A 121,896-nucleotide genomic window follows, 5' to 3' on the forward strand; every position below is an offset into this window, starting at 1 on the left:
AGTGTTAATTTTCTGCCAATTTATTGCATATATTGCCAACGTTGCCTTTACCTCACTATATTTGAAATCTTAGTTTCCAAAAACAAAGAGCACAAATCCAAAGCTGCAAGAGAATGGAACTAAAGAAATTGGTCAAATCAGCAGTTGCAGCAGGTGGAGATTGTTGTCGTACTTGCATAGAGGAGGCACTGAAAACTGCACGAGGTATTTGCTCTACATTTTTAACAGTCCAGTGATGGCTGGTGTGGTCACACTGAGGTAAAGGATTTGCAATTTGTGTTCAAGAAAAAATTCCCTATAGTTGAGAGTGGCAACATCGCATAATTCAGAGGATTAACGTGTTTTAACATGCATAAAATGAATGTACTTACTTACTTTATCACCTAATGCAGTCCCACACAAGCATGCTGAGTTAAAGAAATCAATCACGCCCGCAGTTTCTCTGACCAGGCAGTCCATGCTGGGACGAGCTACCATGCTTATGCTGGATCTGCTAGTGGTATTTACTAATAAACCTGTGTCTGGAGTGAGCAGAGCATAGCCTTCATTGACATTCTCTGTTTTTGTATTTCACATGTCCAAGTACCATTCTGTCAGATTTAGCCAGAATTGGGACATAAAAAGGCATGCGTGTGTGTGTGTGTCAAATGGTGTTCAAAGATGTTTTATTCCCTGTAAGTTGTTTTTGTTTCATAGTTTATCTTTTCTGGAGAAAGGTCCATTGTGGTGGATGTAGTAATATCTGGCAACACAAATTGCACATTTCAACAAACTGAATGCCTATAACACAAAAGCACCCCTTCTAATTAATTGAATGCACAGGGTGCATAAAGCGTCGGCTACAGGAAAAAAATGCTTGCAACATTTGCAGCGTAATGGTATGTTACTGTCTCAATTTCAGCCTGAAATAGTCACATTTATATAGAACCTGACATTTATTACATTTCAATTAGAGGTTTAACAGCTCACCTATCATACATCATTATCATCAGTATGACATTTTTGTCACGCCCTAAAATAAAATAAATTAAATTTAACCCAATACATAGCAGATTAATTAATTCTGGTTGAGTCACTTTTGATTTCTGAATACATTTTTACACCAGTACATGTACTTAAGTAAAGATCTTGTGTTTTCCTGTAATGTATTTTGTAATGTGGCAAATCCAATCCATTTAATGTTGGATGAAATTGTATTTAAAAATTGTCAACAACCAGAAATGTGTGAGAACCCTGCTAAGAGTTGTTAAGATAAATCGGAAGCTCAAGAAGTCAAAATAGTACAGCACAGCAAAGTACATTTAGAATTTAATCTAAACATCCGACAAATTCTGGATATTTCATTGTCAAAGGGCACTTTGTGTCTAAATGTGAATAAATGCTATGTACTTTTGCGGCACACAACATCTTTCTTGATATCTGACGGAAATAAGAAGGCTTTCTCGAGGGGAAGGCTTGATAATGGGGTGCCAAAACAACAACGTGGTCCCAGAGATGAGACAAAATAGCTCATTGTTGACATTGAGGAGAGATGTGAAGGCACACTCCCATCACTGAGGCTGTTGCAGGTGGTGAACAGCTTAAAGATTTCCTACAGAGTGGGAGTTCACAGCAGCCTTCATTCTTGCAAGGTTTCAAAGAACAGAGTTGTCAAACTTGCTGAGGGAAGATTCAGTGGATCAAAAAGAGGGCAACAATCTTTTCCACTTTGCCAACACATGCAGGTCTAATCCATTACTGCCACTAGTGGAAATGCCAGAGTAATCTGTCATAAATTGGGCTGACTATTCGTTGAATCACTCACAACATGTTAAGTGGAGAAAATGGCATTCTGATTGCAAGCGTTTGGATGCAAACATAATCGTGCACATCCTAAAACAATCGTTGCCGATAAGACTAATGAAGTTGCAGCTTGAAAGCCAAAATAAATTACTTTTCTGCTCGTGTCCAAGGAAACAAAACCCAAACATGAGTGAAAATAACTACATTTTTATCAGCAACTTTATGCATGAGCAATTAGTTTCCAGAGGTAATGTTAGTCATGAGTCTTGTCTCATGAACTTTTAAACGGGCAAGCCCATGAGCCAGACCACAGACATGTGAGAGCTTCAGAGTTAATTAGTGGCATATATCATATGCCCTTTCCTCCACCCACTTGTGGCTAAAACGACACATTAATTGGGTCACTGAAGGACTCTGTGCTGGCAGAGTATCATTGCAATTGCTTTCATATTTATCAAAGATCAAACTCTCGGAACAGTCAGTTTTCAGCAGTGACACTGCACACGCACCACAACAGAGCCCAGACTGAGGCTGTTTAACTGCAAGCTGCACCTTCACTCCATCAACCATCACCAACATAACCTTTACGTCCACTTAACACACAAAGATCAGGGTGAGTGATGACTATTTCCCAGAAGAAGCGGTTTAATTTATTATCAGACAAGTAAACATTAAACCTGGGGGGGGGTAGTTACCCGCATAGACTCATACATACATACATGTACATGAGCTTACTCAATTAATTTCAATGTGCTCCACCCTCGTCATGATCAGTGGACAGCTGCATTAATATTCCCTCTGATTTCCATGCATATGGGCATTGAAATGCTACCATTAACATCATTACCGCCACGGAAATGTATCAACAAGTCATGTTGAATTAGTGTTAGTGCACCCGCTGTTGGGGCATGCGCTCCCCTCTGCTCAACTGAAATGCCAGCTTGGTGTTTTCTGCTCAGCCTGGCAGGAGACCTAATCTCGCTGTCCATTCATGACACTCAAACGCTTGCTGTTGTGAAGGAAATGGAGCTGCCATTCTGGTGTTCTAATTCTTTTTTAACCCCGCCCAAATTGGATTAATTGGAGTAATAGGAGGTTGTCTTACCCACCTTGTCACGCTTTTTATCTCTCCCTAATTGCTCTCTCCTTCCCTACCTCCATCTGTCTCTCTACCTTCAAACAATATTTGCTCCTGCTGTCACTTGCTTCTGCACGGTCAAACTTTTGCATTCACAAAAGTCAAACTTTTTCCAGTTTATCCTTGTTTGCTTCTTATTCTCTCATTTCACTCATTCAGCTCTATGCACAATGAGGTTTGCTGAGGTTTGTTTACATAGTTCACAATAAATCAAGACACAATATTCATTAAACACAAACATGACCAAATTGTACACAACACAAAGATATACACACACATACTGTATGTTTGGCTACAGCATGAGAGAATTGTTGCCATAGTGAATGCATGGATGAGTGAATCAGTGTTTGAAATGCAATGAGATCCAGCTGTTGATCTTATAAGTGTAACATACTATATCATATTCCGTTATATTATATTAGTACATATTATAGTGAATATTTCTGAATTTTGAATTTGAAATATTGCAATTATCATGTGATATAGAAATTACAAATAAAGTATATGTTGGACTCAATGATCTTCTAATGAATTTCAGTTTAATATTTAAACGGGTAACATCTACACACATCTATTTTCTTCAGTGATCAAACAGCCCAACTTAACCAGTGAATGAAGGTTTCATTTCAGTAATGGTAAAGACAATAGAACTGACTGATAGTATCAGAAATGCCATTACAAAAAGAATATGTATAATGATAATATAAGACCATAAGCCATTCACAAAAGACAACAAAAACTCTGAACTTGCACATCTGGAAAGGCACCATCAATGCTGACAGGTATATGCAGGTTTCGGAGCTACACCTGCTCCCATCTAGATATCTTTTTCATGGAAGGCATTGCATATTTCAGCAAGACAATGCCAGTTGTGTCCAGTATACATTGTGTTTGGATCCTTTTTTTGTTGTTGTTGTCCAGATATGAAAGTATTGGTGACCTGTTCAGGGTGTACCCCGCCACATGCCCATTGGCCGCTGGGATAGACTCCAGCCTATCGGTTAACCTGAATAGGATAAATAGAAAAAGGATGGATGGATGCAAATGAAAGGTTATTTTTGTTGCTGTTTAATAACTTTTTGTCCCTCTATTTAAGAACAGTTTGTTCAACTACTCATTTTCTGTTGAAATCTCAAAAGCAACTATTAGTTAAATTTGTAACAAAAGCGATGGCACAAGAATTCTGGATGTTCCTGTGCCTGAGCAGTAAATATTTCAGCATAATGCACAACTGAAGAAAAAAGGTTTGTTTTGGTACTTTGGTGCATATGTTTAATCTTAAAAGCTAGAGTTAAAAGCTGAGCTGTAGAGCCACATCACAGAACCAAGGAAGCTGTTTGCTCATTATTCTATCCTTATGCAAAACTAAATAAATGGCTGCTTGCTGAAGCTTTATATTAAACATATTGTTCCTTTTAAATGTGAAGATTTTCACTTTTTCTTCCCATCATAATAAATTGATTAGTGTTGTGTTGGTGGTCTTCAGTTCAAAGGCTCTTGCACAAGATATTTGTCAAGCTTTTAAACATTTTAAAGATAAAATAATCATTTAAGTATTGATATAGTAGTGGTACCAGTAAACCGTATTGGTATCAAAATTGTAATGACACCCTCCCCTAGAATGGCTTCTACCTTTATCCTTGTATTTCAATTTGTAAAAAAACAAGGAGGGTGATAGTAATAATTTAGATGAACAGAGCAGCCTTTTGATCTCACAGGCTTTGTATTTAAGATAAATGGAACTTTTATGAGCGCCGAGATCTAATAATTATTATAATTAACCAGATCACTCTGCAAGTTGCGGTAAAGAGGAACTTTGTTTTAAATGTAGTCACTGGCAATAGAGGGACAAGTCTACACACAGGCAGTAAATGTTTGCATGTGCTGGAGCAGGACCCACATTAAAATAAGAGAATCGTAAAACTCCAAATTGGAGGTCACCACCTCTCCTCCCTTACGACTTGTCCCTCTGTGTACCGTATCTCTGGTATTATCTGATAGATGTGAGAGGGGAAAAGTTTATGACTTGAAAGTCTAAATGGGGCTTTCTTTACCTCTCCACACACCAATGGTCTCATGCCAAAGAGTGCAGAACAAATTTATGTCCTGAGTCTCTGACAAATTCTGATTGTTAAAAATGAGTAATACTTAATGACCTATAAGATTCTTGCAGGACAGAGGCTCTATAAATTCTGCACCAGGCCAAGTCACACTGTCCAGCCAAGCCTACTTTTGATTATTAAAAACAATTTGCCCACCTTGTGTTTGATGCAGTGCGGCTCTGGCTGGCCAGTCCACTGCAGGCCGCTCCCCTCTGAACGCCACTCAAGGTTCAATCTCCCCTTCAGGCAACTGCAGTCTGGTTTGAGGACTACACTGACACCTGCTGGTCACTGATGGAACCTCCAAGCAAGGAAGCCTTGCCTCCCCATTAACCCGTGCAATGATCCTCACACTGGAGTGATTATAAAAATGTAACACAGCTAAAGCTGTACACCACAGTGGCTGCATTCATATGGTGATTTGACCATTAGCCTATGACTTTGGACAAATGGCAGCCCATTATTAAGGTATGATGGGAGGGAGGCTAATCCTTTAAGAGTGGCTTAAAATTTCCCCTAAGACATTAAATCATGTCCTACTTTCTCTAATTTTTTGAAAAACCATCATTGCCTTTAATGAATTACAACACTCAGACAGTCTGCTGAGTGATGTCCTACTCTGGTTATTATATGTCTTGCTCACTGCTTTTTCTTTCTTTCTTCTTTCTTTTAAAGAAAAAAGAAAGAATGTTATTCTCACCCCGAATAGAGAAAATACTCTCATGATTGAGGCGTTCTCTGTTCAGATGAGTGAAAGAACTTTCAATACTCTCCCTTTCTAAGAGCCCCTTTCTACTCAACCCTAGTACCAGTAGGTAGATTAATAGTGATAGGTTGGAAGCTGCAGTGTTATTTTATATCTCAAGCGTATGTGTGTGTGAATTCTTGTGATATTTGTTTGATTCCCTAACTGATAATATAGGTAACCAGGTAGTCCAGAGCTGTTTACCTTCTCAGACCTCTTACTTGCTAAAAATATATTTTGCACTCCCCCATCATCTCTCCAAGCACTTTTTTTTTCTCTCACACACTCATACACACACTCCCACCAGGTGAATTAAAGTTATTGGCTCTGAGGCAGAGTGGTAATATCTACATGTCATCATGGGTGTTTTTAATAATATCAGCAGGATTATATTGACGGAGAGGATTAAATTATGTTACATGGAAGATTAGAAATCCTCCGAGGGTATCTGGCAATGTAAATTGCTATTAACACTTAATGCAAACCCATCTTCCCTTTAATGCATATCACCTCCTCAGCAAACATTAACATAATGCAATGGCTGGAGATTGCAGAAATCCACTTTCACCCCTTTCAATGGGATTCCACTTAATAAACATGGCATATTGATCCCTCAATTGGGCTTTAATGAGCAACACTTGTGGTTTTAATGATATGAGCACAGGTTCAAGGGCTAAAACCGGCTTGCTATGTATTGCATATGTTTAATTGTTCATAGATGCTCTTGAAATATTTTTTAGAACAACCAATGGGTATATTTGCGTCTGCAGCCAAGACTTCCTGTTAACTCAGCAACATAATGAGTGTAGCATATCAGTTTTAACACATCTATGTTGGTGTTTGCTCCTCTGCAACGATTTAAACCCACACCCAGATTTGTTTCCAAGATGGATGCTTTTTTTGTGTGTTTTTATTTTTTTATTATTATTTATTTTGTTTGGAGAACTCTTTTAACGGGCTGCGCTTGAGCTTTGAGGTTTAAAAAGGCATGACAAGGTTCTGACAGACAATTACTACAACAATGAGGTTGTCTTGTCAGCTGTCCTTTGCCATCTGTGCAGGCAAATATAATCAGAAAAGAAATCAAGGTTGAATAGGTTGCCATTGTGAAATATTAACACAAGGTGGTGCTCTTGTTCTCTGAAACGGTTGTCGTCAACCTGACGCTGGCACTGGATGATTGCAAAAGGAGTATTAACTCATGTCTTTTGCATGTACATGAATTTTCAACAATTTCTCGAAATGTACAACTTTGACAAAAGACAAAACAGCATTGAGAGGCTGTGTAGAAAGCAATTAATGGGGGACAAAAGGAATTCAATGGTTTAAGTTTAATCTTCATTCCTGCAACAACGGGTAAAGTTGAAGATATATATATTTAAGGCCATGAATTAATAAATCTTGACTTTGTTTTGTTAGTTTGACCCTTTCAGGTTCCCACTCTGACCTAACAATGTTTCTTAATAAAGGCATTCCAGACTTTACTCCTGTGAAGAAACTGTGTAGAAACTAAATGATTATGACATACAAACAATACATTTTCAATATCCCAAGTAGAGAATTACTGAATGCAATAATCATATTAACAAAGCAATACAGTGCCAATGTTGCACCAGGAGAAATTAAGTGTTTGCTTTCTCTTCCATTAGGCGGGCAGGGCTCAATATTAGGAAACAGTGCGTGATCTGTCTCAGTCGGCACAGCCCTCGTTAAATCGTTTAGAAAATTGAACAGGGCCGTTCTAATGTGATTAAAACACAAATTGAGCGCACTACCCACCTCCTCCTCAGAGCTTCTCAGTCTCTGGACGAAGCAAATGTCAGGCATGTGCAGCTTGGAGAACAGAGGGAGGGGAGATGTGGGTGGCATGCAGAGCTCCCCTTCATCCTTGAGGACAAAGTAAAACATCAAATCTGCAGAGAATAGTGGTGTTAGGTGTGTATGTTTCAGAGGTGTGTTGGTGTTTTTAAAGGAATGAGGTGGGGGGCATCCCATAGCTGTGAGTGAAGCAAAAAGACAACCCTGCCTCTCTACCCTGGTCTCTCTCTTCCCTTCCTCGGTACTCTGTGGTCTCCTGGCCGTTCCCAAGTCATTTCAATCTAAATGCAAATTTCATCAACCTCCCACTAAAAAGACTGATATTAGTATCAAAGCTATGCCTGTGTCGTGTGGACGTGTCACTCTCCATTGCATCTCTAGTGCAGAAACCTGACAATCTCCCATCACCGCTGAGAATGGATCTGTGCTTTCTTTCTCTTCTTTTCCTGTCTATTCCTCTTTTTTCTCCCCCTCCCTCTTTTGTCTCTCTGTCACACTTGTGCTCAACAGCACTCTCCCTGGCTAACATCTTCCTTCTCTGTCCACTTTGATCACTCCATTTTCCCTTAACCCCGCCCCCTCCCACATCCTCTCACGTTTGGCCTCGTCTAACCTTTCTTCAAGAAGCCCTCCAAATAGAACCTCATTTGTCCTCCATATGTTGTATTTTGCCTCCCCAAGCCCTCTTGCCCCTGCTCTGCACTAAGTTGTTTGCTGGGACTTTGCACATGCTTGCAGATCAGCAAGAATATGTCCTCTTCTTTCTTTTTTCTTGATCTGAAAATCCATCCATCCTCCATTTTGCTCCTCTTTAGGTTGTCTCCCTATGTTTGCAGTCAGGTGAGGCAAAGTGTGGGAGGGAGAGAAGGGATACAGAGTGAGGGTAGGTACACACAAAACTGGAAGGTGGGGAGGTTGAGAGAGGAGGCAGAGCGCCCTGGGGAAGCTGCGCTCCAGGGGTTGTTAACATGCAGGTTGCATATTTCTGAATTGCAGAGCAGCCTTATCTTTCAGTGCTTGGTCACTGAAGCACTTCCCCTCTCACTATGTGCACACTTCGTGTACACGTGTGCTCTTGCATGCACATCTGCATTTTGGAGTGTGCATGCACGTGCCTGCTTATGTGCAAATGTGTATGCAGCCATCCTGGCAACAGCAGCAAATGTGAAGCTCTGATGGTGGAGGGATTCTCTGCCTCTCCCTCTTTCTCGCACTGCAGCAAGAAACACTCATCAAACTGCAACACGCATCTCACAGAAACCCTCAGATACAGCAGCAGCAGAGCCTCTGCTTCCTGTTAACACACAGACATGACACAGCGACAGCCAACAGCTTAACACTCTGCTCCCCAGCTGGCTCTGCTCTCAGGTGGGCCACTAAGGTCTGCCAGATAAAAGCATGCACTCTAGGGTGTAGGTGTTGTCACCAGGGGGGTGCCCCCCCCCCCCCCCCCCCCCCCTTAATATCTGGCATTCATGTCTGCCAGCCTGGTGTAAGTCAAAATATCTGGCTTGTATGTCCTTGGGAGGTCAGGCTTTGCTTAAGACTGTGTTGCATGCTGGGCCCGTACACCTTCGACATGTACTGAGCTCTAAATGAGCTTTCCTCCTTAACATCCTTGTCACGATCCCCCGCATTTGTCACAGTGTAGCAGCAACTCTATTGTCATACACGTCGCTGTCGTCATTATCCAGTAATAGCGTGTTGTGCAGGGGTCAGAGTTTAGACTGTGGGTTATGCATGCAAAGAGGATCACATGATTGTTTTGGTGGAGATGATGTGATTTCTTTTTAATGTTCAGTTTGTTCTGCTTCTGTTTTACCCTTACTGAACTGACATGTATAAACATTTATTTGCAGTCTATACATGTCTTATGTTATACTCTTATACTGTTTCGGGGGGGGGGGGGATCACATCAGAATTTAACCTTAACCTGGGGGAAACCTGCTGGAGATTTCTTGGAGGACTGCCCACGAAAGTGTATCCATAGTCCTAGTGTTTGTTGATTTCCATAATCCTTTACTCTGTGTGGACGAAGAGCAACTGACAGTAAATGCAACCACAGCAGCTTATGGTTTTTATGGTTATTTTTTTGTTTTGTTTTTTGTTTTTTTAAATACTGTAACACACTTGAGAAAGATTTATTTTCCTTATTAAAGACTGCCACCAATATTGACCACAATGCTTCTGGACTTCTGATTGTCCAGTTCAGGATCCATGCATGTTGTCCTAGAGGCTGCTAACAGAGCCTGTAGCCTCAAGCAGAAATGAGGATCTAACTTAAGCCTCTGGTAAGCTCGTAGCTTTCTAACTTCACACCCACAACTTTCATCATTTTTAAGCTTAAGTCTCAACTAATAGTGACATCATTTTAAGACAGTTTATTGAACCTGAAAACTTCCTCATCAGCTGCAAAATATATATTTTTTAAGTTTACATTTTCACATTTATCAAGTAATACTCTATGTCTGCAAAGATATTAATATTTTACCCCTCAGATACATCTTGTGGCCTATCATCTTAGGGTTGAATAAAACTGTCATCATTACACAATGCTGGAATGTGCAAAGCTGCTTTGTGGCTTCAACTAAAACTGGAACAAAAACATCAAATTTGAACCTAAGGTCATTCCATTCCTTGCGCCCTGATACACATGTATCACTATGTGTTTGTTTTTAGTCTTGAACTGTGTTTGGATGATGCTGCATAGTTTGTTTTGAGTGAGTAGACCAGTTGAGGAGGAATGCTGTGACCTGTCCTTGGGTTCTGTCTTCATGACTGGGTGGACTTCCATATCATAGATTCAGGTTAAAAAATGCTGCTTATAATAGCCATACTTTAGATCTTAGCATGCAGCTTTGCTCTTGCCTTTGATGTGGTTCAAGGTTGAATAGAGCATGTGATTGTTTAGAATGTAGCATGCCTGTGCTAAACCTCAACATGTGCACCCTGGGTCCTTGAGGAGCACTCTACCAGAAGCAGAGCTCTCTGCTTCTGCCTCAGCTGGCTCCATTGTTAATCTCTGGCCCCTCGAAATATAAATGCATTACAGCAACATATTTGCCACATCCAGGCCACTGTATTTTCTGAGAGGAGTCCGTTTCAGTTGCTGATATGGCTTAGCTTAAATCCTGTGGCCCTGTGACAACACTCCAATACAAATAGACCAGACTGAGAAGGGTTCAGGGTTTAGAAACCCAAAGATGAGGAGGCTGCTGAATTTCTTGCCTTTTCCAGGTTTCCTCAAATTCTGAAAATGTATTCTATTTTATATTTTAATCAAAAGTTTGACATTATAGATGGATTTCTTATTCTGGATATTGTTTATAGATATAGATATTATTCATGGTTTCCTGTTTGTGAAAACTTACCCTATTAGGATTAAATGTCTTGAGAATACTGTATATGCCAGCTGCTCAATCAGCATCTGAGCTTTTTTCACAGATTAGAAAAAGCTGATAAAGGATCAAAAAGTGATCACACAAATACTCTTTTGATTGCTGTAAATGTTACAAGTGCATTATCCAAAAGAGCATAAAGACCCAATCTATAATTTGTTCACAAGGATGTCACCAATTGTCAGAATTTCTAATATAGTATTGTTCCCACGCTTTCACTCAAATTGATTTCCAGGCCTAATACAAGTTGCTATTTTGGTGTATTTATAGAATTTAAAAGAACCAAATGAAGCCCTTTTTTTTCCAAGTTGTCACAATTCCCTGTGGTCTAATTAAAATGTATGAGTCATGCTTTGGTCAAAATATCACTTGGCTTAAGCACAACAGTTGTCTTCTCACTGCTACTGAAACATAATTGATCAGACCATGTCTTTTTTTAGGGTTGGAGTGGGTAAGTGAGCAGCCTCTCACTCCATCTCTTACTCTGACACCCTCTTCCTAGGGTCGTGACCGAAAGTCTCTCCCTACCATGGTAACTGCTGAGCAAAGCCAGAGAGAAAGTTTACTGAACAGGACACCAGTGTCTCTGACAGAACTCTGCAACTATATCAGTTTGAACCAGAGAGAGACTCTGAACAAGAAGGAGCTCCTGAAGAAGTTCAACCATCAAGACTTCAACACATGTTCGTGAAAGTCTGGTGTTTTTATGATAGCTGTGGACACACTATTGTGCTGACTGTTGTACAACCAACTACATGTGAATCAAGTTTATATCATATGGTGTGTTTCAGAACATTACCTGTTATCAAAACTTGGCTGTGGTGTACAATTTAATGCAGTAAATTGCAATAATAATGAAGCTATTCCTTCAGTCAGACCAATAATGAACTAAGCAGGAGATGTACACAGCATAAATTGTAGTAATGCATGTGAACCATTTATTATGTTTAAACATTTTACATATATCACTGTCATTGAATAAGTGTACTTGTCTACCTACATGTTTATCAAAAACATGAAAAACACTTGCACAGTTAACACACAAAGACCAGTACATTGTGTTAAACGTAGTGGACGAGACTGACCAGAAGAGCGGACACATATAACATTGCACCGTGTTGCTGCATTGACAAGAGCCTTGTAGAAAAACTTATCCATACTGGTTGTCCGAATTACAAAATGTAGATGGCAATGTTGATGTTTCAGATAGCAACAACAATAACTCCCAGAGGTTTCTGTACATCAACTTCATTACCTCAGCTGTTAGTGTTAGCAAGTGCTAATTGGAGTAAAATTCACGATAACGATTTTAAAAATGAGAATCAAAATATAAAAGCTGATTTTGTTGTTTTTTTTGTGTTTTTTTTCTCTAATACTCACCTTGTGTGAAGTTAGACCACTGAGAGTTGGAAATGACTTCTCTTTGAGGCACAAAATTCTTCACTTATCCAGCACAGAACTGGCCTAAGTTGGTAAAACAGTTACACATACAAGGTCTTTTGCCAAGTCTTGCTGGAACATTACCCTTAAATATAAAGTTTATCCACTGGGCTCTTATATCTTCTGAGGCTCAGGCTGATGCAAGATGCATGTTGTTTATTGTAGCTTACACCAGAACATATCCATGTGAAGCTGGATGAATTGTTTTAGCAGGCTGGATGTAAGCGGCTGGAGCTCAGAAGTTTAGGCTGAGCAGAGGCGGCAGGGTGAACTTGACAAGTGACATAACTTTGAGTCTTGAATGGTCCCATAATGAGATATTTTCAAATCTTGGGGACACAAAACCGTACAAGGTTTGGGTTTTTTGTCAATTTTCTTGTTAGCAACTTCAAATACCCAAATATGTTCTTTCAAGAACACTTTTTTTCTTCTCATATGTCCTCTTTAATCAGTTGGCATGGTCAAACAGAATTATAACGTGTGACCTCAAATTGCATTGTAAAAACAGGCAGACTTTTAAACCTGAAATATAGCTTCATTAATGCCATTTTGGCTTAGCTATGTAACCTCAGTGCTTTCATTTGCACCATTCTGTTTGACACAAATTCGTCATCTGCCTTCTCTTTATCACTTACTTTATGTGTTTTTTATAGGTTGCGTGTCTTCCCTCCTTGCATCTCATCTCTTCTGCATGGTTGGTTCATTTTTCTGACCAGCCTGGATGTGAGTCAGTGCTCTTGCGGTGAAATGGGAGACCTTGCAAGGGTCACCTGGGGTGACAGCCAAAGGTTTACATGCAAGCCAGATAGGAAGGACTTTGTAAAGAAAGAGCCTTGAATCCATTTTTGTAATAGTTTCAGGAGCAAAGGAGGAAGGGAAGGGTCAGTGTCCTGAGGTCAGAGGGGGCAACTGTAAGGCTGCATTACTTACCATCACATTGGTGGCTTGGCTAATTGATTGACAAGCTGTCAGAATGAATATGTGTGGATATACAGCTCTAAGGCAGTGCCATTGGGCATGGGTGATGCTTTGAGTCCACTAAAGGCCTGGATGACTAATAAGTCATGTAGCAATTGCTGCCATGACTGTCTTTGCTTCCCAGCAGCATTTTCTTGGAAAAGAAGGAAGATGGGAAGAAGTATGGGAGAGGATAAAGGGATGTTTTTCATTATGTAAAAAGGGCTTTGTACTCACTGTTATGTTTGTGTACATGCGTGTTCACACAGGAATGCACTTGTCTGCATGTGTAATCTTTGAGCTTCAGGAAAAAGCTCTCTGTGAGAAGATGTCTGATCCAGTTGTGCTATGCAGCTGATCCCAGGCACTGCTTGTGCTCCAAGGCCCTGTCAGGTTGAGCTTCACTCTTTCACTTCCTCCTCTGAGTTTCTTACTGCCCCGATCCACCCGCCCACCTTTAATTCCACCATGGAGTTGACAGCTTGGCCCCAACAGCTCGCTAACCACATTACCTGAACTCACCACAGTCATTATCCTGCACTGGACCCACTGGAGCTTGAAAGTCATTCCAACTTCTCTGCTGGTAGAGGTTAATAGGTGTGTGGATGTGAGATTACATCCCAAAGGCTGTGTGGCGTCCAGCAAATCCCAGTATTAAATTCTTTCCAGGGAACAGCTTGGAAGGACAGATGCTAGAGGTTTTTTTTCTGATTTTCTTTTCTTTATAATTCAGTTCATCCTGCCTGACTTGCATTTCAGAGTTGATAGCCAACAAGTGTTCAGAATTTTTTTTTTTAAATACATCAACAGTGCACATTCACTCCTGGAAGATGTTAGTTTAAGGGCTTTTAATTATTAGTTTTGTAAAACTAGTCTTTTATAATTTCAACAATAAAATAAGGATCAGAACTAAAACCTGAACTTTCTAAAATGAGGATTGTTAACCTACATATATGGAGCACCTGTTTAACCAGTTCAAGTGCCCCCAGTTTCCACCTCATTAGTGAACCATCTTTGTGCCCCATAAGTGTAGATGTACAAAGTGTAAAGTCATGCACTGAATTCACCTACGTCCCATTTTGAAGTCTGGAGCTGAGCAGGTCATTGGCACTTTGATCTTTTGCATATTGGTTGACTTTAGAAAACCCATGCAAATAGAAAAAAAAACACTCCATCAACTTGACAACACAATTGCTGCAAATACCAGAAACAACAAGGAAATATTAAAATCTAGTTCACAAAAGAGTGAAATAGATAATTAAGTTTTAGGCATTGTCTGAGTTTTAAAAGACTAATTTGTCTCATTAGGTGTATCACTTTTTCTCTACTCCTGTGTAAAAACACATTGCTTTTACAGTATTTCTCCACAGGTGACAAAACAAATATACATTTTAAAGGGAGACTGGGCTCTTTTGCCTAAGATGTTTACTTTATACACATCTGTAGCTAAGAACTGTTGTATTCTATAAGTCTGTCTTGTAGAACAGAAAAATAGCAATACTTTCCTCTGGAGACGGAGCTGAAGTGAGGTCATGATGGATTCCATCCATATACTGGCAGAGGAACAACATAAGTGGCAGATATTTGTATATTGAAAGAAAAAAATCTGATAAAGTGGCAGAGCAATATTAAGACTGAACCCCATTAGCAAGCTCATAAAGATTGAACTCTGGCTTGCCGTGAATATATACATTATAAAACTTAATCCTTCAGTTCCAGAAAATGTCTTGGCACACTCCTAAATTTGGCCCAATTCCAATTAATGTATGCAAACTTAAAATAAGACTTACTTATTACTTATCTTGCTTATTTTTATAAATGTTTTGGTGCCAGTAATTGTCCTTCAACATACACCAACTGAAACCCACTGGTGTTGTGGTACTGCCTGACATAAAGTTTCAACATTTATGCTGCCAATCGCTTGAAAATGAATCAAATGTCAATCAAGATTCATTCAGGAAATAAAAAAAAGACAATGTGCAAAGCCAGCGATGTCGCCACAGAGGGTATGGACCATTACACAAACATTACATCAGTCTTGTCACGATTGAGGGAAAGAAAAACTGAAGGATGGACGTGTTACCTTCACTTCTTGGTGTAGCTCAGAGAAAGTTTAGGCCAGGTTTTCCAGAGGTTGCACAAAATTAAATTGAGTTTTTTTTTATATATATATATCCCTATTCAGAACTAGTAAGTAGTGTCAGTAAAATTTAATGATAGAAATATTTGTTATTTTCCTTTCTTTTTTTTTTTTAGTTCAACACGGAGCAGAGGTCTTTATATAGTTCTTTTTTTATTTTTAGGGCAGAAAATCTTTGTTTATCTCCCCTGCATTAGGACCCAATTACATGGCTGAAAAAGTGACCTGGGGTAGTTTGGTGTCCAAGGTTGTTTGTGCTGACATTCTGCTTTTCAAATGCCAGTCTGTTAATTATGCAAATGGACTACAGGGCCTCTGTGTAAACATACATCGACCCCTTCATGTGTGCCCAGTCCCATATATCTTGTGAGTTAATACACAGGCAGCCTTTGTTTCAATACAATAAAAATTGAAATATGAAATTATCCTTTCAGCTGCAGCAAGCCTTCCTCTCAGGCCCTCACTCTCCTCCGCTGTCCTCTTTATGCTCATGGTGCAGCTCTTTGCACAGCAATGCTATGCGACAGCTTCCAGCTTTAGAAAAGGCAAGTCCACATTGCATTAATTCTGAGCAGAGAGAAATCTAGTATCAGATGTAATGGGTTTGAATCCAAAGCCCTGGGGCAATGTTCTGCACTGCTGTAATGGTGGTGGGAGTCGGCAGAGATCCTACATTCGTCAGAATTCCTCCTAACGCACACACAATCACTCTTCTCCCTTCTTATGTGTGCTCTCTCGTTCTTTCCCTGTGTCTATTTTCCCTGTTTCTCTATGCCCCCATTTTTCTGTTTCCTTGGATGACCAGAGGTGTACTCCACCCTGCCTCAATCTCTTGCCAACTTTCCTGCCATGTTGTTGCCTAATTACTATCTCTAATCAAGGGGCTTCGTCCCCAGCAATCCTCAATTAAATGTCTGCTGCTCATTTGCAGATCGGTTGCTGTTTTTTGTTCTTCTTTTTGTCCCTTCAGCTGGGGACAGATTTAGTCAGGTATTCTATAGAAGGCATTGTGGGATAATGTTAAATAAGCCCTAAAGTAAGTTTCCCCTTTTTGTATCTGGTAAGATGTATGACCAGTTTAACATGATCCGCTACAACAGCATAAAGTGGTGTTTAACTTAGTCAAACTCTACAATTTGCCATTTTGCTTTGTCATGCATTGAACAACTTTAGGTTGATGTTTTCTTATTAATAAATGGCGGCAGACTTGGAATCATCAGTCAGATAAGTTAGGTTTTACACTTCTTAATCAACATCTGGCATGCTTTTGACTTTGGTTGGATGAGTACTTTTTCTAGGTGTTTCACAAGTCCTGAAGTTTTGCGAAAAGTCATGACACTGATATAACAAAAGAACATCCATGTTTTAGAAGATATTACCTACTGCCACATACCACAACAGCCAACAGCCAAAGCTTAAGCAGTTCTAATGTTTATAATATAAACGCTCAAGCTGTTGTCCTCTGGCTGCCCCTTTTTCCTGCATCTGGGGAAAATGAGGGACTTCCCTGGGCTCACCAAGAAGATGGGATAGTGTACATTTACAGCTCCCTCTGTCTGCTTAGGCTCCTCTTATTATTGTGATGGATTGTGAGGGGAAAAAGGGAGCGCGATGGCCCTTGCCTCCTCATCACCTATCCGTAAGCAGTGAGCAGCTCGACTGACGGTGAGGCAATTACGCTGTCATTATAGCATGCACTCGTGCACAAGCATACTTGTTCTCATACTACATAAACACAGTCCTCTACACACCAGATGGGGTCCCTGATGTCTTCAGCCTGATGGCTCCGTCTCTCCTCCATACATCTCTCCTTTACTATCTTCTCTGCTCAGCTCTCCCTCTCTACGCTGGTAAGGGAATTCCAGCTTTCCAGGAAAGCTTGCCAGCTCTGGACCATGAAGGGTGTCTGTCTGTCTGTCTGTCTGTCTGTCTGTCTGTCTGTCTGTCTGTGTTTGTGTGTGTATGTGACAGAGAAGGAGACAGTGTCTGTTTGCATTGCATGAAGGAGTGTCTGTGCATGTACAGCATATGTAGCTACAGCTCTACTGTGAATGCTAATCTTCATTATTAGCAAGGTGTGTTTAACACTGGCCTCTCACCATCATGAATAAGGTGACAGATGCTGTGATGCCATGTTACAAGGAGAAGGATCTTACTGACTTTGGATCAGAAAATGTGTTAGTTTCGTCATGTCACGGTGTCTGAAAATTTAAATGTAAAGATGGACACACATGCATAGATAATGTCTTGAATAAGGTAAATTAATGTTTTGTTTTTCAATACTTCTATTTGTCATAAGATGGAGGCACACTCCCTATTATGTCAGTCCACAGTTACATTAATGCTGGGTAAGGTTATCGGGCTGAGTTCCTGACAGCTTTCTTAAACTATCTGCACACATGTTGTTTACATTTTGGTCTATAAGTTGTCCAATGTGTAAACTCACAAAATGATTGCTTAATGGCATAAAAAAAATCACATCAGTAGGACAACCCAGTCTTTTCATACTTTGTGAAAATGTTAGCAAGAATATACACACAGTCTTACCATTTTGAACATATAGACATAAATAAGAGATCTATATCCATATGTGTCTTATTTCTGGGACTGGAATTGAACTGCATACAGTGATGGTTAACGCTTTACACACACACAAAAAAAAAACATTCAGAATTTCACACAGATCTTGGAGAACCCAATTGAACAGATGAGACAAAGATTTTGTCTATTCAGGAATTGAAAAAAATCCAATTTTATATATCTGTGAGAGGTAAAATGATGAGAATGAATACAATTAGCAGATGATTTGACAGTGACTTTAGAATAAGGTGTTGCCAAACTGGTCTTACTGGGTAACTTGTTTTCTTGGGAAAAAAAATGTCTGAGAAAGTTTATCATGAAATGTACAAAGAACATTTATGAGGATGGAATAGGTTACCAAACCTTCTCTTAAAAAAAAAAAAAAACGTTCAAGACCTTGAACCAATAGAAATACAGTGAAAAGACCTTAAGCATGCAGTTCATGTGCGAAATCCATTAAGATCCCAGAGTCCTTTACAGAGGAATGAGCTAAAATGTTTGTGCAGTACCGATAAACACTAAGACAACATTTTGATTAATTTATTGCTGCACAAGGGGGGGGGGGGTGTTCACTGACTTTTGCTTGTAATTTTAAACTTTTGTTTTAGTACTGTTGTGGAAATCTATTGTTAGTCAAATTTATGCACAAATACTGAAAATTCTAAAACATTCACCTTAAAGCAACCACTGTATACAATGGCCAACCTGATATTAAAAGAAAAACTTTTCCATTTAGATCAGATCTGAATAACATGGAGGCAAACCATTTGGTTTTTGCCACCTCAGCATATATAATTATGCAAACATAGCTTAATTCTTTTCAAATTATGTGGAAAATGCAGAATACTTCCTATAAGGTCCACTCTAATTGATTCAGCCTGCATCTAAGTCCAGTGCTGGTGTTAATACAAACCTTTGTGAAAATGGATGATTTGATAAATCTTTGTAAAATGTGATTATGAATAATGTAGCTTGAAATGTTTTCAATGTTTCATCCCAATTAAACTATGTTGTAGACAAATGCCTTTGTGTTTTTTTTTTATGCAGACAAATATTATAGGTATATAAAGTAAATTTCCCATACCCATTAAAGTGAGTGTATCGCAGGTTTAAACTATATCATTTTACACAGCAAGGGCATCAACATGTTCCTCTGGGCTAACATAAACTGTCCAGAACCCTGGTAGCAGGACAACCACTGGGCCATAACTTTCAGTAAAAACTGGCATACAGGTCCATAGGAAGCATCCAACTAAAAATGCCTGTCAAAAATAAAGGATGAAATGTATAACTGTCCAACTCTTAATGTTTACATGATGAGCAAAGAATGTGATCTGAACTTTTCTGGTAAGACATCAGATGGGCCTTAAATATCTATATAACTTACTTAGCAAGAACACCTCTTGTTGCAAACCGTAACACTAGCGAGAGTAGGCTGCTGCTTGAACTGTGAAAATTGTGTCATTTCTCGTGCTCAGTTCATTGGACACAGGTGGTAACGATGTTGAAGTGAGTCAGTCATGCTGGAAGAGTTGCCCCATTTCTTGCAACTCTTACTGCTCCTGTATGTGTGTGTTAATGAATTATGTATATTGATAGATTCCCAACAGATGCTAGAGGATGGGCCTTTTTTTCCATGAGAATAAACAAGAGAAATTGTACACCATGGAAGCGTGCAGTCAGCCTATAAATAGCAGCTTGGTGCTTGTTTTGCCTGGGGATGTATGGTTGCATTTTTACAGGTCAGACTGTGATCTTCTTTCAAGCCTCTGCAAGGAGAAGCCGACACTCTGGGGTGTTGTTCTTGCTCATAGAGGGGGCCCTTTAATCTCATAAAGCAAGGAGCATCTCATGATGGAAGAATTGGCGGTTGGGGGAGATTAGAGAATTGATTGATTAGGTTAGGGGGTCAATTTCAAAGCACCTCTGTAGTAGGGATCTAAAATTTTACTTCTAAAAATGGCAACAGATACATGACATGAATAAAGAGATGTGCACAGCTATGTAGCCTACCGAACTTTCTTGGGAAATAATGGTCTTCATAAGAATTAATAGAGGCTCCACACTACTACCGTGGCAGGCAGCCAGCTGAGTGATGTGTGCGATTTAAACGCCCCCCGTATCCTGCCAGCTCATCTGGAGGTGTCCCGATGATCACTCGGCTCTCTACTCATCTCGTCTGGCTCATTCTTGCTGTATCTCAACCCTCCTCCGTCCCTCTCTCCTCCTCCTCCTCCTCCTCTTCCTCTTCCTCATCCTCATCCTCATCCTCATCCTCCCCTCCCGCTCCTCTCGAAGTTCGATGTGATCGGCTCTGGGCCCTGCCGTGAGTTCTCGGTGCGGGCGACAGCGCTGCTGAACATGGCGTCAGACGGGATGATTTTAACGAACCACGACCACCAAATCCGGGTCGGAGTCTTGACAGGTAAATGCAGAAATGCCTATCGGATTTTCCATAGTTCACTCATCTTTCAATGGATTTATTTCCGCCGGCTGTCCGTCCGGATCTTCATAGATGTCGGCTGGTTTTTGCGTGGCGGCGACGGCTCTTGGTCTCTCGCTGGTTTTTGCAGCCCCTTATAGGCGACGCTGACTTACAGGCTGGGTTTTTGTCTCTCCTACCGGTGTGCATTCATGTTCATGCTATTTGACATCCAGTGCTTTTGTAGTTGAAATGAACGTTCTGCATCGGTTTGTGTCAGCTCCTGTAGATTTATTGTCGAGTCGTTTTCCCTGCCGAAGAAGAAGAGCTCACTTTATAGGTATTGAATAATTCATGTCCGTATCTGCTTGTCAGAGCCGAAAATTACAGCTGACCGTGTGTTGTGTCGCTACTAAAGATGCTCAGGCTATAGATTGCATTATTGACACCCAGCTGACCACAGCGATTTTTGAAGTGTTGCTCACGACAGTTGTTGAAGGAGGATGAGGTGGTGATGATGATCGCATCGATGGCCTTTTTTAAGAGCAGTGCGTGATGTGGAGAAACATGTAAAAACTGCGTTTAGACGTGGGATATTGTTTTTTGTGAATGATAGTGCCGAATGAGAAGTTTACATGACGACTCTGGCTTGGTGTGGTGGGATTGAACACACGGGTAAATCCTCCTGACATTCCTCTAAATGCAGCTCGATGACGGCGCGTCTCGCACTTGCCAATATTGGAAACATCATGCGTTTGGATGTGCGGCAGTGAGGCGATGGATGGTGTTGGAGCTGGTCGCCGCCGGCCTTCATTCCCTCCATTATCTGTGTATGTGTCTGTGCGAGTTTGTGTATTGAACCGATTGCTTTGTCATGGTTGTGATCGTCAGCTTGGCAAATCCAGCGGTTGTGGTCATGATCGCAAAGTCAATCCAGATTTGGGAGAAGAATGTAGGAAGGGTGGGTGGTGATGGTGGTGGTGCTGAGGTGAATGCGTGATAAATGCTGTCCAAAGGAATACCCCCCCCCCCCCCCCCCCCCCCCCCCCCCCCCCCAAAATCTCCTCACCCCTCCCATTTCCCTCCGTCCATTCCATCCTGTGTGAGGCTGGGTCGATCAATATTTCATGAAAGCCATGATCTCACACGCACATATGGTACTCCTCCGTATGGAAATCCGGTACGGAGGAGGTGGTAGGTGGTGTGTAACGATGGAGGAATGACTGTGTAGACCCTCTCCTGAAATCTGCTCGGGAAACCCCCACCACCAACGACACCACAACCACTCGTCTCCTTCTCCATCCCTCCTCCTCTCCTCGCGCCTGAGAAAGGGGGAGTGCTGTCCGTGGTGCTGAAACCCAGCATCACTCACAAATCAGTGCGGTACTGACCTTACCACTGCATGAGCTAGATACACCGGTAGATGTAGAGGGAAAATATGTCCACTTAAACTCACGTTTTCCATCCACTTCTTCATGTTGGACTGACAGAACTGTATGATTGCAAATTTGAAACAGTGTGGAGGAAAGTAGTCATCATTCCTTGGGATTTGGTGCTTATAGAGGAAATAAACCAGCTTCCTTATAGATTTTTATTTGTGTAGGTGATTTTTTTTTTTAGTTTTTTTACAGCTAACTGAAGGTGAGAGTGTATCAATCACTTTATTAACACAAACATTAATGCCCATGTCACATCTGAAGGGGTTACATTTCTCCATGTGTCATCAGTCACTTTAATACCCAACTGTATCCCCAGCGATGTGACAGATTACCAGTTTGATCTTGCTGTGTAGTGCTGACAATTCCTGCATACATATGCCAATGTTGAGAAGTGCAGAGACACAACCGACAGGCTTATTTGTCTTTTCGATGTATTTGTGTGTGTGTGTGTGTGTGTGTAAAGTAGGAAGGCTTGCACTGTCACAGAAAAAAAAGCTTCAAAAGGATGAAGGATAAACTGAGATTAAACTGTTCATGGTGACATTAAGTTTCCATGTTTTGATTGACCTTTGGCTTTTTAAGAGTTTAGTCATGCCACGATTACTCATGGCTTCAAAGACCGCTGTCTTTAATTTATGGGAATATTGGTGAGAGAATGTATGTTGACAGCAAAAATTCCCCTGCTGTGATGCTGTGAAGAGGCTAAGCTCCATATTCAGGTTGACCAAATCAGTCTCTCAATTAAAAGCCTTGTTGCCACACCTCAGACTTCTATTTAGCCAGTGTTCATGACTTTAGTCTGCTGTGACATGGGTCCTCTGTGAACAGAATGCTAATAGAGTCTTGAGCAGTGCTCAATCTCTCTCCTTGCCAGGGTCAAAGGTCAGCTGGCCACTCCTGCATTTATTCACCAGGGAACAGATGAGACCTTGGCTCACCCTCCTCCATTACTTAGCCCCACATCCTTCTAGACTAGTGACAAGTCCAAGGGACATCTCTGTTTAGACCCTGGACACAGTGCAGACGAGATCAGTTTGACATGTCCAAATGTGTGTGTGTGTGTGTGTGTGTGTGTGTGTGCGTGTGTCAGATAATTTGTGTGTTTTATTGGATGTTTGGAGAGGGGGTGGGCTTTTTTGCCTGGAGAGGGAGGAGGGAAATGTGAAAGATGATAATTGGGGTTGAACGTGCTGTCACTTGTCAAAGATGTCATAATAACAATATGAGCTTTGTTAGTAGTGGATGAAGCCTTCTCATGCTGTGCTCAACCTGTTGTGATGTGTTTTTTTTATGTCTACCTGCATGTAAATGCTTGTGTGTTTGTGTTTTTAGATGCATGAGTGGTCTAGCTGTCTGTGTTTCTTTCAGTTCAGTTTTAATTTTTCTGTAACACTCTCTGGGCCTGCTACGGAGTCTGAGCACTCAGCTGCACACTCACTCACTTATTCATGCTGGCTTTGCTTGATGTATGTGCATTTTTCTTCTTTAGGCAGTCCTAAATGAAAATGTGGTGAATTGCAGCCCTAGCTTATTGCACGTATCAAAAGTCACGGTTTTAAGTCATCATGTTTTATGATTTTACTATATAAATATATATCCATAGAATACAAGATTACATGAAAATCTTTGGACATGCAAGGTTCTCCCATAAAAAAATGGGCCAGACTCACCTTTACTAAATGTTGGTAGCACTGTAAACATTGTTAAAATACAAATGCGTAATCTGCATGTGTGAAACGTACTTTCTGTTTGCCCATTGCATGTTCAGTATGTACATGTATGCATGCAACTCTGCTTTACACTTTGTCTTTGTGCAGTAATACTGAGCTCTGGCTGGAAAATGCAGCCTAGCAAATCCCCACAGCCCCAAATATAGATACAGTATGCATACCTCCCATGATCACACACAGAGAGAGGGAGAGAACCCTGCAGAAGGCATTCAATGGCTTTTAATCTGTATAAAGCTGGTGTGTGTGTGTGGGACCATACAGTATTATTACACAGCAGCGCTCCATGTACAGGCCACGGATGCTCTTGGATGTGTGGCTTGATTCACAACCCATAGAAAGCCCCATTGATGCTGGCTGCTGAGAGTGTGTGGGTTAACTCTAGCCTTTCCTCAAAGAGACTTGGATACACACTCAGCATCGAGCTTCCGATGAGGGCAGGAAAGCTCCATTCTGCGACAGACAGCATGCATCCTTTCCTCTCTGCCTTCTCTTCCTGTATCCATCCTTCCTTACTCCTCATTTTTTGTCATCTATTTTCTTAATTCTTTGGTTTACAGCAACTGAGAGAAATACAGGGATCTGGTTTCCAAACATACATGTCTATCAGAAATGCATGAGTTGATGTCAGACAAGCTTCCGAAACAACCACATTTAGATCACTTACTCGATCTGTCTGTCAGCTGAATTAATTCTGTGACGCTCTCCAAAATGGGTGAAAGCTTTTATTTTGGTATTGTGGAGGTCCATTTCTTAATCAAATGTACTAGTTTACTGTACAAAGCAGACAAGAAGAGTCATGTTGATGATGGCCCATATTAAAATAACAAGTTAAATACTAACTAAAAAACGTGCAGCTCCAAATAAAATATGCATTGAAAAATAGATCTTTGAATAAATCGTGTTTGTCTACATTTACACATAGGTATGCAAGCATGTATGTATTACTATTTAATCTGTTTTTCCACAATAGTTAAACTGTAGAGTTTTTTCCAAGCTCAATTTAACAGCTCAGGTGCCACAAAGAGAAACAGGAGCAAAGTATAAGATAAGCAGCCTAACATCCTAAGAGTCTATTGACGAAAACAAAGAGATTCTGTCATGTGTAACCAACATGGTATGGTAGGCTGCTATGGTTGGTGATATCTTCCCTTTCTCCTCCTAAACAACTCAAACCACTACACTGGATAACATGGCATGTGTTTTGTGATTGTATTATACTGCCAGGCAGATTGGAGTGTGCAGTGATGTGGGCCCTGTAATGGTCCATCATGGTGAAGAGAGAGATCAGCCATAAGGTGAAGCTGTTGATTTACCAGTCTCTTTGCTCCCAACATCATCTATGGTTACAAGCTTCATTAGTGACCAAAAGAATGAATGAAATAACCCTGCAACAACTAACATCCTTAGGGATAGGGTGAGGAGCTTACTCATTTGAGAGTGATTCAGAGTAGAGTCAGAGTTGAGGGGATTCGATCCTGGATAACTGGCAGAGACTGGAAAGCTGGATTGAATAATTTACTTACAAATATTTGCAAATGATGATTTAATGATCCTTTTTGCTTAGTTTGAGCCGTTGATTAACATTTAACATCAGAGCATAAAAAAATCAAATGGATGAAACTTACTGTTACTGCACTCGCCTTTTGCATTTGGGTTAAATCAAAATGTGTTTACAGCACTGCTGTAGTGTTATGGTTTGAAACTTAATCTGTTGTGTTATTGTCAAATGTTCTGAAAATGCTTTCATTGTCATCAGCGGTTACAGGTATAGTTGCAACAAGCGAAAAAGAGCTCTTTTATTTGCTGGCGGGAAGCCATTGAGGGAAGTCCTAGTTTGGTTGAATGCCTGCAAATATAACACAAACAACGGCAAGGAGGGCTGCTTACCAGTTTTAAATAAGGCTGTGTTTTGATTTTTACTCAAACAGGATTTTGTAAAATGTTTTGTGTCAAAGCTTAGCTTTTGTCCAAACAAATACCATGAGTACATCGTAAATCACGAGGTTAATTAATAAGAGGTTCTTGTTTGAAAGGTGGAATGTTTTCTTTTCTTTTTGCAAATCAAGTTAAGTCACTTCACAACCCAGTTTCATAGTTGCAATTTCTTAATAATGACTCAAACATTTCTGTTCCCTACATCCTAAGTTTTGGTTTATCTGCACATCTATGTCCTATGATTTCATACATGTTTTTATGTGATAATGTTAACTGTGTACTTTGCCACAGACATATACAGACGTACATTACACATTTTTAGTGAGAATTAGCTACATTGTATTGCACTGACCATCAAATAGCTCATTTAATATGCCATTTTGCATGTCATATTATGAAATTCCCTACATAAAAAGGATTAGGTTTGCCATGATCTCCCAGTACCTGAGTGGGTTTCGTCTAATGCTGTGGTTTGCTACTACAGTCCAATGGCATGTTGGTTAGCTTAAATGGTGACTTTAAATTACCCATATGTGTGAAGGAAAGCAATGTCACTGGACTGACATGCCCTCCCACAACAATTTTAAAGGATAAGTGGATATGGCAAATGCATGGATGGATGGATAACATATACATGTATTAATACAGATGGCAAACTCAATCTTGCAACACTAATAAGACAAACTTCCTTGTGCTAGTGGGAAATATGTGCCCTCAAAGTTTAATCTCCTCACTGTACAGTGATAAGATATGACAACATTGCATATTCTGGAGGAAGTAAATAACTGTCTACATCCTTCTCAAGTAGTTGGTGCATTTACAGTAGCATCAAGAAGCACCTTGTTGCAGAGGGCTTTCATTACAAACATGCAAGAAAAAGGGGGAGGGGGGCAACCTTGAGAGCATTCTGCTCTCAAACTCAGTTATAACATTGGTAATGCTACATTGTTTGTGTTCTCCAGTTATCCACAGGAATTGACAAGAAAGTACACTACTGAACTACACAACAGACTCTAAAAGTCATTGCTAACTCCCTTATGGCTAGTAAGCTGTCTCAGCTCCCATTAGCAACAAAAAAATATTTTTCTTCCCTATTTTCCACTCTGCTGACGCTGAGACAGCCGAACATAACATCCTGATAAATCTGACATCATGACTGGATAACAAAAGCACAAAATAAATGTTAACTTTCGGTTCACTGGTGATATTAAGATATGGGGATATTTTGATGGGAATCAGTGAGCCCAAGGCATGTGACTACCCACTAGCATGATTTTACTCCTCTTTTTCCTGCTTTGACCCAACTGTCTGTGTCTGTGTATGGTTGAATCATCTCTGAACTGCTGCTGGGTTGATGCCTTGCAATGATATGTGGGCATCTGTTTAACAATATGCTAGTTTGAAAAGAGCATACTTAGAATAGAGGTGCTAAATGTTGAGGGCAAAACTATGTGAGCATACACTTGTTCCAGCTTGTAATTTGGCATACAGTATACATCTGAGTGATTTCACAGTGTTTTATGTAGACAGTCATGGTTGTTGCCTGTATCAGTATTGATGGGTTTGCTATTAACACGCTATAAAACTGGAAATAGTAATGATACTGTGCTCCCATGGGCAATTGTTGGAGAACAAGCAAGCACCTGGATGGTTTAAACTCTACAAATATCTGTGCTCCTTATTTGCATGTGGTCAATGACGGGTTTATTTTTTGTTTGGGTGGGGCTCACAGATGACAGTAATGAAAACACAGACTGACCCTTTTCTAGCTTGTTCTTTTCCCCTCTCTGCATCAAACACACTCACACACACATACACAGCTGTCACAGTGGACAGCAGTAAGGCAGGCGAACCACATGACCAGAATAGACAATATGGGATCAGGGACACGGACACAGAATGTGAATTAAGTCTTCACTGCACAGGAATTATTTTCTGTAGTCGGTGAGTGGGGTGTGTGTGTCTGTGTGTGTTTGGGCGGGAGGAGTGATTCACCTCTCTTTTGCACATACTTCTCACTTTGTTTCTGCCTTTCTGCCTCTGATTATCATGGAAATGATCTTCCCTTCCTCTAAATTGTCGTCAGCTGTACTTGTATGCTAACAGGCAGACAGTATTTTGCGGTCAAAGAGAAGAATCACCTTGACTTTCCACAGAAGAGCTCTATCAGGGCTACCTGGAAAGCCATTCCCACACCAGATGAATAGGTTTTGAAGTGTTGGTTGGTTCTTTCTCCACCCTGTAATAAAGCACTGTTGCAGTCTGCCATTCATTTGAGGTTATGAGGACGAGCACAGTCAAAAAAGGGGGGAAAAAGCAGTTGTTCTTGATATTTTTAGGAATAAACAAAGTGGACATGCAGAGGTTGAAGCAATTGTTTTATTTTTTTTGTTTAACAACGGTGTAAGGAGGGTTTCCTGGGGAGCCATTCTGTTGTCATCAGGACCAAGAGTCAAATTAGATGAGGCTGGAATCAGTGAGACTGCAAGAGTCTTTAGTGGAGAATATTCTTTAATACTGTGTACACAGGGTGATACAGCTCACATGCATCAGAGGTAAGACCTTGAACAAAGAAACCAAGTCCTACTTATACCCAAAGGGACGTGCAACATATCTGTCTTTAGGTGTTATCTTCCTCATGTGATTTTTTTATAAAGAAAGTCCAGACAGCTTGGTGCCATCTTGACATGTCATAAGTTTTCTCTAAATCTCCTAGTACCATATATCTCACGACTGACCCTTCCAAGGTCATGCAGCATCAATAAGGCTTGTTTTCTTCCAAAACACAGCAGCAAGTGTTGGATGGCGTTTGAGGCAATTATAGTAAATTCAGTCTCTTAAAATTGTATGTTGTGCAACTTTTTTGAAAAATTTCACAGCAAAATGTCTTTCATGAAACTTAAACATGTCCCTAAAAATTATCTAAACCCTAAAATATGCACTTATCTTGCATTTTTTCAGCTAATGATTGAAGTAAATATCTAGGTCTCCAAAAGTTTTGTTATAGCAGTGCCTGCCCTCCCTTACATAATTCTAAGAGCACCATGTTTAAAGAAAATCTGATTTTTTTTAAAAATACAATTTTGAGCTTGTTGGTTCCCCACTGGTTAACACCCTCACCTCACAGCAAGAAGGTTCTGCATGTTCTACTTGTGTATGTGTGGGTTCTCTCCGGTACTCCAGATTCCTCTCACCTTCCAAAAACATGCATGTAAGGTAAATTGGTGATTCTAAAATTGACCCTAGGAGTGTGAGGATGCATGGTTATTTGTCTGTCTGTCTCTGTGTGGCTCTGTGATGGACTACTGGCCCATCCAGACTGCATCTGCCTCGTACCCAGTGACAGCTGGGACAACCTCCATCCCCCCTCTCCTGTGATCCTGAATTGGATTAAGCAGGTATAGAAAATGGATGGATGGTCTCCCTTTAGCATTGTTGTGGTGATTTATAGTTGCAGTATGTAATATTTTTGGCACTTTGTTTGCAATAATGCAATCTGATATTTGCAATTTTTGTCTTATTACCTTTTATGAAAATAGGAATTACAGTGTTTTCACTGTCTTAGAACAAGCCATTTATCTCCAAAATTGACGCAGTCGCCCCTCTTCCCTTTCTCTGTATTGCTTTATCAGTTTTCTATAGTAGCCCAAAGGGGACAAACCATACACTGGCTCTAGAACGGGCCTTTTTTCCAGATTGTGCTGCCACCTTTATTCTTCTGTGAGGAGGTTACAGCCTGCAGTTCCTGCTGATAGACTCACTACATCCTACTCTCTGGATCTTCAAACATTAGGAAAAGATACCATATGTCACTACATCACACAGTAAATGCCAGAAAATGCAATCGGTTTTTCATCCAGAAAATGTAAAAAATAGTTAAACATCATTATTTTCACAATTTACAGTTTCCATACACGTAAACTTTTTCGGGTTGTAGATTTGTTTTGAAATGGATTGGTATCTTGTCCAACCATTTGCGTTGATTGACAAAAGTTTCATTAGTTTGAAAATCTCTTTGATCAAAGTCTTTACTTTGAACTCCCTAGATATTGGCCAGGGACATTCTTTTTGCTTCAGCTGTTCAATAGACAGCATTTTCTTTTTGGAGTTCAATAAATTAAACTAACTACAAGTAGTGGTTAGTGGTAGATAAGGACAGAAGTAAACATCCATCCATTTTCCATGCCCACTTAATCCGTCGGTCAGGTCGCGGGGGGGCTGGAGCCTATCCCAACGGTCATCGGGTGAGAGGAGGGGTACACCCTGGACAGGTCGCCAGTCCATCACAGGGCCACACAGAGACAAACAAGACAAAAAACCACACACACGCTCACACTCACTTCTAGTGACAATTTTAGAGAAACCAATTAACCTAACATGCATGTTTTTGGACGGTGGGAGGAAACCGGAGTCCACGGAGAGAACCCATGCATACACGGGGAGAACATACAAACTCCACACAGAAAGGCCCCAGCCGGGAGTTGAACCTGGAACCCTGCTGTGAGGCGATGGTGCTAACCACCACACCACCGTGCAGCCCCAGAAGTAAACAGCTTCTACAAAACATTCTTAACATTTAATTGTTCTTTTCGAACCCTTAAAACATATGAAATTTAACAAGTTTGAAACCATCAAGGCTGTTCATAGAGTTAAATTGAAAAACTGAGCAGGAAGATCCATGGTCATAGAGGTGATCAACTTCATTCTAACTAAGCTTTAGAAACTAATTTACCACGTGGCATGTGCACATGCAGGCAGATCAGGTGTACAATTATGTTCCAATAATATGCAACCTTTGGTGGTCTTTAGAGCAACTGGGAAAGACAATGATGATGTTAATGATGGTAGAATTGCATTGTAAAAAGAATGCTTTTAGCTCTAACCATGATCCAACTCTAACAAATAGTTTTAACTTCTAACCCTAACCACAGCCTTAAGCCAAACAGAATATGACAAAGTTTTGTTGTAAAATGTTGTTTACTCATGATGGTGACGTAAAATATTGTATTTCTGCTCAAACACTGATAGTTCTCTAATTGAACCATTGTCATTTTGCATCTAAACCCTGCCAGGGAGGGACAAAAGTGAAATCACAGCGCTTAGCTGCTCAGTCCAAACAATCTAAACTGCTCCTTCCTCTTTATGCAGACTTGAGGCTGTGTGAACGATACACTTGACAATGACGTCAGCTCAGATGTGGGAATATTTATGTGAGGCGTATTTCACTCAATTGTAAGAGCAGTTCTTTTCAGGACTGATATATGACTGATATTACAGTCCTCCAACTGATAAGACCATTTCAGTTGGAGGACTTGTTGAAAATGAGTCCTCTGCAGTAGAGAATGCTACAAAAAGATGAACAGTCAATCTTGTAAACCCCTTTGAAGTAAAGAGCACTTGTGGTTTGTTTAACAGAAGTTAAAGAACAAGAGAAAGTTGAAAAAGATTCTTAGACCTGATATGATGACATTTGAACTCTTTGTGCAGATCTCTAAGCACTGTGTCCTGCTAACAGAAGACACTGCTTGTTGCTTGTTCAATACAATCCTAATAGTGAAGCATGGTGGTGGTAGTGCTGCAGAGATACTTATTAGCGGGAAAGACAGTGAGACCAGCCACAGCAGCACAAAATACAGATCACAAAGCAAAACAGATTTCTATGACATCTATTTACCCTTTAAATACGATGCAGGTAAATTTCTTCACTTAAGTGAGACGTTTCAAAGAACCATTTCCTTTCAGGGCAAAATAAATTTTCAGTTTGTTCTACTTTAAAAAGACAGCAGTTGGGTCCACGCTCCTTTGCTCAGGTTGGTCACTTGTGATAACCTGTGGGAAGAAAGAAGCTGCCGAGTGATAGTAATAGAGATCAAGATAAAAGATACACTGGTGGTTTTAACTGATGAGTCACTCTAAGGGTCTGCTGCCACTGGATCCCGAATCCTGTCTTGAGATGTTAATTAGAGTAGGATGACACAGGCAGCGAAGGATGCAGGCGAACAGAGCAACAATATAAGAAAAAAAAAAGAGAGACAAAGGGTAACACGTCTCCGATTTGTCTATGTCCTGCCATGTTGCTTTGCGTCTTTATCATTCTTCATTCGATGGGTGTCTGAAACGTATACCTTTCTCATGTTTCACAGTGAGGACAAGGTCGGTTCGTTCTTATCTAGTGTCTATCACAGGCTGAATGGGTGCTGATGTTACACAGAACTTCTATTTGAGAGCAAGAGCAAAGCTAACAACCAAGCAATACCTCTTTTTTTAAACATAATTACTCCAGTAATATTTCTGTTTCATTATTTGTTACTTATGCTATAATCTCATTGTAACTCATTTTTCATGATATGTATGTTTCCCACTTTGTAATGTTTCACTTTGTCATTGTTACTGTGGCGAGCTCATCTTGTTTTTCTGATCTGATTGCACTATTCATGTGCATTGGATTTATTTCCTTCTCATTTTTCTTTTTATATGCTAATGCCTGATGATGAAATTGCTTGATAATCATTATCTTTTTTGTTTGTGAGTAACTTCAATACAAATGTCAGTCGTTTTCCTTTTCTAAACGAGCCACAGAATGCTATGATATTGTCAGACACATTCAGTGTCTTTAAAAGTTTAAAAATCCCTTGGGTAACATTGTGCGGGTCCATTTCATTCTGTCAAAACAGCTCTGACTCAACACAGATCGTCTGTTTGTGTCCTGTGGTGTGTGGCTCCAGTGTGTTGGCAGTGGATCTTTTGGGTCCAGTGGGTTGTGGTACAGAGCCTCCATAAATCGAGCTTTTTGGGCAAATTCCACAAATACTCGAATGGATTATCTGGGGAATATGGAGGCTTTTTGTCCCCATAGAATTTTTGCCCTGTGTTGTGGTGCATTGTCCTGCTGGAGGAAGCTACTACTGGGGGGTGTTCAGTGGCCAGAAGAGGGAGGGTACTTGACCCAGAACAATATTTAGATAGGCTGTGCATGTCAAAATAACTTTCACATGAATACAGAGACCTCAAGTTTCCCTGCACAACATTGCAATGTAAAGAGGCAATCATTGCTTTTAACTTCACCTCAGTGCTTTTAAATTTGGTGCGTGAGGTATGGTGAGTATACCACCCAGCCTGTGAAAGCAGTTTCTTAATATCTTTCTCTAGCTATGAATGAGCTTAGTCACTTCTGATAGATTTACTCAACATTATCATCCAGGTAGTCTTGATTTTGGCTTGGATGATGACTGATTCTATTTTTCATACTAAACCAGAACTAGAAATTGGAACCACGGGGCTTAAAAGATAACCGCTCTAAGCAGGCAGAATTAGTGGAATTAAAGCTTCAATTGAGTTGCTTTATGGGAGGGGTATTTATTTACTGATTTGTTTAAACATACTAATACACCAGTCAAGATACCCTGGCCTCTGCTGCTTTGATTTTCCCTATCTTTGTTTCAATCTGTCTCAAGTAGCCAGTGGTTGTGGCAGCTAATCACTGGAGCACTCTTTAACACAAATTTGTTTAACATCCCTTGTATCTTGCAACACAATGAGTTTGAGTGTTGTGACATTTATCAGTTACCAAATTATACTCCTGTTAATACATATGCTGTGAATGGGCGTTAGCAGCGTTGTTTTGATCCAAATACACTTCCAAACTTCTAATCATACTAATCAGCGGAATAACTTTGAGTGTCATGATAAAGCAGAGTCTCCATCCCATCCTGGACCATCATCAGTGACAGGAATCAGGGACTGTGAGGAAAACAACTCTTCAGACCTTCTATGAAGTGCAGCTATTAAATCTGCACCGCTGTAAGAAGGGATTGGAAACTTCCTTTACGTCAACATTAGGTTTACAGTGTTCTGACATTTTGTTGTTGTTTGGCAAACACAGAAAAAGACTGTGGGGAAGTTTGAAAAGTGTTGAGGTGTGACAGAAGAAAGGGAGCAAGTCAAAGTGAAGTTATGAGAAGGAAAACAGGAGATCAATAATACATTGTCTACCCAAAGGTGTGCTGGATTGAAAAAATACACTGTAGGATTTTTAATGTTCATTCATACACATTATAAAACTCACTCAGCACTATTCATAAGAGGAAAAACAAGTTAAAAGCACCACTTTAAAGCTGCGAAGCACTATGGGACTTCTGGCTGTCACCCTTGGAAACGGCCCCTCCACTTCCTCTTGACACATTGCCAGGATGTCCATTGACTTGTCACTTGTTCAGACCCCCTTCTTCCACTACTCTGTCCTTCCTGAGGCCATGTTGAGGTGCAACACGCTGATTGATGTGTGTGACACATGCTTCTGGGAACCTCTGTCATCTGATTTGTTTCTATTTTTGTAGCAGCAATTGCAAAGTTCTGAGGTGGGAGGATTTTTGGAAAAGTTGCCTCCCATTAATGGTGTATTTGGATGTTCTCAATTAAAATTAATTTTCTCCGTGCTTAGTTTCATGGGTATGAATATTGCAAGTGCATTCATAATTGTCAGTAATTCCAACAATCAATGATAACTGAAATCAACTTTTATTTTCAGGCTTATAAGCGTTATAATACTTCAGAAATAAATTAAATAAGTTAACTTACTTTCTCACTGATACATTACTTTTCTCTCTCAGATCATCACTCTTCAGCTTGTTCACTATTTTTGTCCCTGTCTCTTCACCTCTTGCTCTTGGTTCTTATTTCTTTTTACCTTCACTGTCCATCTACGTTTGGCTCACTCCATCTCACAAGCAGAAAGAAGCAGCAAGCAGTATTAGGGCAGCATGTGCATGTGAATAATGGAAAAGACCAGCTTCCCCCTAACAAGCTGTATTTGATGGCTGAACCTGTGTGTGTGGTCTAGGTGTTCTCCCATTATCCGTCTCCATTATTCAGTGTCATGCCTTTTCTGTTTCTACCACAAAACCCTTTCAGATCATGGCACCTGGGAATCAAATGTTAATAGACACCCACCCACAGTCTCACACACAGCCATAAGTGCCCAACACATGCACAGCAAAGCCAGTTTGACTGACATGGCTTGACAGATTTGTTGCCCTTTTACATCATTTATAGCATTACAACAGGCATGACAGGTGTTTTTTCAATCTCAGAAAGAATGAGTCTCTGACTCAGTTTCCTCTGTTCTGTTCTGCTTCAACACTTCTCCTGTTCTGTTTTATTTCATCCTCTCTGACTGTCGCAGAAGACATATTGAGAAAAGTAGGTCTCAGTGACCAGTGACCCAGACATTTGTCATCATCACTTGAACACAGTATCCAGATGTTGATCTCAGGAATCTCAAAACTGGACCTGAAACTAACAGCAAATCACAATGACATTCAAGTGAAACGGTTTTCATAACCCATAACGGTGTTCGTAATGGTCATATGAATTTATAGATTAATGAGCAATTGATTAATTTGAAAAGTTATATTTCAAGCACAGAAAGCCCTTCAAAAAATAAATGTAGCATGAGTGAAATCCATGTTGGAAATATGAACTTTAAGCCAAAATTGTTCAAACTCAATCCATAATTTGATTTGTAGTGAACTCTTCATCAAAACAAAATATTTCTTCTGACTAGAAATTATATAAACAAGTCATAAATGACTGATGGGATGGCAAATACACCACTGCATTCAGCAGGTTCTTATTACTGCCGGACTGCTCCTCTTTTGTGATTATCTCCAGGTCTTTGAAGCCGGAAATTACACATGACACATCTGCCTGAAAATTAAATAAAGAAATTACACATTTAGATTTTCATGGTTGTCATGTTTTTTTTTTTAAAAATACTTTCAAGCTGAAATGTATTCATAGCCTATCTTTTCTACATAATCAGTAGCTCAGCCTTTATTTGCTATCAGAGCAGTTTGACTATATTTATATTTGCTTACAAGCTTTCTGCGTGCCTTCACTGGCATTCTGGACTGCTCCTTTTTCCATGTTTTTCAGGCTGTCTTTACTTTGGCCCATTCCACATATTTACTCCACGCATTCTGAATGGATTCAGATCTTGACTCAGGTTGGGTTACTCCACAGTACGGATGATGTTGTCTGTTACCAGTTTCTTGACCACTTAAAACAAGTTTTTGATATTTTTCTTAGAGGAAGATCCAATGCTGCCAAGGCCAATTTTTCTGCTGCCTCACGTAGTCCTGATCGCAGGGTCCCATTTACTTTGGCAAGGTTGTTCAACGTACTGGCACCACCACAGCATTTAATACCCAACACCATTCTTGACTGTAGATATAATGTTCTTTGTGTTGAAGGCTTCTCCCATCATAAACCAAATGAGAACCACGCACTTGTGTCCACAGTACTGAATTTACATGTCATCCATCCATTTATGACTAAAGCTTTCCTCTTTAGTCTGCTTAGTTTTTGTAAAGGCTATACAAGCTTTTCTTTGCTTGTCTATAAGAGCTGAGTCCTTTGTGGTCTGTGTCCATAGGAAACCAGCCTTCTGTAGTGTCAGCTGCAATGTCTGCCTTGAGATATTGGTGGCATAGTTGCTCGGATTAATCAGTTGCCTCAGTGGTAATCTTTGGACCTTTGATGTTATTTAGAAAAAAATGTTACATTAAGGTTCTGGTGGAAAACAGTTTGCAGTGTGCAGAAAACCTTTTGCAGCAGAGAACTGTCCCACAACAACGTAGAAACATGACTTATCAAATCGGTGCCAGTCAGAAATGTATGATTACTGTGACGCCTTTGCTCTTACAGAAAAAGGCTGTAAATAATTTCGGTCATAGCCTCATGGCTTTTTTTTTATTTGTTTTTTCTTAGTTATGTTCTTTATGTAATTTGCAAGCAGAGAAAATCTATTGGTCAAATGAAAATTTGCTAAATTTGACATGATGCTCAGAGTAGAAAGTGTTTTTGTTTTTAAAATAAAGCTTGAACAACCTGATGGAAAAGGAATCGGCTCTTACTGGGCCCTGATCCTCTGTTATAAAGAATTAATTCTGTGAAGAAGCATAATTAACTGAATTTCTTTATTTTTTTTATCTTGGGCAGTCACAAAAGATATCACCTTGGTCTGGGGGAACCACTGTGTGCATTTTGAGTTTGGCAATAAATAACTAATTGTATGAGAAGAGAGGGATGGGGGATTACATGCAGCAAAGGTCATCCTGCTGACATGACACAAGAGCTGTGGTTCCTGGTCAGTGACTGAGCCTAAGGGCATGCTGAAGACAACTAAATGGATTAATCGTATACATTAAGAAAAATAACCAGCATATTTATCCATAGTGAAAATCATTATCAACTACACACCTGGGGGTAGAAAGATTACCAAACTGTATTTACCTATCATCTCATACATTTGTATCCTTGTCAGTAGTGTAAAGTAATAAAATAGCAAGTAAAGCGCTGTGCTCGGCAGCCCTGTGCCTCTTGGCTTCCTTTCTGCTCCACAATACGGAGAGGCAGGGAAACTGAGATGGAGACGTCACGGAGGGTGTGCTGATGAGGAGGTGGATTTAAGTTTGGGATAAGCCAAACACCCACCACTAAAGAAGAAGAACTCTTCCTTGCATCAACCTCAGCCAGCACTAAAGTGGATAGGAAGTTTCCAGCTGACTGTGTGTGTGTATGAAAGTGTGTGTACATGTGAGCTCTGACAGTGGGAAGCTGGAGTGTAATTGCTGACACTGTCCAGAGGATTGAATGTAATGAAGGTAGCTGCTTACAGGCTTCTTCATTAGTACAGCTGGGCCTGGGGCACTTCCTGTGTGTGTGTGTGTGTGTATGTGCGCGTGTGTGTGTGATTGTATTTGTGTGGTCCAGGTATTTCTCATGTTGTAAGGACATAAATCTTTTTACAGAACCACATAATGGTGACAGTTCTTCCATATTTGGACAGTAGCAATTTTAGTGTTAGGGCATTTTTAAGGTTAGAGTTGGTAAGAAATGAATGTGAGCCAATGAAATGTCCTCTGAAGTCAGGAAAACATGACTCCCTGTTCATGTTTGTGTGTTTGTGTATGTGTGGGCATGTAAAACTCTGCATCCTGGGAAATAAGGGGTGTCAAATATTTTGCACACATTGACACGCACACTTATACACACATGTTTTGCCACCAACTCACATATTAACAGACACATCAACCAACGCATCAACAAGCATTTGCACTGTGTGGAATGTGGTGTTTGTAACCTTAATCCACAGGATTTTATTTCTGCTGTGAGTTTGCTATCGTAGGTATGTCTTTCTCAACAGAGATGTCATTTCTGACTAGATTACTTAAAAAGCGCAACGATGCTTGCTGCAAATTTTTTTTATCTTTGACATGGTGGATTTAGACAGATTGTAAAGACTTGCGATACAGGGCTGCAAGAAACCATCATTGTTATAATTCAGCTGATTATTTTAATTGGTCTTTGCTTCATCACAATATTGAAGTATGTAAGTACTTACTCAGATTATTTAGGTGTCTTACTTAGATTGCTTGTTTTAAACAGCCAAAAGTCCATACCCAAAAGAAATTACATTTATATTTTATTTTTAACAGTTAACAGCAACCAAATTTCATATTTCAGGAAATGGAGCAAGCAAAACCTTAGTATGTTTAGATGTTGATTAATTTTTTAAAAATCAAATAACTTATTGCGTAATTGAGTATTCGACTAATCATTTCATCTCTAAAGGGATGTGCAAAATACTTTTCTTTTCCTTCCTTAAGGATGTATAGATATAGAAAGTATAATTTGTGCTTTAATATAATGGAGCTCTACATCAAGTCAGGCCAAACACTGAAAGTCATCCTCGTGTTGACTGTTTGTGTGTTTAGCTGAAAAATCATTGGCTCTTTCATCAGCTGTTTGGACAATGTCCAATGATTTTCACACTGGTGTCTCTCTTCCTGATGGAGGTGTCTTTGTTTATCGTTAGTAGGTAGCAGCAGACACTTCCCTTTTCTCTACATAGCTGAACCCTGAATTTAATGCTGCATGTTGCGCTGCTGCATACTTTTGGGCACAACTTTGTTGTGTTCCGCCGATTTCATGATGATTGTGGGGACAATGTGCCAAAGCTGCAGCTGTGTGGATCAGGCTTTTGTTTCACCTTTTCAGAAGCCTGGCTGGCATGAAATGGGATTTGTGGGCAGAGAGCGGAGGCTGGTCACGGGGAGGGCAGCCTGTAGACCAGACAATGATGAGGCTGCTATCTTCGCCACATGGGGATCCCGTGGAGATGCACTTTAGATTAACTTTCCACTTTGTGAACAATGTGTCGCTTACAATACGGTAATGACTGCTGCTCCAGAAATCAGCTTGACAGCTGAAACTCTTAAGATGTGTTTTTATCAGTCAGGTTTGGTTATGAATGTGCATTTGCTTTGCTCATAAAATGATTGTTTTACTCAGTGTAAGTGAGACACTTGGATTCTGAATGACCGTCAGCCTAACCTTGACCTGCAAAACTGCAGTCACAGTCTTGACCTCTGTTTGTCCCTCCCGCTGCTTCTGTCCTTCTCTCCCTTCTAGTCTAAATGAGACATCACAAAAGAACAGGGAGAACATTAACCTTTTCCAATAAAGACCAATAAATACCTGATCTGATTAGTCTGCAGCCCTCATGTTTCACTATAAACCATGAAAACCATCAGATAGTTACAAATATAATCCAATCCATTTCAAAGTTCAGTCACTCTCCACCCTTCCGTGTTTAGCCATTTTGAGTGAAGTGTAATAAATGGGCTGCATCCTTTTCATGCAGATATAACCAGCTTGTCCGAACTAGAATCTGTAGCTGGTGCAGCGCTGGGTTTTCCTGCATCAGCAGCTTGGAAGGATGAAGGAGAAGGAGAAGGAGGAGGAGGAGGAGGTGGTGGTGGTGGGAGGACAAGGCTGGGGAGGAAGGGATATAGAGGCAGAATGGATAGAGGAGGAAAGAAGAATTAGAAAATGTGCAGGTATATTGATGCCAGTGTAAGCATTTCCATTTAAATCAATAGAGCTGTACTCAACTAATTTTGGCCTCAAAAAAACGAATAGTACCTGGTCAGTTAATGGAGGAGCCATTGTTAACACACACACACATGGATCTAAAGAAAATGAATATGCTAGTTACAAATTAGATCATTTGTTTGTGTTTAGGTAACTGAAATTATGGATGACAGAAGCCAACTTGACTTTTAAATTACTGAGCTGCAAAATTCTGCAAGCTAGTTCGATCAGTTCACACAGATCTCACAACAGCAGTTTGATTATTTTGAGATATTTCTCTTAGATTTCTGTTTGCACACAAGTACATCTGTGCTGATAGTTTAGAGTACAGTACATGGTTTACACGTAAGCTCAATTTTCAAACCATTCATTGAACCTTTCAGTTCTTTTCATTTGGTTTTATCAGAAAACAATTTTGGAAAAATGTGGGTACGTCTTATCAAATGTGGCTAATCGCTAAATAAATTGTCAGATGTGGTCTTTTGGGCCTGTAAAAGTGTTATGTCATGTTTGAAAACACTCCAGTTAGGGATGATCTTAATTTTGAGGTGTGATTCTGAGCAGTGGGTTACAGTTATGGTTAGTGGGGAGTATTGGTTGCCATCATTAAAAAGTCACTATTATCACCTGTTAATGTCACACCGCTCTGCTGCATTCAATTCTAAGAATTTGCTACCAAAAGTCATAAGTCACATCATATGTTATCATTATCTCTATCATGACTGAAATCAATCTTCGGTAAAAATTCTGTGTAACATGTCTGTTTTTGCGCACGTGTGTTTCATTGTTTTTTTTGGCAGGTCAGCAGCTCAGTCTGGCTGATGACTCTTCTGGAGAGTTATGATATGTTCACAAAAAGCTAAGATATCTCTCAGTTAAACCTGCATTGTGTGTCAGTGTTTGCAGCTTAACTGTTACACATTGAAATCTCTTCAGTTTTGATCAAATGGAAAAAACTTAGCTCATATTTGTTACTTCGGTTTGTTAAATACATTTAATCACCAATCTAAGCGGTTCATTCCATTTTTGAGTGGTTGCAACAAGTCATGATCACTTAAAATGTTTGGGATTCTTATAGTAGCAAAGAAAATAGAATGATTTTTGAGTATTGGGCATTTTTGTTTCCTGGAGTTTCTTGGCAACCTTGACAGCTAAAGCGATTTAGTTTTCAGAGGGATAATTGGAAAGAATTCATTCATCAGTATAGAAATATGATGAATGATATAATAATGAGTACTGTCTATGACGAGCGCCATGAATGATCAGAAAACAAGATGGAGTTTAGTTTCAGATTTTTTATGTAGGTTTATGTGAGTTTGGATACAATTTTTTTTAGCCTTGTGTCCACCAAAAAAAGAAAATAGAAAGAGAAGTTCAAAAGTTTTTTTTTTCTTAAAACCAGATATTTCCAAACCTGTATGTTCCAAAAGGGATTTTTTTTAAAGTTTGTTTATGTGCATGTGAAAAGTGTATGCCAGATTTGTTTTTATTGTGTTTTATAGTATTCCTTAAGTTATTTGCGTGAAAAGTCGTATATATCTGTATCTTTATCCATTTTTCACTTAGATACTTGAGCTAGTATATACCATACCATGTCTTAAGGGAAACTACACTATATAAATGCTTGAATTCATGTATTGCATAAACAGTTCTTGTACTCATATTTTAGATAACACACAGCGCACTTTCAGTTTGTGTGTATATGGGTATAAACAGCTGTTGGAAATGCCACAGAGAGCTGGCTTGCCGTGGGCCCTCTGCCATCAAAAGGTCATGCTACATGGAGAAAAAAGCTTCAATACCTCATCACCCAACAGCCACACTCTCGTCCGAGCTTCATACCACACGCACTCACGTGGGCACACTCCTGCCTGGCTATATGATACTGTGATGCTGAGCCACAGACACATTCATCATGCCAGATGTCATTAGAAACAAGCCTCATTATACCCAGAGCCTGTGATTTATGATTAATATTTGCAAGGGGTGTGGCAGATCGTCAAGCCCCTCCAATCCATTGATTTCATTGAACAAGAAAAACATAGAAGGGGAGGAAGATGGAGGTTGTTGAGGGGAAATATGTGTGTGAAGATGCAGGGACATTCCTGTCGTGGCAAATGAGATGAAGGACAAAGAAAGTAGAAAGAAGGGTGACATAATCAAGATCGTTGTGTTCCCTGGTGCTGTAAATTGTCGTGGAACTTTTCTATGTGGCTTCATTAGTAAGTGTCTTTTCAATATTTATGGCCATGTTAATAAAATATCAGTACGTGAGGACTTTGTGGAGAGCTGCAGGCTGTACGTTGCTGCAGTCTCTGGCTTCTCAGCAATATTTGGATGATGAAGGGAAGTTCAGGTGAGTTCTATGCAGAGTGAGATGTGATGGAGAGTAGACTGACTGGGATGCATCTGTTAAAGCAGATGGTTCATAGCTTTTGAACAAGCACTGCATCACAGAGAAGATTTGTTCATAACTAGATCAAGGGAAATCTAAATTTTCACAGTACTGATTGTGAGTGGGTATGTAAGATTGGTTCCTGGATGCCAACAACCCTGTCCTATTTTATTTTTCATCAAATGAAAGTGACAGGAGGACATTTTCTTTTGTAGCCCAAATAGCTTGGCTCAGCACTTGGATTACGATTAATCTGTGCCCCTCTTTCTGTGATTTACACCACATACAATTTGGAACTATGCCTAATTATTGAGTTCATTATTTATTTATGTATCAGTTGTTTCCTTTGTGAAATAAATAGTCCATATGATGATTTAAACTTCAGTTATTCCGAAGAGCTCTTAATCACTCCCAACTGCTACAGTTGCTCCTTGCCCAAAGAACCAGAATATGATACTTAGTGTGTGCATGATCAGTGTTTTGCTGAAACAGAGTTTTGTTTATTAATGGCATAAATAGATCAAGCTGAAACATTACTGTAATTGAAGTTTCTTTTGATTAACCAACTTGTAGAAAAAATATTTTAGCTTAAGTCATACACATTTTGACCTTTCTACATGACTTACTGCCCTACATCTGGTGCCATATGCATTGATGTTACTAACTTACAAAAACCTCATGTACACCTTGATTTGCACTTAATCTATTTATGAAGAATGTGTGATGAGAATGTGCACACCACATATTTTAAGAGCAAGTTGACCCCTGATAAGAGTTGGAGATAGAAATGGAGGCAACATAATTTAACATAAATTAAAACAAACATTGTCATACACAGAGCTTTGACACTGAATTATGTTTCTGATTTTATTTCTTATCTTTAGTTTTTTTCAATATACTCTAACTTAATTGGTTTGCAATAAATAATTGCAGCCATGTGTCACGATTGTGCATAATGGCAGTGAAAAACCTTGGTAATTTGACTTTAAAAAGAGAAAGGATAGTTCAGAAGAGGTCTTTCTGATTTTCTGGCTCAAGATTAGGTCATTGCCTGTATTTCTAAGGGCTGTTTCAGAAAACAACCAACATACCATATCTGTACATCAGTCTCCTAATCATCTCCAAGAGAGCCTGTTTACAGTACAAACTATGCATTTGACTGTTGCACCTAGTTTTCCTTTATTTTTTGTTCTCATTTGTTATCCGACCACTTGGTTTTTGTTGTTTTTTATTTATTTTACTTCCACAGGGTCCCTTGTTCTGATCTTACAGAGTTCATCTCTTTTGTTGCTTTTTTCCATTTAGTAGTTTTTGTTATTTTCGTGATTTCAGAACAGAACTAAGACCATCAAATAAAGCAATTTCCTTTTTCTACTTCACTAATAAGTGTCTCAGTTTCAGATTTGGTAAAATTGTGCTTGTTCTTTACAATTGTTTTCATTTTCATGTCCATTTAGTTGTGGTTCAAACTATGTTTTGATATGCAAATTATTAATTAGAGAAGTGCCAGTGGAAATCAGAGTTGTGCATGTGCATACGCTTTCACGATGATAGAGTTTTATAACAGAGAACTATACGTACGCAAGTCTTTATAAATCTGGTGAAAACAATGTGTATGCAAATTTGAATTTCTCCCACTGGGGGATGAATAAAGTATTTTTCTATTCTATTCTATTCTGTTCTATTCTATTTCTGCCTTTATGCTTACACAGTTTTTGTCATGAAGCTGCACAGAGTTTCACAGATCTTGACCCTGGTGTTTAAATACACAATCCTCATGTCAGACAATGTTTTATCTGAACTCCTTGGCGTCAACCTGAAAGGTATCATTTTTCATCATGCACGGTTGAAGTTGTGAAATTATCTTCTCCTAAATCCTAGCTCTAACCAAGTAGCTGCAGTGCCCAATCAATATGTATTTAAAATATGTTGTATAAGATTGATGGTGTCACTATGACAACAACTTCTGGCAGGCCTTTTACTTTGTAGAGGCAGAACAATGGGAGAAGATGGAATTGTATGGTCCTTAAAATTATCCTAGAGGGGGAGAAGCCACTAATCCAATCGAGCTATGTCCAAGAACTGACATCAACTGGTGGTCTGTTGACTGTTATTTTGAAGCCTAGAGTTTAGGATGTAGCCAAGTCATCTTAAGTTCAAGCAGCCAGAGATGATGAGCAAGAAATGCATCTGAGTAAGAACCTAGGAAAACTACTCATGCCTACTGTGTAACTCACCTGCCTTTCAAAGTTACTCAAAATCACTGGAGTTATTACATGAGACTCTGCCAAATGCCGGAGCATTTGCTCCCTGCATCGAACATCGCTTTGGCCAGTTAGTCAGGGCATCTCTGTAAAAAGGCATGTTTGTATCTTCAAGAATCTACCAGCTTTGCTTCAGTATCTGAGAGTCTGACATAACATGAAATGTATATACAGTAACCTGAAGTTGTCTCAATCCCATGGACCAGGACAAGATGATGTAAAATAAGAACTTTATATCTAAGTATGCCTGTGGTGTCTTTTTAAAGCAACAGGTGTTCAGCTTGGTGGGACAAGATAGTGATTACTGATACTGAGATTATGTTTACAATTTTGGCATACACACTTTGACTTACTTAATGCTGCCCCATGCTTGTTTTTTTATTTCAGTTCCCAATTAACCAAATGATTTTCATATATAATCCAAGTTTGCAAGGGCATCCAGCAGTTGACAGTCAAAGGTCTTGATAATTATCTGTCAATATGAAACAGATGAGACCAGATGCCCATGGAAGGTCCTAAATCATTAACACAGTTCATGCTGCAACATGAAGTGGACATAACTTGAAGTCTTGCAATCTTTGGACAGATCTTTTCAAAGAAAACATTATTTCATGCCCTGGTAATTATGATGTGATAATGCAGTCAGGACTTAAATGAGACCATTTATCAGGTGTTGATAAAAAAACCTTTTGATTGGATGTGTTATTCAGACATAATGTGGCGATTCAGGGCAGTCACAGTTATGATAAAATATGCTACTAATATTGTATAAACTAACAATATTTGATAATAAACATAAACCTCATGCAGACTAATTCCATCTATTGCCAATGATTCCAAGAATATAAATAAAAGCAGTTTCCATTCAAATGTGTCACCATTTTATGTTTACGAAAGCCATGAACGATGTATATGTAGTACAGTATTGTAGTATTGTATTGTATGTAGTAGGTGTTTCTATGTTATACCAACACATGCACAGTGTCTAGATGCCATAATTCCTGGTGCTGGACAGGTATCCCTCAAAGAGTTGACCACAAATTTCATGTCCTAATTTGCTTTCTTTCTTGAATCAAATCCTGATCAGCCAAAAGCACACGTTACACCAATCTACCACTTAAACCGACTCTAAAGAAGCCCCTTGTAGGTATTTTGAAACACCTGTATGTGGAATGTACGCGTTGTACATACTTCTGCTTTTTTTAAAAAGATGGCAGCAGATTTTCCATTGCAATTGAGCTGATCAAAGTTGTGCATCTTTTTTCCCTTTTCGCTTGCCAGAAACAACCTGCAGCTGTCACTCCAGCTTTGGAGAATAGTCAACAAATCACCACTTCCATGTTGTTTGGCTTTCGATTGTTATGACTTGCAACAACAATGTACTGTTTGGCTTTGGAACTTATGAAAGCATTTTCGATAGATCACCAAATTAACTTGAAAATTTTGTAGGAAATGAAGCGCCTCAAGATAAGCAGTGGGTGGCACTAAATCTCCACTCCTCTGCCACTCACCTACAGTGTGATGACAAGATTAAAATGACTACCAATAGTGGATAACGATGTCAGACTATGACATTTGTGTAAGTATTAACCAGCTGTTTATACAGGTGAATGAAGAAAATTGCCACAATATACAGAAATTATTGTAATAATCTCAAGTAGTTGTAATAATACGATTAAGAAATATCATTGGCAAGCCTAGTTATCATGATAATATAAAGTATAAATAGGGACTTCACATTTTTCACATATGTGCATCTTCGTCCTCTATGTTGGCTTTCAAAAAGTGTCTTAGCCCAGCATTTTTTTTTTCTATATGTGAGCACTCTTAACAGAAGAAAATAATCTGTTTTTATGCTTAAGCAAGAAACCACATCTAAGTATCTTCATAGGAAAAGTGAAAAGGCATGGTTACCCCCAATTCCATCACCTTCATCATCTCTCCTCTGTTTCTCTCCCTTCCTCTTATCACTTATACCTGCATCTCTCTTGTTGCACATTCCCCCTGCCAGTCATTTTCCCACCTTCCCATTTTACCATACTCCCTTTCATATCTTGCTTTCTTCTCCTGCCCTCCCTCTTTGCTTTCAGAGTATTCCCACTGCCGCTCCCCTCTCTTCTCTGAATTCCCCCTCCTTTCAGCCAGTGTGAATTGCTCTCTTATTCCTGTCAGGGTTGGGCTCCAGTTCACTATTCCTCAGCTTTGTATGCCCATTTTACCACCTCTCCTCCTCCAACTTTACTCAAGCTGGGATGGAGCTGCCTTTCCTCTCCAGGGAAACAGGGAGGGGAAGAGCTGCATGAGCCAAGGGCAGGAATGCGCCCTGCCTGCATGCCTGCCTGGGACACAGCTGTGAAGAACAGAGCTGTCTTTCCCACTCTGTCTTTTTTTTCACCACGCATCTGCTATGTGGGGGAACTGAGCCTTGCTGTGGTGTGTTGTTCTGTCCTTGGCTCAGCATGGTTGCCGGATTTTGGCCCAGCTATACTGAAGTAGATTTGGATTTGTGATGCAAAATCGTCCCACTGCTGTGCCCCCATAAATGCGCCAAGTTGGTGTGGTGTAATAGCGATGTTCATTAAGATGACAGATTAATTATTAGCTGCGGTATTAGCATGAGTCCACTGCATTTTTGGACGGCTTCTCTTCACAGTGTTCTTCGGTGACTGGCTTGGCAGTAGCAGGTGGAGTGTTGCACTTCTTGCATTATGTAACTCCACCCCAATTTAGATCCAACTTCAAATAAATGAAAATCAGGCTGCTGGTTGGCTCCTTTCCCTGCGGTTATAAATAGCATTTTCTAATCTTATCTAGAAACAGTGTTGTAAAGGGGAGAGGCTTTGAAATGCAGCCCGACGATTAGGATCCCATTGTTACGCTCCACACCCCCTCCATTCTCCCGGCTGCTTACAGTAAGCCTGAGGATCTGTGTGCATGTGTCTTACTGTGTAGTCCTGCACATGTGTATGCACTCATCTGCATCACAGTGTGATTCAGATAGGGGGTCGTGGTAAGATAGCACATGCATGTGTGTGATGTCATGGATTTGAGAGTTTGTGAGTAATTAGTGTTTGTATGTGTGTGTGTTGCTGCTGGGTGTGTCTTTGATGATGGATGCTGTGCCTCTGCTGCTTACCCCACTGCTCCTCTCAGAATTAACAAGGTTGCTAAGATACAGTGGTCTTATATTAGATTAGGTTATCTGCTGTTATTGCTGTTACTATATTTTACCCAGCGCCGTGAAGCGTTTATTAATTTGGAAATTTACCCTGCCATGGAATGAAGAGGCTGGTATTTGTGCACCAATTGCTCCTCTCTTCTTCTCTCCTGGCTAGGAGGGGGGTTGCAGTTCTGAAAGCCCCCTAGTCAGATGTCTACCCCACTCCATTACAATCTGGAGGTGGATCCAAACCTTTATTCATCATTAAGCCCGTTTAATCCAAGCCTGGGGCCCAGTATTTTCATTTAACACAAAACAAGCCAGTAAAATAGAGGACAGGAGGTAGTGATATCACTTTGGTTGAGGCTTATTGGTTGGCTGAGGTGTTGTCCCTCCCACCGGCAGATGTCAGCCCAATCCAGTGCTTGACCTCCACAGCTGCCTCACTGTGGCTGGAGGGCCATTGGCACTGCTTCTAGCAAAAAAAAAAAAAAAGAAACGATAGTGCTCTCAAGTGGGCTAGAAGACACTGAGTTGATTCTCTCTTGTTCAACAGGTGGACATGCAAATTTCCTGCACATGTAAAGATGAATCAGAAAAGTTTTAGACAGATCATGGGTCAGGACTTTAATTGGCTAAGCCTGTTCAACCATCAGCGATGGATAGTTGACAATCATAGTCTGTGAACAGTTTCTTATTGGCCGTTATATGATTACCAAAACAGTCAAAACAACTAGATTTCTGTGTCATTCTTTCAGAGCAGCAGTTGTGGTGTTATACTGACAGATGAGCTGTGTCATAATGGACTACACTTTGGCAACTCAAGGTGCTTTGTCTTGCACAATGATTTGTAGCACAATTTGAATCCAAGTGCTGATCCATGCAAGGATTCCAAGACTGGAAAGAGTGTATGGCACTGTTTGTGTATATTGTGTGACATTTTTAAACCTCTGTAAATGCATAGACGTGCACATCGTGCATGTATGCTGCATTTTTTGTGTGTTCAAGTGTGTGTGAGGAGCGCTATAAGGGAAAACCCCATTAGTGTGGGATCCCAGGGAGATAATGAGTGCTGACTGCTTTATGTCCTGGAAATGATTGAGTGGAACATAGTGGCAGTTTATGAATCCTCTCTGCCAGTGGCTGACAGACTGACAGCACACTGGCTAGCCAGCCACGCTACTGTAATACAGATGCCTGCTGGCTGTAACCTGAAGTATCTGTATCAGAAAAGCCCACCTAACCTGCATGCTGACTTTATGTCTAACACAGGGAGACCACAGCTAATATGATTGCTGAATTGGAGGGAACATTTTTATGTTCCCACAGTTCCATCCCCAGATATTTGAAACATAATTGAAAAATGACAAAGGGTCCCATGTTCCCAATTTCTGTTGAACTTACACTATATGTTCTTCCGGTATCCTATATTTTCCGGCTGTTTATGGAACATAATTGGAAGCTGAGAACTTGTTCTACAGCTCTCTATTTGTTCAGTATGACATAGACTACTCAGCTATTGAAAAAAGTGTTTAATTACCTTAAATAATCCGTTGTTGCTTTTTTTTAAAGCCATGTCAGTTTGTTCTGTGAAGCACTGTCCAATCAGCTTTGTTAAATTTATCTGAATCTTAGCATACACTATATGTCTACATATTTCAGAATCGATCCATCTGTCTCTGTCCTCTGCCTGTCATTATTCTTGCTATTTTTATATAATCTTTAACTCTCTTTTCTGCTTTTTTGTAATGCAGTGTTTGCTTTTATGTTTTTTTAACTTGTCTCAACATCCTGATCAGTTGTCTTCTTTTAACTCTGTTGATGTGTTCCCCTGTGCTCTGATCTCTCTTGCACTGCCATGGCTTAGCGATTAACCCTTTTACGAGTGTGCATGAGCCTGTGTTTGTGTTTGGGTGTGCTCATCAAGATCCCATGTGTGAGCGGTGCTGCCCTGCGTAATGCTTCTGAAGCGCAGGCCTCCTGCTCTCCTCCCACTGCTGTAGCCTGGGGACATCCAGGCTTCTGAACTCACACACACTTACAGGTGTAGGCAAACTTACGACAGCGTATGCTCTAGAAAACAAATAGATAGAAACCTGAAAATGTATCATGATTATAGAGATAGCTGTATGACATCTTTTTGAGATATCAAACATACTATATATATATCATGCACCACAGGCCAGTCCTGATCATATCATTGTTTTTTTAAATGCATTTATTTATCTTATTCACTCACATCCCTTTGCAAAACTGAATTCTATCTCTGAAAGGCAATATGTTACAGAATTTAGAAGCAAATGAAAATGTTTAGTGCAGCACAAATTACTGCAGCCTTTTTCTAAATTTTATTATGATCTATTCAAGACCAAAAGAAAATGACAAGGCGTATGCAAAAACAGAGACAAAATTCCTTATAAACAATAAAAGTCATGCTGAAAAGGAAAAGACACTAGCTTGAAAATCAAATTTTTAACATTGCATTGCAACATAATATACTGGTAGTCTAGATTGTAAACCAGTCTTAACTCTGATAGAGGTATGTTTGGCCAAAGCTGTCTGTCTCCCAGCATTTGTCCACCCATGCAGAAGCATTGACATTTAGTTTGCTGTTTACAGTATGTAGCATGTAGAATAGCACCCTCTGGGGTGGGGCAGGAGTCACTGCATTGTGTTTCTGCTTACACAGAGACCTGGAAAGTGATGCTGTAGGATTTGGGGTTGGGTTGGAAATAAAAACAGAGTAGGCATTAGAACATCACAGAAGATGCAGCACACATCAGTTTTAGCTGCAGATTCACCTGGAGAAAGTTGCATGGGTGGAGCTAGAGATGTGTAAGGATGCGGTGCCGTAAATTCTTATGCACCTTTTTTCCCCCTACTCCACCCACACCCCTCACCCCCAGCCTCCCTTCCCCTGTCTTCAGCTCTTGCACAGGATCACATTAATATTCCTTTGAAGCCTGTTTCAACTGCAGCCAGATATCCCTGTCCCCCTCTTCCACTCTCATCCTGTCTCCCTCTCTTTGTTCTTCCCTTTTCTCCCTCTTGGTTTCTTTTTGTTTTCTCAGCTATTGTTTTCTGGAAGGGATTGCTTTGCAGCAGGGAGGGGCCCTTTTATTACCTTCAGTCAGGAGTTCCCCATGTTCCTCTCATGCATGCACACACCCATGTACACACACACAGAGGGGTGGTGGATACCGATCCCTTTGACAGACCGTGTTGATTGGTTCAGAATGGTTGCTGCCTCTTGTAGGAGAGTGGAACGGCTATTTTTAGATCAAGGGGTAGCTGGGAGAGAAAGACTGAGGAAGGCTCTGAGTGTGAGAGTGCATGCTTGTAAGGAATACTGCAGTCTTGAAAGAAGTTTCCTTTTCACACACGTATGCAAACAAACACATACACTCACATGCGCTTATGCAACAGTGCCCCTCTAAAGCCAGGGTATATTCCTTGTGCTTGCAACCCTTTTTCTCTTCTCCCTCAACTCTATTTCTTGCTTTGTCCCCACCCCTCTCCAGCAGTCTTTCTGCCTCCCTTGTTTCTGCCTCTTTCTCTCTTTTTGAGTTGGCTTGGTGTGCAAATGTCAGCACTTTCCCATTTATTTGTCAGAGCCCAGAGCAACGTCCTGCACCCTCTGTTTACCTCTGTCTCCCCAGTGCTGCTCCATCTGCACTGCTTTTCTCCTCATCACCCTTCCCCCTCGTTCTTGCTTTATAGAATTTTCCTCTTCTCCATCTTTACATTCTGTCCTCTCCCTCTCAATGTCGTATTCTCCCAATTCACTTCTTGCCATCCTTTCCGATCTGATTGTATCCCTTCTTTGCCAGCCCACTTAAATTTTTTTACATCCTACTTGCTTCACCCATCCACTCACATCTATCTGCCCCTCATCTCGTTCATGGATCATGGCACTTAATTTGAGTTACAACATGACATTCTCAGTCTTGACTTCTACCAGCATATCAAGTTTTTTGGCTAAACTCTACTACATCACCACCATCAGCCCCTCTATTTTAGGACATAAGCATGTCCACTTATGTTTTGCCCCATCAGGAAACAAAGCATTTTGTCCCACTCTTCATCATCCACAACTGCTTTTTTTGTCTCTATTCCTATTTTTTCCGTTAATTCTCTCTCTACGTGTCTTCATCTTCCACTGTGTCTCACTTTGTCATTCTAAAAGTCTATGATCACCATGATGACTCAGGTGCTTCACACCTGCTCTACAGTCTATGGGCAGCTGTGTTTTGGTTAGGAAGGCTTGGAGGCAACAAAGATGTGACTTTACGTAGACTCGGTAAGCAGAAAAAGTCTGCTCAATAATGATGGAGTTGGTGGAAGCTGACAGTATTGATTTCATTTGCTAGTGAACTTATTCATGCAAACACACACTATAGGCAAAATATTTAAACCCTTCTGTGCATATTCATTTTCATTTTGCATGATGTCCATGTGTATATATTGAATTTCAGGGTTACAGTATAACTGTTTTTTAAACTGCTTTAATTTAAGTAATCACCTGGAAACGTTTCATGGTGATATCTGTTGTTTAAGATTCATCATAATAAAAAATAGCTTTTGATAAAAATGTATGAATTCTATACAAGCTGTTTTATATTAACACAATTCTTGTGATATTCAGAGCCAAAAATACCCACTTTAGTAGCTCTAACACATACAAAACCTTTTCGTATTGTTCTTAAAATAGTTTAAAGGTTTTTACTGAAGTGTTTGTTCAAAGATCATTCATATTCTGTTTCAGGAAATGATTTAATTCCTAAAAACATTGTTGCTGACTGTTGACAGTATTAGTTTATGTATTGAAGCAAACAGGGTTCAAAAATACCTTCTAAGACTTTTAACTCTAATAGATCAAGCAAATGATCCAATGGTCAGATTGATGAGGTTTTTTAATGAAGAAATAATTCATTTGTACATATAAACATTAACATTTCATGAATTTGTAATGCAGAAAATACTGAGCATTAAAGTGCAAACCAGAACCCTAGTTTTGAAAGATATGCATTTTTTTTTTTTTAGTTTAATAACAGCGAATGCTTCTAAATAAGCATCACAGTTCAGATTGAACTTTTTTTTATCTATGCTGGTTACATGAATAAATGTTAATGTCTTGTCCTGCTTTCCGAAAGCTGCACTGGTTTTTGGAAATCTGAATATGCCACATGGAGGCCTATGATAGAAACCAGGATCTTTTGCCATGTAAACATCTCACCCATGTTTGTGAAAATTTTCTGCTTCAAGATCATAGTTACTGAGATGATTAAAGAAAATTAGACTCAGCTGTACTACAGCTGTTTAACTGGGTTTCTCATGTTATATTTAAGCAGCATATCTGGAACATGATCAAAACCTGGATAAGGCTCAAAACAGTTATATCAATATGCATGGAAACACACAAGATTTAAGCAATCAACAGGGGAGGTTTCATTGTGATTTCCATTAAGAGTTTCACTCTATTGACATCTAGTGTCTCCTCTTAAAGCTCCACTATGTAAAATTCATGGGATTTATTGGCAGAAATGTAATAATGTTTCACATCAGCACATAATTGTGAATGTTTTATAGAAGAACTGTTTTCATTCAAACAACAACTTACAACATACACACAGACTGAAGATAAGTTTTGGTCTTAATGGTACACTAAATAATAAAATAATCAAAATACTAACCTCAAAACAGTCAATGCAAATATGGGTCATATTAATAGATAATATTTTTGAGGCCCCCATCGCATCATGAAGCACAGTGCATGTTCTGTTTCATTACCAGAAGCATCTCATATCTTTAGAGTGTGGTCTTACATCTAAATATCTAAAGAGACCACCCTTCAAGTCCCCCCTCCATGTTGCACTTCTGTGCATTTTAACTGCCTAATAGAGGTTGTCATGGGGAAAGGTTGAGGCGGGGTACTCAGTTGGTTGCAGTCTGTAATTCATACATTCATTCAATTTGTTTACTGGGTCCATATTGGCCAGTCATATTTGTGAATCAGTTTATTTGTCAAATAATAGTTATCCTTGGTTTTAACTCAAGCTGCAAAGTACGGTTTGGTTTTGTCAAGTTGCAAGTATTAAATGGACGCAATGATTCCTTTGATCTATTTATTTATGTTCAGAGGTGTCTTCTCTGAAGTCTTTCTCTAGGTTTGGTCATCTCGAAAAAAAGAACAGACTGGTGTGTTGAAACATTTTCTTTTTCTGGTGACTTTTCTTTGTCATGCTAACCAAGAAACAGTTTGAAAATTTAGATCAATAAAAAATAGTAATTGAATGCATGAAGTAGCATGAGATTATAGGGAAATTGAAGGGGTTTTGGATTAAAAAGTCAAGTTGTTATTTAAAAAAAAGTGTTACTTGTTGGAAAGTGCCTGCATTTGTGACGCTGCTCGTTTATTATACTCAAATTGTGCGCTTATGTTTTCTCTTGTCCCCGTTTCTCTCTTTGTCCATCCAGTAAGTGACAGCTGTTTTCGAAACCTTGCAGAGGACCGCAGTGGCATCAACCTTAAAGATCTCGTCCACGATCCCTCTTTGTGAGTATTGGCCTTTTCCAGGCAATTCACCTGACAGAAGTGACAAAAGAAGCTCAATGCTCACAGTCATTTAATCCTGTTCAAGCTTCTTTTAAATTTCCCACACACAGACACACAGAAAGATTCACAGGCTCCCAGCATGTATGAAACTCTCTGTGTTCTTCTTTTAGTGAGTGTAACTAAAAAATGAGTGAGTGTGTGTAACTAAAAAAAAAAACTAAAAATATCTCTTGAACACAACTTGTCGGGGTTCAGTGTCAGCATGTAAAGAGAAATTCCCAGCATGCATAGCAGCAATAAAAGAGCTGCAGCTCAATTTTGTTGAAAAGTGACTCCCAGTAGCTCACAATATGCTAAAATAGTTGAAATCAACAACTGTTTTCATTGACAGGGAAGGATTTATCACATTATCTCTAATACTTACCTGGTTTCTTCTGTATAGAGTTAGGGTGGTGGGTTTATGGGTACACATTTGTGTGCCTAGATATTATATTCCTAAACCACACGTACAATTATAAATTCGAATACCACACATTAGTAAAGTGCAACCATATCTCATTACTGGAACACTGCAAACTATGACCCTTACACGCTACCTTAGACATGCTTTGCTGAACTTCCAAATGATTCTCCAAATGTCAGTTGACTTGCTGGCACCATCCTGCTCCCATCAGACAAGTCAGTATCACTGGAGTGTCACCACTTTCCCGCAGCAGGACTCTGGACTGGTCCACGCTTGCCATGTCCATTACGATATGTTTATTTTGAGACTGACGTGTAATTCATCAAGTCAAAGTGTGACACAGAGTGGGAGTGTGAGGAGCCCTGTGCTATGTCATATGCTTCATGCTAGACAGAGCGCCAGAAAGTGATCATGGATCAGGGATTCATCACATGCTTGTTTGTACACTGTGCTGCTCTGGGAAAAGACATTTTGAATAGTTTTGAATTATTTTATGTATGTATCTCTCCACCTAGAGTAGAATATGTGCCACCCAATGTGTTTGTGTCTATTGGTTTTTCTTTTTGTGGCTTTAAACTCTTGCGTGTTAAAAAAATAAATCTAATATGTTTTTATGTGTACTACATTAGTTTTTATTTTGACTTTTTCCTTAGATTTAGACATTTGAAATACTTGGCTAGCAGCTCTACATAACATCAAATCTTGAAAATGACAATACAAATTCATTACTGCTCACCTCGAATGAGATGTGATACATATGTGAACATAAATTCTTCACACACTATCGTCAAAAGAGAACAAGATGTTTGCTCAAATTTGCTTCATCAAGTCAACAGTTGTAGACTTTTGAAATTGAGCTAATGTATACGGAGTTAAATCAGTTGGGAATTCAAGTGACTCTGTTGATGATTACCTGTTAAAAGTGTCAGTTGTGAGCCATGAAGAGTGAAAAGGCAGTTTGTTTGAGGCTTGTTGGCTAGGTTTCCTTGTAGTTGGCCTCTGAAGTAATAACTGTACTCATGGGGTTTTATTCTACTGTAAAGCACGCTTGACAAATATGTTTGTTTACCAGTTAACTGATGGGTTGATGTTGCATGAAACTGGCTCTTGTTAAACATGACAACTGGAGCAGTTTAACATCCCTCTCTGCTCTGCTGTGTTGCTACAATGGTTGAACCTCCTCTGACCTGAGATTCTCCATGCCCTGTTAATCCACGCCACACCACAAGTCAGAGGCTCCATCAGGTTAACCAGCTGGAACACTGTGCCCTCATTGTGCCACTACTGCCATGACAGAGATGCACAGACAGACGAAAAGAGGAAAAACAGGGAGTGAAGGGAGGCGATGAGGAAAGAAGTGAAGGAGGCGGGCAGTATGGTGTCACAGCAGGACACTTAACATAAACTATAATCACAGCGTCTCCCAAGCACACATTGGCACATGGAATCAATCAGTCTGCCCGATTTAGCTTTCAGGAGCATCCCGAGGTGTATCAAATGGGGGTGGAGAAAAATTATATGTGGCAAAAATGAGACCAAGCAACAGAGGGGAGTCCAGCAAATGAGACCCAGACTGAAGGACACATGAATGAGGCAAAGGTGAATGTGTGTCCAAGTTCTTGTAGGTGTTATTTTTCATATGTTATGTGCCCAAGCACATAGATTAATATATATATATATATATGCATGAAAAATGAAATGCATGAAAAAAAAATATACATACATATGTATTTTTTTTTTCATGCATGCAGTGGGTGTATCATTCATCAATGGGTGTTTATGTTGATGGCTGAGTGAGCCTCCCTCCACAGCAGTTGAGCCAACTTTGTGTCTCTGCCCTCCAGCAAGACACTTGTGCTGTAAAAACCCTTGTCAATTTTGCAAATTGTCATGGCTAAGAATAGCCAGAAGAAAATCAGATGGGTGATACAAGACCCAATTTTACTGTCAGGAGTTGTTCAGGGGACAAAGACACACACACATATAAACTTGCAATGCCAGGCATCCAGGACAAATACATACCTGTGATATAGCGGATTTAAAATCTGGACCTTTTGAAAGAAAGAAGAGCTTTTTATTGAACACATTTTGCTACATAATAATCAACAATTTTAGATTTTTTTGTTATCCATTTAACTAATAACACTTTTACTTTATCACTACAACTACTGTGACTTACTGCTACTTCTGATTTTCAAACTGAGCCAAAACCAAAAAGTGAAACCTAACTTAAAACTTTTCCAGTATCTCCTAAATCCCTTTGGACTGACACAATTCTGACTCTAGTGTGAAGGTCTCCCTCTGGAAGACATTTAAACTTTGAGTTTATTATCATATCTTTTCTCCTGTTATCATTGTAATTCAAGCAACAACTTAAAAAAAATTAATTGAACTGTTAGAATAGGCACTTACATGATGTTAAGAATCTGTACAACATCTCTGATGTTAAACGGCAACAAAAAAGAACTGATATTTGTCAGCTTTTTGGCTTTCAGTAGTCTATCATCACATAACATCAACCACATGTATGTCAGCCTTTCTGCCAGAAAGTCTCCTGTCAGACATCTGGTTGGCTCAACTTCAGACTACCCTGGACTCCATTGGTTGCTTGCCAATTGCCATTGCTTTGTGTACTGTTTCATTCATTCACTACCTGTCCATTAATGTAGAAATGGTAAATGGCCCACACTTACTTACGGCCTTTTTAATCTTATCTATGTTGTTCAAAGAGTTCTTTTTTTTCACAAATACACAGTACTTACTTTTATACATTTGCAGTCTGTATTTAGAGTGTTTACTTTTTTTTTTTTATCCCTACAATCACATACGAAGTAGAATATGAGGAGCAACATAGGAGTTCAATGTCTTACCCAAGGACACTTTTACATGTGGAGGAGGTGGGATCAGACCACTTATCTTCTAATTTGAAGCCAACCACCTGAACCATGTGGCTCATGTGATTTGTATAAGAGAATATGAGAAGAAAAGAGCAACTTCTTGCTTTTCTCATATCAGATTGATAGAAGACAGGCATTACTTTGACTGTCCTAATCTGATGTATAAGCTGACATCATATAAGGGTTTGGGCAGATCATTTCAGCAGACAAAGAACATTTGTTTTCAAATTAGATTAACAATATAACTTGTTGCATCTTTGAATAAGAGGTTAATGTGTTTGAGCTGTCTAACCATATCTTTACCAGATATAGCCAATAGATGGATAAAAAATGTACTTTGATATCAACAGTCTTGTTTAGCAATTGATGCAAATCACCAGTTCTGAGAACCCACTATGACATTTTTTTAAAAAGATTTAGTAATTCACACACTGCACTAGGATCAGCTTGAAGATTCTCAAAGATTACAAAAAGTAGTGCTCAATTGTAAATTTCAAAGACTGATTTTATGTTGAAACAGATATATTTGTCAGGCGCTTATTGAGTTTGCTACCTGCAGACCTAAGCACAGGTTTGGGCTTCACTGGAAGTAATTGAATCACACCTATGAGAAGTGCTCGCCTTGCCACTGGTGTTACATTTTATGTTTAGATGTATGAAGTGGGGTTGAAAGAGGTGCAGCTAGAATAGTTTAGAAAAAGAAATTAAATAAAGACTCAAGAAACTGTCAGCTGTGACAGATTTGAACCATGGTGACATTTATTCTGTAAATAAATGGAACACTTATGGAATGAAGCCAGGTGTGAAGACTGTTTTATAGTGTGTGCATTTCTGGGGTGTGCATGTTGCTTCGTGGGCGTGAGTGGAATCATGGGAGTGGAACACCTCGCTGGGCACTCAAAGCTCTCAACACAGTAGGGGTTTGAAGAAGTGGGCTAGTCCATTCCTCCTCCTCCTTCATCTTTACTTCTATCAGTTAACATGTTGAGAGGTGACCCCTTGAGAGCTTTCCTACATATGGATGAACCAACAATTCAGCTCTAATGGACTCAACTCCATGCTACTACTGGGAGTGTGGAGATGGCCAAGGCTCTTGTCTTTTCCCTGGACGGAGTGTGTGTGTAAGAGAGCACGGAAAAGACACAGAAAGTGAGAATGAGTGCTCTGTACAAAGAGCTTGTAATATTAATGAAATCACCCTGGCAGATGGGTCTCATCTTGAAAGTGTCCCACAACCGCTGAGATCTGCAGCTGGTTCACATGCACCCGCACACATTCACTCTTCCTCTCTGTTGTTAAGTGTGCCCCTGACAGCATATCTCTTCTTTTCTCGCTCTTTTTGCTCTGTGCCTCTTTTTTATTATTCTTGCTTCCCCTCTTTATCCTTCTCTCTGTGCTCGTCTTTTATTCATAGAGAGATTTGGCCAAGGCGTCCAAGCTTTCAGGCCATAACTGTTGCCACGTTCTCCCCCCCACACCACCCCATTTCTCTGTACCTGTCCCACTCTTCCTCTCTGTTGCTTCCTTTACCTGCATTAGGATTTGTCCACACCTCAAGCAAAAAGCCTTTATTCCATGTTGGCTTTATATGTCTTAAACCTCTGCAGTAGAAAAAGACATAGATGGGCTTTTGAGATTAAAACGTTGCAAGCTTTTTCCCCTCTAATAGGCTTCCCTCAATTCACATAACACCGACCCAAAATGCAACCAAGCGCTCTATCTGCAGAGGAGCCAGTCATGCAGAAACACACATCGATGTACTTATATGTACAGTTGCCAATTTATATCCCACAGCATGTTCACAATGGATCTATGTAACATAAATATACATGATACATCATGTACAATTATGTGTAATGCTCCATTTCTCCTGTCAAACCAAATCGGTTTCTGATTCCTTCCTCTTTTTTCTTATTTTCTTTAATGTGATAATTGTTTGAATCAATTCTTCTTTTTTGCCTTTTTTCATAGTCCAAACTTCTTAAATGGCTATATTAAATGAGGTCGATGTCCTTCTTGATCTCACTTATAGCATTCTGATTGGTTGATTGTTTCCCCTATTTTGTGGACTAAGCTGGTCAAACAAATTTTATTTTTCTGGACTACTTTACAATGTTGGAGATGATTGTGTGTTATGTTGAGGTATATCTTCAAATGTTTCCAAATATTATACACATGTCTATGTTCCATACATTCACAGGTGTAAGTCGCTTGTTATGTCTTTAAAGAGGGAGCAAACAGGATAACAAACATAGGTGGCGTGACTACTTTTCCCCTGACGATATTCTTGCATTTTTAGACACCTGACCACACACTTTCACATGTGAAAATTCACACCATGGTCCGGACAAAAGTTTCGTGTTCTTCTTACACTGTATACATATGATCCAGAATGATTTGGTTTCGTGCGTCACTTTATGGAATCATACCAAAAGGAAAAGAAAAGATGAATGACATATCATCACCTAAGTGATCCAACCCTGTCTCACGACAAACTGTAAATCAATCTAGAGGCTTTTGTTATTATATCTTATCTTATCTTACATTTTCCGTTATATGCAAGTTTTTATAAATGATGGAAAAACCTCTTACAAAATTAACTGGTGGGTGTTTCCACACAAGATTACAAAGATCTCAACAGAGCTTAAAAATATTTAATGAAAATAACACACAATGTTCCTAAATTTAATAAAAATTAAGAACCACTTCTTTGCCAAGGTATATGGAATCCCTGATAGTTACAAAAAGATAAAAACAAACTCATATATTTATTGGCAAGCACAAACTCGCACACACACTCACAATCAACAACACAGCAACGAGAGGCTTCAGACAGGAGGGGTTGCCAAGGAAACGATAGGAAGGAACCCTAGTTATTTGTGTTGAGCATATTTTCATTTGGGCTGAAACAGAGAGGCATGAAAACCCCAGAAGCACACAAGAGGTGATTTGTCCTGACAGCTCCTTTTACTCTCCCGAGGTGTAACACAGACGCACAAACACATAAACGGACGAGTGCACATGCATGAATACGTATAAACACACACAGACACATACAGAGATGCCAAAACCTCCCCCTCCCTTCTGAGCACATCAAGAGAAGTAAATCACTCGTGCCATCACAGAATGTCAGCAGGGAAGATGTGTGTTTGAGTGTGTGTATGCACGAGTTAGTGGATCCTTTGAGAAGGCCTACATGTGCAGTGTTTCATGCAAAAGTACTCTTTGCAGTAAATGATTTTCTCCGACTTCTGTGTCTTTTGTCAGAACTGATCTGAACTCACTGCAGTATTTTGGTGCTATCCTGCTTAGGATATTTGTTGGTATGGATCTGATTAACCATATTTCCAGGCTGCACAATTTATAGTTCATGTTCGGGGGGAATTGGTCCCCAAGAGGGTAAAAGTATGTGGAAAGAGAGAAAAATAGTAGATGTTTTCATGGTTGTTTATCTGCCGGCGGGTATCATGGCGTTGAAGTGACACAGAGGGGAAACATGATGCAGTAGACTGAGAAAAACAGCTCTCTGTAAAAAAAAATGATAAAAAGGTTATGTAAGGGGTGTCTGTGCAGAGCCTTCACCTTGAGCCTTGGTTTTTTTAGGCTGATGCCATACCCTGACTTACCACAGGAGGTCGCCATGTCTCGATCTTCAGCAGCAGCTCTGTCCTTGTCAGAGCTCCCTCCTCACTGGGCCATCCTGTGGAAAATCCTTTCAGGACTGTGTTCAAGGGCATTCTTTTACTCCTCATTTTTACAGCTGCATTTCTATGTCTCTTACTACTTATCTTACTACATTTTAATCACTTTTGACTGTTTTTATTTCCTTTCATTATTTCACTCTTAGTACATTCTCAAAGTCTCTTGCCATTTCTAATTTATCTTCTCTCCAACTGTATCTTAACAGGCCTGTGTTTTCTTTAAATGTGTAATGTAGGTGTTGCTTGCAAGGCCAAAGAGGCTGAAGGACAGAGGAGGTGTCATGGAAAAAAGTGACAAGTTTTAGGGCGGATGCTGTGAATTAATCTATGAATATTTATATTTTCAGCTTTATTAATTGGAGAAAGATATAGGAAAGCCCAAAATCTGCTCCCCCATCTGCTGGTTTTCCAGGGCTTTCTATTTATGCCAACATAGGGGTGCACTGTATACTGAGGGAATATATGCTGTTCTTCAGATGGTCATCTGGAGTGTAACTTCTTATCTTCCCATGTGGAATAATCAATGTCTGCAGCTTCTTAGCTGACCTATTTGGGGTTCCTCATTGTGTGAGGAAGACAGTAAAATTTAAGAAGGGAATGGATTCCTTGCAGTGATCAATGAGGTACCTCAGTCTTTAGGACCTAATCGCGATTTCTTCCTTTCTCAGGTTGGGGGGTATGATCACGGCCTACAAGATAGTACCAGATGAGATAGATGAAATTAAGGTAAGGACTATCCGTTTACTGTATTTAATTCTGAACAATGCACATATATATCTGTGTCTATTTTCATCTGCAGTGAGGATTTTCCTATATGTGCATGCTTACTAACAGGAGACGCTGGTGGACTGGTGCGATGAAAAGGAACTCAACCTCATTCTCACGACCGGAGGCACCGGCTTTGCCCCGAGAGACGTCACACCAGAGGTGGGCTTCAGTCTTTTTATTTTAAATGTGTCAGTGATGAATCTATCCAAAAACAACAAATTTGAAAACACAAATTTTCTCAGCTCAACAAACTAGGCCGTAAGGTGTTTTCTATAGGGATAAGCATTCATTTACAGTAAGCAACACTTGAAAATGCTTCCAAATCTAATTGTATAGTTTATTTAATTAATAACTATAGAATCTTTGACATTAAGCACATAGTTTTTTAGATATGGACAGAAATATGTTACATGAAAGTGCATCAAGACAGGTTTGAGGTGTTACATGCAAAATAAGAGAAGTAAAGTAAAAATGATGTACCATTACGATCTACAAGTATGATAGTAACTAATGTAGAATGCAGAAGAGCTTTTTTGTGTTTGGGTGTTGAAAGGCAGATGTCTCCTGCTGCTGCATGTGCTTTATTAGCAGCCTGCTTTTGCTGATCACACATGTGTGGTTGCAGCACTGATTAGCACTAATTAGCCCTGAGGGCCAAATGGGAAATAAAGGGGCAGAAGTCTGTTCATTACTGACTGGCTACCTTTTCTTTTCTTTCTTTTTATTTTAAAGAAAAAAGCATTGACGAACAGGTTTTCAAAGGAACACAAGGTTTTGCCCTTTACATATCAGAGTTTTAGTATTTCAGAATATGGTTATATTTTCATATTTCATCAGCATATTGAAGGAATTGCGTACACAATTTTATCTCACCCATCCTTTGAGAGTGTCCTCCTCCCTAAAATGTGCAAATGTGGCATTCATGCAGGCAGATTTGTCCAATGATTATGCTGAAGGAATATGTGACCTCTAATGGTAGTGAGAGCAACTGTATCTGATGGATAAAAATTACGTCCATGATAGTACAGTTACATTGTAAAAAGAATAGTTTTCAGACCAAATGGTGATTTCTAACCTAACCAAGTGATATTGTTTTCAAAATCCAACCAGAAAGTGACAGTGTTTTTATGTTATGTTTACATATATATGTATGTACCCAAGGCAACAAGCAAAACCACGACCATGAGGATGCCAGTTGCGGAACATAAAGAATTCATTTTAGATCCAATCGTAATCGTTTTCTAACCCTAACTGAATAATGTTATTGTCAAACCCAATCAGGACGTAATAAAAGTGTTTACATGATCAGTGCAGAACAATGTCCCATGTGACTTGGCTATTGTATCATTGCATTATTATTACTCATGCATTTATGGAGAAGCAGGATTTTACTGATATAATTGGTTGAGGTTGATATCATTATCTTTTATCAAAATACAAGTAATGATTTTCTTCATTATTGTACAATCTGTTGAATTTTTATCAATTTTTATGATTATTTTATAATTCATTATCATTTTCAGTTGACTGGTTCATAAAACAATGCGAATGATAATTCTGAGCACATTTTTAACTCATCAGTTGACTGTTGAACTACTTTGTTTCAGCTATTCTTTTATTAACTTCTGCGACTGATTCCTAATGAAATGTATTTTGTTTGTATTTAGGTTCTTTTTCATTTTCAGTATCTTGATTTATAAATTAAGAGAGGATGCAGCATCCTATTATACCTTATAAATATCAACTGCTTCCATTTGAACCATTCACAATTTGTTTGCATACAGGTACACATGAATACAAAATACTACATGTGAGCAGTCTACAATTGTTTAAACAATGCAAGGGTGCACCCATAGTCTGTTTTGTTTTTACAAATATTCAGCTAAGCTTAAATTCACACACACAGATGCAGAAAAGTAGGCAGAGGATAAGCTGTGGTTTTCAGTCGTATCACTGGTTGTCATCAATCATGGCAGACAACAGCAACCTTCCTGGAAGGTGGCAGACACGCACACACTGATAATACCTTCTATCTGATCCAACCCTGTATGCTGTAGACAGTGATATCTCTCTATCTGGTTCTGTGTGTTTGAATGCTGTACAAGGCACACGTGACTGTATTCTGTTGTGGCTGTAAGCAGGACTGGAGTAATAAACTACACATCCTGACTATAATTGTATTGATGATTTATATTTTTGTAGATCTTAATAGTACTATATATTTCTTCTAATATACAACCATGTGAAACTGGGCCCCTTTCGAACATTTATGTAGACCAAATGATGCTCCTTAACAGTGTTATTGGCTTAAAGATTCTATAACACTTTATTTGTCTCATCATATTGCACCACCTTTTGTTGAGATGCTTCATTTCAAGAACTTCCATTTCAAGGGCCCATTACACAATGGCTGGTCAGCTGATTGATAAAAAATGGAGCATGGCAATGTGACATCATGTCACAGTGCACTGCTGTTGTTGTGGTAACATCTTGTTACACCCACTTAAAGCATTTTTGTCATCTTTTTAGGAATGGAAGGACTTTTGTTGTTTTATGTGTATATTTGTTGTCTTTGAGTGTGTATCCTTACCTCCACTTAAGAGTTTTCTTTGTTTGTTAGCCACATAGTTCTAGACAGATTTGCATAAAAATTTTACCAGAAGTAATTTTCTTTTTCATTTCAACCCAGATCAGGTGTTTTTTTTCTTAAGCTTCAAGAAATTTACCAAATGTCAGACTACTCTTCCCTTTGAAAGATTCCCTGATTGAAATCAAGTGCTTCCAGGCAGAGAAACTTGAGAAAATGAAGTTTAGATACCAGCTGCAAGATTTTCTAAGATACCGGTAATTGAAAGTGTTCACCAGCCATTTTTATTTTGATAAATTCTAAAGTCTAAATGATCTTAAAACGTTTGTGAGCATTAATGCAGGTAAAACTTGCAGCTTGTCACTAAACTCTCCAGCTCTCAGAAAACTTACAGAAATAGGATTGAGAAAAATCAGTGGAAAAGTGTCTAGGCTGCATATCCATTTCTCTGTGAGGATTTTATAAGGATCCACATTTGTGGATTTTCAGTGTTGATTTTTACATTGAAGCACTTCTTTGCTTTCCCTTCTTTCAAAGAGATTTAAAGCATACTTAGATTGTGCAAGTGAAATATGCAATATAAAGAGTTGTATCTGTGTGAGGCTTGTGCAGGTGTTTCTCACTATTGGGCATGTGTTGTATAAGTGAATTGTATAGGTTATGCAATATGTCTGTATGGACTTTGGAAATTATGTGCAATTTATTATTGGGATTAGCTAGTGCTGTAACCATGAAGGCATCTATGTACGCAGCTTTGAAGTCAAGCCAAATTTACCTACAGGTGTGTAGGTAAGTATATCCGTGTTGCAGCAGCAATTATTGCTTTGTTTTGGTTTGTGGCCAATTATCACGACTGTGCCGCCCTGTAATGCGTGTCACTTTGACGTTGGTTGCCAAATTCTGTTGTGGAAAACTAAGCAGCTGCTCATTTTTTGTCTGAGGTGTGCCAAACTAGCCACTTGGCGGGGATTATGCAATGTTTCATGGTGATGACAAAAAGTGAAGGATAAGAAGCCTGAACTACAAACCTCTTAAGCTTGTCAAGAGGCAGTGACTTCTGTGGGAGAGAATAACTCTCTTTGGTGTGGACTTTGGGCTTACTTACGTTGCAGACCTTTTACAGGTGCATCTCACATGGGGATTTAGGGAAAAACTGAAAAAGTCCAATATAATCTCTTTAAATAGTGTTTTTGTTAATAGCACTGCACATTTATTTTTCATTGTATCCATTAACAAATTAGATACACATAGATCTGTTGTAGATTCATTTACATTAGCAGTTAATATTGATTTAGTCTTTTAAATCACTTGGATAGGACCATATATTCTAAGTGAATCCATGCAATCAAACATGTAATGTTGAATGATTTTACCTTTTGAATTTTGAATGTTCACGACTGGTTGCTCATCATTTTTTATACAGTGTTTTTTATTGTTTTATTTGTCAACTGGAATATTTTCACACACAAACCAGTAGGGTCACAAAATTTCAAAGGTGGTGTTTTTTCGTTACAATTATATAACCAGCTCTCGATGGAACTCTAACTGCCGACAGCCTGCTGTTCTGGTATCTCAAAAACAGCTGTAACTGTAACTAATGATATATTACTTTTCAGTCAAACCACACATCTGCTAAAACAAAAATCACTGAAATGAAAGTCAAAACAGTGTTGGTGAACATCTTGTTGCTGTCAGTCACCGTTTCATATAAATTTCAGATTTTTAAAAATATCAAAATTTTACTCTCTTATGGTTAAACAGTTAAGCTCCATCACACATAAACCTATCAAACGATTGCATACTTAATTATCAGCATTCCTCATGCAGGTGTATTGATTTCTAGTTATTAGCGTAATGATTTGGGACTTGTCTGGACCTGCATTTATCAGGGAAAAAGATTTCTCCTTTAAAAGGAAATGTTTTGTGCATGAATTCTGTCAGGGTTCTGATCTTTTACATAACTATAATGGTGATAAATGTCTTTAATTTTCTTCTTACCTCACAAGAAACAACATCCTAATGTCATTTATGAATTAACTATGTAGCAGTATGTTTGAAAAGAAATGGGATCAGTCTGCATTTAAAGGATTTCTCTGTGGGCCTTTCTTCGGTTCTTATTTTGTGATATTTCATACACTCAGAGTCCTTCCCCTGCCCTTGCTGGAACATTCTCTCACCCTCATCATGCATGTGTAATTAAGAGAAATCTGACCAATTTTCTCTTTAAGTAGAGGAACAAATTGCACAATTTATACATCCTGTCAGCTTAATGTGAATACATACCACAAATAACCAGAGTTAAACAAACCCATACAAGAGTTTTTTCAATCAGTGACTTTGTGTAGCGTGAGCTGCATACAGCATTCGATGAAGCATAAATCCAGTCATACCCTCCTTTCCTCTTGTCTCTATTTCACTCTTCCTCGGTTACCTCCTACACTCTTTCCCTTTCCCTCATCCATCCTCCCTCTCCTCTCCTGAGTCCAAGCCAGAGATGCTCATCAGTGGCTTTTCTCCTTTGAAGTCTTTTCTCACCCTTGCTAATGGTGCGTTTGAAGTGTCACTCAACTCAAGGACACCCAACACACACACATAAAGCTGTAGGAGAAGGCACTGTCTTCTTTGCCATCTTTCTGTCAGGAATGGGCTACATCACCGGTGCTTATTTTACAGGTTCATAATTCTATTTGGGGGTTTTACCTGAAGAGATTAACATGCTTCACTGCTCAAAAACACATTAGTTTTCTCATACTATAAATTGCTGCAGCACCTTTTGTCATCCCCCATCTTCTCATTCTGGAATGCCCACTCTGCTCTTATTGGTGAGCTGTTTGGTTAAAGATAATGGCGTACAAGATGTTGCTCATTCTTACTTTGTGGTATACCACACTAGCCAAAAAGGCATATATTATGCAGATGTATTTACCTGTGATTTAATTAGATACAGGAAGCAAAGCCTGGCCTACTAACGAGGCAATTCAGAAGCCGTCTCAAATTTGGGAGAGGAAGTCTCCCTTTGGTGTGGATCTTGGGTTTTGTAACTAAAGATTTTTTATGTGCACAAAAAGCTAAATAACATTTTGAATGTAATGGAATCATAAAAAAAGATACTATGACCTTTTTTAATGTCACACCTTGGAAAATACAGATCTTCCCTTTAAAGATCTAATTGTACAACTTTAATACAGCAATAAAGAATATTGGGGTTTATTGATGTTCTTACCAGAGTATGAAGCTTGTCCCAAGCCCCAAGAACTTAGCTCATTTTAAGTAACATACCTTCTTTGGAAAAAAAGAAAAGGAAAGCCCCACAAAAACAGTTACACAACATGAAAGCTCATGGATACTTTTTTTACTGGGATTTAGTGGGCTTTTTTAGCTATTTCATGAGATCCAAGTTAGGTTTTGCTTTCTATTTCGGCTCGGTTTGTGTTGAAGATAAGTTCTGCTGCTCTTGTGTGACACCCAGTGGTTTTCTAAGGTTGCACAATTCACCTTTGTTGTCCCTACTTTGCATATTCTGCTCTGTGAGAAAGAGCAATTAAAACATTTTTTGGGTAGAATATTGAAGCCTTGTGAAGCAGTGCAATAATTTATTTGAATTATCTATTAAAAGTGGTGTATTGTGCTGACATTTATAGTGTTTCAACCTTCACTGACTCCTTTTATTCCTTTATTTTTTTTACATTAATTAATTTTCTTCAAAATTCCAGGCTTCTTGCTGCAAGGAGACAGTGCTAACCACCACACCAGTGTGCCTCTCCTCCTATATTTCGTTTCATCAATTTATTTATCTTGTCTTTCTCCACTGGGCCCTGAAGGAGCCATAGACACAAAAAAGATATAGAATTTAAAGATCGCATTTTACAATATGTGGGTTAACTTTTGCACACAAGTATATCTACTGTAGACAGAGGGGAGAAAGCAGACTTTTACCACAACACGAAAGAGCACACTCAAAGAGACTTTGCTCCTCTTAATATGACTTGAGCAACTCTGAAAACAGGATTTTTTACGGACTTTGAAATGTTGACTGTGTGCTATATTTCCACGCATTTATATTTTTCATGGGTAGCATGTAGAATCAGTCAAAAAAAAAAGGCATAACTATTTTTCCCTTCATCTTGTGACACACAGCAGCACCCTACTGTTTTGCTCAGATTTTCAGATTCTTGATTAGTGAACAAATCTTGAAGATTCAGAGCAAAAAAAAACAAATAAAACTTGCTAATTAATGTATATTGTTCTAACAACTCTTCTATCCATGTCTCCTCTCTCCAGGCCACGAAGGAGGTGATAGAGCGTGAAGCTCCAGGGATGTCCCTGGCAATGCTGATGGGATCCCTCAACGTCACACCATTAGGCATGCTTTCCAGGTCGGAGAAACACCATGACACTCTAGAATCACTCATTTGATTTTTATGTGGTTCATTATTTTAATTTAGGTCAGATCAGAAGGGGTTGGTAGTTGGTTTTCTAGTTGAGCCTTAAAAATAGCTTATTTACACTTTTTCTTAGTTTAAGAGGATCATGGAACCCTCTCATTTTTAAAGGAGAAAGAGAAACCTATCATTGTCAACAAGCATGCTTCTCATAGCAACTGTGCATTTACAGACCTGTGTGTGGTATCCGAGGGAAGACGCTCATCATTAACTTACCAGGAAGCAAGAAAGGCTCCCAGGTAGGAAACGCTGCAAACAGTTTTTTCTTGTGGATGTGACTGTTGGTGCACAGTAGGTAGGCCTGCAGTGCAAGCAGATTAAATGAAACAGATTTGCCTGACATGGGAGGGGAGCTCAGGCTTGTTTGACAGATCAGTTGCTGTTTTTTAAGGACAGTTCAATCTGCCACTTTTGAGAGTGGCACATTAGAGCTACATTTTTTCTTACTGTACATTGTGGTACAGAGGTTGCAAAAAGTACATGCAATCTTTACTCAAGTAGAAGTGCATATACTTTTGTTCGGAAAAAACAGATAAAAGTAGAAATGCTGATCAACTTAGTCAAGTAAAAGTTATAAGAAAGTATAGACTACTGAAATGTACTTTAAGTAACGTAAAGTAAAAAGTTGCAAGACAATTTTACCAGGTGTTTTCGTGCAAAGCCAATTAAATCTCACACTATAATTCAATTTGATGGATACTGTTCTGATGTCTAAAAAAATTTCTTAAAGTTTTCAACTTCAAACAGTTTGCTTAAATGAGGCTATGGATGCTCTGTCTGCAGTGTTGTCTTTCGTCCATGTTGCTGGTTTTTAACTCTTTCCAATCCTGCTGCAATCAGTGTACCTGTGTGGGAAATCACAACTCTGAAAAAAACCCATTACATTCCTCTTTTCTGTTATGAAACAGTGGACTAAAGAATTGCAGTTTCTAAAAGTTACTGTCCATTTTACGTGGACTGAGATTGATCTTGTAACTGGAAAAGTGTGTATATATCTTTATGTATACATATATATGTGTGTGTATTATATCCACACACTATGTGTCCACGCACTGCTGTGTCCTCTCTCCATCTCTCTGTCGTGCTGACCTGCACATCTGTCTATGTCTCGTTACTCGCCTGCTTCTCCTGATCGATTTTAGCACTTCGTTCAATCAATTACACCACCTCTCCCCCATCTGCTGCCATATTAGTGTCTCCCTCATCAACCCAGAGGTAAAGGTAATGGCACAGGCAGCCCATTGAAGGCTTTTATTACAATGATATCCTGTCATAAAGATAAGAGGGAAGTCCAGCTGAGCCAGCCAGACAAAGCTCCTTCTGTCAGTGTCAGTTAAGCATTTCTTAACTACTCATTTTGTCTCAGTGGCCTGACTTAAAAAGCAGATATCAAAAAGAGTATATTTGTATATTGTACAGTAATAGTTAAGTTTTCAGTACTGCATTTAAAATGTTTATTTACAGTTTTTCTGACTATTTATTTTTTTCACATTGTGAAGACTTTGTTTTAGCTTCAGATGCATTGATCTGGAAATCATAATTGCATAAAAGATTTATTAAAACATTTTGCATTTTGAAATAGTTTTGACATCAAAATGCTTATTGGGAGAAAAAAAACAACCCATCATTTTAGCATTGTTCCTCTTTATTAGATTTCATGACTCAAAGCAGCAAAGGAGGAGACACTGATTACATGTTATGTGTAAAACCCTGAAACTATGGTTTCCCGCATTTTCTAAGATGCACCTTAAAAGCATATTGCTTTCGACCTTTGTATCAAACTCCACACCTCAAATCTATTGCATGCCCTGAAAGCTAATAGTTCCAACTAAGAAAAAGGTAAGTATAATAAGGTAAGTGCTCATGCTCTTTTTTTAGCATCTATACGACCTGACAGGCTGATCGTTTTATTAAATGCTATATCTCCTTATTTGTTTTTATAGGAACTGTATGTGCCTAATTATGTGAAGTGTTTAACCAGGTATGTTTCTATCTGTTGCAAAGATAGGCAACAGGCAACACTACATTTCTAAATTTAAAAAATTGTTACTTTTTACTACTACACACTGTACACCCTCTGGTATAGAGTTTGGGGGAAATGAGGCCTGTGGAAGTTTACAGCTGTCCAAATATACTTCACATAAATGGTTTCAAACTTTTGACTGTGCAGCCAATCCACTGTAAAGACAGAAAGGAGTTGGTTGTTTTCATGTCTTAGAAAGTGGAAGTGTTAGTAATAGAGGACAAGTAGCAAAAAAGTTTCCAGAAGTTTCCAGATTGCCAGAATATATTTACAAGATACGCACGGTGCAGTTTTCATCAGGTAACACTACAGATGGATGTGAAAGACTCCAGATGTATCACTCCTCTTCACATCTGGGACTCTGTCTGTCAGCTACTACTGTAAGTTTGGATTGTAGTGTGACCTGGAAAATGTAGACCCTGATGTTTGCTGTACTGAGATCAGACAATTTGTTGACAGCCTTTTTCTTGCCTGATTTTAGAGGGTTGAAACAAAAGTCACTCTCCTTCAGCTACAGAATTTTCCTGTCAGTAAAGAAGCACTATCTGTTATTTTTCAGTCAGTCCTGTTTCTCTTCTGCTTCTTGTCATTGTGTATTTTCTTCGTTTTGATTTAGCGCCACGTCATTGTGCTCCAGTATTATAAAATGCACCATTTAAGAATCTTTCACTTCTTATTGGAGGTCTTATTTTTTCATTCTTCTCCTAAAAGTCTTCGGTTCTTGGTGCTTAAAATTTGGAGAGGTGCTTCAGGTGCTAATGAAAATCTGAAAATTCAGTCATCCTCACATAATCAGACAACAGGATTTGAACGCAAATGCCAGCCTTGTTCAAATTTAATTTGCAAACTTTTAACTCTGCCATGATGCTCCACACCAGAGTCTGCTAAATATTCCTGGAGGTGTTCTGCTTTTTTTTTTTTAATGAGATTCAGACCTCAGCCTTACCTCCACTATTCCTGTTCACTGTAATTCCTAATTACATAACAAACTGAGGGAAGAGCTATCCGAAAACACTTGCTTGGTTATTCCTTGTGGTCATTAGTTATTTGAACTCTCTGAGTGCTGGGAAGCTGCTTAGAGGAGCTGCTGATTGTTGAGTCAGAATCTTCATAATACTTCATATTAGAGCTCGCTTGTCCACAGTCACTGATTATCAGTGATAATCACTGATAATCAGTGACTGATTAACAGTGACTGTGGACAAGCGATCTCTAATATGAGCCTCTGTCTCTGCTGAAATATTTTCATTGTTTGTACTTTATACTTTTATAGACAGGTTATGGTTCACAGTAAAAAAAAAAAAAAAAAAAAAAATGTTATTACCATATGGCCACTGTATATTGTGAACAGAAAAATGGTATTTTTTTTCCTTTTTGCCTCTATCCCGTTCTCCTCTAATTCTCCACTGTCCCTTATTCTATTTTTTCTTTTGTTTCTTTACCTTTCTTCTTGGCTTTTTTTGCTCTGTGTCACTACCTTAGAAGGAGTCTCTTTTTGCCCTTTCACTGAATAGGTCTCCTTCTCCGTCTTGCGCTCTCACACTCCTCGTCTCTTTATTCTCCCCTGCAACTTTCCCTCAGAACAGCACTGCTTTCCTCTCTTCCTGCATCCCTCTCTCACACTTTTGTTCATTGGCAATATATCCTGAGATTCTGCTCTTTAGTGGTCTTGACAGTTACTCTCCTCCAAGACAAAACAGCGAATGAGAGAAGAAAAAAAAATAAAACTCCTGATATACCTGAAAAATTTCTCTGGCACACAATGAAAGTATGAAATGGAAAAGGAGGAATGTCTCCAGGCTGTTAACACTATCTTTGACCAATCCTTCTCCCCTGTATCTCTACCCACCCAGTCCTCTTCTCCTCATTTTCCAAAATGCTTAGATCTGGGCTTCAAACATTTCAGGAAGAGCCCTAAAAAGCCTTCAGTAGGGTTTTGTGTGTGTGTTTGTGTGTTAGGAAAGGTGAGGATAAAGAGTGCAAAGGTTAGCTTGCGGCTTCACAGTCAACTACTGAGATTAACCAATTCAATCTCCTTTATCTGCTGAACTTAGGAGTCCCCCTGTTCTTTTTTTGTAAGCTTTATGCACAGTGGGAGAAGATACTACATCCGTCCTGCATAGATTCTAATGTGGATTTGTGGAATTCAGTTAAATTAAGGTTAACACTGTCGAGTTTAACCCAGCCTGAGATATCTGCACATTAAAAACAGAACATTGATTCAAAAGCTTGCTCCTAAAGCCTTCTTTGCCAGTGTATAAAGTGTGTGTGTGTGGGGGGGGGGTATGTATCCCCTCATTGCTTAAAATACACAGTAAGATAAATTATTTCACAGATTAGCTCTTGTCTTGGGAGAGAAGAGAATGGACCGTTTAGCTTAGCTGGGGAATCCACAGGCACACTGATACAGAGAGGGAATTGGGGATGGAGGGATGAGGGAAGGAGCAGAGAGCTAGTAGAAATGTAACCAGAAGGAGGCGATGTGATATGCTGAGGTTTTACAGGAAAGGTTTCACCTTTGTTTGTCACATATTTCTGAAAGTAGTAATAATTCCATCATAGTCATAGTCAACAATGTGTAACTCCAGAAACTAAATTAATATTTACTCACGAATCATTTCAGACCTAATTTGACATTTTTTGCACAAATATTTCATACCTAAAGCCTTTAAAATGCTTAAAGGGAAAAATCTTTTCTTTGCTCTTTGGCTTTAAATGTGACACCAACTTCTAAAACACATTCACAGCAGATGAAAGGCAGTGTGAGCTGGTCAGCAACTTGTCTGGAAATTAGTTTTATTGACCTTAGTTCAGCTCTCATTTAATGGAATGGAGAGATCCTTTGTGGACAAAAAGTATGCCTTAAGTTAAGTTTTCAAGTACTGTATACTGAAGAAAAGTTTTTTCATCAGGAAGTGTCAGCACCTCTTTAAAAGCAGAAGTTTGATATTTTACTCATCTGAAGCGTTCAGGTGTGTGTCAACACAATTTCAAGGAGGGAAGACATCAGCAATGATCTTTGCAACTAGTGCTGTCCTTCAATCTGGGAAGGGTTGTATGGTCATTTCCAAATCATTTGGTGGGAAAGATTATTTGCAAGTGGAAAATGTTCAAGACAGTTGCTAATCTTCCCAAGAGTGCACGTTCCAACAACTTCACCCCAAGGTCAGAGAAACTGCAAAGAGCCAAGAGCTCCATCTCAGACTCTCGAGGTCTCAGTTAGGATGTTAAATGTTAAAGTCCAAGATTGTGTGATTTGAAAAATAGTACATATATATATAGTAAGTATATCTTGGAATGGTTACCCATGGAGAAAGCCTCCTCTCACTAAAAATAACTGAGTACATCGCAAGACTTCTGGAACAATGTCCTTTGAACAGACAAGGCCAAAGAGGAGATGTTCAGCACAAACATCTAATACAAACTGCTAAGCATGGTGGTGGAAGGATGATGATTTAAGCTTGTTTTGCAGCCACAGGACCTGGGCACCTTGCAGTCATTGTGTTGAACTTGATCCCCCCTGTATACCAATGTATGACCTCAAACATGCCAGCAAATGTCCAACAGAATGGTTGAGACAGAAAATTATTTAGATTTTGTAATGGACTTTAATCTGTGGTGGGACCATAAGAGACCAGTACATAAACAATATCTGCCAACCTCAAAAAAACAAAAACAGCTCTGTCGAGAAAACTGGGCTAAAATTCCTCCACAACAATGTGGGAGACTGACTTCAATAACTTCAAGTTATTGCTGCTAAAATAGTTTTATAAGCTGTTTACTCATGGACTATACTTAGTTTTTCCACTCACTGCTTCTGCAGTTTGACTTACTTTATGTTCGATGAATATTGACACAGTATGATATGCCATGTGTTTTTCATCTGAGGTTGTATTTATCTCATTTTAAGACATGGTAAGGACCAGATTTTTTCATTATTATTATTTATGAAACCTTAGAATAGAGAAATGTATACTTACTCTTTACCCTAACTCTACATTATGTTGTTGATTTGAACATGTAATCCATTAAAGTGCTTGTAATAATACTCTTACTGTGTTTCACCAGCCTTCATTTTGTAATATGTCGGCAGCTATGAAGTGAGACTCAACAATTATCTAAAAACCAGCTAAAGACAACTTTACTTGGACCCTCCAGGAATGCTTTCAGTTCATCCTCCCAGCGCTGCCGCACGCCATCGACCTCCTTCGGGACGCAGTGGTGAAGGTAAAGGAGGCAGCGGACGAGCTGGAGGACCTGCCTTCACCACCGCCACCCCTCTCGCCCCCTCCCAACAGTTCGCCACACCGCCAGACAGAGGACAAAGGCGTGCAATGCGAGGAAGAGGATGAGGAGAAGAAGGACAGCGGCATAGCATCAACTGAGGACAGCTCTTCCTCCCACATCACTGCTGCATCCATTGCAGCTAAGGTACAGGACAGAGAGGAGGGGAGAGTCTGTTGTTCAAATGAGTTGTTGCCCTTGAATCTGTTTTTGTTCATTTCAGCTTTACATATTCACACGTCATTCATACAAGCAAATGTTAATAGTTGCTCATTTAGAACTTCAACATCAGTCATTACCAGACATGATATATTATTTGATTATGGAAAATAATAAGTTTTTAATGCATACAGTAATTACTGCTGATCAGAATTTCTAATGATCGTCAAACATTGGTCAGATAGTGCTTTCAAGTGATAAATTTACTGCTCAGCTCTTGCTGTGGTACAGATTAAGAGTTAGATTGTTTTTTTAGTTTCTTTGTTTCTCCTTGTTAGATATTTTAAGACGCCTCATGGGTACTTGGTCCTTTAAAAGTCTGCAGACTTTAAATGGAATATCTAGGGACATGTTCCATGATATCTAAATATTTAGTTGTAGGCTAAAAGCATCAGAATCCTTTACACTTATTTGTAAAGCCCATTCTTACTACTATGTCCAGTCCGCTCTGGTTCTTTTTGCATTTACATTTTTTTTTGTTTGTTTTTATCCATGTCATTTGAAGCATGGACCTGAGATAAAAGGCATTTATAAAAAAATCAACTTGAATTAGGTTTCAGTTAATGGACTTGTTGAAATATGAATTATACGTTCTTGTATTTTGTGCTCACATCTCAACTCATCTTTATCTTATAGCATTTTTCAGTCAGAAGTACAACACAATGTGCTTTACAGAACAAGACAAAACATTAAAGTCAAAAGTGTCAAATAGAAATCTCAAAGATTATAAAAATTGACTTTACATATAGAATCTATTTGCTATTAAGACATGTCTGAGCCCAGTGTTGCTTCCTGGCATTAAAAAGTTTCTTGCATCATTGTTTTTGAAGGTGTTGACAGGTAGCTTAATTTAAAGTATAGGAAACTAAACCTTTCACATTTCTTTATTACATTATGATTGTCTGCATCTCATTACATGTGTTTGTGTGTCTACTTTGTGTGTTTATGTACCATCAAGAGCCATATGTCTCCATAGCACTTCCTAATCCTGGGTCAAATAATTAATTGTGGGTCCACAATAAATTGGATGATTCTGGATTAGTGCATGCTGGTATTTGTACTGCTTTCACTTTTAATACAATGCACCTGACATATTACATCTTGAAGCTATGCTTGCTGCTGCCATCTACAATAGCATGTGTCCATGTCCATCATCGTGTCCTGTCCTGTCTGCAGCCCGGACTCTACCTTACGGCTCTGTTTTCAGGGCAGCATCGTACCTCATTGTCCAGTCATAGATAAATCTCGGTAAGACTCCACCACCCAAAATCTCAACCATCCCTGGCATCATTTGTCATCATGTCATTGTTTTGAGGTAATTTGTCTTTCATCTTCATCAGCACAGTGGTATGAGTTTGATATATTAGAAATACTGAAACATTTAGTTGATATTGTTGGTTTGTGCACCTTAGTACATATTTGAAGTATGTGGATTATGTATACGTGTGTCTCTTTGAATCTTCTATATCAGTATGTGTGTTATGGGTTTATTATCTTTGTGTGTGTGGTGTTCATATGCATGTTTGTCTGCGTGTGTGTGTGTGTGTTTGTGTGTGATCTCAGATCCCAGACTCCATTATCTCGCGGGGTGTTCAGGTGTTGCCCAGGGATGCAGCCTCTCTTAGCACCACGCCATCTGAGTCGCCCCGTGCCCAGGCCACCTCCCGCCTTTCTACTGCTTCTTGTCCCACACCCAAAGTGAGTCCACGCATGGCCACACTCACACAGACTTCGGAAGTAATATCTGAAAATGCAAAACACACATTTAGGCATATGCAGAATGATCACTGTTGTACTTATTCTCAGGTCCTCTTTTGAGGACTTGAATTGTTTTTTTTATTCACGTTCTATTATTCACCATAATTGCTTCTTTCGTCATCAACTTTAATCATTAGTTCAGATCAGTCACACACAGCTTGGTTGCTGTTGTGAGAAGGTCTATCTTGATCTTCACCTCAGTTATTATAGTTGGTTCCAAATTGACAAACAACAGATCCAGTTAAAAATGGGCTTGTGTCATATTAGATATATGGCTTTTTTGGTTAAAAGAAATTACCAAAGATCAGATTCTTCTGTTGCTGCAGATGGTGCATGCTGCAACATGTAAATTGAGTAGCTGTTAGGAGTTCTTGACCTTGAAATGGTTAATTAAAAGATTACACAAAAGCTAATAGACTCATTGGTTAGCTTGTTAGGAAAATGCATATTGTGCACCTACAGCACCATCATTTAGCCAGCAAACCAATAGCCTGGCTATTCTTATTTCTTCTTGCACCAGAGTATGAATACACAGATATCTGTAGTTAAGAGACGAGATTTTAGTGCTGTTAGCTCTATTAATAATCTGTTTAAGGTATAAGCTATTAACCCATCACGTCTGAGCAGGCTTTGGCTCCATGCAGGTTTACAGTTCATATTGAGAGAAGAAGAGATAGAATGTATTGACTGAAATGCAACAATGATGTTATCAGGTGTCATCTAAAGTAATAAACCCAAAGTAATGAACCAGAACCCAGAAGCTAATTCATTAAACAATAAGGTTCCCAAATTCCTACATCTAATACATTTTTATTAACGTTAGACCTTGTTTATTAAACCCCTTCAAAGACTAAAATGTGGAACAACAAGCTGTGGTTTTACATGCTGTTACTATTGTATTCTCAGTGGAACGACAGACTTCCTCAAATCTTGTCATCACTGTGAGGTTGCCAGGCAACCTAACTCAATAGCATGTATTTACCTGTAAAACCCATTTTCTAACTAACCACATTCCACTGCTTTGTAGGTCCCCCATGTCATCAAACTTCAAAATACAGGGTATCCTTTAGCATTGTTTTTCAATGTGTAAGGTCAATGTTATGAAAAAACATTCCTTACCCCAATCAAATCATTTGGGACTTTACAAACATCAGTATTTGATGCCCTTAGAATGACATGAGTTTGAGAAACTAAGTCATTTTCCAAATTCTTTTAACATAAGGAGGTACTGACGGAAATCACAACAGCTACTAAGCTGTCAGCACAAACTATTTCCATCGTGAGCAACCTTCAGGCATTGATTAACAAAAACTGAACTGATAAGTTGACCTTGAGTCAAGAATCTAGAGAAACTCTGATGCTTGAAATTTATTTGATTCTTGCTGCAATTTGGAATGTCACACTTAAATTTCGGTGTCTTAACTAAACTGAACTAAATTAAACCTGAATCCTCATTTTAAATGTAATCTTCAATCCAAATCTGAAACCAAAACTTGTTTTGAGTAAGAAAGAGGTGCTTCAAAAGTGCCAAGCTGACAACTTTAAAAACCTTCATAAAATTCTTAATGAAATGAAGACAACAAGGAAGTACACTTTACACACTAAGTCTTTTCCAGTCCATTTTCCTTCCCTTTTCAGACCTACCGTTTGCCTCCCTCTGCGCAGCTGTCTTCATCATGCTCTAGGCCTGCTGTTATTTTGTCTTGTCATATTGATTTCAACAGGAATCTCTCTCACGGATAAATGCCAAGCTTTTTTAACCGGGACTCTCATTTTTTTGTTTTGGTGGGATAAATGCTTTTCTTTTTCTGTCATCATCTCTTTGATTTGCTGAATGAGAATATGTTTTATTTGTATTCATTTTATTGTTAATTTAGGTTATCTAAAACAGGGCATTGTTACACATCACCACAGTATGCACACAAACAAATACACTGACTCGTTTCAACGTCTCAGCATCACAAAGCGTATCTGTTATGTGTTTGTTGCTTTATAAATCCTCTGTGTGTGAGTGTGTTTTCGTGTGTTTATAGAGACAGCAGGTGGTTGTTATGCTTGGATGCGTACATTATTGTTTACCAAGTTTCATTGCAGCTTTTTTAACATGTAATCACAGTATGCTTTATGTGTCCTGGCTTTAATGGGATACTTAAACATTTTGTCCCCTCATATTCTTATTTCCACACATTTTGTTGTTGTGACTCTGCTGTAGAAACACACAACTCCATACAAGCCAACCATAGAAAATGTCCAAGTATCCTTCTGTGTTTTAACAGATTCCTCCTGCAGGTTTTTAAAAAGCTAAATGGCGTCAGGTCTCTCCCTCTGTCTCCCTCTCCTTCTCTCTTTCACTTCATCTGTCAGTGTCACGTCTCCATGTGTCTCCTGGACAGCAGGCAGGTGCCATGGGAACAGATGAGCTTGTTGCCATGGGAACAGAGGGATGGGATGTTAGAGGTGGAGGGAGGGAGGGCGAGTGCATAGACGGGTCATGCAGCAGAGGGAGCAGCTAAGAAGGCTTTCTGCTGAGCTGTGTTTGGGTGCTCATAGAATGGAAAAAGGTCAGACAATAACCCCTACCACCGCCAACCTGTTACTAAAAAGTCTGACTGGAAATATAGATATCAAGATACATACTGTACAGAGGTTCATCCAGTAAAAATAATCCAATAAGTCATGGTGTGAAGTACTGAGCAGCAGGTAATGAGATGATAAAGCAGTAAGTGAGAAAAGGTGAGAAATTTTCAGGTTAAATCCTGCTTAGTTGGAAACCAGCTGCAGTTGTAATCTCTACGCTGCGGCTGATAGCTGTAAATTTACCATATTGTACATGTTGCGGTGTTTTGTAATAGCAAAACTCATGAATTATGACAAAGATATCATGCATATCATAGGTCTATTGTGCTGAGTGGTTCTGTGCATACTCAATTATGTTTACAATTAATTTGCTCAGGTTGTGTTTGATTTACCCACATGTTGGATGACTGAAGCTCTGACACCATGAGTCCAAATGTTTGCTGTAAGCACAGATTGGTTGATAGGAAGTGATGCACTGGCCTTGAAGCACAATTGAGAAGCATGGATTGGCTTGTTGGTTAAACTTGACTCAGGTGAGACTTTTCTCTAAAACTTTGGCTTCATGTGATGATGAGTAGTGGTAGATTGGTTAGATTATTTGTTACTTATCAACATAATAGGGATACAATAGCTTATTTTATCATTTAAAAAAATGGGACTCCTTGACAGGGTCTTGAGTTTATATGGATGGCCAGCAATTGAACGCAAAAGTAAAAGTTTTTATCAAGCTTTTTAGATCAACACAAACAGGTTGGAGGTGTGGTGAAACTCCAGTAATTCTATTCACAGTTAGATGATATTGAAATACAGCAGATTACTGTAGATTTACTGTGAGATAATATGTCAATCTTGCAATTACTGCTTTTTTTGCAAAAACCTTTGTTGTACACATTTTATTGAATACTGCACGGGCTCATGCCCATTCAACCAGTAAATAATTCTGCATTTTAAGGTTGCAGGGATGGCAGTGGAATGTGAGTTTGACTTGAAGATCATAGCTTTACTGCAGAGTGTAATCTTTGTTTTGTTTATATGTTTTATTCTCAGTCACTGATTTGTTTTAGGCACTAAATCCACTTGGTAAACACTCTGAAAAACCATCATTTGGAATTAATTCAAAACCTTGCACCCTGCACAATTCTGTCACAAATTAAGAAGATGAGATGGAATGTCTCCTAGCTGTTTTGGTTTTTAAAAAAATGGGATAGCACACATCTGTGGTTTCAGGAAATGTAAAATGTCAATAGTTTATTTCAGCAACTGGGCTGCTCATTGAGTTAGAAACTGCTGCTCTGCGGACAGAAAAGTCATATTAAAATAATGGCTGCACATTGCTGCTTTTGCATTATCCTGGACACTGCGGTCCAGTGATTGACAGGGAGAGGAGGAGACAGCCAACTGCATGCTTTTAACTTTACTCTGGGTCGTTACAATATGTATATATAATAAATATCATTTTCCATCAACTAGGGCAAATCTATATCTAATTCTCCCTCTGGTTATCACACAAATTATGTTAGTATTTGATTTGACCCCAGGAAAATTTTAATTGAATGGAAAAAAACTGTTCAAAAGCAAATTCAATGGCTCTGGCTTTGGTTATCTGCTTTTGATCTGTAGTAGAATTGTTTTCCATCGGTTTGAGCCGTTGTTTTCTGCATAGAGACAGATAACACTTCAGCATCGCTATCTTACAGTGCATAGTGTGTCATTTGGACACTAACACAGCACTAAAAGTCCATTAAATAAACTTTTCTTATTGAATTAAGTGTTATTTACTTTAATCTTCTCATTCCCAAGCATTTTTAATCTTCTCATTTCATCTCTACTGTGCTCTGCCTTCCAGCTTGTTGAAACCTTTACCCACTCGTATAACTGATCACGGTTAGAGAGCATCATACTCAGCCAAGGTGTTTTTGACCCGAGCTGAGATACGGACTGTGGATCTGTGAATAATTAGACAATGGCAAGCTTTAATGCTGCAGTTGGCTTCACTGATGTAGTGAAGTGACCCCTGTCCACCTTTCCTTCACACAACATGCACATCTGCACACACGTCTCCTCAGTGAAGCCTTTTTCTGTTAATGATCCAGCCTGTCACAATCACAAGCCAACCACATTAGTCAGTGTTTGCATGTGACGCAAGTGTCTGGACATGTGTGTCTTTGTGTGCAGCAGATAACAGACAGTTAATGGCTTTTGGAGGTATAGCTCTTCACTTGTTTAGATTCTGGCACAGGCTGTTTCCCAGCGACAAGCAGCCATATGTTCTTTGAAATTCCCACGTTGCAAGCAGCTGACGACGGTGTGTACACAATATCCCTGGAGCCAAAGCCAGAGCCAACATGGCTCTGTTCGCTGATGCATTTCATGTGCCATTGTGGGCTGTGCTAGTTTGTAAGCAGCGCTGCGTGGTGGCTTTGAGAGGAGAGGGTATGGAGTAGGTCCTAATCTCTTCAGTGCTAGAGCTGCTGCATTCTAACAGCACAGCCAAAAGAGGCAAAGCACAAACAAGTCAATGCTCTTCTACCAAAGAGTAGCATTTAGAAAAAACACACACAGGTCATGCACCACTTACAACTCAAGTAACATTTGCCAAGTTATGGGACAGTGTGTGACTCTATTTTCTGGTGGATGGCCTGTAATTTAGCAATAGTGAAGGTGGATTTAAATTAACACAAACTCACAGTTTATGTAAGTCTTTTTTCTGCATGTATGCTAATGTTGTGTATGTACAAATGGTTATATATGTCAATGGAGCTCTATAGTTTTTTCTTCTTTTTAGGATTAAGTCACAGAGATGAGCACATACTCACAACTGATGCCTAAGCCTGTCTGTCTGCAGAGCAAAAACCGGAAATTCACCCACACCTACACAAACAAACACAAACAAAATCAAACTTAAGGGAGAAAGTGTCTCAATCTGACATGCACCACACACACAGCTAAGTAATGGGAGTTCGTACAAAAGGAATTACAAACTGAGCAGCTCCACGACTACTCGTGTAATTAGATTTTCTTTCTCTGACACGCTGTCTCATATTTACACTCACAGACAGATTTGCATCTGTAGGAATTCACACATGCACAAGATATGGCAAGGGTTGTTGTACCCTTCCACCCATATGAGCATTTAGTACAGTTATGTAATGTTGAGTTTGGATTAATGAAGCATATGGGATATGGGGCTCTGACTCAGAGGATGGTTGCTAGTGTGTATTTGTGTGTGTTTGGGGTTTTCTCTCCTGTTCCTGTTCTCACTGAAGTAATGTTGGTTAGGATGTTTGTGTGGTTTGATTTGATTTGCTGGGGGACTAAAATGCAGAAACATCCAATAATGTTCAATGTTTTTAATATTATCTGTTTTGCGATCACAGCACTGTTTCTCCAGAAAGTTAGCATATAAGTTTTCACTGTGTTGTTCAGTTCCACACTCCTTTCTGTGTTGAGTTTTAGTTGTAGTTACTGTGTTTAACTACAAGTCAATGCTCTTCTACTGTATTTAGAATCTTTTGGATTCTAAAATCTGAACGATGTTTGCAAATAACCTTCTAAATCCACAGGGTTTTTGGACCTTTATCACGTTCTCAAACAGAAACATGTTGATCTAACAACACATTTGGGGTTTTTTAAGTGTTTTTAAGTGTTTAAGTGTTCGTGAAAACCTTGATTTCTCTGCCACTAAAACACAGAAATATGACAGAAATCTTTAAAAAAATGTAATTGACATGTTTAAGTAATTGGCGCATGTTAATTGACAATAAAATCATTGCGTATATATGTGAAAAAAAACAACATCGTACAGAATGAGAAACATCGCTCCTCGACTGAAAGACTTTGTATACGTTTTGCAGAATTAGACATGTTACAAATCTCCTTTCTCTGGTTCGATGGATAACCAGTTCTGTCCCACTGGAAGGAACTTAAATGTGGTGCAGATGCAACAGACACCATGTAAACTTACTTTGACTGCCATACTGAGTGCAACAACTCATGTTCATCACCCCTGATAAAATTATTTTTCTTTTGTGCTTATTTTACAATTTACCATGATATCAGGCTTTAGTTCTTTTGTCCTTTGATTAGCTGGAACAAACAATATTTGACTTTACAATTAAAATTTGACCAATTTCTTATGTGAATGTGAGGCATGAAATAATTATCCTTCTATATCACTTTCCATCAGAGCCGTCACCTTGATCACTTAGGCTCTGTGCAATGCATACTGTTCCAAACGGCCCATCAACTTGACAATTATTGGCAGATTTTTTGATTTAAATATTCAGTGCTCTCACTGTTTCACGGTGCCTTTGCACAAACTCTTTCAGGTGCACGTACTGGAGGAATCGCTGCCTCATTTTGCTCCACTGGCCCTATTGCTTTTTTTGGGGGGGGGATTAATGGTTTGATGTATGGCTTTGGAGCCAAGGCCGGGGCTTATAGAAATCAACAGCTCCCTCCCTCATAGCGGGGTTTTGAAATTCAGACCATACCACTTTCACAGCCCTCAACACGGACAGCTTAGCTTGCACAATGAAGGTTAAGACAAGAATATGTTAGAATGAGTTCATGTGTGCAAACAGGCATACATTTACAAACTTTGGTAAATTATTAAAAATACTAAAACGTGCTTACTTAGAATTTAAAACACATAAAGTAACATAAATTGTTAAAAATATATTCATCATGTTCTGAGAGACATATACAGTATAACATTTACAAGAAGGTTGCCTTTTGGGGTTGTGCTTAATAAATGTCTTTGTAGCTGATCAATAGTGTAAATTGTTGTCTGTTGATTATTTGACTTAATTATCCAATAATTGTCTGTTTGATAGATCCTGTCAGCACTTGTCTGTGCTCGAAGTTACAAAGTGCAAGCCTGGCATCGGCATAGTAATCTGTCCCTTGCAAGAGTTTGACAGCATTCAAAACAAATGTGATAGCACATTGTCTGAGACAAGCATGAAAAATAACTGCATACGCAGTTTGGCTTAGGCCTGGTCTGTACACAGATCACAGAATCATCACTTTTAAATGAGCGGTGACAGAGGATCATTGACAAACTGAGCGGATCTGTCAGCAGGAGATGAATGATTTATGCTTTGGCTATAAGCAAAGCTACTGTTATAACGTCAGCACAGACAGCTGTAGTGTGACGGATCAATGATCTGTAAGCCGATATGAGAGACTTCTGCTCTTTTAAACCCAAAACAGTGCAGGACACAGACTCGCGAATACTTAGTATAGAATATGATGCTGTCTTCTAGACTCTTTTTGATTATAGGTTGTTTTGAGTTGAAGCTGCAGATCTTTTTGGCAAGATCTGATACTGAGGGCCAAGTCAGACCGCTGCCGTAATCCAGCACATACCAAAAGTTGTCAATGGGGTTAAAGTCTGGACTCTGCGGTGGCCAATCCAGGTGTGAAAATGATGTTTCATACTCCCTGAACCACTTTTTCACAATTTGAGTCATTTGAATCCTGACGTTGTCGTCTTGGAACATGCCTGTGTCACCAGAAAAAAAAAAATCTTGTGATGGACCTGATCATCAGTCGGGTTGTCTGTCCTCAGTTTTGGGTACAAAAACATTGCTGAACCTAGATCTGACCCAGACAAGCAACCCCAGATCATAACTGCTTCCATAGTCTTGTAGGCACAAGGCACCACTCTATTACCCTGATGCACCCAACACTCCTAAACAGGGTAGTTGCTTTATAAGCTGCAGAGCATTTGCTGTGAAATATTCCTTTTGTCAAGTTTTGCCACTCGACAGCTATCTTGAAAACACTTGAAAACATAGCTAAATGAAAGGGGAAAGAAGCACGACTGCATTTTCAATGGTCACAGATGCAAAAAAAAAATTTCATGTATCAAATCAGCAGTGAAATCCAGTACAAAAAATACTCTTAAGGTTTAGTGACACTGCACCAAAACTGAGGCTTAATTGTCTTCTTCAGTGCATGTTCATGGCTTCACAACAACAGCTCTGTTAATTCCATTTTATATGCCTTTATGTGACCAAAGCAAACAACTCTATAAAGTTGTCATTATTAATGGACAACACCACGACTGGCTGGTTTTCCCGTTAGGCAGGTGATTGGTTTCTTAGGGGGAGGGATGGGGCATTATTAGCAGTTACCCTCACAGTAACTAGATCGTATTGTGTGTTGCCTCAGAGGCTGAAACTTGGAGGTGGAAATGACATCCCGTTCGAGTTGGCCATGTTCCAGTCACAAGTATCACAAGGATTTGCTCTCTTACCAGTCTAGCTAGTTGAAAATTTCACGTTAGATGGCTCTCTCCACCACTTCCACCACAATTTTTTTATTAAATGGATGCTCACAGAGAGGTCAGATATTTTGAGCAGTCCTAAAGAGGAAGCGTAATGAAGATTTTCCTTTCATTTGCAACCTATTTTTTAAGATGAAAGAGCATGTCTTCTCAACTTTTCCATAATACCATGATATTGGGCCATTTACTGTGTACACTGCAGTGGGTAGGTGTGAGGTAAAGGTGCAGTGGCACGTTGCATCACTTTCCCAGCCAGTTTGAACATTTTCATTCTTTTAGGGTTTATTCCCCTACAGAAGGGATGGATAAGCCTTTGTGTTCTCCTGAAATCATTCGTGTCAGGTTTTACCTGACAATATTGAAAATGTATGTGTATGTTCCTGTGTGTGGGTCCTCAGCAAGGTAGTTTCTAGATATACTGTCCTTCAATGATACTGTCCTTCTCCAATGCAGTAAGACTCATAAAAGTGGCTTCTTCTCTCCTTGCTGCTTGGAGGTGTGGAGGATTTATGATGGACTGAGTGAGAAAAAAAGAAAAAGAAAGCTGAAGTGAGAGAAAGAGGGAGGGAAGAATAGAGTGGAAGGGAGCGAAAGTGACAGTGAGCTAATGAGTGAGAGAAGACATGGGTCTGAATGAGAGTAGGAGGTGGGGAAGAGAAGATGAAATTGCACACAGAGTGATCAAAGGACTGTTTTGCTAGCCAGGCCTGTGCTGTAGGACCTGCCTTTCTATCTGTTTGTCAGTCTGTATCTGTCTGTCCAGCCCTGAAGATAACCTCAGCCTTGGCCTTATACCAGACCGTTTCAGTCCCCTCAAATCACTGCGACACTGACAGGAATTAGGAGGCAGAATGTGAGAAAGAGTGATTATCGGGAGCTTGAAAATCACATTTTTCTTGACAGAAATGCTCATAGGAAATGTACAGACGCATCATCCCACAGATAGGCGCACAGACAGACCTCAGTCAGCCATGCATGTACGATTTAGCACATGTGCAGCTACATAACCTCCTCTTTCTCTCTGTTGTTTTGACTGTTTTGTTTCCTGACCACTCTTTCGCTCTCTTGTGCATCCTTCCCACTCAAACCTACCCTCCTTATCGCTCACTCTCTTGCTCACCCCTTCGTCACTCCCCCTCTCACGGTTAGTGAGTGTGTAGAAGTGTGTACGTGTGTGAATGTGTGAGCGTGTTCGTGTGTGCATGTGCCGGGGAGCTCATTCTGTTTCGACTCCAGGCAGAGGATGGTAAGTAATGTCTTTCCTCCTGCATATCAGAGAGAATGTTTACAGGTTTTTAATGATAGAGGGTGATGTTTGTGTCTGTGTGCCTGTTTAATAAGTGAAGGATGTTGTGTTATTAGCCAACTGGGCATAGGGGTGGATATAATGCCTGTGTAGTGCTTGTTTTGTAAATAAAATTTGTGCTCTTGCACACATACTTGTAAGTGTGTGTCTGCTTCTGCTGATGATGCCTGGAAAAGGTACTATGTCAGGCCATGGATGAGTTTAGGTGGTAGGATGGGGAGTAATGTAGCAATGTGACTGTTGACTTGCTTTAAGTAGTAGCTGTGGGCTGCAGAATCAGGAAGAGGAGGAAAAGACTTGTGTGCCTGAAGTTGTCGTTGTGTTCCTGCAGTGTTAGGTGGCAGTTACGGTTACATAAAAAGATAGGGTGATGAGTGTGAACAAGCAAGACAATAGAGCAATCTCACAGGACTTCATAGTACATCAGTGTTGAAGTCAAGCAATCAGTCATTACCTTCTTCATCTGGGTGCTGCTTTTATCCGGAGTGCCTTACAAACAGAAACAAGAAACCCCTGATCCAGATGCTGTTTCTTTGTCCCTGGAGTTACCATGTGCTGCCTTCTAGGCTCTTACATAGCAGCTTAGCTGCAGCACTACTGTAAATGGAAATGAGGGCAATAAGGATGAAGAAGTATGGAAGCAACACCTTCAAAATCCATGCTGGCTTTAAACACCTGACAAAGAGAGGGGGAAGAAAATCGATGTGAGAGTGGAGAATGACTCTAAATGTCAGGTACAACGATAAACCTGCATCTTTATTGATGCTACTTTTTGTTTCCCTCTGCGTGGGAAGAAAGGATCCTTGCAGGGACTGTTATTGCCCTTCTCTGCCTGTTACAGTATCAGTGGCTAGAATTAATTTTAAAAATTAGCCCATGAAAGGACAGGCTTTTAAAAAAGTCTCTAAAAAGAAATGGGCTTTTCCTATAGGAACAGTTTGTGGAAATATTAGCATGTCACCCTGCTGTCTTTCTTACAGTACAGCTTTTCTCTGTATTCACACCACTAATACAAATGCTGAGGAGCTGTACTGTAGAAGTACATATACAAGTCAGAATCATGTATTTCCCCCAGTGCATTCAGGCTAAGTAAAGGCGGGACTTTATTTTTTTTGTGTTGTGGTTTACTCACATTTAAACAATTATTGCATCGTTACATTCCTTTTAGCAGATGATTTTATCCATCATGATTTATTCAGTGGAGACTTTGACATTTAGACTGGGAAAGTTGGGAATCACACCAGCAACCTTCCAACTGAATGACAACCACTCTTCATACTGAGCTACAGCTGCTACATTTCAAGGTTTCTTGAAATGGCAGCAGCAGGTGCTGCATTTGTTTAGCTAATCACAAAATAATGCATCACTGTTGATACCTTCAGAGTACATCAAATTTAGAGTGACTTTAGACTGGAAAAAAACACCCAGTTCTAAGAGTTTTGAATGTTCTTAGTTCATTCAGTGTGAATGCACATTAAACAAATTACTTGCTCAGACAGCTTAATGAACTATGAAACAATTCCTCTAGTCTGACTGTGCCTAAAATCTACTTAACAGCTCCTCTGAAACTCATCATTTGATCAATTTCTTCTGGAAAAAAAAAAGCCAGAGATTTTGGCTGGCCTTGACAGTGATTCCTGGAGCCTCTGTTAGTTGACTGGAAACCACAGGGATTTATTTATTTATTCATTGTGCTGATCAGTTAAATGGAGTTAGATGCTGGAACTTTCATTTGTGTACCCTGAAAGATGTTTGTGGTAAACATCATTAGAGCTAACAAGATGCCAAAAATCACTTTTATTGAAACATTGAAATATTAATTTTAAGATACAAAACAAAATCTGCCAACCCAGTGAGAATACTTTCTGTTTCCAGATTAAATCAGCTTTGCTCATGAATATTTTAGGAGAGTCTGTATACTGAAACCAGACAAAACAATTCCCACATAAAAGTGACATCCTCAATGTACTGAAATGTACTTTTTCTTGTTCTAAGAAAATAATTCAAAACTAAACATGATTTTATAAGGAGATATCGCAGAGTACAACTCTTTGTCTGCTTTAAAATCTGCTTAGTCCAGTCTTTACAAGGCCTGCTGGAAGCTACTGTGTCTTCTATTAAAAACAGACAGAACAGCTTTGAATAAATGGATGGAAAAGGCAGATTCATGCATCTGTATTTACATTTTCAGATGCAAAGCAATGGCTGAGACAGCTGGATCTTATAGAAAAGAAGAATATGATGATACGTGTGATATATTTTTGCAGAGACAGGATGAAAGCAGCAATGGCCAGAGGAAAAGTGTGTTTTTGTCTCTATTTTAAGTACAGACATTCAGCCTCTCCTTACTTTGTTTGGCTCATGGTACTCACTGACCATTTGGGTCAAACTGCTTTAGGCTTTCAGTCAAAATAACTTAAGTCCAGTGTGTTTGTTCATGTGTGCTTGGAACATTTGGTTTCTGTTCTCAAGATTAAAATATATTTATGAGTATATTTATGTCCTTGTAATCAAGAGTTTAAATGTAAATTTCTTCAGCTCATATAAAGTATTTGCATGAATCTGTAAGTGTGAAGTTGGCATACATTGTATGTAATATTATGCTTGTCCTGCATTACTTACACCCACTGACTCTGAAAGTTTGCCTTGAGGGCAACAGAGAGAGGATGGAACGAGCACAAGAGAGCTTTGAATAACAAGAGAGAAAAGAGAAGAACATGCAGACACAAAAGAGGAGGAGACAAACAGGAAAGGAAAGGCAGTAAGAGGAATGGATGAGACTGTCTGACCAGCTGTACTGAGTGTGCTCATTCACCATGTGGGCTGCGAAGAAGCGGGGGAGAGTGAGCAGCATAACATGTGCCTGTCAGATCGGCTGTGTTAGCTCTCACTCTCTGCCATGCTGGAAATTCACTCATTCAGCTCATTAATTTCTAATATATGTAGACATGGAGGCAACCATAAGGGGGTGGTGATGAATGACCAAGGCTAGCCGAGGAAGCACACAGCACATGCACCTGGTGAGCTGCAGTTAGTGGTCATTTGGCTTTCCCGGAGTGGATACTTGCTCAGCACTTTCATTTATCCACGTGGAAGTGATTTAAGAGCAGGTTTTCTTTATAAATAAGCAACTCATCATAATCCTACAGAGTTCATGATCTTCAAAAACTGTTTAAATGATTGCATATATACATAAAAAAAAATGTACTCAAATAGGCCAAAGAGCTCCATCTATGCTCCAAAGTTTCACTTTTTGCATCTTTTTGTAAAAACAGTAATGCATCAGTGTATATTATATATTAAAGTGTATATTAAAATGAGCACATTTATGAGAGACGCACATATTTTCTGTATTGTATTGTATATTTTATTTTGAACTGAAAAAAAGCTGATTATAAACTAATGAAAGTGAGTACTGCTCTCAATCATGGGATTCAACGACATTCTTGTTGACTTGTAGTGTCCAACAGTATCTGCCTCTAGTGTAAGCCACACACCTTGCAAAGATGTCTGCACCAGGCACAGCCATGAATACATATTTATACGACTAATACCAATGCATTAGGATCATTTACAGACATATGGTAATAGACATATATAGAACTACACAGCAACACTCCCACAGCAGGGAATGAGACAGAAGCTAACAAGAAGTTGAGCGCTAAAGCAAAAGTTCTTTGAAGACCGCTATATGGGAGTAAAAAAAAAAAAAAGAGTGAGGCCTGCCTGTTGAATCTGAAGGATGCAATAGTAATAATTTTGGTATTGGTGCAGACAGTTGCATGCTCACAGACCCAAGCCTCACCTGTGTCCTGCACTGCCACTAAGTTTAATTTTATCTGCTGTTGTGCTTCCACACCAGATTTTGTCACACAGCTGCTGCTCTGTTTTCTTTGTTTTACATGTTGCTGTTGTTGGCTGTTTTCATTTCTTTTTTTTTCTTTTTTGTTTCACTCACTGATGTTCAGTTGGCTGATGTTAATTGTGAGACTGAAGCGGTTAACACTGGGGCCTCTGCTGGCCCATATGCTTTTATTGTTGATCAAATACAGAAGGCTATGTCCTGAAAACACGGGTTTGTTATTGAGTTCGTTTTATCAGTTCTTATGGATTTTGATTTTATCTTGATGTTTAGTAATAAGATAGATAAATGCGCAGATGTGCATATATCTGCTCAGATGTACTCACAACACTTAATAACACTATGTTCCATGTAAGGAGGAGAATTGAGAATAAGTCATAAAATAAAAGTGGGAAACTTAGGTAAACAAGTTCATTTAGGGACTTGTTTGGATATCTTTTGAAGTAATTCAGATTTAATCTATGTGAACTGAACTTTGAATCAGTTCTTGTGACAACACTGAATACAGCTAAATTCCCAATTAAGCTGCTCTCCTTTACATATTTTTCAGCTTTTTTTGTTAGACGTCTAAACAAGTCAGAAATTGTTATTGAAAAGCAGCCCATTAAGACTGCATTTCAACTAGAAATCACTTAGTATCTCCAGATGATGCTCTGCTCTGATGAAGTTTTGATTTTATAGCTGCAGCATCATGTGACAAAATCACCATGAAAGTAACTTCTGTGCAGTCAATTCAGCTATACTTACATGTACTATCATCTCCCAGAGAGAGAGTTAGAAGTTATAAATTAGAAGTCTTTAACTTTTTCTCACACAGTTAACAGACATACTTGAGACAATCACTCAATTCCCTTCTTGTGAATGTATAAGGGGACAAACATAGACAGTGGTCTAGTTATATTGCCTAGTCAGTTGTAACCTTAACTTGACTCAACTGTTCGTGTAAAAGTGCGAGTGTCTTACTTTATCTCATTATTTTGTTTCAAACAAAGACTTCTTTGTTGGCAGGTTTTCTCCAGCCCTAAGTGTTGATCATTCCTCCAGCAAAAGGACAATGTTCGTACTAAAAAGAAAAATTAAGCCACACTGCAATGTGTGTAAAGTACACTCTGCAATGACTGGTTGTTTGGGTTATGGTAGCTTGGGTTCATGTACAACGAGGAGCCTACAATGCCTTTGTAAAATAAGGTTTATTGCTAAACATAATATAGGCTTTCAGAAATAATGCAGTTTATGGCAAGTTTGACCTGACAATCTTTTTGTGGAGGAGTAGAGAAGACAGAGACTCACTCCACTGCATGTTGATGACTTGAGCTTTTTCTTGCTACCTTGATGCTACAGTATTTTGAGAGAACCTTGTGTAGCTCGTGCCTTAGGTTCAATTTGTAACCTCCTGTGCTCCCTGCCAGTATTCATTATGTGAGCAGTGAGTTTGATGAGAGCAACTGCTGTGAGTGTAGACCATTTCAATTAGGAGGGATAGGATGCTCATCTCCTTGACAGCCCTGCTTTACAAAGACCGTTTATTACATAATCTAAAATCTATCCAATTCATGAAGAAAGTTTGAAAATCATCTAATGACTACTCATAATTCATAGTTAGCTCAGCATTTGTAGCATCATTTTGGGAGGAGATGTTACATTTCTAAATTAATTTCCCTGTGATATCTCATTGCTGGAAGGCTTTTAGGGCAGCAATAAACCTCTGCCAGCACAGATGGCTGTGAGTCTCTGCTGTTCTTGTTTTTGATATTTTGACAAACCAACTCATGGAGGAAATACTGCACAGCAGCTGTCGTGGTTACTGTGAATGGCTTTGCTATCAACACACTAAAAACAAAAATAACTGAGAAACGGAAAGAAGATGATCTGCTTCAAAATCTGATTAATTGGTTTTACATCCAAGATAAACTAAGGCTACATAACCGAAATGTCTTCCAAAAACAGGCAGGCATATATTCTGACTGTTAGCCGAATCAATGAAAATCCTCATGAGATTTTTGATGTGGGCGGTTTAATTGAAAATGCTCCAGTCATGGTTGAAACCTCTGAGATTTAGTTAATGTTGGCTATGTTTCATGCATGAAACGTAACTGAAAGAAAGGATGAGCAGTTGTGTTGGGTCAGAGATTGATACCTGAACTGATTGCAGGGCTTCCTAACTGTATTGTGTGTACAGTAGGCAGTGGCGTGCACAGACTTTTTGAAGGGCAGGGGCGGAAAGAAAGAAAAGGGCACTTATAGCACGTCCTCACCACTCTAGGTGGCAGTTTAGCACACATTTATGCCTCCCAATAGGACATTTTAGCGAGTTTTGGCTCCCAAGAGAGCACTTGAGGGCACTTTAGCACGTGTTTTGGCTCCCGAGAGGATACTTGAGGGCAGTTTAGCACACGTTTTTTTCAACAATTGGGCGACCCTAAGCGGTATGATCTTTAATGTTCAGGCATAAACAGGTACTATTAAACTTCTCTTTCATCAGATACCGTAAACAAAAAACTCTCCTGTTCTGCCAAACATACTGACTCTCAAATTCAAGCTGACAAAAATTTTAGGTAATTTTCAAAATGTGTGAATTGTTTATTTATTTTTTCCTTTCCCTGTGGAACCTCTTTTCCTATTGTTCTGATGGGGAATGAATCCCTATGCAGCTCCTACCTGCTGTCCTGACCTTTCTTGTCCTATCCTGTCCTGTCCTGTCCTGTCATGCCCTTGGCTGCCTTGGCCCATCTAAGACAGTCACACAGAGACTTGTCATGCAGATGTACTCCTGAAAGACAGAGGGCACAGTCCGCTCCACCCTTCAGTCTCTGTGTGTCTCTGTCCCTTGCTCAACCCAGCTTTGGCTCTGTTAAATCTCTTCTCTTCTCCCTTCCTCTCTCTCTCGCGGCACCAGGCGCGGCTCCCCTCCTGTTCATCCACCCTAAGCATTGCTGAGGTACTCCTGCATGTGTTCGAATACATGGTTACGGCCATTATCATGGCATCAGTTTCCACTTTCCCACTTTTTCTAACGGAACCTCAGATTTTCTTCCTGGCATGACCACTTCCTCCCCTCCCCTCTCCTTCCTATAGTGTTTTGTGTGTGTGTTAGCGCTGTCTTGCCTGCTGCACCCCTGCTGTCTCTGCGTAATTAACACACTACCCACACATTTTGTGTTATCTTTCTCTATTTTTGTGCAAATGCTGTCTTGGTGTTGTTTCATTCTGATTTTGTCTTGTAGTAAAATGTTGTCTCGCTCTGGTACACATACTGTGTCTAACCCTTGGCTTATTTCCATACTCTTACACTCACCGAAATAAACAGCTTCCATCCCTTGGCATTTCCTCGACAGCATTTCAACCTCAGAATTGAAGTTGAAATATGCTTGAATTATGTATTTGAATGAAAGAAATATTGTTTGCACAAACAAAGTCTATTGTTGTCCCACTGTGTGCATACCGCAGTTCCTCTCAAAGGGACTTAACTAACAGACACACACACACACACATTAGCTCATAAAAGAGCAAACATTTCAGAAAAGCCTGAGTAGCTCTCCTGTGCTTGTTACTCTGGTCATTGCCCAATGACTCTAATGTGTCACTCTGAGGGATAAAATGGGATTCGGGGGAAGGGTATTATTCTATGACTAGTTGTAATTGTGCATTAATGAAAGCACAGATTTTGAATGTAAACTTAAAAAAAAAAAAATAGGAATATCTAAGGTTGTGGGAGCATTTTTGTCCAGTACTCATGCAAAGAGATAAACATTTTATGTCTACCATTTCTTGGACTGTAACACAGCTTTCAGAAACACAAGCAATCAGCAGGAAGATTATGAGATGCAGTTAAGTACGAGTGCATAAACAGAACTCCATCAATGAATAACCGTACGAGTCAGGTCAATTCTTATGTTCAATAGCCGATTATATCTGATAACGCACATTGGGATAGACACGTATCAGGACAGTGCACGTAACTAAATTAGATTTTCAGTTGTGATTTTGACTTCCAATGATTATGAGCACAAGATCATCATGATGATATGATCAAGGTGCCACATTCCAGTTCATAATGATATTCTCAGTTTGCCCTGTCTTAGAAATCCTGTGCAACATTTTCCATCAAAGCTATTGCCTCTGTCACACTCTAGAGGATTCCAATTGAGTTTAATTTAAACTCAAGGAAATGAACTTTTATAGGAACATTTTTCAAAGTTCAATGAATATATGATGTTTCCAAACGCAGGGACCAATCCTGTTAATGATTGTAATGTCAGTATTTACAGTGTGAGTATTTCAACCAGGTTGGAATAATAAAGTTTAGAAGTATCACTTGGTTACAATATTCAACTTCTCTACTAGATATAATTACATTTTACAAACTGGATTTTTAATTTCAATATAGCCTCTGTTTCCCTTCATGAAGTTACAGATTATCATGACAGTCCACTGGAAGAGGAATACATGAAATATGCTTTTCAAATGTACACATTCACCAGGCAAAATGAGAGAACTGCTTTAACTTTAATGTAAAACACATATAGCTGAGTTTCCACTGCAGCGTTTGATTCACAGTCTGAAGATATGAATAAGAAAAGGTGAGCAGAAACTTTTCCACTAATGCACAAAAATGTTTACACTCATTTGAGGTGGTTTGAAAGAGAAACCTGTTACTCATCAGGGAAAATGGAAATAACTTTTCAAATCCAATTTAATCTGGCAAAGATTGAAATTGTATGACATACTGTTTCCGATCCAAGCTGGTATACAGTAAACTCGCATGACTGACAAGTGTCCAGTATCCCAGATTTTCCCAGAGATGCTCATGTGGATGTCCACTGCAGTTGTTGTTCTTCTTTCTTTTTTTCCCCATCCTCTTGGTTTACTTAATCAACTGAATTAAAACCATGAGCAGTATTGCCTTTGCTGTGACCCTTTGGCAACACTGAACAGTTATTTTATTTACTTTAAACCAGTCAGTGGAAAAGTGTCTGATTCTTGCTTATTTTTTCCAGCTTTTCAAAATATCGCTTAGACTTGTTTTTGCCAGTGAATGGAAACCCAGCATATGTTTATTTAATGTTGTAAAACAGCAGACATGCTCCTATTTGAAGCTTCAATGATGCTCTCCCTTGGAAAATGCTGACAATAGCCACAACCAGGGAAAGGTTGATCATACCTGTATCAGGTGTTCAATTAGGGCTGAAGCAGATTTCATTGTTTGGCTTTACTGACGGGTTGTCAAGCTGACAATATTATTGTACTTCCCTAATTTAATCAAATTGGCCCTTGTAACTGAAGTGCAATTACTTCTGTGTTTCCCTTCCTAAATGATCAAGTGTAGCCAGTGAGAGGCCTTGGGTAGGACCAGTCATCAAGCACTTTCTTGATTTCAACCCACACACTAACTCATGTTATTACATTGGCAGAGCTCTGCTGGAATTGTTATCAAATCTACTGAACTGGTTCAGCTTTTCACCCATCTTTGGTTTTGTTGTACTGTGGTTAGTGTGTTCCAGTGGTATGTTTGCCACATTCTTTTTCTTTGAAATTTTACCTTTGACCTGATTGCAAAGTGTGTGTCAGGCTCGTCGTAGCTTAGTTCTGATGTGCGTGTTTTTGATGAGTTTAATGTGCAAAATGAGCAGACTGTGTGTGCTACTCTTTCTTTGACAACTAACTGATATTTTTCAGAATGGGTGTGCATGCCTTTTGCGTGTAGCTGTGTGTGTGTGAGTGTGCATGTCTGTGTATGTGTGGTATGAAGGTGAGTGACTATCCTGTGGCTCCCCCCAGGCCTCACGGAGAGAATTCAGGGCTCACCTGGATGAGGTCATCACGCTCAAGTCAAGGTACTCTACCTTGGACCAGGTAAACCTGCTAACCTTCTAGCAACTTCTTCTACCAGCATGCAGGCCACTGCCTTTCCACAGAGCACTTAACCACACTAGTGACATGCATCAGCACTCATGCACACAGGGAGAGAGGCAGCAAGAGACAAATCCTTAGATCACATTGGGCTGCACTTTAGTTTAGCATACACATTATGCACTGGAGCATATAACCAAATGTTTTCCATGCTGACTTGCTCTATAAACGATAATCACCACAGTATACAGAGGCTTTTGTCAGGCTATAGTGAGTTACGATAGGAAAATTAGAGTAATTTTCCTAAATTGTGGTACATTGTGTCTCCTTATTATTGTATATGTCAAGATCATATCAGTGTGAGATAAGTATAATACTTACTTATACCAGCTCCAAATGTATAGGCCAGTTATCTGATTTTATTAACAAGAAAATCTATGTTGACACAGACCACATCAATATAAAACAGGTCTTGTTTTATGAGCACAAACACACATAAATCACTTCCCTATATATCTGCTTTTGTGCTGAGGAAGTGTATATTACCTGAGCCATTCAGACAAAGGTTTTGAGGTACTGTGGTGATACACATGAAAGCATGGAAAAGAAAATTATCTAAGTTGAACTTGGTAAAGTAAAACTCAAAAGAATTCAGACACTGTTTTTCACCAGACCTGAGTGTCACCACTTTTGTGATCAGTAGCATCCCTCCTCTTCATTGCCTCTATCTCAAGATCAGTACAAGCACTCATTCTCTTTCATTCATCAGCCATCTGCTCATCTGCCAGGTGATTATTTGTGCCTGGTGCTATTTTGTTTCTGCAGAGAATGTGTATGTATTTGTGTGTACGTGCCTAATATATACACTGCGTATAACAGAATTGTACAAAGGAGTCATGTGGTCGTCACTGAGACCGGGGAACACTACAGTTAGCCTCCAGCCTCCACTCTCCAGGAAGGATCTCTGATTTAGATTGCCACTGGAGCATTTTGCCTTGAGCTCATATCACTCTGTTGCTATCCCTCAAGCATTTTGTCCTCTGCTGCATCCCGAGGGACGAAGCGGTTGAAGCCGGCTGGAACAAGCCTTTCCGCACTGTCACGGCCTTCTCCTCCTCACGTTGGATGTATAAATCCTCCTCTTTTTGCATAATTTGTCTGACAGGTTCAATGTTTTGTGCTGAGCTCAGCTCTGCAGCAGTTGCATCCCATCATTTCCTGGAGCATCTTCTCAGCCAGCTGCTGATTGGCCCCATCGATTTTTTTTTTTTTCCCCCTGGCTGGTCCACAGACTCTGGGCTACATGTATCGCTGTCCTGGCCACACTCACCATTCTCCCACTTGCTCCCCAGCACATTGATCTTCCTGGCAGATCTCCATGACAACCAGTCGTCAGACCGTTTCCGCGGTGACGGCAGCGCTTGGCATGCAGAGTGATTAGTGTTTCTGGCTCAAAAAGCAGGTGTTTGGAGTGTGTGAGTGAGTCTGCATGCTCAGCATACAGCTATTAGTGAAGAAGCCGTGCTTTGTCAGACTCAAATCTTCAGAAGCACATATTCACATAAATATAGCTTTCAGTGACACTATTTCTAATTTAATTAAATTTATTGTTTTTCCTTAATGAAGTTTTCAGGCTTTTTTGTTTGTGTGTATGACGAGTGCCTGTTAACATTTGCATTCCTTATAAAAGCCCTTACTCATCTCTCACAGCCAGTCTCTCCGTAGTAAGGGGGAATTGCAGCTCAGGGTAGATCAGAAACAATCATGAGAATGTTTGACATCCTGCCTTTTTTGCTTCCCCCTTAAATTGTCCCAAAAAATCCCAATCTGCTTCTGCCCTCATTTTTCACGTATTTTCATCACTTCCCAACACATTCCTCTGTAGCTCCTCCACTGTGTTCATCTCTATATGCAAACTGTCTTTCCCCATGGCTCTCTGACGGTATGATCTTCTCTGATAAGCTATTTTTGGAGTACTGAGGTCTTGTTTTTTCACCTGTCAGTGTTAGTGTCATCACTCCACATTGTATCAAGGTTTTTAGTTGTATTTTAGTTCATGGTGACTGTATATTTATTGCTTTAACCCTAGCTGCAGGACAGGTAATGATTGAATACCAAAAAGATGTATGTGAAACTGGGTTAGGAAATAGAAAAAATATGATTATTGTGGTGTGTGTGTTAGAGAGACCATCAAGGCAGTGAGATTCTGATGTAATTGTTCAATCATGTAACTTCTTTGAATTTTAGGTGTCCACTGTTTTTAAGCAAGGCACGCCTTGTACGAAAATGTCCTAGCTGTGGATTGTTGGTCTTCATTTGTGCTTTTCAATGTGTGCAAGTTTGATCTGTGTCTTGCTATAGCTGTACTGAGCACCCTTAATCCCCACCTTTTTCTCTTTTTTTATTCATTTATTTTGTTATTCAATCATACCTTTCACTCTCTCAGTAAATACGAGGGCTGTATATATGGGGCTGATATTGCTGCAATGACAGAAATCCACTGAAAAAGGTTTTAAACTGGGCTACTTAAAAAAGAGCAATGTGCAAATTACATATACATACATTTGTGAAAAAAATAGACAAATTCAGTAGTTTTACAACAGAAGGGGAGAATAAAAATAGCTTTTTTTTAAATAAATTGTTCTGTTAGCTTGGAAAAGCATAAACGCAGTCCAGTGAATACATGCGGTTTGAAATATCTTTTACGACACTGTCCAGTCCCTAACTAATAATTCAAAGTTTTTAACATTACAAACAAGAAGTGAAAGACTGCAATCACACCAACTGAGTAGAAGCATGACAGAAAGATGAGGACATTTGTTGAAAACATGAGAGAAATTCAGATGTTTTATCCATAGATGTACTACAGAAGCTTTCATATATGCCTTACACCTCTGAAATTTTTTTAATTTTCTGGAGTGGCTGCATGTGATTCCAGTATATCTCAGATTGAGCCCATGAGTGGATATAGAGATATACAACAGGTAGTCCTTTGAAGAATTCACTGCAAGTGAGTGTGCGCGCTGTTAAGAGTTGCTGCTTCTTACTTTATTTATTGCTTGCCTGTATATTGCTTTCATTTCGGTATTGTAAATATACGCATAAACATTTAGTGTAGGTATCAACACAGATTAGATCGCTAGTCATCTTAGACTATAAGCAGAGAGATTCATCCACCATTCTCAATGTGCTGGAAACAATACACGGCTTTATCTGCAGCGTACTTTTTGCATCATGTCCCTTCTCCTTTGTGTTGTAACCAGGTGCCATTCCACAGTATTTCCAGTTGTCTTGTGCATGTGCGAACAAGCAACTAATGTAGATGATTTTTCAGACACTCTGCTGTGTTTGTGTGTGATACAAAGAGATGGATGCTGTGTGGGAGTCAGTCTTGCTTCCAAAATGTCCCAATGGCAAACAACAAAAGTCCCCCTGGCCAAAAGGCATAATGAGACAAGATATCTTATGATTGTTGATAGGGCTGGTAAACATTCCAGTACATTCAGGATATGCAAGGGTAAATACCATTGTAGCACCCCAAGCTTTGAGCCCAACTCCAACCACAGTATAAATTTGGAAAAAAGGAGGGAGTGTCAGAGCCCCGAGAGAGTGACAGGGCCAGTTTACATTTGGTGTTAACATGAGTCCTGGGTAATTTGATCTCAACCAGACAGTGCTAAATACACCAGGATGGATGCAGTACACTCTCAGATTCACTCAGGAGACATTTGGAGGTGGTCCAAGGCATTTTAGTCCACAATTGTTTGGCAATCTGAACAGAATGTGTCACTTGGTGTCCCTCAACTCATTTTGGGACCACTTACCAATCTCAGGTGACTCCATGAAAGCAGATAGTTGACACAAGAATGTTCTCTCACTCTTCTGGTTTTAGGAAAAACCAATCTGTAAAATGTCCTAAGAGATTGAATAAAGGCAACTGGACTTCAAGAACCAAGAACAGAAGTCCACTTGCCTTTATTCAAGCTTCTAGGATTATCATAAAAATCTACATGAATAGTCTGTAAAAAGTACCATCAAAATTCAGACACAGCTGACTAATTTGAAATCATGTTACAGCAATTTATGATAATATGATGGAACTAAATTATTTTGACCCTTGTTAATAAAAAAAAAAGATAATTTTTGATGAGATGATATTGATACAGTGGATTATTACAATCATTATTGTAATAATCCATTTTATTATTCTATTATTTTTTGGTGTGCAGCCGCTTGTATTTTCAATCAAAAGAGAAGAATCTCAGCTTTCCAGTGGTATGTCCAACAAGTCCTCTTACTGAAAGCCATATGAATAATTTGTTCATACCCCTTAATATGGTTTATATGACATCCTGTAAAGTACCGCCCCTACAAGCGGTCATTCCAAAGTATTTCATTTAACAAAGCCATCATACACAGCTAACGCTGCACTTTTAATCATGGCCCTTTGTGTGATGTGGGATCAAGGCCAACATACATTGAAATTGAAACATTTCTATTTTAAGTCAGACAATCAGACGCATAAGGAAAAAACTAGTCCAGGTCAGAAAAAAAGAAGCACTGAATTTTAAGGCATTTGCCATAAACAACTCTTTACAGGTGGAGGACTTTTGTCATCGTCATTATCTTGTTGTAATTCCTTGAGAGAAAGTAGTGACATAGGTCGCTATGGTGGTCCCAAGCTGTCGGCCAGAGCTTGTTGGTTTTGGTTTCTGTAATGTCCCAAAAATGTAGCTCATAGATACAAGACAGAAAGGAGTTAGAGAGCAACAGCTACTGTTGAAAAATACTTATCCGGTCAACAAAAGGAAAAGCTCAAAACATTGTCCTAAATGTTGAATATTTAGCTGCGTGTTAGTTTAGTAGCATAAACCTGTGTATATAGAGTGGTGAGCCATTTCTAATCCATGAAATGCAGGTCTTATATAAATTTGGCACAATGATCTAAATTAACATAGGCACTTAAGCACAGTTAGGTTTGTAATGCATCTTTAATTAATATTAAGTCGTATTTAAAGTGAACAAGTAATATTTTGACGAGTGTTAGCTAACAAGATCACATAATCTCGCTTTGACTTCATCATCCATTCAAGGGGAAAATGGCCACAGAACAATATATAAACACAACAGAAGACATGCTGTACATACAGAAGACAAACAGAATCATTAAACAAAGCAAACAGAAACAAGACACAAGCTTATTGTTAACAACTTTGAAAACTTAAATTAAATACAAGGGAATAATCAAAATAGTACTAAATAACTTCTTTTTTTTCTTTTAAGGAAGCCTAGTTGTCAAAGTCAAAATGCAACAAACTGTTGTGCATCAGTCACTGAAGGACCTGCATTCTTCTACACAAAAGCCTCATTTCCTTTTGGCTCTCTTCTTTATTCTCTCTCTCTGAGATCTCTTATTGCTACCCCTCTTTAGGGTTGCTTGTCGTAGTGGATGCCTGTCTGTCTGTTTGTCCTTCCGTCCGTCTGTTTGTCATGTCTGTCTGTGGTGTTGTGGTTGCTGGGACAGATGCACTGATGCCTGTGATTCGATGCTTTATCTCCACTAGCTCCAGTGTAGGTTGGAGGGGCTTAAAGATGATCGCAGGAGGACCTTCAGCTCTCGAGTAACTATCCCGACCCCCCTCTTTCCCCTCACCCCTTCCTCCTTTTCCCCTGCCCTTTCCTCACCCTCCTTAGAGGAGCGCGCAAAACAAATGCCCCGCTCTGTGCCCTCCCTCTTCCTCCTCGCTTGCCTAGCTTCCTCTCTGGCTCTCACTCACATGTCTCTCTATCTCCGTCTGCTGCCACTCGTCTGTTTCTTGTTCTCAATCTGTCTGTCGTTAACTCTTGTCACTCTTTGTCTCGCTGTTTCTCTGTTCGGTCTGTCAGGATTCTTACTCTAACCATCTCCCACGCATACTTTTCTGTCTATTGTTGTTCACTTGCTCTCTTCGTCTGTACTCTTCCTCCATCTGCCTGTCTGTCTCTGTTTCTGTCTCTCTGGTTAATATGCTCTGCTTTCAGTAGCTCTGTCTGGTGTGCTGGATGTCTGTTAAATAGATGCCACCTAGGCCTCTCTAATGGTTTTTATTGTTTTTGTTATTTTCTTCTTGTTTTACCTGCTCTCTGCTATGTCTCAGCTCTGTAGTTTAGTAGAGTCTGTCTAGTACGTGCTTCCTGTTTTTGTTTCTTTCTTTCTTTCCGGGCTGTGGGAACATGTCATACTTATTCTCACACTTCCTGTCTATCAAGTCTCCTTTCCTATGTCTGCTTAACATCCCATTCACCCAGACCCACCACCCATTATCCACCCTCTTACCTTGGCTGTTTAGTGTCCAGTGGTGTTGGAGTTTTAGCCTAAGTCACGTGGGAGGGGAGTAGAGAGAAAGGGGTGGGTGGGTGAGTAGAAAGACCTCCAGCTTCACCATTGGTGTTTTGGTTCTCCATGCACCACACACCAACTATAACTTGTGTAAGTGCAGGTCACAGACACAACTGAGATGGAAGGGAGGATTTAAAGAGCCCAGAGGGAGTAAAGGACGGAAGGAGCAGACAGATAATGACTGTAAACAAGGCAATGACTTGTTTGAATTGACACATCTATAATGAGAGTAGATAGACAAGTAAGCAGATCTATCTTGACAAAATGACATATTTTCACTTGGGCTGCATTTCTGTAAGTGTATAAATTGTAGCCATACACTAATTCTGTGCCAAACTTATAGCCTAACAAACTACATCTTGTGATTCTCCTTCCCCTTTGTATTATTTCCAGTGACTGAGCTTCCCAAAAACATAGCAAAACATCTTCTTTATAAGGAGACACTCCACATCAGTGTTTTGCTTGTTTAACATGGATTCCATTACTGTATAACAGTGTGATGAAGTGGCGAGATGGACCACTTGTGCATCCATGAATTTGTAGATGTACTTGCTGCATAGCACTTTTTTGTCCTTTTCATTTGCTGCTAATCTTCTACATTGTACTTGATTATGAGCACAGTTAGATTTAATTGGAAAGCTGTCGCTGTAAAATTTGATTTGATGTGTTTGAAACAGAATGAAGTAACTGTTCCTCCAATATGTTCACAGATAAAAATGTGTCCAGAACTGTGTCCAAATTCCAAATTATTTAACCTGAGCTGTAAATAAACATGTGTTTTGTTCAAACTGGGCATAGAGTGCAGAGAGGTGAGCTGTCGAGACACGTCGCCCATAACCTTATGCCCAACGCCCTTTGATGATGCCCCTTAGAAGAAACTTAAATGAATAACTTGATAGGGTAAAGACTCATTCACATCAGCACATTTGTCGGTTGTTGCTGGGATAAGTGAACAATGCTGTCCCACCAAACTTTGCACAAAAAAATGGAGAAAGTGCTCACAAATATAAATACAGATAAAAAACTGTAGTAAAACAGCATCTCAGCAAACAAAAGTTGCTTTTGTCTCATTGCTGACGTTATCTCAGTGTGATTGATTGATAACTGTTATGCCGTTCTTGTAGTGCAAATCATAAACTTACTCTGATTTGTCATGTGGAACTAGTTTGAGGTGTTTTGTGATCTTTTTATGCCATTATAAAATGACTGATAGAGGAAAGCTAAAAGCATAGATGGATAGACACGGGAAACATCCCAGGGCACTGTAAATAGAGAGAAACTCGATAATTCCTTTTGCCCAAACACTTTGCAGCAATGCGTAGAAAAAAAAACCCTGAAGAAGTTCCAGTGCATAGGATTTAAAAAAAAAAACATATTATGCTCATTTACTGCTTCATAATCTTACTTTGGGCATATACTAAAATAGAGTTACTGTATATGCTATAATCTTCAAAGAACAATTTTTTTTCTAATTTCTTACCTTAAAGGCACATTGCTGCACTACCTCTTAACTTCTGTTTGAAACCCTTTGTTTCAGCTCATGTCTCTTTATGGCCCCCTTGCCAAAAAGTCTAGTCAGCTCTGACTGGTCAGTTGATTGATTCAAAATAAGTGCATAGAGTATTCTTTGTTTATAATGTATCCGGTATTATTCAAATGTAAATTTGAAAATAAAGCCTGGACTCCCTTTGGTGTGGATTTTGGGCTTTGCATACCTTTTACATGCACTGAAAGTTGTACGACACATTAAAGGAAAGAAGTAAACAAAAACAAACAAAAAAACACAGTATGCATAATATATGATATGCAAATGCAAAATGATATTTATCAGTGTGGAATTACCTGAAAATAGGATTTGTTGCATTTTTACCACCTTAGATTCAGCCTTTTATGTCACAGAAAGTGTGGGTCCTCTGCTGTGTTGCATTGCCTCCTTTATAGAGTGTACTAGAAAGCAGAATCAAATACTGGCTTTAGGAGGGCCATTTTTATTACTTCATTGGCAGCCACTGTAGCTTTTCCGATGTGCTTTAAAGGTGAGAGTTTAGAGGTGGGTACTTAGTTGGTTGCAATCTCCAAATTAGCCATCAGATGTCAATAAATCCTACAAATGGTAACTTTGAGTGGGAGAAACCTCTTGTGGAACGAGACTTGGCCAGGATCCAAAAAATTGGCTCTTAACAGCATGTCTTGTAAATGCAAAGAAGGTCCTCCACATTGTATGAAGTTTGTTCTATGGAATTTGGATACAGCATTTAATGGCAGCATTCAACTACATCTACCGCTAAGTTTGACCTGAAGAAATAAGTTTATGGGAAATGTGATCGTACTTACAGGTGTGGTCCATTTAATTGGCAAACACATTAGTTACAAACACACCAGCGATTTGTGTGTATTTGTGCATTATTCCATTGCCTTGTTTTTGGGAAACTCAGCTTAGTTTAAACCTACTCTGCTCTCCTCCCCACCTTGCCATAGAGTACAAGAAGCTACCACACAGAATCAGCGATTTCCAGAAAATTCTTACTATCCTGCACCACATCTGAACAGCCACTATCTATACTCAACACTACATTTCAACTACATTTGATGTTACACCGTAGCGCAGTTAATGCATCTGTTATGACCTTGTGATACAATATTGTCACTCTGTATGTTGTTGCCTTTGTCCGTATAGTCTTTTAAGCACTTTCGTGTTATGATAGTGTGACATAACGGTGCATTTCTCACCTGTGATGTAATGATGTACTGTAGAGTAGGTGATCATCATGTAAAGCAGGAGATGTAGCCATCTCCCAACTGCAGGACAAAGTGCACAGTGTAGTGTGACACATCTCTTGCCAGTGCTTCTAACTGTTGTATAAACTGCTTGTCATCTCAACCATGTCAAAAGAGCAGCTCAGTTTATCTTAAATTACCACTACGTCTGCTTTCTTTTTCTCTCCTTTTGCCCTATGTCTGCCTCTCCCAATCACTCTCTCCATCTCTAGGTGCAGTCACGATGCAGCAGCAAAGAAAATATCCTAAGATCGAGTAAGTGCTAACTTCCCTCTTCTCTGTGTGCCAAGTCTGTATGCCATAGAGTGTGCTCCCAAACACATGAATAGATTTTAAATGTACATTTGATGTGACAATGTGAGCTTGATTTATCTGTTTGCCTGTGTGTGGCTGCTGTGTTATGTTTGCATGCCTGTGTGTGTACTTGATATTTTGCCAGAGATTGTTAAGCCTTATGTTAAGCATCAGAATATGCTGTGGAAGCATAAGTGTATGTTTAAAGGAAGGAAATTGGGTCAAGTGAAATCAAAGCATGGCGCCTATTCTTTGCTGTGAGGCAGAGGGAGAGGGAGGCAGAAAGAGATAAAGACAGAAGGAAAGAAAGCAGATTACACATTAGTTACACCTTGCTTTGTTCCTTTTACCTCTGGAATTATTAGAGAGGTATTATTAGACCAACACGGCTGCTATCGAGCGACTCTATCATCCAGCTGCATTCCAAAAACCAAGAGCACTGTGTGTCTTGCCAGTCCCTTTTCATGGCATTCAAATTGTGTTCTTGCACATATATACCTGCATGCAGATATAATAAATCCTTTTAATCCAGTCGTCCTATATTAGTGTCATAACTTGTGTATTTATTTTTATTACCGTTAATTTTCATCTGTGCATTTCATGCGCAACTGATATGGAATACAACTTTTACCACCATAGCTGTCAGTGCAGCATGTACAGATCACTTTGAAATAGTCTGTAGTTTTCTGTTGGACAAAATGCTAAAAGAAAAAAAAAATCCAGTTTTTATCTCTAGAGATGTTTGAGAGATTCAGTTCCTTGTATTTGGAGCCACATTCATTCCTCCTATCATGAGACTGAATCCCAGCAGAGTTCTGTTTCTGCTGCTTCCCCCTCTTTCAGTCCCCCCTCAAGTGTCTAAATAGAGAATTATAATGCTAAACAATGATTGAACTGTCCTGAAAGACAACCACTGGTTTGTACATTTGAAATAACACTCTTTAACTTTGTATAATTTTTTGTTTTATCAAACTCAGTTGAAGTTCGGATCCAAGTTTATTAAAGGATCAAACTCAAACTTTAATAATAAATTAATGCACATTTGTTTCCTTTGTTTTATTTGAGTCATTAAAACATACTCATAAAAATTCTCCATAACACGTGTCCATAACATGTGCATTAGTTTTTAATAAAAAATTGCATTTTGCAACACACTTGTGAATTTAAAAAGAATAAAAACTCATTCTAAGACAGATTTCACTGATAACTGTAAAATTTATTATTACATGTAGAGACCTCTTAATGTTTGACACAGGGAGCAATTATACACATAACAGAGGTCTACCTTAAATATACTAAATTCACTTAATGTGTGTTTGGAATATCCTTTGATTTTGTGGCACCCATTTCATGCTGGTGTACTGTATGTAAAGTCACTCATCTTCACAGGTCACAGTGCAGTGGACATCACCAAGGTGGCCCGGAGGCACCGCATGTCCCCTTTCCCCTTAACCTCTATGGACAAGGCCTTCATCACTGTGCTGGAGATGACTGCCGTCCTAGGCACCGAGATCATCAACTACAGAGGTGAGGGGGTCCCATCTAAGTTTTCAAGCTACCGCAGGTATTGCAAACCATCCTACATTCCAAATCAGGCCCTTTGACATCTCCAGTTCACCTTCCCAATACATTTGCTGACATCAGCTCCTAAGGATGCTGGGATATTGAGGTATTACACCTTCCAGATCAGTGTAGCAGCATGTGCTGACAACAACTGGACACCTCACTGAATCAGCAGTATTTGCCCGCAGGCATGATGTCAATCACACAGAAACAAATTATCTTGACTGCAAGGGCACATACATAACAAACAAACTTCTCCTAAATATAGCTGCAAGCAGCAATGAGGGGGCCAAACAGTTCACCAGGACACAGTCGTCATGGCAACTTGATCTGATCATGTTAAAAGCATGGCAGGAAGCAACGGCAGGGAGAACACACTTCTGCATATTGCAGTTGCCCTTTGCGTTTAAATGACGCAGCGTTTTATGGACAACCTGGAGCGGTCTATAAAGTCCATCTTGACATCAATGCATGAAACATGAAATCTTCAGTGCTGATTTAGTTAGCTGTTAGTTGTTCTTCTCTCTCCTGTTCATAACAAGTAAAAATGTCAAGGCATACACTGTTACAGTTTATTTAATAGTGCCAAACATATATAGACTAATTTAAGAATATTTTACGATAATCTTGCCATTGACTTTCATAGCATGACATTACATTACAAGCATGTATGCTTGTAAGCCACTACACCCACATTTTATGTACTCAAATGTGTTCTTGACAAACCAGTTTTACAATAGAATAGAGTGTATACTTAGAATACTTTATATTTTTGCAAACGATAAGCAGATCCCACAGTTTGTTCACTTAAGCCATTTGTTCCTTTAGATAAAAATGTCACATGTTCAGTGTGATGCCAGATCATTTCAGGTTTTCTTTATACATTTAAGGGAGCTCAGAAGGAGCTCTCTTTGCCACATCTTTGGTTTATTTATCATCCCCGTTGATATGCAAGTGAATACAGCTTTCTTTCTCTGCTATTAGATTGCTAATTGTGCTACCTTGAGACAGAATATAGCATGGAAGCAGATCTGGGGAACCGTACTCTCAGAATCACCACAAGTGACAAGTATCATCACTGTTAACACCAAGAATACTAGAAAGCTATGTCAACAATGAAGTGACTCTAAGTGTTTTTGCAATTTTATAATTGGTACTCAAATTTGAAATCAAAACATGTCTATGAGTTAAAGGTTGCCTTTGTCTCGAACTTTTGACTGGAACTGTTTAATTATATATACATCCTCTGACCTTTGGATATCTTTATTAATATGTTTAGCTGATATTTGCCATTATATAAAGGCTTAAGGCAGCCAGTAATGTCACTTTAGTGGTGGGAACATTGTAAAGTTATGTTCAGTCTGATTTGCTTCCTACGAGTGGTAAAAAAAAGGGAAGTAATTTTTATCATATTAATTTCTAGTTTCTGATATGTTAATGTGAAAATGATGCTAATTAGATTTTGGTTTTCAACTTGTTCATTCTTATTTTGATATTGTGAAATGAAGATATTGCCATGTGTTAATTGTATTCAACGTTTGCATTTCTAAACACACGTGCACAGATCGAAACTTGCACAGACAAAGAGGTTTAGCACCTGAGCTTCGTGTCAGCCTCCTGGCAAAGTGACCAAAGCATTAGTTGAGCATGACGCAGAATCAAGCTGAGTGCCGGAGGGTGAACCACTCACGCATCTCAGGAAAAAAAAAAAAAGCAGTGGGCGATGAGTACCAGGGGGCAGTAATGGCCTGCAGCACACATGACCCCGAGATCACTGATGGTAGAAGGGGTCACTTTCTTTCTTGCAGGTATAAAGTGATGTTTCATGTTCTTGAAGAGGGGATTCAGCATGTGCACTGCTGAGTGGAGGACAGTGGGGTAAGGAGGAGAGGAAGGGTGGGAGCTGGAGAGATTAAATATTTAGACAGACAACAGCTAGAGCAGCTCCCCTGCTGGATTCAGAGCAGTCTCCATGTGTGTGAGGCGCATATCGTTTGTTAGTGTATGCTGTATTTTTGCATATTGTTAGTATCTACTCTGTCTCTTTTTAGGCTCATATTACTACATACATTCTTGAACAACAATATTACCTCGCTCTTTTTTTTTCTATTATTTTTTTCTAGAATTTTTTGTGTTTAAATACTTAAACAATTCTAAATAATTCTTGACAGGTTAATAATTTACTTTGTCAGCTAAATAGTTAAAACAGTTTAAAGGAATATAGATATTTGCTTCCTTCTTTTTATCAAAATACAAATTATTCTTTTAAAATCCATTTACTTCTCATCTGAATGGTTGCTCTCTGCTTTAAAGTAACCCTTTAAAAAACAGGACATACTATGAAAGCTGTAAACCATATGTTGCACCCACATGTCATCTCTGTCATATTCTTATTCACAACTCCGCCTCAGCATGTTTTCTAAACAGGCTGTTTGAGTGGTAGCATGGAAGAAGAGTTTAAAATACATCTCAAATGAGATGCTGTTGACTTAAAAAAACAGTCGGGTTTGAACGTTAGCATGTGTGTCTTCTTATGTGATTGTGTGGGTGGGTGTGTGGACATGTATATATATTTTTTTAATATCATAGTTTAGATCTTCATATTAACACATGAAGATCTAATTTAATCACAGCATTAAAGCTCAGAGTAAATTATATATACAGCAGCTTAAGGTATTTTAGTGCTGGGATTTTTTTTTCCCCTTTACCCATTCTTGCTCTGAGTTTTTCTATTTTTATTACTTTTCTTCACGCTTTCTGAGCTGTTGTTTCATCAGAAAATCTTCTTAAAACCTCTTACTGTATCAGTAAACTGAAAAAGGTGATGAGTCTGGAAGTGCTGGTCAGGTGGTGAATTGGATTAAGCAGATCAATCCTGATGTGTGGTGTCACATTATATCTCTCTTTTAAAGACACACACTTCAACCGCACGTCTCTCTGTATCTTCATCCGAATCAGGCGCACCATCTCACCCTCTCTGCGTTTGCCTCTCTCAAGCTGTCACTCTCCCCCCACCAAGACACGCGCAGCTTCTCTTCCTCTCAACCCTTTTCTTCTTCTCCCGCAGATGGGATGGGTCGAGTCCTGGCCCAGGACGTTTATGCCAAAGACAACCTGCCACCCTTCCCTGCTTCAGTCAAGGATGGATATGCTGTGAGAGGTAAGTGCCAAGTGTCTGTCAGATGTTAAGTGTTCAAGTTGACAAATTTCAGTCTAAAATTTGGGACAGGCAGATGTTTAGACTATTCCTAAAGGATATAGTATTTATTTTGCTAAAGAGTCTGAGAAGGCTGCTACAGGTGAGCAACATCCAGGGATGTCCAATTTTACACCGTTGGTCATTTGTCCAGGAGAAAATGTAGTTACTTTATGCTCATATGACATTCATTGTTACCAAAAGTCATACAGAAAATGTTGTTTCAAATCCATTACTGGACCCTTTTTGGACTCTTAATCATGTCTTTAGAAACACTTATACAACAGTACCAGCTCTGAACTGAATTGGGGGGAAAAAAAAGATAAGAATTAAAGAGACATTTCATCCTCTCTCCTCTCTTGGCACAGAAGATCATTGTAAAAAGGTTGTTGCTCTGTATAAGAGTGACCTCTTGGACCCAAAGAAGCTTCTGACTGAAGACACTGTTGATCACTGTGTTGTGTAGTTATTGTGCAGTGCTGTCCATTATGTTTAGCAACTTCTGCAACATTCTTCTTTTCACAATCAGCTTCAAGTGCTTCTGAGGAGTCCCCAACACAGAGCCAACCTTTTATTTATCAATTTGTCAACTAATTTTGAGTCAATAGCGCTGATGCTGCTAGCTGCCAGCAGATTGTACTTTTCATAGCACACTTATAGAAGATATTCATCATCGTGCTGCAAACATTGACTAACCTAAGCTTCTATAAGAAGTAGACTCGGCTCTCCCCCTTTATGTAGGCAGCCTCAGTGTTGCAATTGCAGTCTACCCTAATGTCCAGGTAAACATCCAGATATCTGTAGCCTTCCAACACCACTTCTCACAGGATTGAAATCGTTTTTAGCTTATTTGTGGCCATCTTAAAATCCACAATCATGTCCTTTGTATGTATTCCCTTTGGGATAAATTAAATATTTTTCTATTTCATTTCACTTTTATTCATTTGACTAGTTCACATTCAAGATGAGGTAACTGTTTGTACACCATGTAACAAAATGATTGATCCTGTACTCAGCCTCTTGTCCACCACTCAAACACCTTACAACTGTAGAGTGAACTGAGTATTTCAGCACATAGCAAGAATCTGTGGTGCTCCTGTTCCGCTGACCGCCTTCTCAGACTCACACTGTGGTCTTTCTGTGAAGTAGTCAATAAGCTAAGTGATAGTGAGGACATCTGTCTGTGTTCTCTGAAGCTTCATACATAAGAGTGAAGGCTAAGTTACCAGTGTGCACCTAATCCACAGAGACGCTACTGAGCTTTTATGAGGATGCTGTTGCAGGCAACTGGTGAACCTAAAGAATAGAGCTGGTGTGTCTGTCTTCATGATCAAGTGACCTGGTTGCCCCAGTAGTTACAAACAGATACAATTAGTAGTTACAAACAGGGAACAGGGAAGGACTGCCCCAGGAATAGTGTACTAAGGGTTTCGTCTTCCAGGGTGAACTGTATGACAAATAAACTTTGCAGTGTTGGAAATAAAGGGACATGACCTCCACATCGACCAAGTTTCTTATTGTTTGGGGATTTTCATTCTTACGACTGCGACAACTCTTTGTGTTTAAAAAAGTAAGATACAGGTGAAATTCTCCTGTCAGTAATTGAATGACTGGGACTCTCGGGAAAAACAACAGAGAAGCCTTCTTAACCTGAAGAGCAGGTTCAAGCAGCTCAGAAAACACCTCAGGTCTCTCTGGACTTTATGCATCTGTTCTAGGGTAGGGTAGGGCTTTATCTTGTGATAAGCATCTTTCTTGCTTCTGTCTGTTTCTCTCTTAGAGAAGAGAGTAGAACATTGAAAGTGTTTCTTATTTTTCCATTTTCTCATTTCCTAAAAAACTATATTTGGCTGTGGCAATATTGATAGATTTGGTCTATGTACGCATTTTGAATTTTTACATGAGAAGCTCTTACTCTGTGATTTATGATATTTAAGATCTGGATTGAAAATACTTTTTATCAGTTTGTTAGATCTTTAATACACACAACAACAACATATATAAAATGTTCTTCCTCTCTTGCTGTTGCTCTCATTATTTGTCATCCTATTGCTCATAACCCTCAAAAGTAAAAAGATCAATTTCTCCTCGATTTTCCCACGTTTTTAGCTGCATATGTTATATCCTGTTAAATCTATCTTTTATTTTAGCGGCTGATGGCCCAGGTGACCGCTTCATCATTGGAGAGTCTCAAGCTGGAGAGCAGGTTGGTGTCCATATGCTTTCTTTTTCTCTCTCATACAAACACACACAAAGCTGGAGTCAATATTGCACAAATGTCTACGTATCCTGCATGTGGAAATGAAGCATTTTACTTTTGCTCTTCAATTCTTGCCTTGATGAGCTGTAATTTAACACCACTTCCCCCAGCAGGTGATGAAAAGCCATTCACACAAAGCAGGACCAAACTCTCAATGCATTAGACCTCTGAGGCAAGACTAAGCTTCAGAGATTTATTAGCTGCCTTTCTGTTTCATGTTGACAGGATCAGCACACATGCAAGCATGCTTTTGTACATTTCTTTTTCGTTACATTCTGATCCACATCTGTGATTTTTTTTTTTTTTCACGTGGCTTTTCCTATATTTTTTTACTTGATTATTTTTTCTTTATCATTTTAACCAAAGTTGTTTTCAGTTTGATGAGATTCTTTGTAAGAAACTTTATGAACAATTTTTACAAGTATCTTAGGTCAATTGATTTGTCCTCCTAAAAGCCTCATTACTCCAACAGGCCTCACACTGAACAAGGTCTCTATGTTGGCCAAAAAATCAGGTCACACCACATGGTCTGTTATCAGTGAGAATGTGGCTAATTGTGCCAGTTCTTGGTAGAAACAAGCCAAAATCCAAACACCCAGAACCTGAACAAATCTGGCAGCCATTACTGAACAGGAGCTGGCTCACCAGTGGTGACTCAATGACAGACTGAGTTTGCTGACACTGCCAGCACTCAGCCTCATTCACCAGGCTACTTCCACTTCACTTATTTGCTCTCTTCTGTCATTTCATTATTCATTGTGAAGAATAGTCCTCTATAGGATTACTTTCCCTGCTGTTGGTATATCCTACTGTAACTGAAAATAAGGTCAGAACATGAAGCTGCCCTACAAAAATCAAACCATTGTTGGAAGAGAATATCGTGCCCTTGTTTATCTGCATTTGTAATCTCACTTCTTAATTGCATTTGTCCCTTCTGTTCATGTGAAGCCCACCCACACAGTGATGCCTGGTCAGGTGATGAGGGTGACGACGGGTGCACCCATACCATGCGGGGCAGACGCTGTAGTCCAGGTGGAAGATACCGAGCTCCTCCGCGAGTCTGAAGACGTAAGCGTGGTATTTCACCCAGAACCCAACAGCAGTAAAACTTGTCACACGATCATTAAAAACTATTGTAGTTCATTGCAGATTACAGGAATCTTCATGGCCTACATGTTCACTGGGATCAATCTGACAGCTGTTCCATGTTTTAGGGCACAGAGGAGCTGGAGGTGCGAATTCTAGTACAAGCTCGTCCGGGACAGGACATAAGGTTGGTTTATTACTGCATGGTTTGCTGTCATTGTTTGCCTACCTTTTTTAGTGCTCATCCACCCACGTATTTTGGGCAGCTTTTAAATTCACTGTGCTTATCCCTCCACAGGCCTATTGGTCATGATATCAAACGCGGGGAGTGTGTGCTGGCAAAAGGAACTCATATGGGCCCGTCTGAAATTGGCCTCCTTGCTACTGTTGGAGTCACAGAGGTAGAAGTCCAGAAATTCCCCGTGGTGGCCGTCATGTCCACAGGAAATGAGGTAGAATTTTAAAAAGTTTCTGTTCTGATTAAGACAATGCCCTTAAGCGCTCCATTTTTCAATTCATCCAACAGGCTCAGCTTCATTCAAGCTACAGGTCTGCACCATTTTTCCTGACAGAATACCTTGTTCGTATTTATGCATAATCACTGTGATTGCTCTGGCTATAGACACGAGAACAACTTTGAGAGGTGAATGTGTGTTCAACTATTTCATAATGTGCTCTGAGTAGTGGAAAATGTGTTTGTCTGTGACCTGGTGTTTTCTTTTAAGCGGTGGAATCACATTTGTGCATTTCCCCTTTGACTGTTAAATTTCATGGGGTGTAACCTGATTCAAGGTTTAAAAAAAACCAAATCCTTGTTAAAGTTCATTTAAGTCAGCTAGTACTCAACTACTCCATGGCCCTCATCTTCTCTCTGGTTAGACTATCTGATGAAATAGTGGATGAAATTGAGCTCAGTTTTCATCTAATTCTTAAGCAAACTGCACAAGATTATTCTTTTAAATTTACACTATATCTTGAGTATCATATTGAATACCATTGCTGCCATCATCCTGAGATGTAGAAAACAAAAAACCTGATCAGAGCTGTTGCTAATAATGGTAATTGTACTTTACGTTTGCATTATGAACATGCAGAAGGGGATTCCTTCACCAAACCCAATGTCCCCTCTGAGTCCCCGTTAACTTTCCTTCGATAACAGTGCATGTTGTAGGATAATTGCAGGGATGTATTAAATAAAACTAATGCACATTGCATCATACTGATATTATTCATGTATCAACAAGGCCTGAAAGTGCATACAGCAGTTTAAACTCAGTAGCTTACTTATGTGATTGTGGAATCACATAAGTAATGAACAGTTATTTCTCTAATCACCAAACTTTGTCACTGCTGCTCAAGGAGACTTCACTTAACAATCTTCTGTTGAATTAATGAGTGTCTGTAACATTTCATTTCTCCTCTGCTGTGGTAGCTGCTGAATCCAGAGGACGACCTCCATCCTGGAAAGATCAGGGACAGCAATCGCTCTACCCTCCTGGCTACCATACAGGAACATGGCTACCCCACTATCAATCTGGGCATCGTGGGAGACAAGTATGCCTTCAGATCTAATCTCTTTCAGAACTCCCCTATGCCATAAATACTCTTCACATCCATATTATAACTGTTCTAATCTTACTACAGTTGCTCTTGTCTAAAGATGGCTCTCTATTTTCCTCAGTCCTCCATTATTTCCTCCTGGGTGAGTTGGTAGTTAGCGCAAATGTGTGTGTTTTTCCCTGCCTTGCAGCCCCGATGACCTTCTCAATGCTCTGAATGAAGGCATCAGCCGTGCTGATGTCATCATCACCTCAGGAGGAGTGTCTATGGGAGAGAAGGTACAGTGGAAAACAAGGGGGAAAAACATTGTGTTTCACTGACACCTTGTGGCAACGAGGAGGATGGTGGAATTCACTGGAAATGTCAGTTACCTTTTACGTGTAGTTAGTCTAAATTTGTATTTGGAAAAGCAAACTGAAATACTAAATCAGTAAAATGAAAGTCTCATCTTTTATGATATTTGCTTTTATCTGTATTGGGTCCCGATGTCAGTATTCTGTTTTTAGCAGAGCAAACTCGTGCACGTAGTCTAACTTGCATTAAAACATTTATTTGTGACATTTCTGTTCTAGACCTCCATCAGTCAAACAATTTTTGATTTAAAAAAAAAAGAAGATTTTTAACTTTCCTAGAATGTTATTCTTAGAAATATGCATTTAAGATAAATAGAGTAAAGAGAGTCTCTTGGATTTCAAATTATGCAGACTGCAACATTGAGAATTATGTGTTACATTAGATGTTTCTGTGACATTAGGAGAAAGTCATATGTTATAAAGTTACACTTACAGCCACCTCGTAATTATAATAACTTCTGAATATCGCAAATGAATGTTTCTCGCAGGTGAGACTGTGTGCGTTAGTTCATTCTGCTGTTTTGCATTCATTCATCCACCACCAGTTTGAAGCAGTAGCTGTGCAACGTACCCTCTTTGTTTGTGAGTTTTCTGCTTATAACGTTCTCTCTTTCTAATGTCTTTTTAGGACTACCTTAAGCAGGTGCTGGATATTGATCTTCATGCTCAGATCCATTTTGGTCGTGTTTTCATGAAACCAGGGTAAGTAAAAGGAAACTGCTTTATTCATTCATCTTTCTACAACGTGTTTATTGAGTGTTTCATAGATAGAATGTGAAAATGATATACAGTAGATGAGAGGGAGTGGTATAGTCACTTGTTGTATATATATATAAACCTTACTGCACGTTAATGTAAATGTTGTAGTCAACCTATGTCTTTAATTTTTTCTTTTACTTTGGTCCTCAGTCTACCAACAACATTTGCCACCTTGGACATAGACGGTGCTCGCAAACTAATCTTTGCCCTCCCAGGTAGTGTGTGAAGTTGAGAGAAAGAGTGATTCAGCCTGCTGCTTGCTTTGACACGTTACTCAGATATTTTTCTTTCTGCTCTCTCCTGTCGTGGTCCTCTCTCTGTCCATCCCTCTGTCCTAGGAAACCCCGTGTCCGCTGTTGTCACCTGTAATCTTTTTGTAATCCCTGCCTTGAGGAAAATGCAGGGCATTTTGGACCCCAGGCCCACCATCATCAAAGCGAGGGTAGGACGCACAGGGCAACACTTTGAAGCACAAACAGTTTTTCTCCTGTTTTATGATCACGTTTGAATTGTAGATGCAAGAAAGTGCAACAAAAAGAAAATGTAAAATATTATATTATTTATATTATTGTTTATATTAAACCTCCAGGGTGCTTCACTGCAGTTAATTTTATCTTAACTTATGATTAAATAATATTTTCATCATCTGCTTGATACATATTTATGCCTAGTGTTTTGCTGTGATTTGGCTGATGCATCATGACTCACACTGACCCAAACGCCTGCTCCTCAGTCATCAATATTCATAACTATTATATTCAAAATCACAAGAATATCATACACCCTGGTCAGATGCAGTTTATGTCTCCAGCTAGCATTATTAAGTAAAAGATCTGGTCCCCTGTCCTTATGGGGGCCGTCTTGAGTGTGATACTACATCACTTGCTGTTAAAAAGCAGTTGGAAATCAACTTGAATGTATTAGTGCCACTTAGTGGAGAGATTGATGGTGTGAAAGCGTTGATGTAGCCAGACAATTTCCCTAAGCCAATGGCATCAGACCCAGGTCAAACACACTTTGGATAAAACTTTTACCTTTGCAAGCAAACTTGAAATAGCTTTTCACTTATTTCTATTTGCAGTGTTGCCTGTTAGAAAATACATCATGTTTTGGAATGCATTTAGCATAATTTGGGTTGGAAAGTCGCCTTTTACCAAATTTTATTTTATTTTAGTGAATGTCCAGATCTGGGATGTCTGCCATTTGAAGATTTTCTTCTTTGTTTGAGCCAGAACTATTGGAAATGAAGAGAATTTTACAATCCAGCTCCTGATTTAGACAGGACAAAACTTTAGAAAAACTTTACTTTATTTTCAACTGTCCCAGAATAGAAGGACTAGTATATCGGATAATTGAATAAGCGCCATTATATAAAAATCACTCAGTAGTAGTAGCAAGAGATTTCTTAAAGGAATAAATCTCATCAATACGTTATATATGTTACAAGTGTAAAACTGTTTTTTTTTTCTTTTTTAGATCCAGGTAAATAGCTGAACTAAAAAGAAACAAATATGTGTTGACTTTAGTTGTATGCTTGTTTGTAGTTGTCTTGTGATGTGAAGTTGGACCCGCGCCCTGAATACCACCGCTGCATTTTGACATGGCATCACCAGGAGCCTCTGCCGTGGGCACAGAGCACAGGTACAAAACAACACACCAGTAAAAACAGTCAGCTGAATCATTCCGTCAGGGAACATTTCAGATTTCATACCAGTACCACTTTACTTTGGTTTTGACATGATTCTCAATTCACAAGCACATTATAAAAGCAACTTCTCATTCTTTTAAATAAAGTGTCAAATACTGTGAAACATTCATGCAATTTTGCTCAGTTTTTCTAATCAGTATTGCTGACTTTAAGTTGATCAAAATATATTTCACGTTCTCTGCTGAATAGTCATCCCCGAAACATCTAAGCATCAGTTAACTGCATAGTTATATGCAAAATGGTTTGGACCGGTTGTCTCTATCTGTCAAGTATATGTATGTATATTTAACTATTAGATCTTTTGTGAATTAGACTATTACCTGCTCCCGGTAAATCTTTACTTCCCCTAATGCACAGGAATGTGTAAAGCATACTCAACGGGTTCTCTAAAATATCTTAGAGGTGCATTTCTGAACCCTCAGTAAGAGCAAACAGAGAACACAACACTTTTTCACAAGCAACTAAACAGGATCAAAAGCTAGGCAGTGTTACAAAAGGTACAATTGGAAGGCAAGCAGGTGAGTAAACAACAGGTTGAGAAAAACAAGCTGTATAAAGGCAGCTGGAGTTTCTTTGATATAACTGAATGTAAGGTCTACAAAATATGAAGACACAGGGAGCTGAACAAATTGGAGGAAGAGGGGAGGAACTCAAAAATGGATTAGAGAGGGGGAAGAAAACGTGCAAAAGGAAATCAGAGAGAAATGTTACTCCCTTAATAGGACATGAAGTTAGAGACGGAGAACTCTAATGTGGATAAACCGGAAGATAAAGTGAAGGGAGCAGAAGAAAAATTTAAATTATAGGAAACACAAGAGTCAATAAGAATGAAATCATAGACAAAAAGCTAAAAACATGTCAGGAAGATAAGAGGAGTAAGGCTGGTGGAAAGGTTAAAAAAACAATTAACAAGAGGAAACAAAAAAAACATGACTGGAGCTTGTTGACAGGAGCCAAATGTCAGCAAACAAGAGTGCCCTCAATTACTGAAGCATGGTCTGTTGCCACATTACGGTTCAAACAGTAAACACAAAATATAAATTCTGCCCATTTTCTATCTAAAGAGATATACAAACTGTCAGTATATTAAAATGTAACATCCACCCATCCATTTTCTGTACCTGCTTTATCCAATTGAGGGTTGTGGGAGGGCTGGAGCCTACCCCAGCTGCCATTAAATGAGAGGCGAGGTACATCCTGGACAGGTCACCAGCCTTAAAATGCAACATATAAAACAATGCAATCTATGCAACATGATTTTCAAGAGTCTAAGTCAACAGTTGATTCAATTCATCAGTAGATGTATATGTGTGCAACACAATGCTAACAGGCCAAAGTTTTAGTTGAAACACAAAGAACATACAGAAACCTAGAGAAAACATTCTAATCTAATTCTAATGCATGCTCCTCTCTGCTGCAGGGAACCAGGTGAGCAGCAGATTGATGAGTATGCGCAGTGCGAACGGGCTCCTGATGCTACCTCCAAAAACAGAGCAATACGTGGAGCTGCACAAGGGCGAGGTGGTTGACGTCATGGTCATCGGCCGGCTATGATGTCATCACAGAGAGACGAGCGAGATGGCATCATATAGCGAGGGTTGGAATGGGTGGTTCACGGTGCATGTCCACATATCATTGACTATTCTGTAATATGCAACGGCACAGCTAGTTTTTATTGATTTGGATAACGTTGAGGTATAGTCAACATCTTGATCACAACCTAGATACATATAAAAAATTGATTTAAAAAGATTATAGTATTTCAAACAAAGAAAATATAACTTTTAATGAAAAAAATCTAATTATAAAAAGAGATTTATTCTGTAATATATTATTATGATTATTCTTATTATTATTATCATTATTCTTATTATTATCATTATTATATTAAGGCAACTTCGTTCCTTTCATTGCAATTGCTTTGTGTGTTCAATGCTAGATCTTATCTATAGCAGTAGCATTTTAATAGACAGCTGTAGGTGCCTGCCAGGACAAAAAAAAAAAAGAAAATTATTATTTTCTCATCTTTAGTGGAAAAAAAATAACCTGTTTTTTGAAAATGAAGAAAACAAGGAAGGCTCCAGGTTTCCCATGGTGCTCAGCTAAGAGGAAGAGGGTGTACATCAAGGCCGTCTCCTCTTTTGAGCGCCCATCAAGGTGACACTTCTGTTTTTCTCTCATTAGTATGCATCATAATGGCTTCACAAAGAGCTTTGCTTGTTGTTTATCTTGTGAGTCTTGTTTATGTGCGCAGTGCCAAATGCCTGGGCAGGGAAGAGGTGGTGTTGGGAGGGGGAGGTGGGGTGGGGGGAGGGGTGGGGGGGGCACACCCCAATCAGCCCAGACCCTGAAGCTTCCTTATATTCACGGTGACCAGGTGTAAGCTCAGCTCCAAAGCCCACCAGGGGCGAACTGAACCTGGGAGAGATAATCTTTTATTTGATCAACTATTTAAGAAAAGAATAAAGAAAAGAAACAGCTTCTTTAAGTGCTGACAGCCTTTTTAACCAACTTCACAGAAAATGTACAGAAAAAATAAGAACCATATTGTACAGATATATGTGACCAGCACTCCTAAGGAAATTATTAAGCAATGAGGAGACATTGATAAACGCTGTACTATAACATTTTCTGTAATGATATGAAACTGATGACAGAGACTAAGATAATAAAAATCCTTGATCATTATGTAAAAAAGTTCTTGTTGGGTTTCCTTTTTTAATAAAATGTATCTAATGAAAAAGCAGTGATTTTCCTTCATTGGTGCAAAATAATTTGTAGATGACAGTCTGCATTAATGTGCATTAATTTTGAATGAATGATGACCTCTTACCTCTCACTGTCAATGTCCATGAGGAGACCACCACAGCTACAAAATGTGAATGTGATTCACAGCATCAAGATGGTGGTTAAGAGAAAAAGGTCTATAATGATCACAGTGAATTTTGACTTTTTAAGGAAGAATTTTATGGTACTTGACTTTGATTTTCTGCTA

At 39.2% G+C, this 121,896-nt stretch overlaps 1 protein-coding gene across 3 annotated transcripts; it reads left to right on the plus strand.

The window, feature by feature from the left end:
* The first annotated feature begins 20,383 nt into the window (after positions 1–20,383).
* Positions 20,384–121,592, plus strand: gphnb (gephyrin b). Of its 3 annotated transcripts, none has more exons than XM_072362519.1 (25): positions 20,384–20,525; positions 53,858–53,936; positions 61,666–61,723; positions 61,832–61,924; positions 68,634–68,728; positions 68,967–69,033; positions 74,976–75,248; positions 76,884–77,018; positions 94,012–94,053; positions 96,894–96,968; positions 102,530–102,586; positions 106,335–106,377; positions 107,806–107,943; positions 111,047–111,139; positions 113,326–113,381; positions 114,384–114,503; positions 114,650–114,708; positions 114,820–114,973; positions 115,954–116,075; positions 116,272–116,359; positions 117,063–117,136; positions 117,344–117,411; positions 117,532–117,635; positions 118,738–118,834; positions 120,322–121,592. In XM_072362519.1, the coding sequence occupies exons 1-25, from the start codon at positions 20,462–20,464 to the stop codon at positions 120,453–120,455; spliced, it is 2,388 nt and encodes a 795-aa protein (XP_072218620.1). In that variant the 5' UTR covers positions 20,384–20,461; the 3' UTR covers positions 120,456–121,592. The 3 variants fall into 3 exon arrangements, with proteins under 3 accessions (XP_072218620.1, XP_072218621.1, XP_072218622.1); XM_072362520.1 differs by having other exon boundaries at positions 117,344–117,408; XM_072362521.1 differs by lacking the exons at positions 94,012–94,053; positions 96,894–96,968; positions 102,530–102,586 and having other exon boundaries at positions 20,385–20,525; positions 117,344–117,408.
* Positions 121,593–121,896: the final 304 nt, after the last annotated feature.

Source organism: Leuresthes tenuis, unplaced genomic scaffold, assembly GCF_036924035.1.
Source record: "Leuresthes tenuis unplaced genomic scaffold, fLeuTen1.0.hap1 SCAF_13, whole genome shotgun sequence".
Lineage (NCBI taxonomy): Eukaryota > Metazoa > Chordata > Actinopteri > Atheriniformes > Atherinopsidae > Leuresthes > Leuresthes tenuis.

What these genes read in the sequence shown, in the direction of transcription:
- gphnb (XM_072362519.1), top strand. Translation starts at nt 20,462, where the DNA reads ATGGCGTCAGACGGGATGATTTTAACGAACCACGACCACCAAATCCGG. An exon ending in CTTCTTGTCCCACACCCAAA is followed by an intron (nt 77,019 to 94,011) that starts GTGAGTCCACGC and finishes TCGCGGCACCAG; the next exon opens with GCGCGGCTCCCCTCCTGTTC. An exon ending in CCACCCTAAGCATTGCTGAG is followed by an intron (nt 94,054 to 96,893) that starts GTACTCCTGCAT and finishes GGCTCCCCCCAG; the next exon opens with GCCTCACGGAGAGAATTCAG.